Source organism: Rhinatrema bivittatum, chromosome 4 (genome assembly GCF_901001135.1).
Source record: "Rhinatrema bivittatum chromosome 4, aRhiBiv1.1, whole genome shotgun sequence".
NCBI classification, from domain to species: domain Eukaryota; kingdom Metazoa; phylum Chordata; class Amphibia; order Gymnophiona; family Rhinatrematidae; genus Rhinatrema; species Rhinatrema bivittatum.
This window is the reverse complement of record NC_042618.1, coordinates 150,554,521-150,698,699: the sequence shown is the minus strand read 5'-3', so window position 1 is coordinate 150,698,699 and position 144,179 is coordinate 150,554,521. Positions and strand designations below refer to the sequence as shown.

At 42.9% G+C, this 144,179-nt stretch overlaps 1 protein-coding gene across 3 annotated transcripts; it reads right to left on the bottom strand.

The window, feature by feature from the left end:
* Positions 1-29,385: 29,385 nt before the first annotated feature.
* Positions 29,386-116,910, bottom strand: PAX9 (paired box 9). 3 transcript variants are annotated; one of them, XM_029598977.1, is made up of 5 exons: positions 116,685-116,909; positions 115,331-115,957; positions 110,900-111,036; positions 31,330-31,555; positions 29,386-29,973 (listed from the first exon to the last, which is right to left on the bottom strand). In XM_029598977.1, exons 1-5 carry the CDS (start codon positions 116,686-116,688, stop codon positions 29,837-29,839), a joined length of 1,131 nt encoding a protein of 376 aa, XP_029454837.1. In that variant the 5' UTR covers positions 116,689-116,909; the 3' UTR covers positions 29,386-29,836. The 3 variants fall into 3 exon arrangements, with proteins under 3 accessions (XP_029454837.1, XP_029454836.1, XP_029454839.1); XM_029598976.1 differs by having other exon boundaries at positions 29,386-29,976; positions 116,685-116,908; XM_029598979.1 differs by lacking the exon at positions 29,386-29,973 and having other exon boundaries at positions 31,128-31,555; positions 116,685-116,910.
* Positions 116,911-144,179: the final 27,269 nt, after the last annotated feature.

Genomic DNA, 144,179 nt, shown 5'->3' with positions numbered 1-144,179 from the left:
GCGCGCCAGTAGGCCTATGTAAAATAGGCTTACCGGCGCGCAGGGCCCTGCTCGCGTAAATCCGCCCGGTTTTGGGCGGATTTACGCGAGCAAGGCTCTGAAAATCCGCCCCTAAGGATTTAGGTCCAAAATAGTTCCCCCTCTTGTTGGTTCCTCTACCAGCTGCTCTATGAAGCATTCATTTATTTCATCTAGAAAATGTACCTCCTTAGCATGGCCTGATATGTATTTACCCAGTCAATATTGGAATAATTGAAATCATCCCTTATTACTATGTTGCTAATTTTGTTAGCTTTCCAAATTTCTGCAACATTTCATTGTCTATCTGTTCATTCTGGTCAGACGGACAGTAGTACCCCCCACCTTTATTCTATTCCCCTTCTCATATGGAATTTCTATCCTTAAAGATTATACAGTACATTTTGTTTCTTGAGGAACTTTATTTCTTTTTGACTCTGTGCCCCTTTAACATGTAGCACTACCCCTCCACCAATTGATCCATCCTATCATTATGATATAATTTGTACCCTGAAATCACAGTGTCCCATTGATTATCTTCCTTCCACAAGGTCTCTGAGAAGCCAATTATATCTACCTTTTCATTCAGTGCTATACATTCTAACTCTCCTATCTTATGTTTTAGACTTCTAGCATTTGTAGACAGATATTTCAAAGTATGATTTTTGTTTCTATTAACAATCTGCTTATCAATTGACAGAAGTAGATTAGAATATTTCTGCTCTATCTTCTTTTTACTTAAAGGGACCTGAGCTACTTTAGCATTTATTGCGATCTCACTACTAGGGGTGTGAATCGTGTGATCGATCGTCTTAACAATCGATTTTGGCTGGGGGGGGGAGGGAAATCTGATCATTGTGTTTTGTTTTGTTTTTAAATTGTTAAAAATCGTAAATCGGGGGAGGGCGTGAAAACCGGCACACCAAAACAACCCTAAAACCCACCCCGACCCTTTAAAACAAATCCCCCACCCTCCCGAACCCCCCAAAATGTTTTAAATTACCTGGGGTCCAGTGGGGGGGTCCCGGCGCGATCTCCCACTCTCTGGCCATGGCTGCGTTAAGAGAAATGGCGCCGGTGGCCCTTTGCCCTTATCATGTGACAGGGCAAAGGTAGCGCCGGCGCCATTTTGGTTCCTGGCTCTCGACGTCACGCATGCAGGAGATCGCTCCTGGACCCCCCACTGGACCCCCAGGGACTTTTGGCCAGCTTGGGGGGGGCCTCCTGACCCCCACAAGACTTGCCAAAAGTCCAGCGGGGGTCCGGGAGCGACCTCCTGCACGCGAGCCGTATTGCCAATATTCAAAATGGCGCCGGCGCTACCTTTGCCCTCACTATGTCATACGGGCGATCTCCTTTTGAAGGTTTGAGCAGCAGACTGGTTCCAGTCTGGTTAAGGTGGACCCCAACCCATCAGAATAGGCTCCCCCTTTCCCCAAAATGTTTCCCAGTCCCTAACAAATCTAAAACCCTCTTCTCTGCACCATCATCTCATCCATACATTAAGACCCTGGAGCTCAGCCTGCTGTAGGGTCTTTTGTCACTGGCCTGTTTTCTTGCAGCAGAATGTGAATGAAGACTCCCTGAATATGGCAGAGTAGTTTTGTGAACACAATGTAAAGCTGAGAATTACTTTGCATATATTGTTCAGATCTTAACCAGCTGTGATTGTTGATGAATTTCTCAAAATCTTGGCAGTGTCGTGAATTTTGTGATGGGGTTTTTCATGTGAGTCTTTGAGTACATTGTTACTGAACTGGCAATGCTTCCAAGTTCAGTCTCCATGGTAAAGTCTTTATACAGTCTTAAATGGAAGTTTCAGCCAGAGAAGCAATCTAATTGAATACTATGGGCTGCTGTATAAGATCCTGCAGTCAATTGATACAATTTATAGGTGTGTGCATTCGTTTTCGACATATTGGCAAGCCGCAATGTATATGTCCCTTTTCGTTGTATTCGTGGGGAAGTGAAACATATCACAACTCCCCACGAATATAACATATCATCCGTTCCATAAGTTTGGCGCTGCACGCTTTTCTTCACCGCCATTTGCAATCAGAGAACGCCATTTGGGTGTATCCATAGCCAAAAACCAGCCCTTTCCTGTGAGTCATCAGTGACCTCACAGCCCTATCAGAGTGGGTCGGACAGGTTGGCATGGATACCAGAATGCAACATATCAGCGATAAGAGTTTTTTGAAATGCACTGAATGCAGTCAATCACGCTATCACTCAGTGCTCGGTGACACTTTTCCTGATGACCCAGCACTATATATACTTAAGCACGCGGTGTGCCATGCACTTTTTTGCAGGGGTGACCTGGGGAGGCTGGGAGGTGGTCTGTCTCTGCGGAATGTGGATACACTCAGAGCTAGTCTGAGTTCTCAAATCTGTATTCAATTGCTAGCTAGGCTAGTTACTTAAGAGAAAAAGATATTTATTCATTATTTGGCTGCAGTGCCAGCTAACCCTGGTTTTTTTTTTAAGCAGTTTTTTTAGTTGATCTGAGACGGTCTGTCTGTGCCAGGGAGAGAAGCTGCTAGCAGTGCCATTTTGTTTAATTCACTCTCTGGGCTAGGCTGCAAGCACCATTTGGATGTTGTGGGTGGGAGAGATATATTCAATTTTTAGCTAGTTTGCTAGAAATTGTATTGAAAAATATATTTCATTGGGCACTGGGTAGTTTAGCAGACTCAAGTATATTATTGGGACAGTCTGTGCAGTGAAATCCCCAGTCTGCCTCTTTTGTAGTTACAAGCTCTGTGTGTGCACACACATTACATTGGTGCATATCAAGGCACTGTGCCAGTGGGCACTGGCTACTAGTTTAGCAGACTCAAGTATATTATTGGGACAGTCTGTGCAGTGAAATCTCCAGTCTGCCTCTTTTGTGGTTACAAGCTCTGTGTGTACACACATATTACATTAGTGCATATCAAGGCTCTGTGCCAGTGGGCACTGGCTAGTTTAACAGACTCAAGTATTTTATTAGGACAGTGCAGTGAAATCCCCAGTGGGTCTCTTTTGTGGTTACAAGGTCTGTGTGTGCACACACGTTACATTAGTGCATATTAAGGCACCGTGACAATGGGCAGTGGATAGTTTAACAGACTGAACTTTATTACTGGGACAGTCTGTGCAGTGAAATCCCCAGTCTGCCTCTTTTGTGGTTGCAAGCTCTGTGTGTGCACACACATTACATTAGTGCATATCAAGGGACTGTGCCAGTGGGCAGCCAGTAGGCACTAGGCAGTGACATTAAATCCATAATGTCAGGGAAAGCTAGATGTGGTCGAGTGATTGGGACTGGCAGAGGAGGCACTTCAAAAGACACTAGTGCCAGTCCCCCATTAAAGTTAAAAAGAGACCTGTTGCAATCTAACTCTTTGGAGGGGCAGGCAGTTCCATCCGGAAAAAAATGAAATCTAAACATGATACATCGCCATTGCCACCACCTGTTTCTGACCCTGTAGTTTTGGAGGTGAGGGAAGGGGAGGCGGAGTCATGCCAGACAAAATGTCGATATCCAAAAGCAGCAGTGGGACAGAAGTCTCGACTAAGACTTAGCATTGACAATGTAGTGCAGTCACTGCTTGCTTCTGATTCAGATAAAGAATCATCTTATGTGGGATTCTCATCAGAAATGGAAGAAGTAATAGCTGACGAAGTTTTAGGAGGATCAGTTAGTCCTGTCTTAGCCTTCACTTCAGTGCAGCAGGGGAGAGATGAAACTGATGAGGAGGAAGAGCAGTCAGCCCAGGCACAGAGGGTGACTGAGGCCCCTGGCATTGCTTCTCAGGGTGCACCCACTACTTCAGCTCCAGTGCCAGCATCCACCCCCAAGGCTATAGAAAAGGGAGGATCACGAAAGACGTCTGCGATCTGGAGCCACTTTAAAGTGACAGATGACCCACATTTTGCTCAGTGTAATTACTGTGGCAGGGCTATTAACAGAGGCAAGCAAATGGGACATCTATCTAATTTTGGCATGACGCATCATATGAAGAGGCAACGCCCAACAAAAGTACTGCTGTCTGGGGATGGTGGCAGTACCAGTCAGGGGACCCCTTCCAAGCAGCGTAAAGTGGTTCAAAAGCAGCAGAGTCAGCCCACACCCTCATCACCTTCTGGCAGTCAGGTGGCAGGCCAGCAACCCCCTGACATGTGGCAGAAGCGACAACCCACCATAGAGGAAATGGGGTGGAGTGAGGTAATGCTATCCCAGGGTAGGAGGCAGGCAGCCTCAAAAGTTGTAACCAGGAGCATTGGGGAAATGATTGCCCTTGATGACCAGCCCTTGCAGTTAATGGAGAATATGGGTTTCATGCATTTTCTGAAGGTCGTAGTTCCAAATTACAAAGTCCCCTCCAGAACCACATTTAGCAGAAAGGTCCTCCCCAGACTGTACAAGCAGTGTCGCAGTTGCATCCAAGCACTGGTAGCTAAGGCAGAGGGGAGTGTGCATTTCACCTGCGATATCTGGACCACCATGAATGCTGCACACTCTTACCTCTCCCTGACAGCACACTGGTGGGACCTGGCTGAGGTGGGGCAGGCAGCAGCTCTATTACTGAACAAGTATCAGGGTGGAGGTGGGCTTTACTGCACTCACCTGACAGATGAAGCCCATACCGCAGCCAATATTCTAGCATGCATCAGACAGATGCTGGAGGGCTGGCAACTACATCAGTGAGACAGGAATCCTCAGGCAGGGTTCTTTGTCACAGACAATTTATTATTTATGTATTTTATTTAGCATTTTTTTATATACCGACAGCCGTTTGCACATCGTATCGGTTTACAGATAACTTAAAACCTTTGGCAGTGCCATTACATCGAACAATAACTATACGTAGAGGAAAATAACAAGATAAACAATGAAACTAGGTAACTATTTACAGGGTTCAGCGGTGTATCAACCAGGAACTGGTTGGGGAAAGAGTCGCTGGGTAGGCAGAGGAGAGTTACGAGAATTGTGATTGAGCGATGTGGTAGCAGAAGAAAGGTTTCAAAGAGAGTAATAGCGGGGGGGGGGGGGGGGGGGGGAGAGGGAAGAGCGATTTAAATTGGGAGTAAGCAAAAGGGCAACAGGAGCACATTGTAAGAGGCAATACGAGGGAGAGTACTATACACAGCTCAGGAGGTCGTCGGGAAGATGGTTATCATGAGAAGGGTAGGCCTGTAAGAATAGCCAGGTTTTTAGCTTTTTTTTTAATTTGGGTGTAGAGGTTTCAGTGCGTAAGTCCGGGGGCATAGAATTCCATAGGGAAGGGCCAGCCAGGGAAAAGGCTCTGTTCATTGTGGAAATAAGTTTAGTGGATTTGATAGAAGGGGTACGGAGTGTCCCTTGGAGGGCAGAACGAGTAGGTCTGGTGGATGTAAGAAGAAGCAGTGGCGGGTTGATCCAGTCGGTGTTTTCATTGGTGATGCTTTTATGAATGAGGGAAAGAACTTTGAAAAGGATACGAGATTGTATTGGTAACCAGTGGAGTTTGATAAGGGTAGGAGTGATGTGGTCACGTTTTCTGGAGTTAGTAAGGATACGTGCTGAGGCATTCTGTAGGAGTTGCAATGGTTTAGTCTGTATAGCAGGGAGGCCAAGGAAGAGTGCATTACAGTAGTCTATTTTGGAAAAGATAATAGACTGTAGTACTGTGCGAAAGTCAGTGAAGTATAAGAGGGGCCGGAGTTTTTTGATGGTTTGTAATTTGAAATAGCAGTCATATAGGATAGATTTAATGAAGGGTTTGAGAGAGAGCTGGTTGTCAATAAGGACGTCAAGGCTACAGGTGTGGGCGGGGAAGGGCGTGGTGGAGTACGCAAGGGGAATAGAGGGAGAGGATTGTTTGTTAGAGATGATGAGGAGTTCCGTTTTTTGTGGGTTAAGAGCAAGGTGCATGTCGGTGAGTAGTTGGTTGATAGCGGTCAAGCATGATTCCCACTGTTGAAGAGCGGTTTGGAGGAAGTCAGTGAAGGGGAAAAGAATTTGGATGTCGTCTGCGTAGATAAAATGTTTGACGCCAAGGTTAGTAAGGAGGGTGGTGAGGGGGAGCATATAAATGTTAAATAGAGTGGAGGAGAGAGAGGAACCCTGGGGAACGCCTCGATCAAGGCTAATTGGGTCAGATTCATTATTGCTGGTGGATACTGTATAATGATGATCTTGTAAGTATGATTTGATCCAAGAGAGAACGGTGCCAGAGATTCCGATGTTAGTGAGAATGTTGATTAATATGATGTGGTTAACAGTATCAAATGTGGCAGATATGTCTAACATGGCAAGAAGAGATGAGTTCCCAGTGTCAAATCCTTTAATAATGGTGTCAGTCAGGGATAGAAGCAATTTTTCAGTGCTCAGAAATTTCCGGAAGCCATATTGTGTGGGTGGAAGGATGTTGTGTTGTTCTAGGTAATCAGATAGGCGAGAGTTGACTAATTTTTCCAAGATTTTAGATAGGAAAGGGAGGTTAGAGATAGGTCTGAAGTTGGCTAGGATAGTAGGGTCAAGGCTGGGTTTTTTAAGGATTGGTTTCACCACAGCCTGTTTTAGAAGTTTAGGAACTGTACCTTGTTCCAGGGAACAGTTGCAGATGGATGAGAGAGATTTGGCGATAGCTTTGGGAATAGCTAGGAGGAGTTTGGTAGGAATGGTTTCAGTGGGATGGGAGGAGGGTCTCATTTTTTTTAAGATGTTTCAATTTCAAGGGAAGAGGATAAGTCAAAAGAAGAGAGGGTAGTAGTGAGATTGAAAAAAGGCAGTGTCACTGTGTTTGGGTTGGCTGCAAAGCGTGCAGTGAGAGAAGACACTTTGGTTTGGAAGAAGTGTGCAAGTTCATTGCAATGTTTTTTTTGTGGTGGGAGTAAGAGGTTGTGTGGGGGTGGAGCTGGTCAGGCTGGAGATCATAGTGAAGAGTGCCTTGGGATTGTATTGGAAGCTATGAATCTTTTTGGCATAGTTTAAGGCAATAAACGACGGGCACTTTAAGAACATCCGATGTTTTGCACACACTCTGCACCTGGTAGTGAAGTCAGCTCTGGGGTTGGGTTCCAATGACAAAGAGAATGAATACCTGCATAGGTTAATATAGAAGTGCAGGAACATAGCAGCACACTTCCACAGAAGTGTGAAGGTGGGGCAGGTTCTCCAACAAAAGCAGACTGTTTTGGAGATGCCTCTCAAGCGTCTCATTCAAGACATTGCCACCTGGTGGAATTCCACCTTTATGATGCTCGAGAGGTTAGTGGAGCTGCAGACACCCCTTCATGAACTTTCTGGTACAATGGACATAGGTGTGCAGAATCCCCTAGGGCATCATGATTGGTTAGTCATGAGTCAGCTGGTAAAAGTCCTGGAGCCCTTCAAGGATGTCACAGAGGAGTTGAGTTCTAGAAGTTCCACCTTGGCTGACATCATCCCTATGGTTAATTTCCTGGATGAAAATTTGGAGGCCTTTAAACAGGAAGAGGGAATGACAGTTGAGGTGCTGCATTGTCTGGACATTTTGCAGCAGCAGGTGGAAGAGAGATTAAGGCCTTTAACAGAACAGAACACATACATGCTCGCCACAGTCTGTGATCCCCATGTGAAAGGGAAACTCGCCCTCATTACGATTGTTTCTTATTGGTGAAGGACCTGCTATTAGCAAAAGTCCATGAACAGGAGAGCCATAGGCAGAGACAGATTAGGCGTGAAGCAGAGGTGGAAACAGCAGGCACTTCAGAGAGTTATGGTAGCCCAAGCAGGAGCAGCATTCTGTCAGCGACAGCTAGTACATCCTCTTCCACTTCAGAACGCCAAAGGCATGTTGCCCATAAAGATTCATCTGTTGTGCTATGGGCTAGAGAGAAAGCAGCTGGCATGAGTGACTCTCAGCCCACCCAAGCAAAGGAGACACCAGCACAGCTGTCAGTGACACGGTATCTCTCAGAGCTAACAGAGAACATGCAGACAGATCTGCTGGCATATTGGGCACACAAGTCCACTGTCTGGCCACACCTAGCCAAAGTGGCTCAGCGATATCTGTCATGTCCACCAACCAGTGTGCCCAGTGAATGTGTCTTTTCAATGACAGGGGATATCATGAGCCCTCACCACTCAAGGCTGGCACCAGAGTTGATGGAAATGCTAGTGTTTTTGAAAGTAAACCTGCTTTTGCTTGGGTTTCCAAATTTTCCATGTGAATGGCAAGATGAATAAAAGCAATTGAAAGCCTTACAGCAGCTCCAAATGTCTCCTATGCTCCAGATAATATAAGCACTGCAGCACATGTAACTGACCTGAAACGCTGTGCCTGTCCGTCCACTGTCCAGGCTGTACGTCCCTACAAGGGCCTGACCTGAAATGCTGTGCCTGTCCATCCACTGTCCAGGCCGCATGTCCCTACAAGGGCCTGACCTCTAACGCTGTGCCTGTCCATCCACATTTGAAATGTAAGAACATAAAAAGCTGACATAAGATGTTTGGAGTTTGCATATTTCATATGCTCAATATTTTTCATGACCTTGCCAACAGTAATGTTTCTAGTACTATTGAAAACTGGTGGTAGTTGCACTCTAGTTCATCCTCTGTGTTCCCATTGTTTACAGAGGCACTGTGTAAACCACAAAGTCAACATAGGTTGATATTGTGGATTTTGACTTGAGTAGTGGTTTTCTTATTTCTGAGATTTCTTCATGTTCCTTTGTCATCAGCTGAAGTGCATAAGTACAGTTAATAGCTTCTGGGTATTCAAAAATAATCTCCAGCTCAGATCTTGCTTCACAAATGGCAGTCTCTATTACTCTAAAAGCATCCTCTGTTGAATTATCTTTCAGAAATGAAAAAGATGCCATTTTCTTCTGGCAGTGAACCAGTTCAGGAAGAAGTGACAGGTCAAACCACAACATACCTGCACAAAGGAACTCCTCGAATGCTGTGCCTGTCCGTCCAGGTCTTATGTCCCTAGGTAGGATTGACCTCTTCCTCGATTGCTGTGCCTGTCCATCCAGGTCTTATGTCCCTAGGTGGGATTGACCTCTGACCTCGATTGCTGTGCCTGTCCATCCAGGCCTTATGTCCCTAGGTGGGATTGACCTCTGTCCTCGATTGCTGTGTCTGTCCGTCCAGGCCTTATGTCCCTAGGTGGAATTGACCTCTGTCCTTGATTGCTGTGCCTGTCCATCCAGACCTTATGTCCCTAGGTGGGATTGACCTCTGTCCTCGATTGCTGTGCCTGACCATCCAGGCCTTATGTCCCTAGGTGGGATTGACTTCTGTCCTTGATTGCTGTGCCTGTCCGTCCAGGCCTTATGTCCCTACAAGGGTTTGACCTCGATTGCTGTGCCTGTCCGTCCAGGCCTTATGCCCAGTCCTAATAGCTGAACCCTCATTGCAAAGGGAAACCTAAGTCTCTGTCAATTCAAACTAGTAATCCTTCACAGCATGGATCCTTAAATAAAACAAACAGTTTTCTTTAGTTTCAGGGCAGAGAAGAGAACTTCCTCCGTCTTGCTTATGAAGTCATGATCTGTTTGCAAATGCTTAAATCCTAACAATTTGTACCATTATACACTCTAGGGGCCAATCCATTCCAGGGAGCCCTTTCCTGCTCAAAGGAAAGGGAGCTCTCCCCGGTGTAGCAGCCTATCTCTTAGCACCTGTTGACCCATGTTCGGAACGAGAAAAGAGCTCCAAGGTACATAGACCATGGAAAACACAGTGAGACCATGCTCACAGTGAGACCCTGCTCCAGGTCGCCATGCTTTGAAGGCTTGTGCTCCACTCTAGGAGCCAACCCATTTCAAGGAAGCCCTTTCCTGCTCAAAGAAAAGGGAACTCTCCCCGGTGTTGCAGCTTATCTCTTAGTACCTGTTGGCCCATCGCTGTTCACATGGCACCCTGCTCCAGGTCACCACGCTTTGAAGACTCTAGAGGCCAACCCATTTCGCAGAGCCCTTTCCTGCTCAAAGGAAAGGGAACTCTCTCTGGTGTTGCAGCCTATCTCTTAGTACCTGTTGACCCATGTTGAACCGCTGTTCACATGGCACCCTGCTCCAGGTCAGCACGCTTTGAAGGCTCCTGCTCCACTCTAGGGGCCAACCCATTCTGCGAAGCCCTTTCCTGCTCAAAGGAAAGGGAACTCTCCCTGGGTGTAGCCAGCCTGTATCTACCCTCTGACCCATGTTGAACCGCTGTTTACATGGAAACTTCCTCTGCCTTGGCCTTGAAAATTCTCGTTTGTATATCTGCTAACTCCACCAGATTTTAAAAGACCAGTGAGAGCTCACTAGATTCCAATGGAAACACCCCACTCTAGGGGCAAACCCATTCTAGGGAGCCCTTTCCTGCACAAAGAAAAGGGAACTCTCCCCGGGTGTAGCCAGCGTGTATCTACCCTCTGTCTCTGTGCCTTGCTGCCATACACCAGATGACTCACTCAACTCCTTGGGTGTTCTTGCCACTATCATGGTTGCTCGGTGTGTTGGTGCTAGTCTTTCTGCTTGCTATGTTCCCCCTTCATTGTGCTGTAGGATGTTGATGCCACTTGTCTAGCGGCTTTGCCTGTTGTGTTGCCTTCGAGGGTTCATGCATCTCTTATCGGTGCTCTCTTTTGAACCTGTGGTGTGTTTTTGACACTCTCGCTGCTGCTTTGCACCTCTATTAAAGCACTCTTCTTGCCACTCCTGGTACCCCTTTGCCCCTTTAAAGTACCTTAGGCTATTCATGCCACTTTGGTGCCACTTTGCCACAGTCTAAGTACCTTGGAGCTGTTTTGTTGTTCTGATGATTGCTCCCCAGAAGTTTCATCAAAATTGATAATAAAACCCCAATTCTGCAGCCAAAAATAGGCTGCAAATACTTCCCCCATTGACTTTAATGGGAAGCGGAAAACGAATGCACATATCTACGTATCGGGGTCACCACTGAACGAATGCAACGTATTTGCCCACCGACGAATATGAATACCGAATCGGATGAATCCGTACCCTCTGCACATCCCTAACAATTTATTCTAGAGATGTGCATTGGGTACCCGATTGTTTTCGCTTTCAGGTTCATGTGGCTGTGGGAAAATCTCATTTTTCCTGTGGATCGGCATTTTTATTTTGTCAAAAATCATTTTTTGGCTTAGTGCGCGCTAACCCCCATTAGCGCGCACTAACAAAAATAACAAAAAGTAACAAAAATTAACGTTTTTTTGTTAGTGCACGCTAACAAAAAAACGTTAATTCTTGTTACTTTTTGTTTCTTTTTGTTATTTTTGTTAGCATGCACTAGGCCGAAAAACGATTTTTGAATGAAAATTCGGGGAAAATGCAATCGTTTTATCGGTTTCCCAATCCATGACAATTTAGGAAATATCGTACGAATTTCCTAATCATCAAAAAACGATTCCATATCCCTAATTTAATCTGGCTTTCAAGATATTTGACTTAAATATGCATGAGATATACTGCAAAACTAAGCAGACGGTGAGTTAGACCCAAAACATAACAACAGCATTATAATTAGGCAAGGTGAGGCAGCCACCTCACGCAGCAGAATTTTGGGGCTGCAGCAAGTACCCCTCAAAATACCCCTTCAGTAGCCAACTTCATGCATTTTGAACCTGCATCCAAATGCCAATGGTGAGAGTTAGATGGAAAGTTGGCAGGGTTCCCACATCCCATCTGCTAGAACAGTGGTTCTCAACCCTGTCCTGGGGACCCCCCCAGCCAGTCGGGTTTTCATGATATCGACAATGAATATGCATGAGAGAAAATTTGCATGTTATGGAGGCAGTGTATGCAAATTTTCTCTCATGCATATTCATTGTGGATATCATGAAAATCCGACTGGCTGGGAGGGTCCCCAGGACAAGGTTGAGAACCACTGCGCTAGAAGATCTGTATCACAGTGCCAATTGAAGATGTGACTGCGAGAAGAGACCCCACCCGGTGAAGGTACTATTTACTGATGCACTGGTGGGGTTCCCACACCCCACCAGTGAGAACAATCCCTGCGCTGTGGCACCATTTGCTAACGCTCTGACAGGGTTCCCACACCTCACCAGCAAGTAGAGACCCTGCATGGCAGTGCTATTTGCTGAAGTGTTGGTGGGGTTTTCACACCCTACCAGTGAGAAAAGGTCCCACATAGTGGTGCCATTTGCTGATGTGCTGGCAAGGCTCCCAAACCCCATCAGCGAGGGCTCCATGTGACGGCACTGTTTGCTCATGTGCTGGTGGGGTACCCACAGCCCACCAGTGAGCAGAAGCCCTGTTTGGAAGCAATTGATGACCTGCTATGGGCCTGATGGTGACCTGTCAGAGGGTTTCCCCTTACCCAGCTGGCAGGAAGAATAAGATGAGGACCTGAGAGGAGGGGAGAGTCAAATTGCAGGTTGTGACTGAGAGGGCAGGGAAAGGGTATGAGTGAGGAAAAGAAAGGGAAGGAAAGAGGGATGAGGGTGAGGGATAGGAGGGAAGGAGATGAGAGTGGTAGAAGGAGGTGAGGAGGTGAGGAGGTGAGTGATTGAAAGGGAAGTAAAGGGGTGAGTGACTGAGAGGGAAGGGGTGAGTGGAAGTGAGTGGGTAAGTGACTGAGTGGGAAGGAAAGGAGAATGTGTGAGGGGAGGAAAGGGAAGGGAAGGAGATGAGTGGGTGTTACTCAGGATAGTGGAACCTGGGTTGAGGCCGCTTACCTTGTACCCGGGACGCTCAGTAATGGAAGGTGACCCTCTCCGGGAGCAAGGAGTGGTGACGCTGAAGATGCGGTCTGTAGAGTATCCTATAGACAGTCCGGGTCAGGGCAGGCAGCAGGCAGAGTAATCCGATAAGACAATCCGGGTCAGGGCAGGCAGCAAACAAAGAACCAAGGCAAACAGATCCGGTGGGCAGGCAGCAGGCAGAGTAGTCCGATAAGGCAGTCCAAGTCAGGGCAGGCAGCGAACAAAGAACCAAGGCAAACAGATCCGGTGGGCAGGCAGCAGGCAGAGTAGTCCGATAAGGCAGTCCAAGTCAGGGCAGGCAGCGAACAAAGAATCAAGGCAAACAGGTCCGGTAGGCAGGCAGCAGGCAGACTAGTCCGATAAGGCAAACCAAGTCAGGGCAGGCAGCGAACAAAGAATCAAGGCAAACAGGTCCAGTAGGCAGGCAGCAGGCAGAGTAGTCCGATAAGGCAAACCAGGTCAGGAGCAGAGCAACAGGCAGGAAGAGCAGCAATGACACTCACCAAAACGCACTGTGGCCGAAGCGACGGGCTGGAAGGAAGGCTCTCCTTAAATCTCCCTCCTTTCCCGCGCAAAGTCGCAGCTGATCGGCGTCTGACGTCAGGGGGCGTGTCCATGGCGCGATTTCGCGCGAGAGCTGCCTCCGGTGTAAGTGTAGATTGATGACGTCCTGGGGGAACGCCGAGCCCGTGCGGAGCGCAGACGTGCTGCTGGCGTCGCGGGATCAGAGGTGGCAGCAGGAGAATCACGCTGGCCGCGGGGAGCAACCTTGCCGGTATGGAACATGGTAACAGTGGGAGAGTGAGTAAACTTTAAGTGCGCCTATAGTTCATTTAATTGATTACCAATATTCATTTTTCCAACTAAAATGGACGGTTATTGGTCAAGTTATTGAATCTGCATGGGGCGGGGATTTAGATTCTTTGTTAAACTATCGTGAGCAGTTTTGGATTTGTACTTTGAATACCATGCCACCTTTTGGCTTAAATGAGGAACTGGATTAGGCTTCACTGCTGTAAAGGATGTTTTCAAGCTTGCTTTTGATTGGCTGTTTCTTGATCACATGAAACTGTTTAAATGCACACCATTATGCAATGTTTTCCGTGCAATCGCTGGAGTGACTGCGGCGTTGGAGAACGCTTTTCCTTTCTGCACCACGGGGAAGTCATGAACATTGTTTGCTTTAGAAGAATATTCAAATGATAAAGGATTTAATGATTTGAAACATGGCCAATATGTCGGGGTTTCATCAGCATTTTTGTTCCATGATAATGCAAGTATATTCCCAAATGGGGCAGGGCAAGTATTTTTAAAGAAATATGTTTTGATTGCCAGTAATCTGTTTTGCATTCTTTATGGTGTTTTTTACATATATATATATATATATATATATATATATATATATATATATATATATATACACAATTTTTTTTATTAAATAAAATATTGACTGAACTTATGGGTGGTTGGTTGGCTGTTTATGATTATGATTAAATGTCATGGGTTACCTGGTTGGAACCAATGATTGGCTGAATATGAAACCCCACCTTCCACTTTCAAAATATTTTTTTCTTGCAGATAATACTGATAAAATTGTGTAAATAATATTTTTTGGGAATGTGGTTTGGTTTGTTGTGAGATGTTTCTGTTTAGGTATTATTGCACTACATATGAATCTGGCTTGTAGTGGTTTCCAGTTCAGTTTTTGTCTGCATATTTCTATTTATATTTTATGGCTTTTTTATTCTTATTTGTATTCTGAATTTGTGACCGAGGTGAGGTATTCTGCTAGCATGTAGATTCTGTGTAGGGATCTACAGCAGCCTGGATTGTTCTGTTTTCCTAATAGAATCTGTATTGTTGTTATAGGGCCTGGTGTAATATTTGCAGTGTTGCCTTTTCATCATTAGGTTTGTTACTGTCTGAGTGCTTCCAGTTAATGCTGTTTTGGTATGGGAGGTTTATTGTATTGTAATTCTGTTTATTCATGGCTTTGTGAGGGCCAAGCTTGTACCAAACGTGCATTACAATAGGCCTAATACCATATGGGTTCCAAGTGTCTTTTTTGCAGGGTTTTCTGGTTGGCATGATAGCAGTGCATGTAAATATAATGTACATGTTGTAAGTGATATTTATATCTCTAAAGACTGTACTTTGATTGTCCTTTCTCATGTAAAATATCCCTTTTTGGATTGGGGGAGTGGTTAATAAGAAATTTAAAAATAAATGCATAATATTTATTTGTGTGTGGGGACGGGAGGTTGTATGGTTTGCCAAAGGTGCCTACTATTCTTGCACTGGCCTGAGAGAGTGTGTCACACCTAGATTCCCACCATTCGCCCATGTTACAAATCCTCAGGGGGTAGATGTTGGTGACGGATGGGAGGTAGGCTGTAAGTGTTCCCGGGGAGTGTGGCAGGATTGCCAGCTCCCTAGAAATATTATCACTGACATTCTCTCTGCCACTCCTCTGGGAACCCTGACCTCTGCCTTCCCCTTTTCCCCAGCATTTCAAATCACTGAATGGGCCAGACTCCAAGGGAGATCTCTTCCCCGGTTGCCTCAGTAATCTGACCTGTGCTGTGCCTTTGAGGGAGAGGGGAGGGGGGGGGGGGCACCATCTCATCCTTTGCCTCAGGCAGCAGATTGTTTTGAACTGCCCCTGATAATTTGCCTGCATTGGAGATCCAGTGTATGCAAATCTATGTCATGCATATGCAATGTGGCTAGCCAGAAAACAAGAGTTTTTATATATACCTCCAGGAATGAGTTGGGAAACACTGGCCTAATACATAGCAAGGCACACTACTGCAGTGAGATAAGATTTTGTAAAGAAGAGAAAATGTTTGGTCACAATTATTCCTTTTATTAAGTTAGAGCATTCAAAATATAAAAATAAAGGGCATTTTTTTTACAAATATATACTGTAAATATACAGCCTTCTGTTGCACATCCTCCACACAGCACTGGAGTGTTATTTAAAGTTCATCCTCACCATTCAAGGAGGAGACAACCATTAAAAATATGAAAAGTATCGTACTGAGGCATCAAAGGAGTACCTTTTTACCGCCTTGCATCCCGAGAGTGAGAAGAATAGCACTTATAAAGTAATTGCAGGAATGAAATGACTTACAACATAGCTAATTGGCACTTAGGCCTTCATTCAGTCACTTAAAGCAGTCCATAGTGGGGTGGGCAGAAAGGTGAAAATCTTGTAACCATAGGTATAAACTGCATCCATAATTTGGGTTTATACTGTCAGGCAGAATGTTTTTGAAGTACAATCATAAAGCCAATCCAAATAATCTAGAAAAACTGGAGGGTGATAGGGAAATGATAACATCCACAAGTGGATAAGATTTGCCATTATTTTGATTGTTTTAATCAGACTTTGAATTAGATTTAATGAATCCTACCCGATAACAAATACTCCACATATGTATGGGGTTTGTGATTTTTTTTTTGACTCATCTCCTATGACCTTGAGCATGTCACTTCTCTTTCTTTTTCCTTTTCCTTCTCTCATTCTGAGTGTACTGTTCTCACAAATCATCTTGAATTGTGCTTGAATTGGTAAAGTCAGTTAAACTTTCTTTTCCCCCCGTTTCCAGATATCAGAGAACTCAGTTCTTATACACCAAACATTTATTAGAGTGAAGAGATAATTCAACACTCACTGTGAAATGTAAAAAGAATAGCTGTACAGATAGCAGCCTGGTTCAGCCGTTATGAGTCTCTGAAAAATTAGTAATCAGATGATGATAACTGCAGTTGAAGCAGAAGTTGTGGCTACTAGTGAATAGCAGGGACTAGTAGTGGAAGGGGAATAGATAAAAGTGAAAGAGTGATGCTTCTAGGAGCTTGAGGAGGAAACAGGAGAGCTGTTATTTTGCCAAGAGCCTTTTTTTTTTTAAACTGAAAGCCCACAGGAAATGAATCAGTCCCAGGTCACTTTGAGTCAAAGGACCAATAGGAAGAAGAGAGAGAACACAGACAGAGAAACAGAGCAAAACAGGAACAGATCAAATAGGGAGCTCAGAAATAACCAAACAATAACTAATCAAGAAAAAGGGCTATACACACTACAGAGACTCTAAGCTAAGCAATATCATAAGATGACACAGGATGGCAGAGTGATAAAGAAACGTATACATACACCTCAGAAGCAGAATACTCTGATCACTTTTCTTAAAACAGCACTTCCCAAAACTATACTACTTGACACCCTGCAGTCAGTCAGGTTTTTAGGATATCCACAAGTAAATATGTAAGAGACAAAATTTCATATACCATTTCTCCAATCAATGCAAAAAAAAGCCTTGTGCATACTTATTGTAAATATCCTGAAAACCAGACGGTCTGTGGGGTTCCAAAGACAGGTTTGGAAGCCTCTCTCTTAAATCAGCAGCTTCCACTGTGGTAGCCGACTGGCTTCAGCCCGGGCCATTTCTATTTCAAGGTTTGTATTTTGTAAAACTCCCAGATTGCTTTGAAACTGAATTTGATAAACTGGGACTCAAGACCTGGACCTAGGGTTGCCACCTCGCAATAAGCTCACCAAAAAGCTGCTCTAGTCCTTAGAATGACAACTCCATGAACACAGTAGGGTAAAATCAGGATTGGGTTAGTCTGTTGACAAAATTTGAGCTCATTGGTGACTTTAATCTTCCCTGCAATGTTTCCTCCTCTTCTCATAACAGACCGAGTAAACTGGAGCCTGAGGACTACTGGAGCCCATTTGCATTAATATTATTTATGCATTTTGTTTTCAGCCGCATTAACGCTTCCTGCTTCTGCCAGCTGAATTATCCTCCTTTGATGGGTTGGAGCATGATGCCTGAAGCAGATTAGTCATCACTGCCATTCTGCTTCATTCATTATCATTTGGGACCTTTGTTTTCAGTTTCTATTTTATTTTTTGCTGGGAACTTCAATGTTACAACAAAAGAAATCAATGGAAAAATGACTTTTTTATAACTCACAGGAGAAAAATCAATGGAAATGTCATCTTTCCACTGATTTTTTTTTTATTATAACATTGAAGTTCCCAGCAAAAATACAATTAAAAATTGAAAATGAAGGTCCCTAATCATCATGTTTCCCGACACCAAATGTTAATAATTCATCCAGCGGGCAGTGGGAAGATTTGCAGCCATGTAAAAAGAAAACGAAAGACTTTAAAAAAAAATAAAAATAAGTCAGTCCTTAATACAGTGCTCTCTTCTTTTACTTTAAAGGATGTCTGCATATTTCCTCACCTTGGTTGTAAACAATTTGGGGGTGGAAACCCTTCAGTTTTCAAATGCTCTGTGAAAGTGTACAAAAGATCTTTTATAAATACAAATTACCTAGCACTGCATAGTAGCATGATTTCAATGCTTCCCTTGACTCTCCCAAAACAGGAATATTTGTACAAATAAATTATTACATTCTTTAAATCAAGCAGTTTTGCTTGTAAAAAGGTTTGTTAGCCATTACCGCCCACTTGTGAAAGTGCATATCTTTGAACTTGAATATCCTTCATGTCAAGGTCACTGTCCCAATGGGCCGTCCTTGCCCCTGCTCATTCAGGGAAGCTCAAGATCACTTTCTTTTATCATTCATCTTCAATAAATATAGAAATTAAGGGGGGGCAAGGGGTGCTCTCACTTTTGTACACACATTCCTTGCACCAATTTTCAAAGTGCAGGTAGCTCCTCTCTGAAAATGAGCTAGAAAACCAAAAAGCATGCACATTTCTACCTGCTATTTGTTTGGGCAGCTGATTGGGGGTTGAATAGTGAGCATACATTTGAAAATGTCAAGGTATGAGTGTTAAAAGTATATGTGTACTTTCAATACTTACATATACTTTTAGCCTAGTTTTCAGCCAGGCCAATCTAGCAGGGTAAGTCTGAAAATTTTCCTTCATAGATTTGGTTATTTTACATTTTCTGTACAGTTGGTGCAAACATTAGTGTGTGATTTTCTCTTGCCTGAGCGTTGCAATAATATGACAGCAATTCAGCAGCCACGGCCAGCAGGATTAAGAGAGAACTATGGTAAATGTAGTGCAGAGAATGGCAACTTGACTTCCTTCTTCATCTTTAAGAGACCATCTCGTATTCTCCATGTCGACCCCTCTACACCAGTGTTGAAACATAGTGAAGAAGAAAATAGCTTAGGAGACTTGCACTGCCATTGCCTGATCTGTGGATCAATGGGGAACTTTGGTTTCCAAGACTCTTCATCCAGCACTCAAAAGGTAAATCAGAAAGGAAATATAAACAGACGGTACTGAATGTCAGTGAACGTGAATTCCGCCCATCTGTGTAATTCTGCACCCTGTGTCCCTGCAATAACTCACATATGGGTGACATCATTGATGGAGCCCTAGAGGCAGATTTTATAAATCTGCGCACACGCGTACTTTGTTCGCACACCAGGCGCGAACAAGAGTACGCGGGATTTCAATAGATACGCGCGTAGCCGCGCATATCCATTAAAATCCGGGGTCGGCGCACGCAAGGCTGCCCAAAATCGGCAGCCTGCGCGCACCGAGCCATGCAGCCTGCCTCCTTTCCCTCCAAGGCCGCTCCGAAATCGGAGCGGCCTCGGAGGGAGCTTTCCTTCCACCCCCCCGCACCTTCCCTTCCCTTCCCCTACCTAACCCACCCCCCCGGCCCTATCTAACCCCCCCCCTACCTTTGTCAGCAAAGTTACGCCTGCTGGAAGCAGGCGTAACTTTGCACACGCCGGGCCGGTTGCCGCGCTCCATGTTCTGGTCCGGGGGCCGCGGTCACGCCCCCGGAACGCCCCCGTGCCGAAACCACGCCCGCGGCGCCACCCCCGAAATGCCGCATCACTCGCGACACGCCCCCGAAACGCAGCATCACTCACGGCACGCCCCCGACACGCCCCCTGACACGCCCCTCCATGCAAGCCCCGGGACTTACATGTGTCCCGGGGCTTGCGCGCGCTGCCGAGCCTATGCAAAATAGGCTCGGCGCGCGCAGGGGGGGTTTGGGGTAGGTTTTTGGGGGGACGCGCGTATCTTACACGTGTAACCCTTTGAAAATCTATCCCCTATTGCGCAAAACTTTCTGTCAAAGTTTCTAGAAACTTTTGACTGCACTCTGAGCACACTGAGCATGCCCAGTATGCCATGATATTCTCAGCCACAGGGGTTTCCCTTTTTCCGTGCTGCTGTTGGCATCGCGGAGCAGGAGCCTGTGTGAGTTTTTTCACAAATTGTCTGACTAAATATCAGATTTAAAAAGCATTTATTCTCTCCCATTTCGGGGTCTCTCGTGTTACCACCGGCTGGTGAGTAAATTTAGTCTCTTTTTTTACTCTTTGGAGTAGAAATAATTTTCTCTCATTATTTTCTCTCATTTTCATCGACGGCTGTCGGCAAAAATATGGCCACGGGATTTAAAAAATGTCCCAACTGTAATCGGACCATATCCATTACAGATCCACACCTCATGTGTGTACTTTGTTTAGTCAAACACATGATGTAACAACCTGTCCCAAGTGTGCTGAAATAACCACGAAGGGTCGAAAGGCCCGCCAAGAAAAGATGGAACATTTATTTCATCTACAACTTTTGCCTTCCCCGTCCATGTCTACACAATCGTCTCTGGCCAGAGTCTCCAAGCGTTTAATACTTAAAAAGCGTCATCCAGAAGGCTCGGGGGATCATTCATTGCCGACCCCATCCATAGCATCGATGAGGTCAGCGGCGGAACATCGACCAAAGCATTGCCAACGGCACCGACACCCATCGATACCGGAGGTGCTTCTCTCCCCAGAGAAATCGACCGCAAAACGGCCTCGACTCCAAGAAACACCGAGGCCTTCGACGCCGAGTCCTTTACCTCCTCTCGATGCACCAATTATCGAACCTCCACAGGGCCCTGTGGAAGGTCCATCAACACTTCCACTGCCACCACGTGTAGCTGCTCTGCCTGCACCAGCTATCACGGAGGAATTGACAGATTTTATCTGTCAAGCGGTGCTTCAAGCTTTAAAGGACCAGCAACCGTCGTTGCCCTCGCCGACGTCGATACCGGTGCCCACACCGATGCCAGTGCTATCACCGATGCCTGTACCGATGCCGGCGCTCCTGCCAATGCCGGTCCCTGCATCGATGCCGGCGCTCCCGCCAATGCCGGTGCCTGCACCGATGCCAGTACTATCACCAAAGTCTGCACCGACACAGAGGCTGCCATCGATGCCAATGCCTCTACCATCACCGACGCCCGGCCCAATACCAGAACCAATTCCGTCGATGCCGATGCCAGTACCTGGGGCCCCAGGACAGCCGGAATTAGCATTGTTCCAGCTTTTGATGAACAGATTCGACGCAATAGTCGGTACTCTACCATCGATTCCAGCCAAGCCACAAGAAGATGTCCCTGGACGGATACCACTAGATGATCCACAGCCAGGTCCTTCAGGGCTTTCTCGATGCCAAGGTCTTCTTCCACATCTCCACTTCAAGAGGACCCTTACGATTCCTGGGAAGAAAGACATACAGATACTTTTTCTGAAGGATTTATGTCTGATCCTTCTCCTCCAGAAGAAAGGAAGAAATCTCTACCGGAAGATTTATCCTTCACAAATTTTGTTAAGGATATGGCAGACACCATACCATTTACTTTGGTATCAGAAGAGGACACAAGACAACAAACATTGGAAGTCCTTCAGTTTGTGGACCCTCCAAAAGAAGTCTTGGCCATCCCTGTCCACGAAGTTCTGCTAGACTTACAGCACAGACTCTGGGAGCATCCATGCTCAGTACCATCTATAAATAAGAGAGTGGACACCACTTATTTGGTACAATCTGTCCCCGGATACCAGAAATCACAACTGCCACATCAATCAGTTGTTGTGGAGTCTGCACAAAAGAAGTCTAAACGAATAAGACCTCATTCTTCCACTCCTACAGGCAAGGATCACAGATTCATGGACTCCTTGGGCAGGAAAATCTATCAAGGGGCCTTGCTCAATACAAGGATTGCTTCATATCAGTTATATATGACACAATACCAGAGAAAACTCTCGAAACAGATGCAAGATCTCTCAAATTCGTTACCACAGCAGTATCAGGAAGCAGTTCAAACCATAATACACAAAGGGCTTGAAGCTGGTAAGCACGAACTCCGAGCCGCTTATGACAATTTTGAAACTGCTTCCAGTGTAGCGGCCTCTGGCATAAGTGCACATCGCTGGGCATGGCTTAAGGCCTCGGACCTCAGGCCTGAGGTCCAAGAAAAATTGGTTGATTTGCCATGTGTAGGGGACAACCTTTTTGGCTCAAAGGTGCAGGACGTTGTGGCCCAGTTGAAGGAACACACAGAAACCTTGCATCAACTGTCGACAGTTCCAAAAGACTCTGCTGCATCTTCATATCTACGCCCTCTTAGGAAGGAATCTCAAAGGTGTTTCTACAGGCAGAGGTGTTATTACTCTCCAGCATCAAGGGGCAGATCTTCTCGCCCGCAGCAAAGATCTCAGCCCAGACAACCTAGAGCTGCTAGGCCTCAACCTCCACTGCAGACGAGACCGGCTGCAGGCTTTTGAGGCCATCACCAGAGACCAAAGCCATCTCCACAACTCGCAACCGGAGCTACCAGAAGGAGGCCGAGTTTCCTCCTTTTACAACCATTGGGTACAAATAACAATAGACCAATGTGTGCTCTCAATAATATCTCGAGGTTACCAACTCAATTTTGTCTCAATTCCAAAAGATTCTCCTCCAAAACCTCTTTCACTAAGCAAAAATCACATAATTCATCTACAAGCAGAATTATCCACCCTTCTGAGAACCAGAGCCGTAGAGCCGGTGCCCCAGACTCAGCAGGGCAGAGGATTCTACTCCCGTTATTTCCTCATTCCAAAGAAAACAGGAGGCCTACATCCCATCCTAGACCTCAGAAATCTCAACAAATTTCTGAAGAAAGAAAAGTTCAGGATGGTTTCTCTAGGCACCATGTTTCCACTTCTTCAAACAGGAGATTGGCTTTGTTCTCTGGATCTCCAAGACGCTTATGCTCCCATTCCAATATTCCCTCCTCATCGCAAGTATCTGCGCTTCCTGGTAGGTCACCAACATTTCTAGTACAGTGTACTACCATTCGGACTTGCTTCAGCTCCCAGAGTATTCACCAAATGCTGGCAGTAATAGCAGCACACTTACACAAGGAAAGTGTCCACGTCTTCCCTTATCTTGATGACTGGCTAATCAGGAGTCAATCTCAACAAGGAGCAATAACTTCTCTCAACCGAACAATTGCTCTACTTCACTCCATGGGATTTCTCATCAGTTATCAAAAGTCCCATCTCATTCCGATTCACCTGCTTCAATTCATCGGAGCAGAATTGAACACCATCCTCTCAAAAGCCTTTCTACCCGACGATCGGGCAGAGACACTTTCCCTCTTGGCAAACTCGCTACACTCAAAGAAACAAGCAACAGCTCATCAGTTTCTGACCTTACTAGGTCACATGGCCTCCACAGTTCATGTCACTCCTATGGCAAGATTGGCCATGAGAATAACTCAATGGACATTAAAGTCACAATGGATCCAAGCCATTCAACCACTGTCCTCTACAATTCAAGTAACCCACCAGCTGTGTTCATCTCTACTTTGGTGGGCGCAAAAGGACAACTTGCGCAAGGGCCTGCCCTTCCAACAACCAGTCCCTCAGATAACTTTAACTACAGATGCATCCACCTTAGGTTGGGGAGCTCACATAGACAATCTCCAAACCCAAGGTACTTGGACAAAACTCGAAGCAACGTTTCAAATCAATTTCTTGGAACTTCGAGCTATATGTTATGCTCTACATGCGTTCAAGGACTGCCTTTCACACAAGACTGTTCTCATTCAAACAGACAATACAGTAGCCATGTGGTACCTGAACAAACAAGGAGGTACGGGCTCGTATCTCCTTTGTCAAGAAGCCACACAGAGTTGGGGCTGGGCCCTAACACACTCAATGTTTCTCCGGGCCACTTATCTGGCAGGCATTCACATCATGGTGGCGGATTGCCTCAGTCATCAGTTCCAACCACATGAGTGGTCCCTGGATCCCTTAGTAGCAACCAGGATATTTCAACGTTGGGGGCAACCAACAATAGACCTCTTTGCATCACACCTGAATCACAAAGTGGACAAGTTCTGCACTCTGCACAGAAAAAACACCAGCCAGCCAAGGACGCCTTTGCTCGCCCTTGGAACTCAGGCCTTCTATACACGTATCCTCCGATACCGCTCATAACCAAAACTCTAGTGAAGCTACAACAGGACAAGGGGTCCATGATACTCATAGCCCCATATTGGCCTTGACAAGTATGTTTTCCCACACTTCTAGACCTCTCGATCAGAGATCCAATTCACCTGGGTGTAGCTCCCACTTTCATAACTCAGGATCAGGGTCGGTTACGCCATCCCAACCTTCAATCCCTATCCCTAACAGCATGGATGTTGAAAGCTTGATATTACAACCACTCAATCTTTCAACCAATGTCTCTCAATTGCTTATAGCTTCACGTAAACCTTCAACACGAAAGAATTATTCTTCGAAATGGAAAAGGTTTACTTTGTGGTGCACGCAAAAGAGTATTGACCCTTTCTCCTGCCCACAACTTCTCTACTAGACTATTTATGCCATCTTTCAGACTCTGGTCTCCAGACTTCATCTGTCAGAGTACACCTAAGTGCAATCTCAGCTTACCATAACAAGATGGGAGATGCACCAATATCCATACATCCTTAAACCACCAATTCGGCCACCAGTCACAGAATGGGACCTGAATCTGGTCTTAACGAGGCTCATGATTTCTCCTTTTGAACCCATGACTTCCTGCGATCTTAAATTTCTCACATGGAAAACTATCTTCCTCATAGCCATTACATCGGCTAGAAGGGTTAGTGAGTTACAAGCACTTGTCAAGTACTCACCCTATTCAAAATTCCTACATGATAGAGTGGTTCTCCGGACACATCCAAAATTCCTTCCCAAGGTAGTTACGGAATTCCACTTGAACCAATCCATAGTTTTACCCACATTCTTTCCAAGGCCTCATTCTCACCAAGGAGAACGGGCCTTACATACCTTGGACTGTAAGCGTGCGCTAGCATACTACTTAGACCGCACTGCAGTCCACAGGAAATCCACTCAACTCTTTGTATCTTATGATCCAAACAAACCGGGTAAAGCAGTGGGTAAACATACTCTCTCCAAATGGCTAGCAGATTGCATACAGTTTTGCTATGAAAAAGCAGGCCTTCCTCTCCAAGGACGAGTAAAGGCGCATTCAATAAGAGCAATGTCAACCTCAGTAGCACACTATTGTTCAGTGCCAATTCTTGACATATGTAAAGCAGCAACATGGAGTTCTCTTCAAACCTTTGCAGCTCATTACTGTTTGGACAAAGAAGGACGACAAGATTCAGCTTACGAACAATCTGTCTTAAAGAACTTGTTTCCAGTATAATCCCAACTCCTTCTACATCCAACCTGCTGTTATTTTTGGCTGCCTCATTTTTACCAACAATACTACAATGTTGCTTCACTACAAAATGACGCAGCCTTTAGCTTGCTAATCACCCATATGTGAGGACTAGCATCCTGCTTGTCCTGGGATAAAGCAAAATTGCTTACCTTGTAATAGGTGTTATCCCAGGACAGCAGGATGTAGTCCTCACGAAACCCACCCGCCACCCCGCGGAGTTGGGTCCGATACGTTTTATTATTTTATTTTTGCTAAAGCTTATTGCTACATACGAGACTGAAGGGAGACCCCTGTGGCTGAGAATATCATGGCATGCTGGGCATGCTCAGTGGGCTCAGAGTGCCAGTCAAAAGTTTCTAGAAACTTTGACAGAAAGTTTTCCGCAATAGGGCTCTATCAATGATGTTACCCATATGCGAGGACTATATCCTGCTGTCCTGGGATAACATCTATTACAAGGTAAGCAATTTTGCTTTATCACAATGCTATAAATTAAGGTGTGGATTCTTTTACTATGAAGTAGCTGCTAGCAAATAGCATGTTTATCATCTGAGAGTCTAGACAAAATGTCAATTTAGACACTAAGACCCCCCCTTCCCTTTCCATGTACATGTTTATCAATGCATCACAAATTTCTGAAAGCACTCATACATGTGCATCTGTATAGCTGGCACAGAATCACATTGATTGTAAACCACTGTGTAAGTAGCACAGCCTGACTCTGCCTTTCTGAGCAGTGTGGTTACCCCAGTGTCGTGTGATACGCCTTGTTCATGGCACTGTTTTCATTTGGCATTTAATTTGTGCCATCTCTCTATATATTTTGAATGAGAAAAGCTCAGCAGAACTTCGATAAGACCTGGACACTGCACAAGTGATCACCGATGGTAATCCTATAATTTAAAATCAAAGGAATAGAATCTGCTAATATTATTCATTCTAAAATTATAATAAGACCTTTCTGTATGTAACCTAGGCACCTTTCTGGGTTACCATTAAGCCTTGGGATCATATAGAGTAGTCCAGTTAGAGAAAGATAAATAGAGGGAGGATCCATTGATTTGGCAGCCCTCCCGTTGCGGGCTGTAATAGATATCCCCTGCAGGAGGTTTCATAGCAGAGCTCCGCAAAGAGCTCTGGGGGCAGTCCAAGTTGGAAGTTAGAGAGGAAGGTTGGAGTTTATCTTGAGTTACGTTTTGGGCCTGCCTGGAGTCTTGGAACCCCTCTGAGACCCTCTCCAGGGCAGGGCGGGGCTCCACTGCTGTTCTCTCCACACGAGGCGCAGAGTGGTTGCTCGGGGGTCTGATTTGGATTTTGGACTTTTGAGTAGTAGGAGCCCTGCTGAAAGCCCAGGCATTTCTGAGACTCAGGGACTGGGGAGCCCTGAGTTGAAGATGTCCAGGTTTGGAGAAGACCTGCCCCAGAAGTGGTGGTGACCCGTTGCAGAGGACATCTGGTGTTATCTATTTTTGGGGAACAAAGAAATTATTTTCATGACCTGGGAGGAAGTGATTTTCTGCCCCCTCTTCCTACCCATCGGTGGACCTGCAGTTCCATCCAGGATCCCTCCCACCAGGATCCTCATCCAGAGAAAGGACAACTAACTGTGAGTAAATATTACATCTAACAGGAGGACACCCATCTGGAGTCTGCGACACCGTGGGGAGATAGTGACATTAACTCTCTGTGCCGAGACAAATTTTTGTTGCCACCTGGGAAAGGTTTCCCGCCCGCTAAAGGGGGCTTAACCTAAGGGGACGGCTGCGCCACCTAAGCCAGGAGAGAGGTTGGATTCCCGGCCTTACCAAAGACTCTTGCACAATTAGAGGCTACAAGAATTGTATACTAGGAAGAAAAAGAAAGAAAACTGTGGAGCTGGAAACCATATATATTGTGCCACCAAACCAACTTGTTTACAGTAAAGGTGTAATGTTGGACACTAATTTGGTGGTCCTGGTGTTTTCTTTGGGGCACACAGCATATATACATAGAAGAAATTCACCTAACCAAGGAAATCCAGCCTAGGAAGTTAGCCACCCTGCACTGGGATCTGAGAGGACTCCTTTCTACCCCTAGTTAAACAATCCACACATGTGGAAGTGAGGGAGATCGAAGAGCCAGTCAGGGTTCCTTCCCCAAAGAGTAGAAATAACTTTATGGCCTCACCCGTGCTGGCCCTGCACACCGGGGTGGGGTTACATGTATGAAACAATCCATCTTGTCTAAGGCAACCTTCATCTCCATGTTAATGAGTCCAGCAAAGGTGCTCATTATTATAAGTGGACTTCTGTATTCTTTAGGCAAGAGAATAGTAAAGCAGAGTTTACTTGTTTGTGCATATTTGCAGGAAATACCTCTAGGTACTTCTTTGCTTTACTCATATAAATATTTAGACAGATATTTAAATTATGCTAGACACTTAAATGTAACTAAGCAGAAGGAACTTTAAAAAAAAAAATGCTGTCTCCACAGGAATGGAATATAACACAAAGCTAAAGTGAGATTTGTTAATGATTGTCAACAGAAAAATCTTTACAATGTTGCTGGCATTGCTGCTAGAAATACAATGAAATACAGTACCTTGTTTTCCTACTTCTTTCCTAAGTTAAAATATATTAATGAAACTATGACAGATATGGTGCCACTCATTTAAACAGGTAGCCTACCCTGGGATGTGGGCAAGTCATATGTATAGATAGTCACACTGAAGTTTATGGGACACGGAAGACCTCTGAAGCCTAGCCTCCAGTTCTGGATAGTCAGCACTGTACTATTAAGTGTTTTATTGCAGTACCCTGGAAAATTGGTTAAAGTATCAGTCTTGAAAATGTCCTTCCTGCAAAAACAATCATTGGATAAGTCTCCTGCAGAAATCCATGTATGCATCACATATATTGCATTTTTTTAGAGATGTAAAGTACATGTGCTGCTCATGTGGACTTCTAGAAGGGATAGCTAGATCCAAGATCCTCTTATGCCCAAGAGTTCACTCATATAAATTCTTCCATTCAGGCATTCTAAGGCCTTCAATCAGATCATTCTTAACAGTAAAAATCAATTTCAAGGTATCTCATTAACATATTATACACTGTGCAATTTATATAAAAAAAAACAATATAACAATATTTTACTTTTGTACCATTTCACTTGGAACCTTATAATTAAGGTAGAACTCATTTTCGCGGTCTGTTATGGCAGCAAATAACATAATTGGACTCCAAACTGGAAAGAAACATTTATAATGACAATAGATCAGGGGTGGCCAACTCCGGTCCTCGAGAGCCAGAAACAGGCCAAGTTTTTAGGATATCCACAATGAATATGCATGAGAGACATTTGCATGCACTGCTTCCATTGTATGCAAATCTATCACATGCATATTCATTGTGGATATCCTGAAAACCTGGGCTGTTTGTGGCTCTCGTGGACCAAAGTTGGCCACTCCTGCAATAGATCAATCACAAGCTATCTAACATAACAGTTGAGGGTTGTTATCCTAAACTCTGTACCTTCCTATATCATGACTGCTTGAAACTGGAAGAGCAAGTCAGCACATGCCCAATTTCTTATGCATGGCTTCTAAGCACCCACTGCTTGCCAATATCAGAGATAGGATACTGGGCTAGATGGATCCTGAGTTTGACAGAATATGGAAGTTTTTATGTTCTTATGTTAATGTGCATGGTGATCAAGGCATCTGAAAGGGTAATGATTTCTTCTTAATTAAAGATCAAGAAACTCAATTGTTTATTTTCAACTAAATTTCCAAGAAATATATCGTGTTAAGGGTCAGGAAATCAACTTATCCATTAAAAAAAACAAAACCTTATGTGCTGGCAGAGCCTGTATAGGAACTATGTTTCCCCAGATGGACACACATGCAAGGAGTCTAGATCTGCTGTGGCTTGACCACATAAGTCACATACAGCATGAAAGGAAGAACCTAAAAGATGATCTCATTAATGTTAGGGCCTTTGGTAACACAGACTGCACAATGAGAATGTAATAAGGCCCTGTACGTTTCAACTCTTGCACAACAGCTAGAAGCCAAGAACAGAACTGATTTACACTTAACTTTTGGATATGAAATATGGGCTTCCAGTTTTAATCTCTTTATCCTTCATGCTGGTTTTGCACCCATAGGGGCTTTTTCAATAAAATGGTGGCATCACATAAAAGATTTTAAAAATGTAGTTTAAATATTAACTAGAAACATCAAGCAAATTTATAACCACAAAAGAGTGCAGGACACAATGGAATGGTTTGCCTTCAAGATACAGAAACAAAAAAGGGTATTTGTTAAAATTAAATAATATCTGTATTGCAGTACCACCACCAGTTTACATACATGTGGAACAATATGTACAACAGTGTAAACCTCACAGAGAGAGATTTTTACATTCATTGAAGAAGACCTCCTTTTAAGACCATTGTCTTTCTTTCAGCAACAACAATAGCAAAATGTACACGTTACTTGGGCTGAAATTGTTGAACAGAGGTGAAGCCAACAAAAACAGGACCTTCTTGTTTTCACAGTGGTTTTGTTAACTTTAAGTCCATTTTTTAAGTGTCTGTGCACACATTTCACATTAAAAGTTTCCAAGTGACTTCCTTTTGAAAACATTTAGCTTTTGTTCAGACAGTGCCTTCCAGCCGGTCTTTGAACTATGTTTGGCATGTGTGCAGTCGTGGCCTGGGTCTGGGAAGATGGGTAGGGTCTGGATGATGAGCTGGTGGTCTGGCTGTTGGCCTTTGAGCCTTCTGCTGAAGAAAGAACATGGTCCTTCAGAAGATGTTCTGGCCTCCATAACATGCACAGAAAACAGCGGCACAAACTTTTGTCCAACCACAAGGTCGAGTGACCATGGCACCCACCACCACCACCAGCAATAAGCCAAGGCACAAACAATGCCTCCCAACAAGTTGTCCCCCCCCCCCCCCCACCCCCAGCAAGACAAAGCTCTGCTTGTATTATGGAATCGCCAAAGCAATCAAAGCAGCCCCATCTCGCTGACTTTACTCACTGACAATCCAGGCATGCGATGGTAAAAGGTCAGAAGAACATGGAAGTCAAAAACAGACTTTGTTCAAACATTACATAGCCACATGTAATGAATCTTATAACAATAGCAGAAAGATCATGGTAACATGCTAATGGCAGTGATGGATTGGTTCACCTGACTAGATCCATCATCGGCAAATAAAAGCTATTCAATGCCTGCTGTTGATTAGTGGGTGTGACACAGCTTTCTGTATTTGTTTTCCATTGCTGATATTCCACAAATTTGACAACTGCAAATTTTAAATGCACAGGTTGGTTTAGAATAAATATATCTACAGTGTTCTTTTTTTGGTACTAATGTGACGTGAGAGCCAATAAATTTCTTTGGGCTCTTAAGGGATGTTTGTAGAGGCCTCTCCACTTACAAGAGTGCGTAGGTGGCAGAAAAAAAAGCTGGGCAGTTGATTCCACTTATAAGAATGCTTGCGGGACCACATAAAAATGTTTTTGTAAAGCAGGAGTTTCTTTCATAGGAAGAAACAGCTCGGGATTTTAAACTGGTCTTTCAGTACATGACCCTCTAATGTTACTGTGCTTTCATGTCTAGAGTGTTAGAAAAATGATATAAAATGAGTGAAGATTTCTTTTCTGGAAGACATCGTTTTAGAAAAGGTTTATACTGAGGGCATCACTGAGACCTTAGAAAAGCAGGTTTTGATACTTTTAAATTCAGTTTTATTGAGAAGCTATCTTTAGCATATGTCACATGCCATTAAAAAGCTGTGACTGTGTACCGAGAGTGGATATTCTTTTATACACAATCCTCTTACAGCACAAGCTCTTACAAGTGGAACGCAGGGTATTATTTCAGCATGTTGGTTTTGTTATTTGAGTATTAAAGATCTGTCAGGGCTTTTTTTTTTTTTTTTTTTTGTGAGAAACACTATGGAATGAAACATTTAAAGGTCACTCTTTCTTGCCCTTCTCTTCACCTCCCCTTAAACAAAAGATGAACGTCTGTGGACCAGCAGGCCTGGGAAGCCAATGGTTGGGTTTTGAGTTGTTCTGGAGATTAAGCCTGCATCAGAGAACGGAGGCGCTGAGAGAGTTACTACCTTCTCTGGCACTTGGCATGCCCTTGAATGCCAGCGACGCAGGAATGTCACAGTTGTGAGGAGAGAGGGGGTTGCCTCCGGCAGGTTGCCAGGCATGGCCAGCCACGTAACCAGAGGAAGCAGCGGCACTGTAGGTCATGTAAGGTGAAACCTGCGCAGGTGTGGGATATGGAGCCATGCTGGATGCTGACACAAAACTGCTTACTGCTGGGAGACCATTTGCTGCCTGCAAAGACATAAAAGAAAAGACATTTCTGAATGCAAAAATATATTCTTTATAGTCTTACTGTCTTGTTACTGGTATGGAAATGACCTTTTCCATTGTCAGTTGCCGGTTTGGTTTTTTTTTTGTGTGTGTGTGTGTTTTTACCATATAGATTGAGTTTTGATTGGATGTACAACATATACAGTATTCTGGTCTCTTCCGCTATCCAATTGCTGCCACTTAACAGTGTTGTACAAAGCTGGTTGCGGTAAGCCTTGTGTGGCACTATCTCATGAGGCAATTTTCACAACTGGGCACATTGATGCAAAGTCTACCAATCATCAATGCAAAGTCTACTAATATTTTCACCATGGACTTTGCACCAAGAAAGTAAGAGCATTCTTCCTCTTTCAAAACTGCCCCAAGAAACAAAAGTTCCCACAGAGATTTGTGTCTGCTTTTTCCGTGGGCACTTTCTCCCATGAAAATAATGTGATTAGATTTGAAACTATAATCTGTACCTGTTATTTCCCTTCCCCAACCTAAAGGTGCCCCCAGCCTGCCTAATTCTTAGCCCCTAAAAGTATATGTGTTTATTTATTTAAAAATTTATACCGCTTGAAACCAAAGCGGTTCACAATAAAGCATGCATATAATTAAAACAAACCAAAAAAATACAATATCAGTACAAAATAATATTAGTCACTGCATCTAACATATGTGTTGCTAATCCTGGTACTTTTCGTCAGGTAGGGGCTGGACAGTTTTCAGAGAGGAGGTAAGAAGTCATCCTAGACTCTCAGCTCACCATGTAGTACCCCCCCCCCCCCCCCCCCCCCCAAAAAAAATATTGTTGTTTTTTTTAAAGTGCATCCATATCAACCACTGCAAACCCTGTGTTCATCACAACAAATCAGACTTGAGCGTACTGTTTTTAAGCTGATAGAAACTAAGCAAAGAGCTTCCTGCCTCTGCAGGTCCTCTGCTTTGGATTGTCTTACCTTTTGCTATCAGGTCTACTGATGATTTCCCAATTTTACAGAAAATGTGTGAAACCTGGTTCATTGCTAAAGTCTGTGATTGACTTGTTTCTGTTTGTCTTAGGTTTTAATTAATTAATTGTAAATGTGCAACTGCATTTATGTTTTCTTTGTACCCCAGTTTGCAGCCTGTTTGGGAGAAGTGGTTAATAAATTTGAAAATAAATAAATAACAGCTGTGACAAAGTAGGTATTCGGGTGCCTCTGAATGCTGATGCACCTGTGTCCCTTTCTGCTACCAGCCGACCTCAAAACAGTAATGCCAGCCGTAGTATTAGCACAATTAGACTGTTGCAACACAGTTTATACAGGACTACCAAAATAACACCAATAAACAAACTACAGGCACTTCAAAACACTGCTGCCAGAACAATCACAGACAGCTGAAAGTGGGAACATGCCTCCCTGCTTCTTAATTTCCCTACACTGGCTGATGCATTTCGCTAAGTATCAAATTTAAGATTCCATCACTCACATTCAAAGCACTGAAAAACATTGGCTCTGCATATTTGCCTGAAAAGGTAAAAGGATATTGCCCAACAAGAAACCTTCACTCAACTCAACAAAAAAAATGCTCCACCCCTTAAAACAATCCGACCGAAAAAAAAAAACTAGGTCCAGAGCCTTCAGAGGTGCAGCACCAGACCTATGGAATGCACTCCCCTCCCCCTACCTGCATTATAAATACACTTCCCACAGACTCTTGTTTGTCATGTACATTTGTCTTGTCTGGATTGTGAGCTCAATGGAGTAGGGCCTGTCTCTTATACTGTATGTGTCTGTAGTCTGTACAGTGCAGCATATATCTAGTAGTGTTTTAAAAATAGTAGTATTAGTAGTAAGGCTTCATGTGCCAACTAAAAAATGGCTGTGCACCCAACAAACTGAACCCCGCTGTAACTTATCTCCCCTTTTCAGCACTGGCTAATCACAAAGAAATGGTGACTTTCAAAAACGAATAAGCAGAGAGCCTGGAGAAATTGACTATGTAAAAATTGTGATATAACTATACACTGTATGCAAATTTGCCAGTAATATTTTGCATCCCTATTCACTTTGTAATGTAATGCCTAATGTAATACCCCAGCTCATGACCTGTTCTGCGTCACTATAATGTACTCACTATAATCAACTCACTGTAATGTAACCCCCCAAAACTTGATCTAACCTACCACACTGTAATCCACCTTGAAGCAGCCTTGTAATGTAACCCCCAACTATTGACCTAATGTACCACCCGCTGATCAGCCATGAAAGACAGAATATAAATATTAAAATAAATGAATTAAATTAAATGGCTTCTGAAAATTGCCTTGCCCTAGACTAATTGCACTCAACATATAGCCTTGTACTCAGCATATAGTTTGTCAGCATAAGCTCAGCTTCAGGACTGCTCTATCCCTGATAGATTGCATAGGAAAATTGAAATAAACAACTCACAAAGTGCAACTGCATGATTGCAAAGAAATGTGTCTGAAAATGTGAAACAGCTAACCAAATAAGCAAACATACAGGGTCATTTATCAAAATGCTTTATCGGTCAGTTCGTGAAGAAAAAAAAGAGAGAAAGAGAACCTCTGTGGAGGCTCACTTATAACTGAACTTTTTATACCACTGTAAAAGGGGGCATTATGAACTCGGCGTGAGGTGGGTTTTAGGGGGCAGTTTTACAAGCACATTTATACTTTCGAACAGCACAGTTACCATCAGTGAAGATTTAATGTGATTGGAGGGATGAAAGGTGAAAGATGAGTAGATCTGCACCATGTTCTCTCTACCTAGCTTGATGCACTCAGTCTCTACCTAGCTGCAATCAAGCTAGGCAGAGAGTAAATGGTACAAATCTACTCTTCTTTCACCTTTCATCCCTCCAAATCACATCCTCAATCCTGCACCCTCCCCTACCTCCCTAAAATAATTAAAAAAAAATGTTGAGGCATTGCGTTTGATCTCCTCCAACAATTCTCTAAAATAATTAAAACAAGTTGCAGGCCACAGCAGCCCAAGGCCCTCCCAGCCCCAAATGTTAAAATGAAAGATGTGTCTCTGGACCCTCTCATGCCCCTCTCAGAATCCCTATCCCCAATTCCCCCAACCCACCTGGAACCCCCAAAACTCCAAGGCCGAGCCAGCGGTGGCCAGCATTGCTGTGACAGCAACGTTAGTTAGCGTACATGACTAAAGTTGCTTTTAGAGCAATGCTGGATGCTGCTGGGAGTTCAGTAAGACTCTACTGCCTCATGGCTTAAACCTTGGAGATTTGGAGGAGGGGTTCTAGGTGGGTCAGGAGGATGGAGGTAGGGTTTCCAGATGGGGAGGAGGATGGAGTGAGTGGAAGGAGGGAATTCGGAGCCAGACCTTTTATTTAAAAATCAAAAAGTATGCGCATATTTCTCAACCCTGTCCAGACTCCACTCCTGAAAAGTGTCTCCCCATACGCATAAATGCACAAGCATTCAGGATGTACGCGCATCGTTTTATGTGCAGATCATTTCTAAGGTGAAAGCACTAATTTACCCGCAGAAATCCTTTTGAATATGACCCTCCCTGTGTAGAGTTAGCTGCCTGGTTTTTCCTTATCATATGTTGGGTTACTCAACTTCTTGATAATTTTTTTCTTTTGCATTCAGTGGGTGGTACAAATTTCATTGTAGGGCCCGTCCCATTCTGGTCCCGGACAGGGGGGGCACATGGGGAGGGCCACAGACCACGCAAGGCTCCAAGACCTCCTGGGGTTCCCACACAGAGGGGAGGCGTAGAAGTCTTTTCAAGGCTCTTAGGAGGCTCTTCCTGCTCACCAGTGCAGTCACTCCCAAAGATACACTCTCCAAAAATAAAATCCTGTAACTGTGATTGATGGCAGAGTAAACAAAATCCGGAAGCTGTGGCAACACTTCAGGACCGTGCATCAGTTCTGTCTCTCAGTTCTGCAAAGTACCTACCAAATAAGACACAGTCTGTTTTTCATTTCCTTCCCTACCACGGTTTAGCTCTTTCGGATGGGTGCACCTTCCAACCTGGGCCCTCTCAGTACTTGGATATCTGAAATCTTTACCTTGAGGATTCCTTTTCTCTTCCCCTCTCTCTCTCTCTCTCTCGCGCTGCCTCTCTGGTGTTTTGGGCTGATTGTGGCTGAATCAGCCCCTGATTCTGGTGGGCTCTCCCAGACAGGATGCCTCTGGCTCCTCCTAGTACATTTACTCCCAGCTTCCAGGCACTCTCCCTCTCAGGACTCCTCCGAATATGAGTCTCTTCGGGACCCTTTTCTTTTTTACTCTCTGGATTCCCAGGAATTCCCTCTTCGTGCATCCTTTCTCTTCAGACCTCCTCTGAGCCCCACTGGTGCCACTCTGCGAAGAGAGAGCTCCAAAAACCACCAGGAGTCCAGATCTTGGAATCTCAGCTTCTATTGTCTCTCCCCGGAACCAGTGAATGCAGGGGCTTTTATACTTCCTTAAAACCCTTCCCAATGAGGAGTGATGCACCTCCTTAGTATACTGACATCCCATGCAGGCCAGAACTAGTGAGGGCACTCAGACTAGCTGAGGCCACCAAATGCATGTTTGTAAGGGACAGGGATACTGTCTTACGGGCAAAAAAGGGCACCCTGTCACATCATTTTACCTTAAATGTGGAAATGCAGCCAAATTAGAAAGCCAAATAAATGCAGATTTCTGCATATAAATGAAATGAGCCACTTTGTACTTTATCTAGTAGCCTCCCCTGCTAGGCCTCTCTTTTTTATTAATTTCCTAGGAGGCCAAATATTTCAAAGCACTCCTGAGGCTGGAGTAGAGGAATGCACCTCTTATAAAGCTACTTCCCATTTGTTCTAATGCTGCTGTTTATCAGTTATTAGCTGTTCTGATCAAGTATTCTGAATTAACCCACGAACTGCTATATGCCAGTCATCCAGTGTTCTAAAATCATGCCAGAGCTGCTTTTAGCTAATTCCCAGCTGTTCTCCAGAGTAATCAGGTCTATGCCAGAGACAGTTAGGCCAACCAAGCTAAAGGGCATACTTTCAAACCCCATAGAATCAGCCTATAATAGGTAATGAACCAGAGGGCCCACCCAGTTTACCCAATTTAATTCCTGGTACAATGCCATAGACCCCAGTTGGGCACTGGCTTTTCTTTCACTTCCTCACATCTAAGGATCTTCTGTGCTTATCCCATTCTTTACTGTTTCTTAACTCTACCACCTTCACCAGAAGGCCACTCCATCCATCCATCACCCCATGGTGTAGCTTTGAATATTTGCAGCAATTGGTACTGCTGGCAGGGATTTATTCAGGAATCTGTATATGCAACCATCATTAGAATTATTTATTGTTACTCATCTGCTTCTTGGGACTATGTAAGAGATTATTTAAACAATCGTGAATGGACACATTTGTCATACTATTTTTTGTTTTGAATGCTTCCTCTTGCACTTGGGGTGGACAAAATGTACTAATCAATAACATCTTGCAGTACCGACCGCTGGTATCCACAAGTATTATTTAAATAATGGATATTATCAATTAATAATTCCTAAACCCAAACCTATCTCCATGTAAGTAAATAAATCACAAAACACTAGGGCAATGCATGGTACTCACTCAATGGTCAAGGACATTTCCTTTATATTTACAGGTGCATTTCAAATAATTGTTTGGTTACCAATTACAGACAAAATAGCAGGAATTTTGTTTTTTTTGGCACAGCAACAATTAAACAATATTGATCTAAACATATGACTGAAAATATTTAGCACAGGCATAAAAGGTAAAAACATTAGCACATGTACCAATGATAAAGTCATCAATTAAAGAAGTTAAGAGGTATTTTAAGCCTATTGTATTAAAACTTTAAAAATATTTTAAAAACAGATAACCCTTCCCCAATAAAAAGCCATCCCCACCACCATCACCCAATAAAGGAACTAAGTTGATTGGCTGTGTGATATCAGATTGTCTTCATAAAGATCCAGACTGAAAAAATGGTAAAGACAGAAAGGTATTCATCCTCACACAAATCAAGGGGGTGACTTCCTTCTTGCCTTATTAGAGAGCTATCCCTGCAGCATTCGATCACCAGCTTCTTTTACACTGCGTAATAGAATTTGGGAAAGAAGGAGTGGCTCTTATGTGATTTCAGTCATTTTTGACTATCTCATGGGACTGAAAGAGTTCCTCTCCAAGGAAATTGTAGTGTGAGGCAGGCTCTACTGCCAAGTAAGCTGAGAAGTTGTGGATGGAGGCACTTGACTGTGACAGTCACTTCCCATTCCAGTCTTACTATGGGCCTCATTTTCTAAAGTATTGCAGGCCTGTATTGATGTATTTAATATTTATGCTACTGTAATTGATATTTTTATTGTATTTAATGTATACATTATTGTATGCCACCCAGCATCCATTTTGGAGGAGGGTGATATATAAATCAAAAAATGAAATGAAATGAAACTTCCATGCAGAGACCTTCAGTGTTTGGTATTCTCACTAATCCTTTTCAGCATCTACATCCACCTGATCTGTGACATCATCCAGTCCTTTAACACGGAATGTCATCTATTTTAAGAATTGTATATGTAAATCTCCGCTTCGGGTAAGACAAAAAATTTCTCAAAATCTATCCCAAACAAAATCCCACCCTATAGTATATTCAAACAATTATTACAATTTATTTAAGAGAAATTGAAAAAAACATTTTTATGGGATGAGGTAAGTTTCATACATATTCTGATGCATGCCTCCGCGGTCTTGCTTCAGTTTTCATGTGTTGCAATCATAAACTTACCACCCTCCCACTCACTTTTTTATTCAATAATTTCTTCTAAATTTTATACATTTTTTTTGTTATATTATTAAAAATGTATGTGTAATTTAATGAACTTGCAATACTCTTAACTATGTCAAAGGACCCGCTTATTGAGTATTCCCTCTAATCATTAATCTCTCCATCAAAAGAGATTGGACAAATCAATTGAATTCATCAACAGTTTGAACAGTTCAGAAAATCTTTCTCAAACAATTGAATTTTTTCTTTTAATATTGTTCCTTAATTGTTGGTTCCAGAACCCTTCCTCATATGTATCTCCTAATCAAATATTTGACTGTTGGTGTGAACTACAATGTCATGCAATCTTTCTTCAAAAAAGATGTCTCATTATCCGTTTGTTCAATTGTTCAAACTAAGTGAATCCTTGCTGTTTTAAAGCCGTCTCTTGTCCATAATCCCTTTATCTTCAGCAAATGGAATTCTCTACCACAATGCTTCAATAACTTGTAATATATTTCCAACTTAGTTGTATAATAAATCTTCAAAAATGGTATCTAACTCCCACTTGCTTATGACATGGGGCCTCATTTTCCAATATTGCACGGGATACCAAAAAAGGGTGTTACCTTATGCTAATCAGCATGTGCATTCCAATACACTCTTAGTGCAATTAACCCAATTTGGGCTACATTGCCAAGTATATATTGCAGTTCACAATGGGGGGGGGGGGGGGAGGGAGGGAGAGAGAGAGAGAGAGAGAGAGAGAAACTTGCTATAGTGTCTCCTCCCTAGACAGATATTTGTATCCCTATGGGAGGCCCACCTAGTAACTCGAGGTGGGGATTAGGTATGAGTGTAGGGGGTTGGGGCCACTTTCACATTCAACGTGAGACATACGAACAGAACAGTGGTCTCTTGTGAAGATTTGATGGCCTTCGGAGTGAGGAAACTCACTCCAAGATGAGATTTATAAAATTTAGAAGAAATTATTGAATAAAAAAGTGAGTGGGAGGGTGGTAAGTTTATGATTATAACACATGAAAACTGAAGCAAGGCCGCGGAAACATGCATCAGAATATGTATGAAACTTACCTCATCCCATAAAATTTTTTTTTCAATTTCTCTTAAATAAATTGTAATAATTGTTTGAATAGATCTATTTTCAGAAGACATCCAGCTGTGTATAAAATTAAAGGATCACCTAACCACAATCACTTCCAACTTTAACTGCTGTCTTTCAGCATTAGCCCAATGGCTTGAAACTCATCCAGATTTCTCTAGGTAAGCCATCAAAGGTAGAATCTATCAGTTTTACCCTCCCTGTTAGGGTCCTTCCTACAATCTAAAGATTCAGTAAGTCTGGGGGGTTCATCTTGACCATCACCGATCAATGGAAACCCACATTTCAGCCATGGTGACAACTTCATTTATTCATTTATACCAACTTCAACTGTGCAACTTCTTTGAAAAGTGGGATGCGATTACTATCATACAATCTGATCACCAACTGCTTAGATTATTGCAACTCCCTATATTTATTTATTTATTTATTTATTTAAAATTGTTTATATACCGCTTTTACAGTTTGAGGATGGCATCACACAACAGAGTCTCAAGCGACTCCAACTGCAACAGAACATGACTGCTACAGAATATGGTAGCAAGGCTATTGGTCAGGGACCAATTTTCCATCCATATGAAGCCAATTTTGAAAAAACTACAGGGCTCCCTGTCAAGAACAGAATAAAATTCAAAGTGTTGTGCAATGTCTTCAAATACTGGAAACAAATAACTCCAGCATACTTATCCCACCTCCCACTCACTTATAATCCCTGAAGGCAATTTTTGGGTTTTGAAAATTCTACGTTATTGAATTGTCAATAGATTTTACCCATGTGCACTTAACGTGAGTAAATGGGCGATTGAAAATTACTACGATATTATGTTTCATTTACATTTTCCTTTGAAAGTTACCCTGATTGCCTATTCTTTTCTTATATTACTTTGTATGTTCAAACATCTTTATTAAGAAAATAGTAAAATACATGTTCCTTCAGACAAAGCAAAAAGACTCAACAAAAACAGCATATACACAAGAATGTAATAAAAGATATAATAATGATAATAATAATATATTTATTTATATACATCAATCTGGGATGCAAACTTGGCGGTTTACAATAAAGTTAAAAAACAAAATACATGACAGATAATTAAATCGTAGGTTAAAACCAAAATACAGACAATCTCTGAACATCTAATATACCCCTGCACGTGTTTCATGCAATTGTCCATTTTTCCTCATAATCGCTCTCATGTCCACTTCCCCAGTACCACAGAAACCCAACCCTCCCCATCCCAAAATGCTTGCCTACAAGTGTTTAGATCTAGATCCATTGGTTCTGGTCCATCCAGATCTCAGTAAGTATCTTACCTAAAGTAAAAACACATCCCTCCCCCCGCCACCTTATATTACTTTGTATGTTGTTACTCTTCTTGTTGGCTTACACTGCAATTCTCAGTTGCACACGCTCTTCTTCATAGTATGTACCATGTATGCTCACGCCCTCTTCTTCGAATTGATGATAATTTTTTAATAGAGTGGTTAACTCAGCATACATTCACATAAATAAGATGTGCCTAAGGTTACATCTGTATTTTGTCAAATGTGCAGCGGAAGCCATACAGTTTATAAAATACTCTATATCACCACCCCAGAGGTTCATGTGTATGTTTTCAGTACACACAAATATTTTTTAGTGTATGGATCTGCACGGTACATACACTTATTTTATAAAAGTATGCATGAATATTTTGTGTGTTAAAATTGTAACGTGTTCATAATAACCTTCAGTTTATGCACAGAGGCAGGTATCTTATAAAATTGGCTAGTGTATGCATGTACCTTGCTTATGACAATACTTACTTGTGTGCACACTTCCAAGCACCAGTTCACTGAAACCAGTATCAGTTGACCCAGAATTTCACCAGTTCACCCACACCCTCACAACTTGCTCCAGAATCCCACCCAAAAACTACAAACAAAAAGAAGTCAGATTTAATATCCACAATTTGATTAGCAAATGTAAAAATATGCGTGCATGTTTGATGTTATACTGTATATATATATATATATATACTCTGTTTTTAAAATATGAGTGCCTACTTATAAACTTTGAAATGCCCTCTTTGTATGAATATATTGTACACGTACTCCCACCCTTCTGAAAATGACCTTTCTGTGCACAGAGGCTACTTATTTGTATATGTTGAGGGAGTGGACCCTTGGGCCTAGGTGGAGTTGGTGCAACTTCCAGGGAGGAGCCTTGTAGGCCCCCACCATTGACTGACAGGTCCCCCACCATTGGCTGACAAAGCAGGTTGTGGCAGAGGCTCAACTGAAGTTTCATCAATACCAGCCCACATTCTCCTTAGGTTGAGCCCTTGGGTGCCGGGGCCGGCTGGACTTAGGTGCAGGCCTTTGTGGAAGTGAAGATCTGTCGAGAAGGTGCAGTTGTAGACCAGGATCTAACAGGAGGAATGGAGGCGGAGATGGGGGTCCATGCAGAGTCAATGGCTGGCAGAGTTCAAGCAGGTGAAGGTCCAGGCTGTGGTCAGTGGTAGGCGGAGTTCAGTCAAGGTCAATAGGCAAGCTGAAGTCAAAACCAGACATCCAGCTGGAGGGAGCTGGGCAGGAGACACAGGAGAAACAAACTGAAGACTGACCACAAAGAGGAAACGAGGTCCAAAGACAAGTAATTGAAGGCTGACCAAGAGGAGAGAAGATGGACCAGGAGGAAGACAAGAACTCAGGAACAGGACAAGACTGCCAAGACAGGAACAGAATCAGGAACACGGATCAGGAACAATGAAGCCAGGAACAGAAACACGGGAACATGCAGAGGCAATTCTCTACTTTCAGGAAAGGGATCTATTACCGAGGCATCTGTGGAGCGCTGGAGGGAGCCTTAAATACAGAGTGGGTCCCAAGACACCAGGAGGCACCTCGGGGGCTTTTCCCACCATGGGCTCTTTAAGAGGCGGCAAGTCTGATGCACATGTTCCTAGGGGAAACCTGGAGCAGCTGGTCATGGCATCCCTCCTATATGCACGTTGGCTGTTCAGGCATGGAGAGTTGGCTGCACTGCCTTTCGGGAGTTTGCTCTGGTGTTGGGGAATCCCGGTTGTGGCTTGGGGCTGGACATAAGAGCGGCGTTATGCGACTCCGTGCCATGAACCGCCAAGCAGTACAGCATACAAGACAATTTTATGCACAGTATCCACTTGTAAGTCTTTGAAAATTACCCCATAACATATTATATATATATATTACGATCTGTGGCCCATGGGTTGCCCTATGGACCACAGCTCGAATGTTTTCCCTGTTTCCAGCAGCTCTGCAACGCAGTGGGATGCCACTGACGCATGGAAGACACCACCTGCAACACTGCCCCAGGCTGTCCCATTACTCCTTGATGCACCAGGATGCCACTGCTGACTTCCTGCATGGCACATTGCCTTCGGCACGTGCATGCTTCCCTCCTCAGAATTTAAAGGTACCGCGGTGGGAAATCCCCCGCAGCCCCTACTGATGACAGCTGCCACTGATGCCCTAAAAGGCCTCTCCTGACATGATTCCAGTGCCTCAGGGACAGGTCAGCCTTCTTCTTTTGGTGGTGTGAGTTGCCTGTGTCTTCATCTCCAGTTCTAGCTTTGATCTTCAGTTCCAGTTCCTGTCTTTATCTTCAATCCCTATGGTTAGTCTTCATTTGTTTAGTGTGTCTTGCCTCCTGTCTTGATCCTTGTCCTCCTGCCCTGCTCTCTGCCATGCCTTTCACACGGATGGATACCTGGTAATTGACCTCTGCCTGACTCTGGATTCTCCTTGTACACCGCCTGCTCTTTGCCCATCTCCAAATATGCATTGTTCCAGTCTGCTCCTACCCTGCTATGTCAAACAATTCCTGTTGTCCACAGAGGTCCCCTCCTAGAACCTGCCGGCCCCGGCACCTGAAGGCTCAACCCGAGGAGAACAAGGGCTGGTAAAGTTGAAGCTCCAGTTGGACATCTGCCTTGTCCAGACCCGCCTGCGATGAAAGGGACCTGCGGGGCTCCTCCCTGAAAGTTGCGCCTACCCTACCTACCAAGGGGTCCATAGGTCCAAGTCTGCAACAGATTGCCGAGGCCATGGACCTGGCGGATTTGTTAATGTTACAAGCTATCCCTGGCATAGCCTGTAATATCCAGGAACTACAGATGGTCTTAGCGCTCTTGGTCACAGACATGAATCATTTCACAGTATGGATAGACATCCTGACCATGCCCGTTGTTGTGCCTTTGCCAGTAGTGGCCCCAGCGCAGCATCCAGTAACCAACCAGCCTATACCTCAGTTACCATCTCCACCCTGGTATGCCAGGGACCCTAAGCAAGCCCTGTTGTTCCCGGATGACTTGACCAAGACCATCTACATTCATTCGCTATTGGATGGGAAGGTACTAACATGGGCCTCTCCCCTCTGGGATCTCAACAATCCCCTGTTACATAACTTACAACAATTTACAGACTTGTTCAAGACAATCTTTGAAGAGCCTGATCATATAACTACCATGGGGCTCCTCCATCTCTAATAAGGCTCCAGAACTCTGGAAGAATATGCCATAGAATTTAGGACCCTGGCAGCAGAACTGAATTGGCAGGTAGATAGCTTGCTCAGTATATTTTATGTAGAAATGTATTTATTAACACAGCAATCATAATACATAGCAAACAAATCAGTACAGGTATTTTACCTCTTAAATCCCCCTTATACATCCAAAATATTATAAAGTTCAAAAACTTGCAACATGATGGGGCTGGCATTGTGGTCTGATACACTAGTTCCTATTAAACACATATGGACTTACACCAGCTCCCACCCTCCCCTCCCGATCTTACCTATCCCTAGAATTGAGACATAGACAGGCAAAAACTGTTTATAAGGTGTTTAGGATCAAACTTATAGCCCTGTGGGATAAGTTATTTAAGTAAGCTTCCCACACTTTCAGGAAATGGGACCGAGCATTAGTTGAAGAGTGGGAAGCTAAAGATTCCATATACATCATCTCATGCACCGCGTTCCGCAACTGCCAAAAAGACGGGGACCCCGTGTCCCTCCAGACCAATAATATGGATTGTTTCCCTTGCACCAGTAATTTCCTTATCAAGTGTCTCTGAGTATTAGCAAAAGTGTATGTAGGGAGGCACAAATTAAATAATAAAACTTCAGGACTCAAAGGGAGGGTACAGTACAACAACAAATTAATATATCCTCGCACTCTTTGCCAAAAGGAGAGGATTTTAGGACAAAACGAAAAGGAATGAGTAATGATTGTTTTATCTATTGTGCATCTTTAAGAACATAAGAACATGCCATACTGGGTCAGACCAAGGGTCCATCAAGCCCAGCATCCTGTTTCCAACAGTGGCCAATCCAGGTTACAAGTATCTGGCAAGTACCCAAAAACTAAGTCTATTCCATGTTACCTGTGCTAGTAATAGCAGAGGCTATTTTCTAAGTCAGGTGGTTGTGATGGTTAGCTGAGCCCTGTATGCCACTGCCTGAGAAATGAACACTTGATGTAGAAATTTATATTGCATTTTGCGGAGATAGCTGTTCGAGGACACTGAGTTTACCTCCCCAAAACTCGCTAATAGCCCCTAATTATAGAGACAAACCCCTCCATCCTCAAACCATCTAGAAACAAGCATCTCCAACCCCAGCTTGGGCCCTAACTGTTGTAATTTCTGTTAATATTGTGATAAGGAGAGTTTCTGTCTCCCCAACTGGAAAAAATCATCTATTTTTTGAGTCACCTGCAAGGTGAGGTCTCGAGCAGGTAGTGAGGCAACATTGTGTTTCAACTGAAGATACGGAAACACATCGTGTGTGCTAAGACCATATTGCCTTTGTAAATCACTAAAGGGGAATATACTGCCATCAGCCATTAGTATATGTTATAGCTGTGTGATTCCCTGACACTGCCAGACCCTAAAACTCTTCGTGTATGAGCCTGGGCCAAATGCTGAGTTTCCCTGTATGGGTAAGAAAGGGGAGTATGTGGCAGATAGATATAGCCTACTCATTAGCGTTCTCCAAGATTTACATAAGGGACATAGCAGCCAGTGATTAGCTGTCCCCGTAGGACAAGGGATTCACCTCTCAGAAGTCTAACACATATGCATGTATATTTTCTGTGTGAAAAAATTGTGACACTAAGCAAATAACCACCCCAAATTAAATGTGGAGGCAGATATTTTATAAAGAATGCATGCAAACCTTTTTGAATATATTTATGTAACCCTTAGTGGGGTGTTTAATCCCAGGTCACACAAACTAATGTATTTATCTTCAGGGGTTTCTCTGGCTAGTAATTTACTCCTATGCTTGAATCCTATTCCCTGGGGTGGGGGATTCTTTTTATGGGGGGGGGGGAGGAAGCTCTCATTTATGGCCCAGAAGATGTTGTGCTGCTCCCAGTGTGTATGTAGATTGTAGGTACATTTCATGGGGTGAGAGGCTGTGACAAATTAGACAGGACCAGTGTCTGGGTATTAAAAGTTTACTGATTGGTAATCATTAAATTAAGCCCATTCTTCCATAAGAGTGGTTACATCTGACATGCTGGTACAAGTGTAATTCTAGGTAGGCAGGTGTCCTTTATTCAGTCCTCTGGGAAAAGCCCCATCGTGATCTTAATGGTTCAAAGCTCAACCAATGGCTGTCTGGGAATCCTAGTGGAGGGGTCCCCAACGTCATAGCTTGAGTCATCTTTTTCTTGGTCACCCAGCCCGTTCTGGTCCCATAGGTGTGGAGATCCAGTTGGGGTCTCCCAATCTTGTTTTTCCATCCTGGATTTATTGATATTTCTGGTGGGACTTCTCATGGGGAAAAGTCAGCGGGATCAGGCTACCTCAGTACTGCAATCCCAGTGGGGAGGGGGGATCCAGATGCCTCCCCACTCTGCTCAAGTCCAAAAAATACTCCAAAAGTTAAACTGGATACTCACTGTCTCTCGCAGCAGGATCCATCACTGGTACTTTCCCACCTAGAGTTTAGAGTACGTTCACAGGTCTTTGGTCCCCTGGTGAGAGCCCTTTTGCTCTGAAAGGGTATCAGGCTCAAAAATCTCTCTCTCTATAAATTAGTAAGAAAAAGGCCCTCTTTCAGGGAGTGCAGGATGAAGTATTACTTCTAAAATAAAGGACAGAAGACTGCATCTGTGTGGTGGGGGAAGGGAGGGAGAATATGTGGCATGGAGAAGGAAAGTTTGAGGGCTGCATCAGGGTGAGGTGGGAGAGAGAGTGTTCATTCATCAAAGAAGAAATGCACACAGCAGTATTCCTGCCAATTCCCCTTCCACTTGGGTAGAGGCAGGAGCCTGTGGCACATAAGTGAATACGTTCTGTAGGAATTTTAGAATCCCTGGTAATAAATGGATCCATGCAGGTGGAATCCATCCTGAGTATTTTCAAAAGCTTTCCAGTTTGTGGTTTGCAATCCATGAATAATTTGCAATAATCCAATCATAGATTATGATACAATAAACAGGAACACGCCTAAATACAGTCATTGATCACAGTCATTGAAATCGAAAATTCATCCCCAGCTAAAAAAAACACAATCAAAATATTAGAGAAATATGAGCCCTTCAGAACATCAAAAGTTTTGTCTGCACATAGCAGCCCACTAATCATATTTAACAGCAGCTGAAAGTGTGACGGAAACTTTCCTGGCTAGCAGCCTTAGCAGGTGAGTGCCACATATTTCTTTCCTTTGCCTATTAATTCTATGAGATGGGACAGCCTCAGCATTTCTGTCCTGCTGATACGTCCAGTAATAGGGTAAAAAAAGGAACCATGTTTAGAGAAGCTGTCCTGTTTTACGGTATTACACTCTCAAAACGCCATCGCGTAAATAATATGCAATAAAGTTCCATTTTTAAGATATTTCTGACTTTCTTAGGAATTAGCACTGTGTGCTAGAGACCACATGCTTGGCAAGGGAACTGAAAACTCTATTTAGCTTACACTGTAATTAAGAATTCTCCAAAGGTTTCCAGCATTGGCTTCTTCAAAAGCAGCAATCATCTAGCTTCTTTAGGAAATTATTGTAATTTGGTAAAATACTTAAAATTGTTAAACTTGGCTTCTCCAAAAGTAAACAAATGGGTCTTGAACTGAGGGTGATGCCTGGTAAAATATCCTTGTAGGATCAATTGGAGCCCCCATGAATCTATCCGCATTTGCTGACATTTTGAAATAGATCATAAGCTTAGGATATATACCAGCTGCTATTTCTACTTATTTCAACATTGTAAAGCTGTATGCAACATAATTAGCCAGCTAAAATGAGAAGGTGATGTGATTGCATAGATTTCACATGTGCAACATATGTGTTAGAACTTGTTTTAAACAAAGAAACCTATAACTCATCAGTGCTGAGGGCTCTTTTACTATCCAGTTTCCAGTGATGATCCCCAATGATACTCAATCTCAATACCTTTTCATTGAAATGTTTTAATGGACAGAAAGAAATGAACACACTGATTACTTAATGCTTTTATGTCCCAATAGCTCTGGCATACTTAGTATTTGAAGTTACTAGGGAATACAGAATCTGAATTTAAAATGTTTATATTTTATTTGGTTCATTTCAAGTGAACCAAGACCTTTCCGGGTCCAAAAATCCCCAAAATTTACAGGTGTTTTCATTTTGGCAAATGGCATGCATTATTAGCCCTTGCCCCCTCCTTATCCCTTCTGTGGAGGTCTGCAGCATAAGAAAGAAGCAAGAGCAATTCCTAGTTGCTCCAGCCCCACCAGAGTTCCTTTAAAAATAGCACCAGCCTCTCTGAGACCGACCAGGGCCATTTTTAAAGGGACTCCATCAGAGCAGGAGTAGCAGGGGATCACTCCTGCCCCTTTCTTCCTGCAAGAACCCCACAAAAGTGGTAAGTGGGGGCTGTGGAGGTTCCCTGTTCTGACTCATTTTCAGGTATGGAATGGATGCTGTAGGAGCCCTGAATGGTCTCAGTTGGGCTTGGCTCAGCCCGGCTGGGTAGACTCGAGCCCTGGCTTATTGGTGGTTAGTGAGGGAGTTGGAGGGGCTCAAGGAGAGGATTCGAATAGGCCCAAATTTTTTGGTGGGAGATGTTTATTTTGGTTCAGTAAATAAACAAAACTGAAAAAATTAACATTAAAACAAAATAAAAAATAACATTCCCTCCACCCAAAAGGAATCAAGACAAAATGAAGTTACTTTACAAAGGTGACTGGTTCTAGGGATGGATAGTGCCATCTAAATGTGCTATAACTGGTTACACCAGTTATTTTAGACCTACTGAGGAACACAGTATATGATTGCAAATTGTTTGCAATACAGTTAAAATTGTTAAAACAATATCAAAATATATAGATATTGAGCATAAGAGAGATAAATAAATGTGGACATGCTTTTAAAGAGTAAATTTATAATTTCCTGGATAATTAAGATATGTTTCTACTAAAAATTAATTATAATTTATGTTTAAAGGTAATGTGGAAAATATTGCAATATCAATGGAAAAACCTCATTCTTTAAGCAAATCACAGGGATTTCTGAATGGCAGAGTGGAAGATTAGAAGGCTTCATTATGGAGGGATAAATCGCAGGGAATCTAAAACAGCAAAGTTGGAAACGAGAAGGTCCAGCATTGAGGCTGGTCCTAGTACTGAGGCCCCAGCTGGGTCTGTGCTGAGGCCTGATCCAAGTACCAATGCCTGGTCCTGGCACTTAGGCTCAACGCAGGGGCCTGGCCTTGAGGCCTATTTTCATGCTGAGACTCAGCCCTGAGGCTTGGTCCTGGTGGTGAACCCTAAGCCCAGGCTCCTATATGTCTTCTCCATGTCCTAGTACTTGAAAAATGATGATGTCCATCTGGAGGACAGCACCGGAGTGACATCACTTAGGTGCTTTCCATCTGTGTGGCTGGCGCCATTTTGATGTATGACCGTACATCAAAATGGCGCCATCCACCCTGGAGGAAGGCGACAAAGTGACTTTATTCTGACGCCATCCATAAGGCAGATGGCATCATTTATCAAGTGCTGGGACTCAGAAAAGATGGTTGGAAGCCCAGACTAGACCACAGTTCTGGGACCAAGCTTCAGGGTGGAGTTTAGGCTGTGGCACCAGGACTAGGGCTCAGGAATGTGCCTTGGCACCAAGTCTAGGCACTGGGACAGGCCTCAGGGATTGGTTCCATGCCCTGCCTAGACCTTGAAAGGACCAAGTTTCAGGGCCAGGCCCCAAGGCCTTATCTATGCACAGGGCCAGGACCAGGCCTAGGCCTCAGTGCTGGTGCCAGGCCTAGGCACTGAGCCCAGACCAGCCCTAGGCCTTGAAGCTATGAACAGACTTCAGGACCAAGCCCCAGGACCTGCTATGCCCAGAGCCATGCACCAGGCCTGGATAAGGCCCAGAGTTTGGCACTGGGACTAGGCCTCAGTGCCAGACCCAAGCCTCAGTTCTGGGACCTAGCCTGAGCATTGGGCTCCAGTGCCAGGACCAGGGCTCATTTACTTTTTTTAAATGCACACTGTTAATACAAATTGTTACATAGTGGTATAATTTACATGGAAGTATAGTTATATATTTCTTTACCTATATTTTCAATTCTTCATTGACTTCCAAAATTCACTCCAGATAGAGCTGTCACTTATCTAGCAGTTTGGGTAATGGCTATTTACTCTCCAATTAATTCTCATTCAAAGTAGAACATATACAATATAACAAAGCCCCAAGCATGCCTAGCAAATTGAGTTGAATCTTTACATATGTAGACTCAAACAGCCATTCTTTCATTTCAAATGCTTATCCTTTAGTTGCTGTTATCTTTGGCAAAAGATAAGACCTCTTCTCTTAGAATACAGTGGTGCAATATCATTAATTCCATTTTCACATAAAATTAATTTTTCAAACTTTTGCACAATGAAAATTGCTAAATAAGATTTAACCAAATTTACCATATGTGTCCTGGAAAAGATTTATAGTAACAGAAAAACAGGATACAGCATTAGATAATGGCCAAAGGTCTTATCTTATCTGATCATCTTCTCTTCCTGCTGTAGTACTTCTAGCATTCCAGTCACTGAGTCCTGAGAATCCTTTATGCTTATTCCATGTGTTCTTGAATTACTATGCAATCTTTGTCTCCATCACCTCTGCTGAGAGGCTTACTCCTTATATCCAGCAATCCACCACCCTTTTTGTTATAGAAACATAGGTGGAATATCATCCTCCTAACTCTTACGATTTTGATACCTATTAGAGATGTGCACAGGCAAATTTTTCATTTCGGGTTGTTCATTCATTTCATAGATCACCTCCATTCATTTCAAACGAAAAAAAGTTTTCATTTATTCATTTCATTTTCCCATTAAAGTCAATGTGGGAGTTTTAAAATTGGGGTTTTCTAATCCAATTCTAATGAAACTTGTGGATAGACAATATCAGAATGGGGAAAAGAACTCCAAGGCACCAGAACTGTGGCAAAGTGGCACCAAAAGTGGCATAAATAGATTAAGGCATAGTAAAGAAGCAAAAGGGTAACAGCAGTGTCAGGACTTTTCTAAGATATTGTCAGAGGAACAAAGCAGCAGCAAGAGTGTCAAGAACACCTCAAGGCTTCATAGGAAGGCCCTGATAACAGTGGCATGAACCCCCAAATGCAGCATGAAAAGACGAAGTGGCACCAAGAATATCATGAACATCCTAAAACACAATGAAGGAGGAACAAAACATCAAAGATGCAGAAAAAAAAAACAAAGCCACCGAGAGAAGGAAGTAAAGTTTCATGAAGACCCCAAAGCACCATGAGAAGTGCAAAGCAGCCACCCACAGTGGCAACAGTACCCCACGGTATAGAGTGTGGGATATGGCAGCAAGGCAGAGTGGCAGAAAGACCCCCAAAGTGTAGCCTAAGGGATATATCATTTTTAAAGATGGTGCCGGCCATCCAGCGCTCCCTCCATGTGACAGGGGCCGGCCAATGACACGGATACCCTGTCACATGGTAAGGGCAAAGGCCATCGGTGCCATTTTTATTAGTGGCAGCCGACGGCCCAAAAGCGGGAGATCGCTCCCGGGACCCCCACTGGACCACCAGGTACCTGTAAAATGTTTTTTGGGGGGGTCGGGAGGGTGGGGAAAGCTAAGGGATTAGTTTTAAAGGGTTGGGGTGGGTTTTTTGTTTATCAGCTCGGGCGCAGCCGATAAACAAAACCGCGATCAGACCGGACAAAAAAAAACACGATGTGAATCCGAACCGGAATCCGAACCGATTCCGGTTCCGATTCACATCTCTAGTAGTAGCAAGACCCCCAAAGTGTATTGTCAGGTGCAGGGCAGCTTCACCTTGATTGGTCCTCCATCCTATGTACTTGCCCTCTTCTCCTGCCTCAGTTCTGTCCTGGTTACTACCTCACTCAGGAATTTCTTTGTTGCTATACTTACTAGTCTCACTGCAGCCCTTTTCAATAGGCCATGGGCTTGAATGGGAAACACAAATGAATGAAACTAAAATTTTTTTTAATTCGTGGGCATCCTGCATTTGTTTCAGGGGTCCACAAATTAAATGAAAATCATCTAATTTGTTGCATTTTATCTATTCATTTCAAACAAATGCACATCCCTATTAGCTCTAGGAAGTCAATAAAATGAATAATGCACTCCTCCTAACCTGCAATATAAAGAGCACTTTGTGGGGTAGATTTTCAAAGGGGTACGCGCGTACCCCCCGAAAACCTACCCCAAACCCCACCCTGCGCGCGCCGAGCCTATTTTGCATAGGCTCGGCGGCGCGCACAAGCCCCGGGACGCGTGTAAGTCCCGGGGCTTGTTGGGAGGGCGTGCCGCGAGTGACGCAGCGTTTCGGGGGCGGGCCCGGAGGCGTGGCGCCAGCCCAGGGGCTTGGTCGAGGCCTCTGGACCAGCCCCTGGGACGGGTGATGGTGTGCCAGCAGCCCGCTGGTGCACGCAGATTTACGCCTGCTTTCCGCAGGCGTAAATCTGCCAACAAAGGTAGGGGGGGTTTAGATAGGGCCAGGGGGGTGGGTTAGGTAGGGGAAGGGAGGGGAAGGTGAGGGGAGACGGAAGGAAAGTTCCCTCCGAGGCCGCTCCGATTTTGGAGCGGCCTCGGAGGGAACAGGCAGCGCGTGCTGGGCTCGGCGCGCACAGGGGTGCACAAATGTGCACCCCCTTGCGCGCGCCGACCCCGGATTTTATAAGATACGCGCGGCTACGCGCATATCTTATAAAATCCAGCGCTTGGTGCACGAACAAAAGTACGCCCACGCGTACATTTATAAAATCTACCCCTCTGTGTATAATAATCATGGCTTTGAATTTAATACCAGTCAGAACAGATTACAAAGTATTTTTTGTCCTAACCCAAAATGTATCTGAAGACCCAGCATTGCTGCACCGACCGGGTTCCTGCTGTTCCCGCCCCCCCAGCATCATCAGAGGGCCACTGGGACTTATAAGAGGCCAGTGCCTGCCTGTGGCACTGATTTTGGAGCTTCACAGTTAATTTCTGGAATTCTAACAGTTGAGATGGGCAAGAAACAAAAAGGTTCTGCTCGCCTGCTCCCATCTGCATCATCAACTCCTCTCTCTTCTGCCCAGACAACGTTGGATTCCTTCATGTTGCAGGTAGCTCAGGGTCAAGAGGAACCTGTGGCTTCTACTCCTGCTCCCAGGCAATTTCCTCTAACTTCATGGGAACTATGTCCGGGGTGGAAAGAGCCCATTCTGCTTTGCCCTCGCCCATACTAGGAAGGGAGCTCCCATCAGTGTGTGTGTGTGTGGGGGGGGGGGGGGGGGGGGGGAGTTATTCACTCCTACTGGTGAAGTTATAGAGGTTACTGTGATTCATTCCACGATTATTAAACCTGCAGTATTCATCTTAGATTCTTTATGGACAGTGATAGTGAACTTAGAGAAAAATGTTTCTTCTAAAATTGTTGCAGTGCTGGAAACTTTGGGGGGGTCTTCTTGTGGGTGGAAGATTAAGAGGGCTTCAAGGGAAATGTGATTCCCTACAGAAGTGCTATCTCTCTCTTAATTAGGATGACCAACTATTGCACTGTAGAATAGAGAACATGGGTAATCAAATGAGGAAGTGTAATCTTAGGTTTCTCAACTTTCCTAAATGTCCCCTATTATCCCAATTGGAATTGTTAAAAAAAAACTACTTAGATGTTTTAAAAGTTTCTAAAGATGTTATTCAATCTGTTGTTAGATTGTTCTATTTAACTTCTCATACTTTTCTATTCCTATATCTCAAGTAAATTTACCACTTGAGAAGCTTGACATTTCCAGATGTTTAGAACATTCTAGTTTTGAAGGAATGGAAAAGGCTTCTTTGGTAGTTACATTAGTTACATATGCCTATGAGAAAGATAAAGACTGGATCTTAAGACTTTTTCCCATCTTAAGGATAAGATTTTTTTGTGGTCAGTCTATTTCTCTTTTTCCTGATGTCCTGAAAGAGACCCAGCAGAGACGCAAGGCATATTTGGATTATAAGCAGAGAGTGTTTTACACTGTCACCCATCCAAAGTGACTCCAGCATATCCTCCAGCAGCATGGTGTTCCAAGGAACCAAGATAGAACTTCCTGTGACTCTGGACTTCCTCTTATAGGTCCCCTAGTCAGGACTTCCTGTGGTGCTGGCTGATGACATCACATACCCCATCAGTAGAAAAGGAATCCCATTGCATCCAGCCAGTGCCTCAGCAACAGGTTCCCTGGTGTCCTTGTATCCCAGTGCATGTTGCTAGTTGTGTTATGTGCCTGGCTTGTTCCTTGTCTGTTCCTGTCTTATTTCCTTGTATCCTTGGTAGCCTCCTTGTTACCTTGTTCCTCACCTACCAGGTCCTTTTCCTGTCCCTGCCTGGGCCCTGCCTTGCTTGTTGCTTTAGTCCTGGTTATCTTGTTACTTTTGCCTGTGCTGTTTGTTTTAGATTGATTCTCTGAATTCTGACCTTGGCCTGGCTCCTCACCTTCCTGGCTGCTGCCTGCCCTGACCTCTGACTTGGTATCTGTTCTGCTGTTTGCTGCTTGCCATGCCCCTTGCTTGGACACTCGATCTGGATAGCCTCAGGGACCTGCCTAAGTCCTGCCAGCCGCCAGAACCCAAGAACTCAACCTGCAGGGGAGACGGTTAATATAGGTGAAGCTCCAGTTGGTCCCACCTATAGGCTTCTCCACCAGCTGCCAGTATGGGTCTAGCAGGTTCTCTCGTTAGGCTGTATGAACCACACCACAGCCACAAGGGTCCACTTTCTCCGTTGGCATTACAGATTGCTGAGGCCATGAACCTGGCGGTCCTGTGACCTCCCTCCCTTATGCAGGCACACCACCATATGAGTGGTGTACACAGATTTTCCAAAATAGCAATATTTTTCCTCCTCCAAGACTCCTGTCGGCACCTGAACTAGCCAAATTCTTTACTCACCATATTTTTCATCTTCATTGACATTTTTGCCACATTCTCTCAGACTTGAAGGTCCAATTCCCTGCCAAGTACTGGAGAAGCATATGACAGAAATCCAGGATTGTCCATGACTTTACTTCTGCTAACCATCCCCAAGGCAACAGCCAAACTAACAGGGTCATTTATCAAATCGCATTATGGCATTTTTGAATGTGTTAAGGCATTTTCACATGCGAAAAAACCCTTAACGCACGCAATAAGCACCATAACACGTGGTGCGATGCAAAATTTTAAAAGAGGAGAGATTTCAGAAAAAATGGGCTGGCTTCGCACTTTGCGAAGGCATAAAGTCAAAAATAGCTACACCTTTTTCAATTGCATTAAGCTGTGCAATAACATGTGTTATGCACATAACAGAATTTGTGATTTTTTTCACAAATTCTGTTTTGGGCATTTGTAGGCTGGGGAAGGGCCTGACTTGTAGGAGGAGGGGAAGGGGAGTGAGAGAGAGAGAGAGTGAGAGAGAGAGAGTGAGAGAGCCTCTGGGGTGGTGGTACCATAGTAAGCAGCTATTTATGCTACTATAGGAGGCCCACCTAGTAACTCGAGGTGAGGTTTAGCTAGTAGTGTAGGGCTTAGGGGCCACTTTTACATGCAGAGTGAGATGTACGAACAGAACAGTACACGCTTGTGAAGATCTGAAGCCCTTCAGAATGAGGAAACTTACACAACGATGAGATTTGTACAATGTTCTCTCAACCTAGCTTGATGTTACCCAGGTAGAGAGTCCATCAAGCTAGGATGAGAGAACATTGTACAAATCTCATCTTTGTGTTAATTTCCTCTCTTCGAAGGACATCAAATCTTCACAAGAGTGTACTGTTCTGTTTGTATGTCTCACTCTGCATGTAAAAGTGGCTGCTAATCCCTACACTACTACCTAAACCTCACCTCGACATACTAGGTGGGTTTCCTATAGAGATATAAATAGCTAGCTACTACAAGGAACTTGCAGATAGTCTCTCCCTACCCAGTGGTGAAATAAACAAGTAGGAAAATGCATACCACTATGTAGGTATTACCACAAAATGTGAAAAGTTAATTCACTTTGAGATAATACCTATACATTGCAATAATTAGGCAATTACCATAAAATACACCCCTTTTTCTATCATTATGCAATATTTACAGCAAATTGATAAATCTAGGCCTAAGCAAGTCAACCAAAGCCTCAAAACATTTTTGCGAACCAGAGACAGGACAACTGGGCATCCTTGCTTCCTTGAGCCAAATTCGCCCACAATAACCATGTCAACAGCTCCATTCTTCACTGTCTTTGGACATCACCCACATACTACAAGACCTATTTCTATGCCTGATACTTGCTTGGCTGCCAACTTAGTAGGGCAAGAGCACCAGGATCTGTGGGCAACGACTAACCAGCTGACAAACCAAGCTGCTTGATGTGCCAAAGCCCAAGCCGACAAGAAACAGCACTCTGCGCCAATTCTCCAGCCTGGTACTTTGGTCTGGCTTAGTACGAAGAATCTATGGCTTAAAATGCCATCCACAAAATTTGCATGGGGCCTTTCCCAATCGAGCAGCAACTGGATCCAGTTGCCTATAAACTCAAGCTTCCTGCATCTTTCCAGATACACCCAGGAAACACAACGGAAGCCAATGAACACCCAACACAGTAGCCCCTGAGACAGCTCAATGAATAGAGTAAAATTCAGCCAGAGTCGGGCCTACATACTGTGATGATAATCTTTGCCTTTTACCGATCTTTCCCTTTCCAGATACATGAAATCATTCACTTCTCCTTGTTGAAGCCCGCGCTTCTTTTTTGGTCAAGCTGACCACCCCTCAAAAACCTGAAATCATTGTCGAGGAAGACACGCAATTTGAGGTGGAAGAAATTCTAGATTTCTGCAGGATTCTGAATCAAGTACAGTATCTCATCGCCTGGAAGAACCCTGAAGAAAATTCATGGGAACCTGTCACCGATCTGCAGGCTCCCAGCTGGTGGTAGAATTCCACTGCAGGTTCCCCTTGAAGCCCAGGCCCAGAAGATTGGGGAGGAGCCTTTGGAGGAGGAATACTGTTACACCCCTCACCTCTGATCCAAAGCAACTCTGGCATAGCCTCCGACAGCATGATATTCCAAGGACCCAGGATAGAACTTCCTGTGACTCTGGACTTCCTTTTATAGGTCCCCCTAACCAGGACTTCCTGTGGCACTGGCTGATGACATCACATCCCCCATTAGTATATAAGGAAGCCCATTGCAACCAGCCAGCGCCTCAGCAATAAGTCCCCTGGTGTACTTGTGTCCCAGTGTGTGGGGCTAATTGTGCTTTGTCCCTTGTCTGTTCCTGCCTTATTTCCCTGTATTCTTGGTTGCCTCCTTTTTAACTTGTTTCTCACCCACCTGGTTCTTTTCTTGTTCTTTGCTTGTCTCTTTAGTCCTGGTTATCTTGTTAGTCTTGTTTGACCTGTTTATCTTGGATTGATTCTCTGGATTCTGACCTTGGCCTAGCTCCTGACCTTCCTGTGCCTGCCCTGACCTCTGACTTGGTATCTGTTCTGCTGTCTGCTGTCTGTCCAGACCTCTGCCTGTCACAATTCTTGCTTGGATTGGACACTTGATCTGGATAGCCTCAGGAACCTGTCTATGTCCTGCCTGCCGCCAGAACCCAAGGGCTTAAGCTGCAGGGGAGCCCGCTGATATAGGTGAAGCTCCAGTTGGTCCCACCTATCGGCTTCTCTGCCAGCTGCTGGTATGGGCTTAGCAGGTTCACTCGTTAGGCTGTGTCAACCACAGTGCAGCCACAAGAGTCCATTTTCTCCGTCGGTGTTACAGAGTGGTTGGTATGGGTGGTACTTTTCTGTTAAAATTCCCCATGTAAATGTTGTATAAAGGAAATTCCTTTGTTTTTTATGATGATAAACAATTGAATTTGTTTCTTACTAATCAAATATCTTTGAGCTCACCAGGTCCGTAAAGCTTAAAATTTAAGGTCCTTTGTGATTGTGCTGGTTATTCCTGGTTATATTATTTCTTTTTTTCTTGTTAACTCCCTCTGATTGTGGTCTAATTTGCAGCAATCAGTTATTGCTGAGTTTTTTCCTTAAAATCAAGTTTTGTTTGATTGTAATTGTTTTGAAAAATGTATAAATAAAGAGTAAAAGTGTAATTGGTAGTATATTACACAGTTCCATAGACAAGAAAGTAGTCAAGCAAATGATTTAGTTACTCTGAAAAGTAGCTGTAGTACAGCTAACTAGTTCCTTAATAACAGTGGATTCACATAACTTCCATTTATAACTAGTGCTATAAATCTGTATGAAAGATTGAATGCCTAAGAATGTTTAGTTCTCATTATTTTCTCAGCTGTAGTAAGGAGATGCTCAGTTAAACTGTATAGTCCATACCTAGAAAAAGGCAAGAGTGGCTGTATAAGGTACAGTCTGAATTGAACGACCTTATGTAAACTCCATGATAAGTATTAAATTTGTCAGCTTTTACTTTTTTATAGATTTTGATGGGGGCTCTATTCTTGGCAACACATGCATAAGCATAGGTTGTTAATATACAGTACTACTACATCAAGAGTATATCTTAATTCACTCATTAATCAGTGGAGCAGCTCCATCGTGTTGCAGTTAACTGGACAGGTGTCATACTTGTTACTACAGGATCTGTAGATATTAGGGGGATCCATATTCAGCCGCTGAGTGGCTAGATAAGTTAATTGAATACACCTATCTGGCTAACTTAACCAGGATATTCAGTGGCGCAGAAGCACCGCTGAATATACCCAGCTATCTTAAAAGTTAGCCGGATAAGTATATCTGGCTAAGTTTAGACCTGTCTGCAGCACAGACAGAGATAGCTGGTTAGGTTCACCAGCTAACTGCGCTCCTCCCTTGAATGCCTACCATCCACCCAGGAATGCCCCCGACATATCCAGCTAAATTCTAGCTGGATAAAGATTTATCTGCCTATAATTTAGCTGGATAAGTTGCTGAATATCGCAGCTAAGCCATTTAGATGGATAACTTTTCAGTTATCCATCTAAATGGCTTTTGAATATCTATCCCTTCAAATTTTACAAAACATCCCCCCCCCCCCCAAAAAAAAACCCCCCGAAAGGAATACAAAATTTCCTGCTTGATTATGGTAGTGACTGTAGCCGGTTAAAATCAATAAAGAATCTGCTCTCTATGTTTCAAGCAACTATAGATTTAAGATCTCCTTCTGTCTCAGTCATTTTAATTTAATATAATTGAATTTGGTATTTTTATTCTACCTTTTATAACTTGTGAAATTACTATTACTGTTACTATTTATCACTTCTAAAGCACTACTAGACATATACAGCACTGCATAGATACACAGAAGAGACAGTCCCTTTGCCATGTTGCTTATAAACTAGTTAAGACAAACATACATGACAAACAAGAGTCTATGGGAAGTGTATTATTGCAGAGAAGTGGCTAAGATTTAAAAGCAGCCTCCAAAAGATGAGTGTTTAGACTGGATATGAATATGGCCAGACAGGGAGCATGATGCATCGACTCAGGAAGTCTATTCCAGGCATACTGTGGAAAGCAGCGAGTCAGGAGCTGGTAGTGGAGGATAAAGGCACAGATAACAGTGGTTTGCCTGATGAATGGAGTTCAGGAGAAAGGGTGTATGGAGAGAGATGAGAAGACAGGAAATGAGGAGAAGCAGAGTGAATGCATTTGGAGGAGAATAAGAGAAGTTTGAACGGTATCAGGAAGTGGATGGAAAGTCAATGTAGAGACTTAAGAAGGGCTACGAGGTCATAGTGATACTGAAAGAAGATGCATTGTGGAGCCAAATTTTGAATAGATTGCAATGGAGAAAGATGGTTTAGTGGGTGATCTGTGAAGAAATAACTCTTTTGATTGAGGGCTTTAAAGCTTGGACACTGCAAAAAAATAGCTATGCTATTGATAATTTTTTCTTAAACCAATCAAGAGTAGACGAGAAGGTAAGCAGTATATGAATGTTTATTTTAGAATTGCATTCCTATTTCCTTGTATCCTTTTTTCTATTTATTTTATCTGCTTTAATACTCAGTTCAACACCTGTAGGCAACCTGGACTACCATAGGATGCCATTAAAAAGCAAAACTAATTGCAATAATATACTACACAATGCAATTCTTGGACAGAATTAACAGGAACATGAATATAACCCTATTTTTAGGCATGTTTCACCAGTGCCGAAGTCCTATTGATTTCCCTGTATCTTTCTGTCTGTATACATATATAATGGAAACCTTCCCCATGCATATATTGTATATGCCTGAAATTTTGTAGGCAAGTGATCATGGGGATTCCAACATATCTATGAAATTTGGACCAGATCCATGCATGGTAAAGGATCCTGATAGCTGTAGGAGAGTGGTGCCGAGAAAACTATGAAACGTCTCGTTTGTATTACACATCTCCCACTTGTACTTTTTTGTGTTTATTTCAATTCTAAATCAAACAAGAGTCTGAAACTTATTCAGTCCACTTTTAGAGGCCAATGCAATACAGTGCGCTCAGCCGAGTGCACTGTATAACCCGCACTCGGACGCGGGTTAAATAGGCGCTAATCCACCCCCTAATGCAATAGGGGATTAGCGCCTATTTAACGCGCATCCGACGTGGAGTGAAATGCATGTGAATGAGGCTATTACTCATTCACTCCGCATTAAAAAAAAAAAGCGTGCATCTCAGACGCACTTTTAGCTCTCAGATATTAATGCCTGCCTGGAGCAGGCATTAATAGCTGAGCGCATGTAAAAGAAGTACAGAAAAGCAGAAAAAAACTGCTTTTCTGTACTTCTTTTTTTTCTTTAAAAAAAAAAAATACCTTGGCAGACCACCGAGTTATGAAGACCAACACCGGTAAACTTGGCGCCGTCTGCCGGTAGTGAAAAAGGGCACCGAGTTTATCGGTGTCCGTTTTCATTACTGCCAGACGGCCGGTTATGAAAACAGACTCTGAGTTTACCGGCGTCGGTTTTCATCACCGGCAGCCATGGCGGGGTCTCGTTAGCAAGGAGGCGCTAAGGTCGGGCAAGTGACCCTAGCGCCTCCTTGCTAGCGCGACCTCTAATTTGGGTATAGCATGTTAAGAAAGCGGGTGCTGACTTTTCAGCACTCGCTTTCCGCGCTTTTTATTGCATCGGGCCCTTAGTTTGCCATGCCCACTAGTAAATCAGGTGTAAGTTTTCTGTTCATCACCAAAAGCTTGTGCTTTCACAATCCCACCACATCCAGTCTCTATGTATGGTGTAATCTATTGTAAAGTAACTTTGTGGATAATATAGCTAAGATAGCAAGGGATAACGAGATCATTATTATTGTGCATCCTTATTTACAGGGCTCATTGCACAAGATGATATCAGAATTGACATCCCAGAGAGTAATGTTGAGATTACTTACCTGATAATCTCCTTTTCCTTAGTGTATGCAGATGGACTCAAAACAAGTGGGTATAGTGTGCTCGTGCTAGCAGTTGGAGACGGATCTGACGTCAGCACGGGTACATATACCCCCACAGGAAGTGTAGCAATTCAGTAATCTTCCTTGCAAACGCTTTTATGGATATATGTGTGACTGACCGATCGTTTAAATCAGCGGTTCTCAACCTTTATAGTTCTGCGACCCTTTTAATACAATTCCCCACTATGTGGCGACCCCAACCATAAAATTATTTTCGTTCATAGGCCTAAGTAACTGTACTGTATGTACCGTATTTTCCGGCGTATAAGACGACCCCCAACTTTTACAGTTAAAATATAGAGTTTGGGATATACTCGCCGTATAAGACTACCCCCTCTTCCAACGCATTCCAACATTTACAGCAGGAGGGAGTGACTCGAGGAGTGGGGGTGTGCTGCCCGATTGGCTGGTGCTGGGCAAAAGGGGCTTGCTTCGGCAAGCCCCTTTTGCCCAGCACCGGCCAATCGGGGAGCGAGGGAGCGCAGAATGAACTTTTTTACTGCATCCGGTGAGGGGAGAGAGTGACTCGAGAAGCGACAAAAAACCCATATTTCCGATGGTCTCTTAGGTGACCCCTAGCAAATCGTCATTCGACCCCCAAAGGGGTCGCGACCCACAGGTTGAGAACCGCTGGTTTAAATGAACAGGATTACCCTGACCAATTGATGGTAGCTGGAGACCGCCAGTGTTCTCAACCGGAAGGCGTCGACACCCAGCAGGGTGGCAGCCCTATATAAGCAAACATGGCTTACCGTGAGTCGGCGAATCCCCATGTATACCGGCAGCCGGGCGGGATGCTGAGTCCATCTGCATACACTAAGGAAAAGGAGATTATCAGGTAAGTAATCTCAACATTTCCTAGTGTGTAGCAGATGGACTCAAAACAAGTGGGATGTACAAAAGCTACTCCCAGACTGGGCGGGAGGCTGCCCGAGGTCCGTTCAGGATTGCCCTCGCAAATGTTGTGTCCTCCCTGGCCTGGACGTCCAGACGGTAGAATCTGGAGAAGGTATGGAGGAAGGACCACGTTGCCACTTTACATATCTCTGCAGGCGATGATTGGCCGTGAGGCCGCTTCTCCTTGCTTCTTCCCACTGTGAAGGATGAACAGATGGTCCGTCTTTCATACTGCTTCTGACATTTCCAAGTATCTGGCCAGTATTCTGCCGATGTCGAGATGACGCAGTATTCGACCTTCTTCTGACTTCTTCAAACCTTCCATGGTTGGCAAGGATATGGTTTGGTTGAGGTGAAATTGTGAGACTACTTTGGGTAAGAAGGAAGGAACCGTGTGAAGATGGATAGCCTCTGGAGTGATTCTAAGAAACGGATCACGGCAGGACAGTGCTTGTAGCTCTGAGATGCGGCGTGCTGAACATACAGCCAGCAAGAACACCATCTTCAAGGTCAACAAACGGAGAGACAGGCCTCGAAGGGGTCTGAAGGTGGATCCCGCTAGAAATTCCAACACTAGGTTGAGGTTCCACAGGGGCACTGGCCACTTCAGTGGCGGACGAATGTGTTTGACTCCTTTCAGGAAATGTGAGACGTCTGGGTGTTTGGCAATGGTGTTGCCATCACTCCTGGGACCGTAGTAAGACAGCGCTGCTACCTGAACCTTGATGGAGCTGAGGGACAGACCCTTCTGAAGGCCATCTTGTAGGAAGTCCAAAATGATAGGAATCTTAGCGGCATGTGAATTGGCACTGTGAGAGTCGCACCAGGCTTCAAAAACTCTCCAGATCCTGATATATGTCAGTGATGTGGAGAACTTGCGTGCTCGGAGGAGTGTGTCTATCGTCTTCAGGTAGGTTTCTTCTATGAATTTAGTTGTGTAGAATTTGGAAACACGCTCAGCGAGCGTGAGGTAGCTCCAAACTGCTTTGGAGATGGAAATTACTGAATTGCTACACTTCCTGTGGGGGTATATGTACCCGTGCTGACGTCAGATCCGTCTCCAACTGCTAGCACGAGCACACTATACCCACTTGTTTTGAGTCCATCTGCTACACGCTAGGAAATATTTATTTAAACATGCTTATGAAGCACTGCGTATATTGTGTAGCACTATGGAAAAGTTAAGTAGTAGTAGGACATCCCCAAATGAACCAGTTGTTGAATCTGGTGTACAAAAATAAAGCATCAAAATATGAGATATATTGCAAATTATCTGCTCCAATACAATTTCTGATTTTTCTGGATCACAGAGAGTCTCAGGTTTTCATCTATGGCCTTGCAACTTTCCAATAGTATAACTCCACAACTTATTTAATTAAAACAAGATACATTTAAAACAAAGTGATGTCCCCTGACATGGAAACCATGTTTCACCCAGTGGGCTACATCGGGAGGGACCACAGAGTACAATTCCAAAAAGCTACAACAGATAAAATAAAAGAATAATAAGGACTAATTAGAACAAATACAGCATGACTAAATAATATAATATCACAAATAACTTAAAACATGTTATTTTCCGATACTTCAGTTGAAATATTGACTTTTGTATTTATTTATTTAATAATTTGAAATATATTAATTGTTGCAGCCTGGCTTAAGAGGGAAATTAATACTACTAGGTAACTTTAGGACATTTATTTCCCCGACTGTCCTTACCTGGCTAAACTTATCCAGACAGCGCTGAATATTGGCACTATACAGATAAATTTATGCAATGCCCCTGGGACATCTATCTTCTGACCTCCCTCTTTTTATCTAGCTAAATTTTACCTGGGGAAAAGGTTACCCCTGTTAAAAGTTTGCCAGATGGTGGGGCAGGAAATTAAAAGTTACCTGGACAAACTCTTTTCAATATCAGTCTCCATGCGTCTTACTGTAGGATTTATCATTCCGCTTTAAATATACCCCCATAGCACCCCTGCAAAAGGTTTAGTTATTTCTGGTGCTACTGCTGGCGATAATGTGTTAAACATTATCGCCCCGTAGCGCAACCAGGCCCAAACCTTTCCCCTTTCCCTCATTTAAATGTTATCGTCACAATAACGGCCCATCGTGTTTTGAAAAATGACCCTGTAAGTTTGCTAATTGCAATTGGCAGGATGATGGCTGAATTAGCACAAGTTTTACATTTGTGAGGTGTATGGCTAGTTTCAAGTTTTCAATTCATGTTACTGTCCAGTTACTAGGAGTAAACGCAGACATTTAGTTTTATTTCATTTTGTTTTTCATTTCCTTTTTTTGGGGGGGGGGGGGGGCATTTTTTGTTTATTTATTTTGTGCATTTCAATGAAAAAAAAAAAAGCAAAGAAAAAACAAGAACAAAATAAAACAAACCAAAAAAAAATTGGCTGGTTCCTTCCCTGCTGCAAATAAACACAAATGGGAAGAAGTAAAAATTGCATTTTGTTTTTCGTTTTGTATTTGGAGGGATTTTTCCCCATGAATTTCATTTCATTTAATATCTATTTTGTCTTAAAAAATGAAATAACATTACTCCCTCAAAAATGGAAAATAACCCAAATAAATGGGACTTCCTGAGGCCTCCCATTCTCACCACCCATCCCTCCCTCCCAAAAGACTGCCAGGGCTAGGATTCTCCCCGGCCCCCACTTCCCGCTCTGGGGGGATACGATGACAAGGCCTAAGTTTTCTGATCCTGATTCGGGGGCCTAGGATCTAGACCAAGGCTCGGGTCCAGGCTCAATGACGGGGCCCAATTCGTAGGCCAGGTACCGACAACTGGGCCTCGGCCTAGGCCAGGTCCCAGGCCCAGGCAGGATATCGGGGTCCAGTCCAGCAGCCGGGTCTCACCGCCTGGGTCTTGGCCTAGGCCAGGGCCCAGGCTCAGGACCCGTGTTGGAGCTCAGACCATAGGCTGGGTCCCGATGCTGGGCCTGAACCTAGGCCAGGGCCCAGGCCCAGGGCTGATGCCGGGGCCCAGTCCGGCAGAGTCCAATGCTGGGGCCCGGCCTGGAATCCAGATCCCAATGCTGGGGTCTTGGCCCAGAGTCAGGCCCAGTCCCAGCCACCGGAGCTCGAGTTTCGAAGCCCGCCATCTTCTTTCTTCGTCTTCTTTCTAGAAATGACACCATCTGCTGAGGAGGATGTGCTGGAGAATATTTACACCAGCAGGATCCCTAGTAGTGAAGTAAATTAACTCCAGCGCAGCAAATGAAACTTTGTTTCAAACAAAATTAAGGAAAATGAGAGAAATTTCATTTGTTTTCTTTCTTTATCTTTAAAAAATGAAATGAAACAAGAAATGTCATTAAAATTTCCTATTTTGTTTCAACAAAAGCATATCCCTACCAGTCACTTACCACACAAGCCACCAGTCTTCACATACTTTTCACAAATATGATGATCGGGGCGGCTCAAGGCAATCTGCCGCCTGAGGCGAGGAATGAGATGGTGGCCCTTGCCCTGCCTCCTCTCACTATTCCCCCCACTCGCCCCATCCCCATTCCTCCTCACTTCAGCCGCAGCTGACCTGGCCTCCGGCGGTGGTGTCTCTCCTCCCTCCTCCATGCTGCTAGCCTGGCCTCTAGCGGCATCGGTGGCAGTGTCCCTCCTCTCTGCCACTGGCCTGGCCTCTGGCTGCAGCGATGGCGGCATCCCTCCTCCACGCTGCTGGCCTGGCCTCCGTCAGCGGCAGCCATCCTCCCTCCTCTGCACCATCAGCCTAGCCTCAGGCGGCAGCCCGCAGCAGCAACCTTTTTCTTTTCTGCTGTCGCCGGCCTGGGTTGGCAGCCGCGGCAGGGGCAGGCAGGGTGAGGCGGATGCCACAGTTGCGTTCTGAGAGGGGCATTTTTTTTTGCCACCTGAAGCTGCCTCCTCACCCTGCCTCATTATAGAAGTGCCCTTGATGGTGATATGACAGTTCCCTCCTTTAAAACAATTCCCAGCTTACCTAGTAGCTCTATCTCTACTTTGTGGGCTGCTGTGGAAATCTAATGCTCATGAGTTAAATGAATGGAACAGTAAATAGCAGTGAAACAGTGGGACTTTCTTCTTTTTGGTATCAGAATGGCCCAATCTAGTTACTCAGAGTCAGAACCAGCGAGATCCCCATGCCCCTAGGAGGAACGCTTACTGTAAAGCAGACTCAGCACTCTTCAGTGGCAGCATGCAAGGATATTTTACTTGGGAAAATTGGTTAGAAAAATAATAAACATTATATAGACAACTAGAGAACTACATAGTTCTGTACATATGGTTTGCACTGGTGTGACTTGCACAATAAGCAGGGAGGTAGAGGAGACTCAGACTCACTAGTACAGGTTAAATCCATTCAAGATAACCCTTACAATCTCATCCTTTCCCATACATGGTCAGGTGACATAGCCGGGGAATGTTAACCCCTGGCTGACTGGTCTGGAGAATGACCTTTTGCTATCAGTCCTCCAACAACACTTCTCAATGTCTGAGCGGTCAGCTCATGAGATCTGTCCTCTTCAGAATGTCCCTCTGGTGGCCTCTATTAGAAAACCCCACAACTATCCACACTGTGTCCTCATGAGAAGTATCTTTTATTTCTCATGGTACTCTCCCCCATTCCATGGTCTCTCATCTGGGTGTCTTTTGATGTCCTCCCAGGTTGAGGTTTCAGTATTTCTTGGATTTGTGTTCTGTACGAAAGTTTATGATCAGGTATATCCTTTGTTGACTGATTAGGCCTTTGAGGTATGGGTTTCTCTTTGGGCTTCACCCCTTCAAAGTCTCCTCCTTCATCTCAGCTAATTGGTCCACAGTTTCATGTTGGATGATATCTGCAGTGACATCCAGTTGTTCTGCAGCTCTGCCTCGGTTTGTATCAGCGATAATATTTAATTATTCCATGGTTTCACTTTGACCCATGACAGTGGTGATGCTCATGGGAACCTTCTACTCAGGGCTATTCAGAGTCATGATATTCAGGGATGGTGCTTTAGCAATGTGCACACTCCTGGTTTCTGACACTCTATCTGTTCCAGGGAGCAGGATTCTGTTTCCCCAGCCTTGTTAACTATATCTTATCTCTGTATCCCTGTACTCTTTGTGGTGGCTCTGTCTACTGTTTTGGAATACTTTCCATTTGGGACATGTATGTAGGCCTTGCAGCCGAATATCGTCGGGTGATTCAAGAGAAGTTTTCTTCCATGCTACATTTTGTGTGGTGCTACCTCAATTGCCATTGTTGGTAGCAGGTTCTGCAAAACATTCACAGTCATCAGTGCCTCTGCTCAAAACTTGTCAGGAAGGTTGGCATCCAGCAACATGCTCCTTGTCATGTCCACCAATGTGTGGATTTTCCTCTCTGCTACATAGTTCTGATCAGGAGCGTAGGTAGGAGCCTTCAGTTTTGGGTTTTATTTTATTTTCCCAGAGAATTTATCAGCGTTTATTGTAACCAATCAAACAGCAGAAAATCAGTTGAAAAAAATTGACTCCTTTTTTCCCTGGTGATTTTCTCCTGTTTTTTCTTAATTATAATAAACACTGATAAATTATTGGGAAAATGAAATAAAAACTGAAAACAGAGATCCCTAAGCATAGGTCACTGTGTTCTCATGCTCAATCCTTTGTCACTTGAGGTACGCCTGAGTTGCTCAGCCCATGTACTCTCCTCTGTTATCCATATGGATCATTCCAGATTTATGCTGGAAATTGTTGCTTTTTATTCCTTGAGTCTCTCCAATGTTTCACTTTTATGTATCAGGAGGTAAATCTTTATGTACTTGGAGTAATCATCAATGAAGGTCAGGAAATATATGTTTCCAAAATGGGTTGCTGTCTTCATTGGTCCTCACAAATCATGGTAGATTAGCTCCAGTGGCCAACTTGCTCTGCTGTGGCTAGTTGTCTCTGGTAGTAGTGCACGTGTTACTTTGCCTTTCAGACAGCACATATATGTCAATTTTCTCTATGCATAGGCATATCTTTAAATCCACCATCCTGTTTGTTCAACAAGTCATGTATTGCATATGGGCATCTGTGCCCCAAGTGCCTGTGTCATGTACATTTGCAGTTCTGGTCTGGGGGTTCGGAAGTTGCTTTAGTTTCATTTGTGCAGGTAATTCTGTACACGTTGTCACCCACAACCCATTGTACCACTAACCCTGACCACTTCTTAATCATGGCTATATCATTCTGGAAGAGGACAGTAAAACTCTTGTTTTTCAGATGTTTCACTGATAGTAATCTTTCCTTCTTGTCTGGCACATACAGCACATCTTTCATGAGTATTCTGTGCCTATAACCAACAGTGGTGGCACTGCCCTTCTCCTTTCCCCATTACAGAATTGCATTTCCCATCTGCTAGGTACCCTTCATCTTTCACATTGTAGTCAATATGCCAGTCTGATACATTACTTCTCTTAGGGAGTTTAAAACTGAATTTGCAAAGCAATTCAGCCTTTCTTTCAGGTACAAAATTACTGTTCACAATCTTACCAATTTCCTTTGTTGCTGTGACTCTCTGGTTCTCAGATTTCCAGGTTGAGCAATTCTTTTCAAATGTCCTATCCTTCTACAGTATTAACATTACTTGGGTTGTGACTGCCCATCAGCTAGACCCCCTTCTGTACAGAATCTCTGCATTTCCTGGGCTGTATCTGCCCAAAGTATTACCCCTTGCTGTGTGAGGAATTTTTGCTCTTCTGGGCTGTTTTTATCCACCAGTTTCTACCCATGCAGCAAGGGCAGTTTGATACTTCTTTGATTCTTTGTCTCCATCCTCCACGCAGAACTGCCTCATGGTTACTTTCTTTGTCTCCTTTAATCACTAATTTCTACAAAGTCATGTATGAATCTCCCTGTCACATAGTCCAGTATTATTTCACATTCTTGTCTAGTTTCTAATGTATTTTACAGGGCTCCATAGGAATCAGGCAAACTGCACAGCAATTTTGTTGCTGATTGATCATCTTTTAAATCCTCCCCAATGCATCTCAGTCTCTCTGTGATTTCTAACACAGCATTAATATATACTAGCATTTCCTGGGAGTCTTTCAGCCTTAGACTGTATAATTTGCAAAGCAGAAACAGTTTGTTGTTCAAATTACACCTCTCATGCAATCTCTTCAGTCTTTCCCACATCTGTTTTGCAGTGGTACACCCATGGTTGTATATTAATTGATTATCTTCAACAAGAACAGAAATTATGCTTTTTGCATGCATATTTCTGTCATCTCTGAACTCTGAATTTTCAGTAGGTCTTTCATTGCTTGTCATATCCTATCATTTATCTTTATCTAGAAGCATTTCCACTGAAACTTCAATATCTGATAATTGTTTACATTTAACTTGTTTGCAACTGTTGTGAGTTATATGCTGGAAGCCATGCTGAGTTAATTGCTCTATTTTGTTCTACTCACAGTTGTTGTGGTCAGCTCATCAGGGTCCCTGCTTCTCTGCAGCTTGCTTTAGGCTTGTATCAGCTCTCAGTTTATAGCTTTCAGTATTTCCATGGATCAGTGCAACCTGTATTAAAAGCTTTTTCTTTGGGTCCACAGACTTCCATGGGTCCATAAGCTGTGGTATTTTCTTGTTTCTGATACTGTTTGGGTCTAGTCTAGTTGCTTAGGGCCAGAACTGAGTGTATACAATGAGAAACCCCCACACCTTCTGGAGGAACCCTTACTGTGAAGCAGAAATGACTCAGCCCACTTCAATGGCAGCATGGAAAATTACTTTATTTGGGAAACTGGGTTAGAAAAACAAACACTATATACAGAGTTGCATGGTTCTATACATAGAGATTATGCTGATGTGACCAGCACAATAAGCAGGGAGGAAGATAGTGACTCGGACTTACTAGTACAGGTTAAATCACGTCTAGATAACCCTTACAGTCCCACTCTTTCCCATGCAGGGTCAGGTGGCACATCCAGAGGAATGTTAACCCCTGACTGTCTGGTCTGGAGGATGTCATTTTGTTATCCGTCCTCCAACAAAAACTTCATACTGATAAGAAGTTACAAACTTGGCTAATTCAGCTGCCTTTCTCTGTGTTACCAAGTGTCCAATAGAAATATATACTGTAGCTGGTTGCTTCAGGGGGAATGTCTGAATGGCTGTAGGTTTCTGAATTTATTATGCCATTCAGTTGTTATAGTGGACTTCAGGGGGAGATTCACTGTAAAAGAAGCATTCCTCTCTGCAGCTACTGGAACAAGTCCTGCAAATGATTCCAGAGCACTCTGTCAGAGTTCATCTGCATAGATGAGTGCCATTATCCCAAATCTGCTTATTATCTCACCTAAAGAGAAGAAATATATATTAAATAGGAATGGGGATAAAGATGACCCCCTGATATACTCCATCTTGAAGACATCTGGGTAATGAAAGGGTTTCTTCCATGGCAATTCAGTGAGTTTTTTCAAAAACACTCTGATCCAGTCAAGAACTGCCCTTCTTAGGCCTAGCATTGCATGTCTAGTCAAAAGGACAGTGGGATTAATTAAATTTTAAAAAAGTATAAATTCAGTAAAAACAAAAAATCCTCATTCTTATTATCCAAATTGCAAAGAACCCTATCCATATTCTATAATGTATACTAAAACTGTCTTTGGGTTCTGTACCATCCTAAAACTGAACTGATAGCAGTCCAATCCTTTGGAGTTGTCCGAAAAGGACATAAGTTAGGACAAGACAACTCTTTCAATAAATTTATAGCTTGTGCAAGATGTAGGATCCAGATCATGTTTTTTCAAAATCTGTCAAATGATAGAGTGTTTTAAACACTGTGGAACACATACATCTTTCAGGGAGGTATTTATTATAGACATCAGATTCCATAATATATCATCAGGCAATTGCTTCATTATAGTTGGTGGACAAAGACCTAGGCTAACTGACAAGACCTGGGTTTTACTCAAAAGAATGTTTAACTCAAAGAGATTGGGTTAAATGTGTCCAATTTTTGGGATTTGCCTTAGTACGGCCATTTCATTATGAATTATCTGAGATCCCTTTGTTTTTAATTCTGCTTTTATGTTTGATATCTTATATTTGAAAACTGTGGCCAATTTTTCACTGTCAGAGTGAAGGTTGTATCATATTTGCTAACCATTGACTTTCCTAATAGATTATTGATCACTTTAAGAAGTTTCTTTGAGCTATTCTATGCTCCCATGATCATCTTTGAAAATAAGTTCTCATTATCCTTCACTTTCAAACTATACCACCTTTTTCCCTTCATTTTCCATTTTGTTTTTTCAGGAACTGCCTGCGTTTTTTTTTCTATTGGCTTTCAGCTTAACATACTGCTCTTTTTTGGATGGCAACAGTGTGGGTAAACCTGGGATTAAGCCTCACTCTCCTATTATGTCTCATTTATACTGGAGCGATAGCATCTGGTGCCTTTAACCTGTCTTTGTTTCACTTCTTTACTAAAATATATTCCATAGTGTCTATCTTATTCCCCATACCTAACCTCAGTCCTCAACTAGCCATTCCAAATCAATTTTACCTCATCAATAATGAGGATTTACTTCCTTAAACTTGTCTATATTACAACCATTTCCTTAGTGGGATTTAATAATGGAATGATTTGACCAAGGGACATCAAACATATCTTCTTTATACCTCTTTCTATAAGTCCTTCAGAACAAAAGTCTAGCTCTAGAAGATGGCCTGCCTTGTGTGTTGGGTTTTTAACCACTTGTTTCAGCCCACATTCAGAGCACTCTTTCTGGATCAGGTTTACACCACTAAGTTCAGAAACATGGCTACTTTCAGATAATAGCACCCACCAGTGGTGAATCCGAAGGAATGATTCATTGCTGTGTTTCACTTCCATTTCTCTCCCTAACCCTTCCTGGGTCTTGTGTCTTATTAGCGAACTGCATGTGAACTCTGATGTAAGTGCTTCCTCACCTGCTCCATTCACAGCAATTTCTTCACTGAAAACCAAAATTCTAACAGGTTTCCTGGGGGCAGCTGAGACTTTGCTGGGGAGAGACAACAGAGGTTTCTCCCATCTGACAGATGAATTGGAACTTTTAAGCTTCTCCTGCAAGATTTGTTGTGGGAAAGCCTCCACTGTGGAAGGCAACAGCTTGTGGTTGATGAATCCATGACCCTTCCCAGGCAGGGCAAAACTGGTTTGCTCTGCATGTGTGGCAGAACAAGTCCCCTGGCATGGCTCTGCTCAGAGTTTTACACATTAGGCACTCTATTTTAAAGGGGACTCTACTCTGCCCCAAGGTGAACAATAACTCTTCAAGCAAGTGATACTACATTTTGATATGATACTGATTTAGTGACGATGTGGCTTGGATAAACTCTCTTATGTAATTCTCAAGCACACATTTGTTCTCCATTTCTTCTGCCAATGAAACAATGATTTTATTTTTTAGCATGTTCAGCTTAAATCTTCTTGTTCTGATGTGGTAGATACTAAGGCTAATGTGATGTTAATGTTGTGATGTGGTTACACCCTCTTTCCTTGAGACATTCTATCACTTCTTGCACGCCTAGTAGGGGCTTTCTCATGCTTCCTTTTATGATCTTTCTCAATGGCAGGCAGGAATGATATAAATCATGCTGTTACTCCCCTGCCCACGGACCCCATCCCACAAGCAGGTTCTCCACCTACCACGATGCCGGCCCAACACTGCAAGATCTTCTCTTGTGGCCTAGGCAACCCCCAGACCAGGCCGACGCAGCAGACTTCCTCCTACGCGGCCCTGAAGCCTAGATGGCTTCATGTTCCATGTTCTTCTCGTTCCTGATTTTCTCTGTCTGATGTTCCTGGTCTCGTCCCTGGTCAGAGTTCCTTCATTGCATGTTCCAAGTCCTGATGTTCCAACTCCTGATGTTCCTCATCCAGGAGTCCTGATGTTCTTTGTCCGGAAGTCCTGATGTCCAGAAGTCCAAATGTTCCTCGTCCAAGTCCTGATCTTCCAAGTCTGCTCATTCCTAGTCCAGAAATATCTGATGTTCCATGTCCAGATGCCCTGATGTTCCTGATGTTCTATGTTCCAGTTCGGATCCTCTTGAATCCAAGTTCTGAGTTCCAACTTCCGAGTTCCAAGTTCCAAGTTCTGAGTTCCAAGTTTCAAGTTCTGAGTCTTGAATCCTGATGTCCTATGTTCCAGTCCTGATCCTGATGTGTCCGCTAGTTCCTAGCTCCGGGATCAAGCCTAGTCTCTCTCACCGGACCTCGCCTCCAGATGACCATCCTGGGAGTAAATCCATATTGATCCAGTGTCCGTTTACAGTCATTGGCATCCTCTTCCGGCTGGACCCTTCTTTGAGCGCTGACCGGATTCCTCCTTCGTCCTGAGCCTCAGTCCTGCACATGTCCCACTCTCTGCGTGATCCGCAACCAGCTTTTTCAGGTTGTGTAGGGCACACAGTGGGACAGGGTGGTCCATGACCAGCCCATGGTGGACTGTGTAGGGTGCCCTGAGGGGCAGTGCCTTCCAAGTTACAAGTTACAAGTATCCTCATCTTGTCCAAGTTCCAAGTTCCAAGTATCCTCATCTCGTCCAAGTTCCAAGTTCCAAGTATCCATGTCTCATCTAGTTCCTGTCCTCAGCCTCCGTCTGGCCTCACACACTCGTTGCTCCCAAGCAGTGGGTCCGGAAGGGCTATCGAGTGGCCAGAGGGCTGTTTCTGAGACCAGCATTGCATTGCTGGATCTCACTGGTGTGTGTAGGTCCAGCGGAGGGCTTTTTCCACTTCCTGTTGTTCCTTGCCTGGTCCAGTTCTGCCTTGTTCCTGTTCCGCTCATGCCTGTACTCACTCACCTCCCACGGTATGCACCTTGGGGATTCTTCCTGAGCTGCGCCATGGCCTAAGGGCTCACTATCTGTTATGTTTTGTAAAGTGTGAACCCCTGGGCTGAGGTGAGAGGTGTCTCCGCCCACAGGGAGGATCCCTGTGAGCCTCACCGTCAGTAGGTGCAACCTCAGCGAAGTCAGACACAGCTGTAAATAGAGTCTTTATTGAAGGGAGAGAAAGGCACAACCCGCGGAGCGGGGAGTGCAGTAAAGTGCAGTCTTGGGCAGAGGGGTAAACCTACAGGTGATACCTCAGAGGTGATGATCCGGTAGTGACCCACGGAGCGGGGTATGCCAGGAAGTCTTGCAGTAGTGGAGTAATACCTCAGATGTGCAGATCCGGTAGTGGCCCAAGGAGCGGGGTAAGCCAGAGATGTAACTCAGTGATTGTAGAGAGAAGGTTGTCCGAGGTGCAGGAACCCCGATGAGGTTCCTGGAGTGGTGATGAGGTAATGACCTGCAGGCAGGGTATACTGGAGTGGTTCCTTCTGGGATGAAGCGGTAGTGGCCTGAGGCACAGGGTACACCGAAGAGAATCCCACAATGAGGTTAGGAAGTTGAAGACCGTAGAATAGGTACTCACAGTAGGTAGTTCCAGGAGAGGTCCCAGGGAGTGGGACAGAAAGTAGTCCAAGGCAGAAGATCCTCCGAGGAGCGGATGACCAGAGACGAATGAGGGCACCCGAGGAGAGGGTGCCCAAAGTGTCTCACGCCAAATGTTGAATCTGGAACCGGAAGTCCAAGTAGCGGAATTCAGCAAGAGGGAAATCCTTGCTAACTCGTCTAAGCAAAGGGCCAGACAGCTTAAGTTCAATGGATGCTTGACGTTATCTGGAGGAGATGCCTCGAGGTTCCCGCCATGATGTGTACAAAGGTGGCCCATGTGCGCGCGCGCGCCTAAGTAATTCCTGGAGCAAGATGGCAGTCAGCAGCGCCTACGCCGTCCCGGGAACACCAGGCTGGTCGGCGGTGATTGGCAGAGGCCACCATTCTCCCAAAGGATTATAATGCAGTAAAAAATGAGGTGAGCATTAGTGGTCGCAGCCATCTGCGACCGACGGGCATAACATTATCCCCAGGAGCAGGCAACCGCACTTCCGCGTCCCTCAATAGGAATCGAAGGCCATGCTCGCAACACATAGCCATCTTTACTGAGGAGGATGTTGGGATCATACCCACATGAGAAACAATTTTTGATGGTGATAACTCTGAATGATGAGATGGAATCATTGTGAATCTGGAGAATGTAATAACTTAGATTGATAGAGTAAAGAATAACAAATCACTGAGACTGGATGGTATTTACCTCAGAGTTCTGAAGGAACTCAAAAAAATGAAATTACAAACTCACTGCTTTAATTTTAAATAATGGTGGTGTATAACATTGAACACTTCCTTGTTTTTTTTATTTATGTCTGAAAATTGATAAATAAAGAGTTCTAAAAAATGAAATTGCAAACTTGCTTCTGGTGATTTTCATCCTATCATTTAAATCAGTCATGTACCAGAAGACTGGAGGGTGACCACTGTGATGCCAGATTTTAAAAAGAGGTCTGAGCTGATCTGGGAAACTATAGACTGATAAGCCTGCTGTCGGTGTTGGGCAAAATGATTGAAGCTATTCTTAAAAACAAAATTCCTGACCACATAAATAAACATGCTTTAATGGGAGAGAGTTAACATGGGTTTTGCAAAGGGAAGTCTTACCTTACCAATTTACTAGAGTTTTTTCAGGGTGTAAATAAAAAAGTGGACAAAGGTGAGGCAGTTGATATAGTGAATTTGGATTTTCAGAAGCCATTTGACAAAGTCCCTCATGAGAGGCTCCTCAGGAAATTGGGAGATCATGGGATCAGAGACAATGTCCTATTGTGGATTGGTAACTGAATAAAAAAAAGACAGGAAACAGATGACAGGACTAAGTGGTCAGGTTTCCAAATGGAGAAAACTAGTTATTGGAGTGCCCAGGTATTTGTACTAGAACCTGGGCTATAAGCATGTTCATAAAAGATCTGAAGAAAGGAATGAGTGAAGTGACTAAATTTGAAGATGACCGAAAATTGTTTCTAGTCATTAAAAGAGCAGCAGATTGTAAAGGTCCTTGTGAGACTAGGAGACTGAGCTTCTAAATGGCAGATACAATTTAATGTGGACAAGTGCAAAGTAATGCATATAGGGAAAAATAATCCCAATTACAGATATACGATGTCTGGTTCCATGTTAAGATTCACTACCGAAGAAAAGGACCGAAGAATCCTTGTGGACAATACCTTGAAATCTTCAGCTGTGATTGAGGCAGTGATCAAAAAGGCAAATAGAATGTAAGGATTTGGAAAGAAATAGAGAACAAAACTGAAAATATCATAATGCCGTGACAGCTGCATGCAGTTCTGGTTACCCCATCTTAAAAAAGACATAGTGGTCATAGAAAAAGTGCAGAGAAAGGTGACAAAAATGATGAAGGGGATGAAAAATCTCCCTTATGGAGAAAACCTAAATGGATTAGGGCTCTTTTCTTGGAAAAGAGGCAACTGAGAGGGGATATGATTGAACTTTATAAAATGATGAGTCAGTGGTAAATAGGGAACAATTATTTACCCTTTCAAACAAAACTAGGACGAGAGGACACTCCATGAATTAGCAACCAGCAGATTTAAAATAAATCATAGGAAGTGTTTTTTCACTCAGTGCACAATCAAGCTATGGAATCTGTTGCCAGAGGATGTGGTCAAGGCAACCAACATAGTGGAGTTCAAAATAGGATTGGACAAGTTCCTGAAGGAAAAGCCCATAAATAGTTATTTGCCAGGTAGACTTAGGAAAGCCAGCGCTTATCTCTGGGAGTGAGATACAAGAAATAGATCAACTATCGGGGACGTGCTAGGTATTTGTGACCCAGACTGATCACTGTCAGAGACAGAATGCTAGCCTTGATGGACCTTGGTCTAACCCAGCATGGTACTTCTTATGTTCTTATGTTTTAACTTGCATGCAGTTGTCAAAACAGACACACTTAATGCAAACTCATCAGAAAACAAACAAAAAATTTTAACGTGCTTTAATTTCACCCATGTCCCTGTCTAAGCATCATTTGTGTAACTGTTTATTTCAGGGAGAATTCCTGAATAGCCATGTGGTTCTGAATCTGTGCCCAACTTTCAAAATTGCACACAAGACACTAACTGGTCGATTTTAAAAGCCCTAAGCACGCCAATGCCGGGAGATATGCACATGACTTGGCCTGGCACGGATTTTAAAACCAGTGCAGGTACACATGTATCTTCCGGTACGCGCACAGAAATTGTTCTCATCAAAATGGTAGAGGTGTGGGCATGGTCTCGGTGGAGCATGGGTGGGACATGGGCAGGCCGGGTCTGTAGTATGAATCCAGAGCATAAGTATTTATGCACACAAGTGCGCTCTGGGGTCCCCTACCATGTAACTTTACTTCTGCTGTGGATGGCGTATAAGTCAAGTAACAAAAGAAATACGCTAGTTAGCAAGGTTTTAAGGGTCATGGGTAGTAGGGTGAAAGGGAGGCAAGAGAGCAAGGGGATTTAGGAAGCATTCTCCTTTACTGGGGCGAACTGGGAGCGAATTAGGAAAAAGGCCAATTGTGTCACCGCGTGTACCTACTAAATTTCCCCCACTTACGTGGTTGAGACGGCGTTCGTGCGCACATGCGCGCGGCAATATAAAATCATGCATACATGTATGTGCAGATAGACGATTTTATAACATGCGCACATATATTATAAAATTGGCTTGTCCAGGTGCGCGCCCTGGCAATTGTGTGCACATGAGCGCATGCGCGAGGATCTTAAATTTTACTTCAAAATGTGCATGTAAGTGGGCCGATGGAAATGTATGCTAGTGTTTTATAAACTGTGTGACAGAAGCTGCGGCGTTTATATAATACTGAGTATTTCTGCCCGAAAGTGTGTGCGCAGGTTTCAGTATGTGCACACATTTCTAATTCAGTGTGACAGGGACACCAGCCCAGACACTAATCAGACCTGGGTGAACCCTAAGTTTAGCTATAGAGAAAAGGTTAGAGTAGTGGGAGGTACCATTCAAATACAGCTACACTTCTCGTGGAGTCTGGAATGGCCGTCCCCCTGAGAGTCTATTTACGAGCTCGCCAAACTGAGCTCGGGAGGCGGTCCCTATAGGATTTTAGAGATGCATAGAAGTTTAACTTTTGTTTTTTTTTTTCAGGTCCGGTCAGCAAAAGCAGGCTAGCCCAGGCTGTGGGTCCTGACCAGGGTCGGGAGAGGCTTCTTTTCCCTGGCTGGTTAAGACTCCCTTTGGGTCTATTTTAAAGGATTTTTTTTTTTTAGATTTTTATTAGGAGCCTCACTGGACACCTTGACTTTTCCTTCCCATGGGGACTGGGGAACTCTGTGTGTAAGCATCCCAGGGATAGGGACGATACACTCCTGAAGTGGTGGTGACCTGCTGTTCAGCTGCTGTTCCATTTTTTAGGGAAAGAATACTTTTTGTTAGAAGATCCAGGAGGAAGTTTGGCCGTTCCTTCCTTCCTGTTTGAAGCAAGAGAACATCTTGTTTCCAAAAGGATTCTTTACCATCAAGGATCCTGTAAAAGAGTACTAAAGAGGCTTTGTAGGTATCCAAGAAGATCCAGAAGATCTCCTAACCGTGAATAAAGGAACATTTCACCAACTGGAAACACTCATCCAGTGCTTCACACCGTGGGGAGAAAAAGAGAGGAGCTAACTCTCTGTACCATAGACTGTTTATGCAAGTTATCAGTTTGCAAGGGGTTTTGCTCAGCTTAAGAGACCCTGCCCATCTGGGAGCTCCACTTAACTAATCCAAGAGAGTGAGAGTTTATTTTTCCCTTGACCCGATACCAGTGAGTCCCGCACAGATACAGTAAAGAGGCTGTAAAGGATTTGAGAAGATAATTCTGTGGTGTTGCAGTTTGAGCTGTGTGCCATTCATCATCAGTATTTACAGTAAAGCCTTTTATTTTAGACACTACTACCAAAGTGACTCCAGAGTATTTATTTTGTACTCGCTGCACCCACATAAAGGACAGATTTACTCCCTAGGGGAAAAACTTCATACATCAGGGAATGTGTAAAGAGTCCACCCCTGTCACATTGGAACCTGAAAGGACTCCTTTCTTATCCGAGTCCAACGAAACCACACCGAGGGAAGTGAGGGAGACAGAACAGCTAGCCAGGGAGAGATTCCAGCCCCAAAGAGCAACAAATAGGTTTGTGTACCACCTGTGCAGGAGAAGCACACTGGGGTAGGGTTACATAAGGAAAATGCATACTTTCTCTACCCATTTTATAAAAAATATGCACAAATATTTTACATGCATAACAATTGCAACAACCCAGAATTAAATACGGAGGCAGGCATTTTCTAAAGTATTCACATATGAAAATACATATGCATGTTCTTGAAATCACCAGTTCACTGATACCTCCACCAGTTCACCCAGATCCTCACCAGTTCACCCAGAGCTCCCACCCAGAAACTACAGGCAAAGCTTTTGATTTCAAATGGGTGAGTAAATTAGCAGGTGTAAAACTGCACATGGACAAGTTTGGTGATGTATGCCAGGGATGCTCAAACCGGTCCTCGCACCCCCCCCCCCCCCAGCCAGTGAGGCTTCAAGATAGCCCTAATGAATATGCATGAGAAATATATGCAGAGGAGGTAGTGCATACAAATACATCTCTTGCATATTCATTAGATATATCCTGAAAACCTGACTGGCTGGAGGAGTGGGGGGGCCCTAAGGAATGGTTTGAGCACCTCTGATGTATGCACATATGCCACTTACAAAATAGCGCCCTGTGCCTACTTCCAAACCCTGCCCCGGAGTGCCTGTAAACTTTCCCTTTTTGCCCTATCAATATTTATGCATGACATTGCAAGTTCGTGCATATTCTCGAGGTATATAAAACAAGATATGAGTATATATGGTACTTACACTTGTATATGCTAATTATATGCACTCAACCCCCACGCAATGCTTTCAAAATTAACCCTGCTGTGCCAATCAATTGCTGTGGTCGACCACTGATGGAGAGTCATAGTAAAGGAAAATTCCTCTCTGCCGCTGCTTGTGCAAGGCTCTGAGTGGCTCCAAACTGGTCTGACTTTATTTGCAAGGTTAGGTTGTTCAGCTGCATTTCACAAGAATCAGTGAGTTGTTACAGTTCTCAATTTCTGTGATGAGCAGTTCAACTATGACACAATAATCAAGTAAGAAACTTCTTTAGGCAGAATTATACCAGCCTCCACCTGCTCAAATAAAAGAAGGAGGAAGATTCCGGCATGTGTCTCGCTCCCTGTCTTCATGAGAGGAGGATCCCTTTTCTCCTCACAAGGGGTTTCATTGTACACCCAGCTCCCTGACTGAGTTTTAAAATTACTCCTCTCTAAATCTGGTGGAGAGTGGTGAGAGGAATGATCCCTGTGATGCACGGGCTTCTTGTAGCTTACTCAGAAAAGAACCCCCCAGGGTGGACATTCCACAAGGATTTTATGCATAAACTAGTGCAGAGAGCCTGTTGGATCTCCACCAGTACCTAACCTATGAGGAATATTCCATTGTTACAGGGGGAAACAGAAAAGTAGTTAATGTGGGTGTGTAGCTCCCCCATTTGGGAGCCTAGAATGGTGACCTCTTAGACAGTAACTTTAAAATGAGCGCGTGTGTTGCCCACATATGCTGCAATTTTAAACTCTCCATGCAAGTGTGCGTGCACGATTTAAAACACACCTAACACGTGTATATGTGGGGTCCTAATTTTAAGCAGTTATGTGAGGAACCGTTCTTCGCGTATCTTTCCTAAGGACTTGTCGGCTTTTACGTGCGCAAGTGAGAGCATTTTAAAACATCTCATGCTTTGGTTTTTCTCTTTTTTTGACATTTTTTTTTGTTTTTTGCATTTTAACATACCTGGGTGCTCGGCCAGGGGCTCATTGTATGCCAACTGACGGTGTGGTATGACTCAGTCTGAGAACATGGATGAACTGAAAGAAGTTCTGAAGAGAAGTGGATTTTCATTCATTCCTGGATGAAGGAAGGAAGATGAGAGAAGGAGTCTGTTTGGACCTATCACTGGGCTTATTATTGTCTCAAGGAGATTCTAGGAGAAAAGGAGTAAGAAAGACGCTCATCAAGTACCATGAGTAAAGAGAAGGAAGAAGAACTTCAGGAGGGGTAGGGATGATTGGGATTGTTCTGTATGGATTTTGATTCAATTATTTGCATATCATTCCATAGGACTTGTCGGCTTGTACACGCACAAGAGAGCACATTTTAAAACATGCGTGCATGAAGGAAATAACCAGTTTGACCACTTAATCCACCAATTTGCCCAGTCTATCTCTAGGTCATCAAGACCCTCTGGTTCTTCAGCTTGCACTCCCCCCAGTTTATTCAGACCCCTCACCCAGTCAGTTTTTGGTTATAACGAGTATTTTTCAGACTTACACCTGGTAAACAGCAGAAGTAAATAGGCGCAGGTAACAGTCCTTTGCGTAATGTGTTTATAGATTCAAAATCAGGATCTATGGACGTAAATGTTGGCCTCACCCCGGAATGCCTCTGGCCCACCCCAAATCTGCCCCTTTCTTCACACAATCTGTTGTGCGTGTTCATGCATATATGTGCATAATTTTCCGGTTTTAAAATAAGAGTTGCTTGCGTTTGGCCCATATACTCATATATGAGACTTTTTACATGAGCAACTCTTTTAATATTCACCCTTTAGTGTCTTGGGGTGATACTTCCTCTTCTGCTTATGCATGACTGCAAGTTTCATAAAATCTGGATGTAAAACTCCAATGTTAGAGTACAAAATAGGATGCATTGTTCCTCCCATTGACTTTAATAGACATTAGATAAATGGCATAATGTAAAAACATTGCTTGGGAAATGATACAAATGAAATGACACAAAATGGCAAATGAAATAAAATAACAAAAAACAAAAGGTTTTTCTGTGCACATCATGTCATTAGTCTTCCTAGGTGCATTAGATCACCCAGCAAGGGAGCGAAATGGAATTTTACTTATTCTATGCTTGCTGTCTGCTCCTACATATACTACTGTCCTCTCTTTTTCTCTCTCTTTTTTTCTTTCTCTCTCTGTCTCTCTGCCTGACTAGAAATTTTCAATCACTGCCCAGTTAAACCTTGGGTTCTACCACAAGGGGTCTATATTCAGGGCGTAATGGGGCACACCACTCTAACCAGGGGTTATGCACTCTTCTGTGCAATTTCCAGTGGGTAACAAGGACATTGTTCCTTCTCTTATCTCCCATTTGGAAGTTCATCATGTAATCTGGCTGGCAGAGACTTGCTATCAGGTCATCTGCCCCCTTAGAGGTGGCTGGATAGATGTTTCTTAACCATTCAAATACAAAATATGTTGGGTATTCTGTCTGGATGAAAGAAGATTTATATCCTTAATTATTATCATGCTGAAGTAATTACTAGCAAAAGGACATATGCTTTGCAAAAATATGGAAAATATTTTAGGTTGTACAATGAAAAATGGAAACACAATAGCCATGATGAACAAAAATATGGAATATATTTATAAACAGCTTGTGATTCATTAACAAGTGTTCCACTGATGTAGAAAATAAGTTTCAATTTAAGGGCCTCATTTACTAAGCATTTTTCCCTTAGACACAGGCACAGGCTGTGAGCGTATGCATGCCTATAGCAAGCAAAGATATGCTGGAATTTTAAATTGTGCGTGCAATTGCACCCACAAGTTTTAAATACACCAACAGCCCATAAGTATGCTCCTAATTTTAAGTTAAGCAAAACTAGCATGCGTGTCTTCCATAGGACTTTGTCAGCTTTTATGCACGTATGGAAGCAGATTTTAAAACATGCTCTCGCGAGGGGCATTCCCAGTTTTTCCAGTTAGTCCACCAGTTTGTCCAGTTAACATCGAGGTCTTCCAGACCCCTCCACTTCTTCATCCTGCTTGCCCCCCAGTTGATCTGACCCTTCACCCTGTCCTATGATCTCTAAAACTGGAAATCTTCAGTAAAGTTACGCAGATACAAGCCTACAAGCTGCGGTTTCCAGTTTTAAAATATGGAGTTACGTGCATAAGTGTTGGCCCCGCCCTCTAATGCCCAAGCTACAGCCTCTTTCCATCCCCTTATTTTTTACATGCGCATGGGTACATACATGCGTAATTCTCAGCTTTTTTTAATCCACTTTGCTTATACGCGGCCCACATACACATGTATGTGGGCATTTTTGCACAAGCAATGCTTTTAAAATCAACATCAATGGGAGAAACGTCTTAGCAAATCAGGCCCTAAGACAGAAATGGCCATCTTAAATATAGAACTTTTCCTCATTTTGTGTCTAGGGGAGGAATTTTTATTGAATAAAGCCCTTAGTATTTATGTATTTGATTTTTTCTTTTAGCAGTTAACATTTCTGTTTTCTTTTAACTTTTGGTTCCCTGGGCATTGATTTTTTAATAGAAAGTTTATTCTTCTGTTTATTTTAAAAGACTGCATTTACATTTCCTTCTATAATTTGGTTTGTTGTATACAAAATGTGTTCTGTGGATGGTCTGATTCCTTGAAAACAAGATTCTAATTACTTTCTTGCTGGCAACACTTTAGAAATTCATAAAAGCTGATACCCTTTGACTTGTAAAAGCTGAAATTGACAATACCTGAGTAGAAATGTATAAACTTTGTAAAATAAGGTTTGTGAGTAAACTTAGATTCTTCTCTTTTTTTATGCCATGAGCTTTCATTCATACTATCCAGGGATTACCCCTCTATTTTATATCCCCAACATACCCAGTCTGGTCCTTGGCCAGGGGCATGCATCAGGGCTCTTTCCGGAACCCAGCAATCACTGGTCTTGAATATGGCCACTAGGTGTCACCCTTAACAATGACTCTCTCCCATCACCAGGGGCTGTGAGCATTGCCTCTGCAGCCTCCCCAGCCAAGCAAATCCAGGGAACAAAACCCTGACTGGGGGATCAAACTAAGGACCTTCTGCATGGTAATGCACATCTCGACCATTAAGCCACCAGATCAGTCTCCCCCTAATGCTTCTCAAAAAGGGTGCTGTTTGGCACTAGCACAGTGCCTGAGGCTATAGAGTTGTGCACTGTAGCTCAGGGATCTGGATTTGGATCCCCTGTCTAATGGGGCTGCCAAACCTAGGTATAGTGAATAGGTAGTGCCCTCAGGTCCAGGGAGCAGCCCTTTCAGTGGCAACACCGACCAGCCAATGAATGGCACTCAGGATCACCATGGAGGTGTTGTCCCTCCAGCTCTCAGTGTTGACCCCTTTGCTTCCTGCAGCACACCTTCTGGCATGTGGAAGAAGGGGCCTGTGGGAGAACCATAGAGATGGCACCAAAGACCAAAAAATAAGTGCCATTCTCATTATATCTTAATAGCAAATCCATTCAGGGTTTAGTATTTGTTATCTACAGAATATGACAGGGAAATAAGACAAAGATAAAATGAAAGACTGGGGAGTGAAGTTTAATTGCATTTTGATGGAGGAACAACAGAGCAATATTAGAACTAAGATAAGGACATCATCTATGTGCACCTTGATATTTGAAAACATGTATAAGTTATTATATATAGGTGTTAGTGTTACGGTTGTGGACCCTTGGGCCGGTTGGAACAGAGGATGGCGCGCTGTGGAGGACCACAGCAAGCGTCCCAACCGGGAGGCGGCTCTGAGGACTCAGGGAAGGCTTCGGCACTGGGACGAGGTGGAGTCCTATGCGACCAAGGACTCGGCAAGGTTGAGAGGACGGACGACGTTGGGCCCCGGTGACTGAAGATTCTTCACCCTGGAAGCCGGTACTCCCCCAGGAGAAGCCCGTAGGGGCCCGGCCGCTGGGACTTAGGTGAATCTTCTGGGCCAGCGAAGACCAGGAAGGAAGCCGAGTCGGAAGCCGGGAGCAGGAGGAGGAACCAAGCCAGGGATGAGGCAGAAGATGAAGTCATGGACGGAGCCAGGTCGGAGCCAGAGGTCAGAGCGAGCCAAGCCAGGGACAGAGGCTGAAGGAGAAGTCGTGGACGAAGCCAGGTCGGAACCAGAGGTCAGAACGAGCCAAGCCAGGGACAGAGGCTGAAGGAGAAGTCTTGGACGAAGCCGGGTCGGAACCAGAGGTCAGAAGCAGATACCAGAGCCAAGGGACGAAAACGGAAATGAGTCAGGAGTCAAGCCGGGTCAGGAACGGAGAGCAATCCAGAAGAACGCAGCAACTAGCAATCAGGAAACCTGAGGAACCTTGTTGCAAGACACTGGAGTGGTCTAGCTGCAGGGTACTTATACCCTGAGGGCGTCTGACGTCATCTACAGCCGGACTGAGGTTTTCCCGCGCTGGCCCCTTTAAATGGAGCTCCTCCCCGTGTGCGCACATCAGGGGGCGGGGCCAGCCACGCCGGACCGTCGGCGTCTCTCCCGAGGAGGGAGAGATGCGCTGGAGGGCCTGCAGGCCCGAAGAAGCCTGGAAACGGCCCGGGCCGCCCCCGAGGTAGGTGGAGGGACCGGGGCACAGCCCGGGACCGCAGCAGTTAGCTCTGATATTTTATGCCAAGAAAACTACATACCACAAACTTCATCAATCTAGGAAGGAGAGACCAAGTGGATGTATCCCAAAATTGAAGGGTATTAGAAATGGGTAAAATCGTTACATTATAGGTTTTTTAACTGAAATTGCCTGTAGAAAATGTATAAACAGTAAAAAAATATACTTATTATACATTTGCTAGTAGACTGGCAACCTAATGTATTATAGTGCCAAATAGAAAAAGCAGGAGTTACCCATTATAGATGAAAGATTTGTTAGAGAATGAAATGTCCTGGCAGCAGAGAAGCTTATGAATGAAAAGTTGGAAGGGAAAAATCAAATTATTCATCAACTGATGCAGGAGTGTGGCCACACTCTTAATTCAAATGTTTTAAGTGATCAATTTAGATCACATGGTAAACCTGATGTGAACTTGACCAAAGTGTTATGGTCTGATCATCAATTAATTCACCTATACTTAAATTTTCCAATTAAAAAAGTTAATCAATGTAATGCTGCAGCTCTGTACATGGCTTGTTGTTACACTGATACTAAACAACTAAAAGCATTACTATTACTTAAATTAGTAATTCCTTCTTCGAGTAATTCAACTAATTTAGTCACTCACTAGTATAAAGTGTTGAATCATGCAGGTGATCAAATTGCCCCACTAAAATTGATTCGACCAAAACGGATGCATGTTGCTGCTTGGTACAATGATAATGCTAGGCAAGCAAAAAAAGATCTGAGAAAAGCTGAAAGAAGATGGCAAAAATTTCATACTCCCTCTGATAAGCAATCCTATCTGGATCATTTTAAAGTCTATATTGTATCAAAAAAACTTTTAAAAAATCATATTATTATTAAAAAAAATGTCAGGCTGCAGGTAATTCAACTAGTGAATTATTTAGAATTGTGAAATATCTCACTTATAATTTGCACTGTCAACAATTTCCAACCGTACAACATACTTTGATCACTAGCGAAACCTTTGCTGACTCTTTTGATCAAATAATACCCCTTGCCATATATCAGTTATTCCCTGATGATGTCTGCTACTGTAGTTCATACTGCTTGTTGGGAAACATTTGAATATATTTCTGAAGTTGAAATGACACAAATTGTAATAGGGTTAAATAACTCTTTATGCATACTGGACCCATGTGGAACGTCTAATCTTAAAAATTGTACTTGATGATTTAGCTCCCTGTTTACCTAAATAGGTGAATTCCTCTTTACAAGAAGGCTTTCTTCTAGATCAACTAACGTGAACTAGTTTCCTCTGTTCCAAAGAATGTGAAAGCTGACCTGAAGGACCCATTGAATTAACCATCCAATCTCATCGCTATCATTTAATACAAAAATATTTGAAAAAAACAGTATTGAATCAATGGCAGTACTTTTTCATGTGCATATCACATTCTTGATTCCTGCCAGTTTGGATTTTGCCCAGGTCACAATACTGAAATTCTGATTTTTTTTCAGACACAGTTTTGAGTTGATCAATGACTATGTACTTGGGCTCCTGAACATCTCATCTACATTCAATATAATTAATCACTAGCTATTACTACTATGAAAGATTTAGATATATCTGGCAACGTATTGCAATTGTTTACCTCATATTTATGTAACCATACATATCAAGTAAAAGTCCATGATCAAACTTCCAGCTGGAACAGGAGTTCAGAAAAGGCTGGCCTTATCCGCCCTACTATTTAATGTCCTTCTTTGGCCTAATGTCTATCTTTGGCAAGTGAGTATGATGTCACAGATGGCATCATATTCACTGGTAGCTGATTGGTCCATATCAGTGCTGTGATACAATCTGTGACATGCTTGCCAACCAGGACTAATCAAATCCAGAGAATACGATGCTCTTTTATAACAGTCTTGCCAACATGGCCATTCCAAATAAAAAACGAAGAGAGTATAGGGGAGGTCCTCATAGAATTTAAGAAGAATAACTCAAAACATAAATGAGGCATTTTACATTGGATGAGAACTTAGACTTGATTTGCAAAATTGAAAACAGTGATTCAGAGTACAAGAAGTGTCTTTAAACATTTGCTTGTAAAAATGTTGTGCTTCATTTTTCTAAAGGAATGCCATAAATGAAACAACATATGGTGTAAAAAATAAACAATTGATTTCATATCAAAATGTATGCATTAATGTTCAGTGATTAGATGGTATCGGAAGCTAAATACAATTACAGTGCAAGGTTAAATGACTGGTCTTTGAATGTTGCTGCGGGTCTGTAACTTATACACATGTTTGTGCCACACATGAATCAGGCCCCCTGGGGATTGGGGAACAGTAATCAAGATCTCCAAATAAAAGAAATCAGTGAGAAACAGAGAACGAAAATCCCATTAAAGAAAGTGTCATTATGTGAAGATGTAATATGCAGATATTTCTTGCAGATCACTTCCAGATACACTGTACATATTTGAATAAAACTATACCAATCAGATAAAAATCAAACATTTAGGTAAAGTCTTATATCCACTTATACAATATGACGGTAACTGCGCGGGCACACATTAGTGCCTGTGCACCGGCGTGCACCCGGGGATGCGGTGATTTTATGACTTGCACCACATAGGCGCACGTTATAAAATAGCCTGGATGCGTGTACATGTACACCGAATTCTAAATAAGCACACGTCTGGGTGTGGAAATCCAGCTACCTCCGCATAAACTGGGAGATTTTAAAAGGGGCGTGTGCACCCACACTATTGCCAGTTTCACCAGGTCATCCACCAGTTCGCCCATTTAAGAGCTAAATCCTCCAAATCCCTCTGGTTGAATAGCTTACACTCTCCCCAATACCTTTAAAACCCCTTAGGTATGACTAGTTTTTTGTTTTTTTTAAACTTACACCTCGTCCCTGGTAGAAGTAACTTACACGGCATTGGACCTGGACATGTGCCCCAGGCACGTAAGTATGTACATGCACTTCTCTTGGCCATACCCATACCCTGCCCCAAAATGACCACGCTACGCCCACACCAAGCCCCTTTTAAAATTGGAATTAGATGGCACACACGGGAGGTACACTCACATCTAGTCAGCTTTTCAAATACGTTGGCGCGCACCAGCCCTTCTTGTGCGTTCATCTCCCGATTTTGGTACATGCCAGGCTTTCAAACTTTACCTTTATCATTTTTAACTATGTTTAAAAATTACTTTGCAATTTGCTAGTTTGAAAATACGTGTTTCTGACCATGTTATGTATTTACAAAACAAAAAATTCTCCCCTAATTCCCAGGAAATGTATTGTTCCTAGATAGGACAAATCAGTTGTTTCCTGTTTATCAGAATTAGGTTTGGTAATTTATTTATGAAATATAAAACTCTAATAATTTGCTCAAATGTTTTTCTCTTGGTGAATTCCAGCAGGTGCCCAGAGATGATTGTTGAGTGTTTCTGTACCTTAGAGCCTCATTTACTAAGCTGTTTTCCCATAGACACAGAATGGGAAAAAAGCCTTAGTAAATGGCTCCCTAAGTTTGCAGATAATGAGGCCAACTTACTAAAGTGCAGTAAATTTCACATACATGGGTACATTTCCAAAGGGATTACACATGGAAAAATAGCAAATATGCGCAGAAGTACATGCTTTCTTATCAGGGCGCAGTGCTAGAGGGTGTAAGTGAACTTGAGAAGGACAGGGTGAACTGGCGGACGATTGGCAGACTGGTGATTTCAAGTACACATGCACGTATTTTCAAAACGGTGTCAGGTGAATTTTCAAAGGAGCCACGCAAGTAAATGTTACATACTATTGTAGCAATTTTCAAAAGCCAGTGAAGCGCGTGTATAAAATCAATTCAATGGCATATATTGTAGCAATTTCCAAAAAACCACATACAGGGGTAAAGTGCATTTACACACGTAAAATCCATTTCTAAGTATGTAAATGCTTTTCAAAATCAGGCCATTAAAGGTGAATTTTAAAAGCCTGGAGCGCGCCAAAACTGGGAGATACGTGTCCAAGTTGGGCCAATGCATGCTGAGTGGATTTTAAAAGCAATCTGCGTATGCGTGTATCTCCCGCTGCGCGCACAAACGAAAAGTTCAAAAAAAAAAGGGGTGGGTGTGGGTGTGGTCTGGGCAGGGCATGGGCATTCCTGGAGTTCAACTTCTCATTACTGCGAAAATACCTATGCACACAGGCGCGCGCCGGGGTCTCCTGAGATGTAACTTTACTTCTGCTACGGATTATGTGCAAGTAATAAAATAAAGATAAATATTCAGATTGGCAAGGTTTAAAGGGTTAGGGCCGGCAGGGGGAAAGGTAGGCTTTTAAACTAAGGAGATTTGGAAGTCCTATTCCTTACCTGGGCGAACTGGGAACAACCTGGGAAAACTGGTAACGGCTACGGTGTGTGTATCTATTAAAATCCCCCCCCCGGTCCACTAATGTGACAGAAGCAGCATTTGCACTCTTAGGCACGCGTCCACTTAAAATTTCTCGCACACGTATGCGCAGTCAGGTTATTTTATAGGATGCATATGTATTCGCACCTATGTAATAAAACGGCTGCATCCCTGGATGCGGGCTGACGAATGCGAGCACATGTGCGTCTGTGCGCCAGTTTAAAAGTTATTGTCTTACGTGCGGATTTTAAAAGCCCTGCTCACGTAAATCCACCCGGATTTACGCGAGCAGGGCCTTGCGCGCCGGCGCGCCTATTTTCCATAGGCCGCCGGCGCGCGCAGAACCCCGGGACGCGCGTAGGTCCCGGGGTTTTTGGACGGGGCATGTCGGGGGCGGGGCCGAATGACGCGGCGTTTTGGGGGCGGGATGCGGCGTTTCGGGGGCGGGCCCGGGGGCGTGGTTTCGGCCCGGGGCATTCCGGGGGCATGGCCGCGCCCTCCAGAACCACCCCCGGGTCGGGTCTCGGCGCGCCAGCAGCCCACTGGCGTGCGTGGATTTACGTCTCCCTCCGGGAGGCGTAAATCCATGGATAAAGGTAGGGGGGGGGATTTAGATAGGGCCGGGGGGGTGGGTTAGGTAGAGGAAGGGAGGGGAAGGTGAGGGGAGGGCGAAAGAGAGTTCCCTCTGAGGCCACTCCGATTTCAGAGCGGCCTCGGAGGGAACGGAGGCAGGCTGCGCGGCTCGGCGCGCGCCGGCTGCCCAAAATCGGCAGCCTTGCGCGCGCCGATCCAGGATTTTAGAGGATACGCGCGGCTATGCGCGTATCTTATAAAATCCAGCGTACTTTTGTTTACGCCTGCTGCGCAAACAAAAGTACGTGATCGCGCAGTTTTTAAAAATCTACCCCGTAATGCGCAAACTTTCAAATATACCTGACTCCGCATATAAATCAGGATTTTTACACGCAAATGCTATATTTATTGGTGCACAAAATATATGCGTGGATGTTTGTAAAATAGGTGAAGTAAGTGCTTTCACTGCATTGTAAATATTCACGTGTTATGAACCATAGGCATGTACTTTCAGTACAGAAGTTCGCTTTATTTTATAAACTGTGCAGCAACCCATTAGACAGTTTATAAAAATCCTAGGATAAATCTCTGCATATCCACTTATGTATGCAAATTCAGTAGTGTGAATAGGTTTGAAAGTTAGGCTCATAAAGGTGAATTTTAAAAGAGATGCATGCACATTAAACAGCAGATGCACGCACAAGTAGCACTTATTCACGCTGGGGTTATTTTATAAACCTCACACATACGCGTGCAAGTACCGATGCATGAATGTCTTTGATCATGCAAAAAAGGGGCAGATTTGGGGTGGGTCGGAGGTGTTCCCGGGCAGGGCCAACATACACGAAACATAAAATATGATTTTACATCCTGCAAAAGCAGCGTGTGTATGGCTCTTACCTGCGCATATTTACTTTATTTTATTTTATTTTATTTAAAGATTTTCTCGACCGACATTCATTGGGAACATCACATCGGTTTACAAGGAACTGAATGTGCAGCAAAAGAGCTTTACAGAGAACTGATGACAAAGATACATACTGCAAACTGATAACAATAATACATAATGCAAGCTGAAAATAATAATAAATAATGTGAACATTACATAAAGTAGGGGAGAATACTAGAGTATCAGTAAGATAAACTAAGAAGTAAAATGAAGGAGAGAAGGGGCAAAAAGGGAGGGGAAGATAATGTACAATTTTAGAGTTTACAGGTAGATGCAAATAGAGATTACCAAAATAGAGGATGCAAGGAGATCCTGATGTTAATCCTATGAAAGATTAGAAGAAAGTATAAAAGGGGAAGCAATAAGGGATATGCATTAGGGGGAAAGAAAAAGGAGGTGTGGAGGAATGAGGAGGAAAGGGAGGACGGGTTATTATAGCGGAGGATGAGAGATAGAGAGAGGATTAGGTGAAAGCTTGTTTAAATAACCAGGTTTTCAGTTTTTGTTTAAATTTTTTTTGGGCAGATCTCTTGTTGCAGGTCTGTAGTCATGGCATTCCAGATTGATGGCCCTGCAATCAGGTGTGAGTCTGAATAAAACTATTCATAGCCAAATACGGACTGGGTGAGAAGTCTGGGTAAACTGGGTGGGGTTTAGGATAAAAACCTAGGGTAGTCTTGATGGCCTATAGATAGACTGGGCAAACCGGTGGACTAACTGCTAAAACTGGTCATTTCCTTCATGCATGCATGTTATAAAATGATCTCACTTGTGAGTGTAAAAGCCAACAATTGCTAAGCAAAATACATGAATAGCAGTTGCTTGGGTGAATGCTTAAAATTAGGAGCACACATACACGAGCTGGACGTTTATTATATAATACGCATGCGCTTGTATGGATGATATAATATTCATGCATATGTGGCCATGAGCCTATATATGCGCGCATATGGGTGTGTACGTGCTTGTTTAAAAGTTACCATCCAAGTGTACATTATTTTTCTACCGGGGCTTCTATGCAAACAAATCTGGTAGAGAAATATTATGCATACTTCTACAGGAAAGTTTAAAAATAAAAAAGATAACTACACCTTATTCAGGTATAGTTAGTTTTCTTTTCTTTTTTTTTTAATCAGCTTTGTGAAGCCAATTTGGTACAATCGTGTACTATGTGCTGATGTTTAATGAGCTGCTTTACATAATTTTGAATTGAAGCAACTCATTAACTATAAATTTAAATAAAATTTCACAAATGTAAAATTACATATGATATTTTACTATTTGCAAAGCCAAATAATTTTGCAAAGATTGTTTTGTGTTCTAAAAAGGAAAAGATTGCACACAATTGCAAATAATCCACTTTTTGCTCTTTTTCAACACAAAACAGATTTTACAAAATTTCTCTCACTTTATTACATCGGCCTCCAAGAAAGAGGCTTTCAAACCTTGATTACATCCATGAGCCAAGAGGACATATTTTGTGGTTGCTGCTTTTCAAAAATCTATGTAAGAAGGCAAGGCACCAGTTCAGGACTATCTCACATGCAAATGTCCCTATGACTTTGCTCCTTCTCTATCTGTCACTATACTTCCCCATGCTCCACTCTGCCTATGCTTCTCTAACCACACTCTTTTCATAGTCCAATCTGTGTATCAGTACCTCTCTCATGAAAACCACTACTTATTCATCACTGTCATTATCATCATCATTTATGTACATCACATTTTTCCAACAGTACATTTCAAGACATATTATATTAAATCAAACTATGACAGTGGATATATAGGCGGATAATAGATATTCATAGTAGACAGAACAAAAACAATTTGTAGAGGTGATAGTGAGTATCTAGTATAGATAGTACAAAGGACAAAGAGCAGATACAATGGTTCTGGGTACCAAATGTCACGTAGAGAGAGAGAGAGAGGGCAGATAGTGATAGAAGGTGCATTAGTACAGGGTGGGTGCTATTATAGGAGCATATTGGGATTGTGTGAGGAAGTTCATTGAGGGCAGAGGTTATAGATTGCTCATGTGCTCATGCAATGTGGGTTGACCAGGTGCTGCATTGAAGAGCAAAGTTTCCACCAGATTCCAAAAAGGAATCCAGGAGATCCAGGAATAGTGTAGTGTGGGGTCATAGTAGGGTTGCCAACTGGCTCCAGATTTTCAGGACAGGTTGATCCAGTCCTGGTTTTACTCTACTGCATGCAGGTACATACAATCTAGCTTTTCTTAGGGAATGCATTAGGGAAAGCAGAATAAGGTCCTAGCATGCAATGGGTTAAAACCAGAACTGGATCAACCTGTCCAGAAAATCTGGAGCCAGTTGGCAATCCTAGGTGGTAGAGAGATCCAGAGTGTTGGGGCACAACATATAAGGTCCTCTTTCTGGTGCAGGCAAGGCACATTTCCTTGGGAGCAGGCTCAACCAATTGTGCTTGATGTTGAGAGCATAGTGTATGAGAGAGTGTATAGGGACTGAGGCAGGTGGTGAGGTAGATCGGTGTGCAGCCTTTCAGATTTTAAAGACTAGTATTAGAACTTTAAATTTGGCATGCTAATTAGCGGGGAGCCAATGAGGTGATTTCAGGACTAGTGTGCTATTGTCAACTTTGCTGACTCTTTATTAACTGGACTGCTATGTTTGAATGAGTTGGAGTTGGCGGTTAAATTTGTTGGGGATCCCATTGTTCAGCATGTTACAGTAATCCGGATGGGAGATCACCCATGCTTGGATAGCTGTGGCAAAGGTAGAATTGTCATGAAAAGGGTGAATGTGATGGAGCTGACGAAGATAGAAGAAGACAGCTTTCATTACAGATTGGATTTGAGCTTCTGTGGTAAATTTCTAGTCTCCAGAATGAAACTGAAGCTTTGGACTGGTGAGCTGATAGGGAGAGTCGTAGTTTCAAGGACCACGTTTGGGTCTGGGAGGGTGAATGTCTTCTGTTTCTTAGAGTTAAGTTTTAGTTTGTTCTGGTGTAACTTTTTGCCAACCCATGTAACTTTTGTTTTCTTAGGGCTAAGTTATAGTTTGTGCTTGTGTAACTTTTTGGCCAACCCATACAACTTCTGATTTCTTAGAGTTAAATTTTAGTTTGTTTTGGTGTAACCAATCCTCAGTAGAATTAGGCAGTTGCTCAGGCTGGAAATTTCCTTGTCAGGATTTGGGCTGAGTGAGACGAGCTGCTGGATGTCATCAGCATAGATATAATCTGGTGATCCCTAATGAATTTGCCCAAGGGGGCTATGTAGACATTGAATAGGGTTGGCCAAAGGATGAAACCTTGTGGTACACCAAAGGTAAGAGGGTGAGGCTTTGAGGTAGCTGATTCAAGGGAGGCAATTTGGGTATGGTTATGCAGATATGATGAGAACCAGGCTAGTCTAAGATCACTTAAATGCAAGATGAGAAGTGAGTGACCGGGAGTGAGCAACAAGAAATGGAACTTCTGATATTCAAAGCTACTTAGCTGGGGATAAGCAGCAACTTATCCAGCTAAGTAGTGGCCACTGAATATCCAGCCAAGTTTAATGGTCACCACTTAGCTGGATAAGTCACTTTTCCAGCTAAGTAGACAGCTGGATAAGCAGGGGCAGGCAATGGGTGTAACAGGGTAGTGCTACTTAGCTGGATAACTTAGCCAAATAAGTGCTGATATTAGACTCATCCAGCTAACTGTATAAGTTAGACATGCCATAGAGTAGGTCTAATGTAGCTGAATAAGACTTATCTGGCTAAGTTGCATTTTGTTCATGGATATTCAGCAGTATAGCTGTGCTGCTGAATATCTCATGTAAGATAACCAAGTAAGTCTTATCTGACTAGCTTACATACCCAAATAAATCTGAATATCTTCCTTCTTGAGATCTGTTGGTTACCTTCTAATGATCTGGATTGGCTAATGTTGGAAATAGGATGCTGGACTCGAGACCTTTAGTCTGATCTAGCATGGCAAATCTTATGTTCTTAAGATGTGTGTATGTATGGTAGAGTGTCTATATCTTCATGTATTGCTTTGTGTGTATTATATCCAGCAGATCTGAAATAACCCATTTAAACTGATGAAAGAAACCTAGGGTATGCAAGTGATACTCTTCCTGAAATGAAAATGAACTTAATTTTTCATTGATTTCCTCTTGTTTTATTTTCCTATTTTAAACTAAAACTAAACTCCCATGTAATTTATCAGAAGAACTGATTTAGTCTATATTATAATCCACATGCTTAATTCAAACCTTTTGCATGGCTGCATATTCTGCTCTATTTCGTATTTGTATACTGCCTTCCTCAAAAAAAAAAAAAAAAAGATTCAAAGCAGTTACAATGTGATAAGCATACAGCACAGCAAAAGTACAATAATTGATGGAAAAAAGCAAATCTAGCAGTGAGACCCTCCAATTTGAGTCTTTCCAGTAAATAAATTCTTTATATGAAGTTACATTTATTTATTTATTTATTTATTTATTTATTGTTTTTGTTATACCGAGTTTCATGACATGCATCACATCAACCCAGTTTACAATTAACAGAGTGTGTAAAGCATAACGTAATGTAAACAATGTTCTCAATAAACGTAAACAATGTTCTCAATAAGAACCTTGAACTTTAGATATAGTGGATCAGATAGAGGATGTGAGAAAGTTACAATAAAACAGGGAAATTAACTTGGAGCTGGAAGAGGGGAGAGATAGAACAGAGCAATATTTACATTTCAGCCTATTAATGTAATAGAGTAGTAGAGTGAGTAAATAAAATATGTGAGTAACTGAGGCAGTACATCACTATGAAACGGTACATAAATAATCAAATGTATAAATACATTTCAGCCTATTAATGTAATAGAGTAGCAGAGTGAGTAAATAAAATATGTGAGTAACTGTGGCAGTACATCACTATGAAACGGTACATAAATAATCAAATGCATAAATACGACAATGGTATGATAAAAACATATCAAAGGACATTTGCTGATTATTTATCGCTGACAGAAGAATAATGTTAAGTAAATAAATAAAGACCCAAGGGGGCAATGCAGTGGTCCTTTTCTGCTAGCATCCTCTATGCTTTGATCCCGTAAAAATATTAAAGGGTGAGAAATTGTAGAAATCACTGCTGGGCTTGAGTGGAGGAGTAGACCAGTGGTTAGAGCAGTGTATTGAGAACCAGCGAAGCCAGGATTTCAATCCTGCTGAACCCTGTTGTGACCTTGAGCAATTTGCCTCAACCTCCATTGCCTTAGGTACAGAAACTCAGATTGCGAATCCTCTAGGGTCAGGAAAAATATTTACTGTATCTGAATACAACTTGCCTTGAGGTACCAATGAAAAGGCGTTAGCTGAATACACGATAAATAGATTTATAAGGTCATTAAAAAAAACCCAACTCATTTCTTCAAGACAAATTTTAAAACAATGAAAAAGCTGTAAATCATATGGCACCAACTCTACTCTAGGCATAGACCATGCTCATTGCCCATTGTTCATCTTCAGAGGGCTTAGAGCAGTTACACAGCAATGAGGGATGTGCATGAGTTTGAAACAAAATCAGAAATTTTGAAAATGAAACAAAAAACCTAATATAATTGTGTTCATTTTGCTTTCATTTTGTTTTCCAAAGCAGCCATCAGCCCTGCTACCCCTTCCTCCCCCCCCCCCCCCTAAAAATAGTTAAAAATGAATGCCCTTCCTCGGCCTGCCTGTACCCTCTTTCCATCTGCCCTGGACCCATCTTACCCCATCCATGATCTTAAAATGTCCAAATGGGATAGAACACAAACCTTCCAGGTTGGGATGTAAAAATGGCACCTGCTATCCTGGAGGTTCCTCTGCACTGATAGTGGGGCCAGTCTCAAAGCTGCCTGGCACTGTTTAGAATATTGACCCGGCAGGGGATGAGAGACCCCCAGCCCCTTCCATTCATTTGGTTGTTTTCTTTTTCATTAATTTTTGGTTTACTCTGTTTCAAATAGGCAATGAAACAAAATAAAGCATAAACAAAAACAAAATAACATGAGAAAATGAAGTGAAAAAATTGTTTGTGCACACCCCTAATAGCCATGAATTTCTCACATCAGTGGCACATTATCTGCCTGTAGTACCAACTTTTTTAATACAGTCAGATACACTTATTAAATACACAGATCCCTGGGACATATCCTAACAAGGGATTGAAACTCAGATGCATCAGGATTTTAACCTACAGAGGGTTTTCTTTCTTATAATTCACTACTTGCCGTTTTTGTTGTCATTTTTTAGGTTTTTGCCTTAAGTACTATTTCTCACATTTTTCTACAAATATTCGTAATTTACAGTGGTGTTTTAGCAACAATATCTGTTCCTAAGCATAATCTCTATTTGAGGATTGTATCTGCCTGCAGTAGAGTTGGTGTCATAAGATTTGCTACCTGCAGCTCAGGCAGTGGTTTGTGGAAATTTTCCTCCTTTTAATAGTACAATTTGTCCTTCCTTATCATTATGTGGATTTTTGCATCCTGCTTATTCACTTCCTTTTTATTATATTTATCTTCCTTACATAACTGAAGTATACAAATAAGAGATTATAGGATATTTAACTTAATAACTTGTATTAAAAAAATTGAGCACACTTGACTATGGAGTAATACATAGACACTGGGAAGGTATTTTTCAGCAGCCTATGCAGGGCTGGTCTGTGACTATAAACTGCCCGCTGCATTTATCCAGAATTTTCAAAGCGGGCTAAGTGCACATGAGCCTACTATGAAGATTCTCAGATTGTATCGGTACGTGTGTGGGCACTGCAGGCAGGAAGTTACACCTGCTCCAGGGGAAGATCCCCTCTCCCCCACCCAGAATGTCTTCTGTGAGCACAGGGAAAAGTACGCACAGGATCACATTTTACATTTCTTTCTTTCTGCACAACCCCTCATTTGATTTTCAAAAGGTGATTTGCTAACATAAACCAGGAGGGGGGGGGGGTTTATACACCTAAATCCTTTTGACAATTACCTCCTTAAATAACAATGGAGTGCAGGGATGAAGGAAATGACATAGTAGCAGACTCTGATGTGCAAAATTAGCATGATGATTTCATTTGACTAATTAAATATATTTTTCTAAAAAAAAAGTGGTGGACTGGGTCTCCCATTAAATAAACTAGCACACTGAATTGAAAGTGTATAATATTCTAATAGTAAGAAAATAAATTGCAACAGGAGGTCAGATCTCCCCAAACAATTAAACGAGATTTACAAAAATAAGTGCCCTGCACAGGGCTGTTTTGCGTTCCCAATTTATTACTGTGGAAAAGCAGGACAAATTCAGAAACATTGGCTCAAAAAATGTCCTCAGCTTTCCAGATGTGTTCTTTTTCTTTTTCAGTTTGAGGATTGCCATACAAGACTGTCTACATCTGATTAAGGGTCAGTGGGAAAAGCTATGGGGTGAATTTTCAAAGTAGTACGCGTGCTGATATCCACCTAGCTCCTTTTAAAGAATGCATGAATTGTATTGCATTTCATGAAGTTGGAGTCACCTTGTAAATATGCTGAGAATAAAATTTAACCTCTGGGCACATAGTAACACTATTTTGTGCTGAGCCCGGCACTCTAAATGAATACACCATACACAATCTGTTCAGTCTGAATAAATGTACCCTTAGGCATCTAGATGAAATAGGTCCATTAGACAAAAGTCACATAAAAATATATTAAATGATGCCCAAACTGTACCATTTGTACATTTGTAAAGAATCTTTTTTTATTATTATTATTTCTGTCAGCAGCTATCAGAATACAAATTGTTTGGCTACTTAATAGGCCAATTGAGCCACTTCTTTTCTATCCTTTATTCCTTGCCCTTCGTAGTGAAAGACAAAAACTCTTTTGGTTTATAGTTGTACACAAGTTCACATTTTCTGCAATATCATGCAATGTAGGTATAAAGGTAATTTCACCCACACAGACAGAGCTCATTTTATGGCACCATCCTGTTCTTCAGATCGCAGGCTAAGCTGCATCAGGAAATTCATTATGGCCCCTATTTTCCAATGTGTAAAACAATCCTCTAACAATTGTCCTCCAGCTCATCTGTGTCTGAAGCACAGTAAATGTAACCACCTGCATGGAATAAAGAATAGCTGGGGTGCTGTGCACATGCAGCAAGTCCAAAACAAATGGGAGCATTTTCTTTTCATCAACACTAGTGAAACTGTTTTAAAATAAGCCACAGTAAACTTAGGGAAACTCTTCTTCTGATTTTGATGTCTTTCCTGAGGAAATATCATTGATTGAAATTGTTGTTCAAACTGCTGGTTACTTGCTCTATTTTTTAAAATGATATTTGAAGGACGATTTATCTTTGCTGTAAAAATATGCCTGTGGCCCCTACAAGAATCTTGGAGCGACCACAAACCAGTGTGCACCCTCAAAGGATAAGGGGAAATAGATTTCACCACTTTCACAGAGATGTTCTCTCTTTGTATGCAAAGAGAGGTGAAATTATGGAGCAGGTTGGAAATGGATATATCCATGTGACAACACTAAATACCTTCAAAGGTAAACTGAGAAAATGGACATTTTTACAGGAAAAAATGTATTTGCGAGTCCCATATTTTAGGGGATGGCCAATAGATTTTAGCTTTTCCTATATTTAGGGTCAAGAAGGAACTGCTTCCACTACTGTACAATTGACCCTAGGTATACAATGCATTTTATGCTTTTCCATAGATTACTATCAGAAAATTAGACTTTGAATGCCTATGGTCTTATTTCAATCTAATTAATTATGTAACCTCATTTGCAATTACTTAGCTACTGCCAAAATGACTAAGTAAATGGGAAGCGATGCTGTACTGAATCTCATCACAACCTCATATAGACATTACACTAAGACATGAATATATAACACCTGACAAGTAGGCTAAAAAAACCCAGGACATGTAGGCATAACAAAAGGTATAACTTTTCCTTCCAAATAATGGAAAATAATATATATTTATGGGCAAAAAAGAAAGGAAACCTAAGAGAAGGATTAAATACACTATGGGCGTCATTTTCCAGACGGATCGTACGCGATAAGGGATGTTTCGCACGCGAAAAGTCCCTTATCACGTGTGATACCAAGATGGGGGCGGAGTCGGTCATAAGAACATAAGAAAATGCCAAACTGGGTCAGACCAAGGGTCCATCAAGCCCAGCATCCTGTTTCCAACAGTGGCCAATCCAGGCCATAAGAACCTGGCAAGTACCCAAAAACTAAGTCTATTCCATGTTACCATTGCTAATGGCAGTGACTATTCTCTAAGTGAACTTAATAGCAGGTAATGGACTTCTCCTCCAAGAACTTATCCAATCCTTTTTTAAACACAGCAATACTAACTGCACTAACCACATCCTCTGGCAACAAATCCCAGAGTTTAATTGTGCGTTGAGTAAAAAAGAACTTTCTCTGATTAGTTTTAAATGTGCCCCATGCTAACTTCATAGAGTGCCCCCTGGTCTTTCTATTATCCGAAAGAGTAAATAACCAATTCACATCGACCCGTTCTAGACCTCTCATAATTTTAAACATCTCTATCATATCCCCCCTCAGCCGTCTCTCCAAGCTGAAAAGTCCTAACCTCTTTAGTCTTTCCTCATCATTCCCCTTATCATTTTGGTAGCCCTTCTCTGTACCTTCTCCATCGCAATTATATCTTTTTTGAGATGTGGCGACCAGAATTGTACACAATATTCAAGGTGCGGTCTCACCATGGAGCGATATAGAGGCATTATGACATTTTCTGTTTTATTCACCATTCCCTTTCTAATAATTCCCAACATTCTGTTTGCTTTTTTGACTGGCGCAGCACACTGAACCGACGATTTCAACTTGTTATCCACTATGATGCCTAGATCTCTTTCCTGGGTTGTAGCACCAAATATGGAACCCAACATTGTGTAATTATAGCATGGGTTATTTTTCCCTAAATGCATCACCTTGCACTTATCCACATTAAATTTCATCTGCCATTTGGATGCCCAATTTTCCAGTCTCACAAGGTCTTCCTGCAATTTATCACAATCTGCTTGTGATTTAACTACTCTGAACAATTTTGTGTCATCTGCAAATTTGATTATCTCATTCGTCGTATTTCTTTCCAGATCATTTATAAATATATTGAAAAGTAAGGGTCCCAATACAGATCCCTGAGGCACTCCACTGTCCACTCCCTTCCACTGAGAAAATTGTCCATTTAATCCTACTCTCTGTTTCCTGTCTTTTAGCCAGTTTGCAATCCACGAAAGGACATCGCCACCTATCCCATGACTTTTTACTTTTCCTAGAAGCTTCTCATGAGGAACTTTGTCAAACGCCTTCTGAAAATCCAAGTATACTACATCTACCGGTTCACCTTTATCCACATGTTTATTAACTCCTTCAAAAAAGTGAAGCAGATTTTGCCCTGGGTAAAGCCATGCTGACTTTTTTCCATTAAACCATGTCTTTCTATATGTTCTGTGATTTTGATGTTTAGAACACTTTCCACTATTTTTCCTGGCACTGAAGTCAGGCTAACCGGTCTGTAGTTTTCGCCCCTGGAGCCCTTTTTAAATATTGGGGTTACATTTTCTATCCTCCAGACTTCAGGTACAATGGATGATTTTAATGATAGGTTACAAATTTTTACTAATAGGTCTGAAATTTCATTTTTTAGTTCCTTCAGAACTGGGGTGTATACCATCCGGTCCAGGTGATTTACTACTCTTCAGTTTGTCAATCAGGCCTACCACATCTTCTAGATTCACAGTGATTTGATTCAGTCCATCTGAATCATTACCCATGAAAACCTTCTCCATTATGGGTACCTCCCCAACATCCTCTTCAGTAAACACCGAAGCAAAGAAATAATTGAATCTTTCCGTGATGGCCTTATCTTCTCTAAGTGCCCCTTTAACCCCTCGATCATCTAACGGTCCAACTGACTCCCTCACAGGCTTTCTGCTTCGGATATATTTTTTAAAGTTTTTACTGTGAGTTTTTGCCTCTACGGCCAACTTCTTTTCAAATTCTCTCTTAGCCTGTCTTATTAATGTCTTACATTTAACCTGCCAACGTTTATGCTTTATCCTATTTTCTTCTGTTGGATCCTTCTTCCAATTTTTGAATGAAGATCTTTTGGCTAAAATAGCTTCTTTCACCTCCCTTTTAACCATGCCGGTAATCGTTTTGCCTTCATTCCACCTTTCTTAGGGGTGGATTTTAAAAGGAGCGCGAATAGCCTACTTTTGTTTGCACTCCAGGCGCAAACAAAAGTACGCTGGATTTTAGTAGATACGCGCGGAGCCGCGCATATCTGCTAAAAACCTGGATCGGCACGCGCAAGGCTATGGATTTTGTATAGCCGGCGTGCGCCGAGCCGCGCAGCCTACCCCCGTTCCCTCCAGGGCCGCTCCGAAATCGGAGCGGCCTCGGAGGGAACTTTCCTTTGCCCTCCCCTCACCTTCCCCTCCCTTCCCCTACCTAACCCACCCGCCCGGCCCTGTCTAAACCCCCCCCCCCTTACCTTTGTCGGGGGATTTACGCCTCCCGGAGGGAGGCGTAAATCCCCGCGCGTCAGCGGGCCTCCTGCGCGCCGGGACGCAACCTGGGGGCGGGTCCGGGGGGCACGGCCACGCCCCCAGGCCACCCCGGGCAGTAGCCATGCCCCCGGGCCCGCCCCCGGAACGCTCCCGACACGCCCCGAAAACGCCGCGCGGTTCGGGCCCGCCCTCGACACGCCCCCTCCGAATACCTCGGGACTTACGCGAGTCCCGGGGCTCTGCGCGCGCCAGTAGGCCTATGTAAAATAGGCTTACCGGCGCGCAGGGCCCTGCCCAAAACCGGGCGTATTTACGCGCGCAGGGCTCTGAAAATCCGCCCCTTAGTGTGTGGAATACATCTAGACTGTGCTTCTAGAGTGGTATTTTTTAACAATGACCACGCCTCTTGGTCCCAGAAGAGGAGGAGTCGGAGCGTCACCGGGGCCGACTCCGCGAAGACGCCGTGGACGACAAAAAGGTAAGGTCCTTTTCGCATCCTATTTTGTGCCCAATAGCTACACCTTCTATGGTGGCGCTATTGGGTGCGAAACCAGCAGCGATCGCACCGCGGCGGTGCGATCGCTGCCGACTAGCGCAGGACCGCCCCCCGTTTCGGCCCCCCGCCCCTCATTACCTAAAGTAGTGCAGGCCTGCGATACTTTAGAAAATGAGGCCCTATGAGAATAACTTTAAAAGGTGTATACACACACACCTATATACACGTGTATTTGGACGTGCATAAATTTATAATAGTATTTTATAAAATACATAAATGATGTCTGCACATTTGATAAAATATGTGTATATTTACATGGAAACATATGCTTTTAAGTAGGCTAGCACACATATTTCTGTAATCTATTAAAACTATGTGTTTCAATAAAGTGAGTGTGTAAACTTTATTGCATTTTTTAAAATATACATGCATATATTTTGCACACAAAAATAACATAGATCTTACTTGCATATGTCAGGTTTTACACATGTAAATCAGTATATTTTAAAGGACATGTGTGTGAGTCAAAGTACCAGTTTAACCAATTAACCCACCAATTCGCCCAGTCCTCCTGCAGCTCATCGAGACCCTCCTGATTCTTAAGTCTGAACTCCCTCCAGGTCACCCATACCTCTCACCCAGCCATTATTAGTAAATATGTTTATTATAACTTACACCTAATAATTAGCAGGTGGAAACTTACACTAATGAATGCGCAAATGTATGGGTGTAGGTGTCTTTTAAAATAGCAATTTACGTACATAAGTGTAGGCCCTGTCCTAGAATGTCCCATTCCCATCCCCTTTACACATGCATCTATTTGCATGAGAAACTGGATATATGCGGGTATACTGAATGTTTTTAAAATACTGATTGCGCATGTAGAAGATACACGCATATGTGCTTAATTTTATGCACGTAACATTTTGAAAATGTGCCTTTGTGATAGAACAATAAACAGGAAAGTTAGCATCTAGCACTATGCCAACTTGTCTGTTTATTATTCTATCAAGAAGGCAAATTTTCCATCAAGAAGGCAAATTTTTAAAACATCATGCGCATAAAATTAAGCACATATTACAAGGGACCCATTCACTACAAAAATACATTGGAAAATAGGGGCCATAATATTGCTTTACAAGGAGCTCATTCACTACAATAACTTTGTGGCTCTGTAATTGCTCATTTCTGCAGCTTTCTCCTTTTATCAAACTATATCCAAGAGTTCATGATGCAGACTGCTTGCACATTTCATGTCCTAGATTATAACTGCTAACACCAAAAGAAGAAACCTCATTAAACAACATTGCCCAAACATTGCTGGTTAAATATGTACCCTCTGGATGATGTTTCTCTATATTTAAGGGGAGCAAAATTTTTCAAATGTCTCTTGGCATTCAAAATGGTAAATAGAGCACATTATTTGTGATAAGGAACTATTTAGCTAATAAGCTGATGCAATACAAAATCATGCAAAGCAGCTCATCAACTATTAAAACATAGCAAATCTGAGCAAGAAATTTGCTTTGTGGGATGGATGTTATAAAATAAATTAATAAATAAGAATAATCACCTCAATAAAGTGTAATTTTTTGCAAACTTTCCAGTAGCAAAGCTCTGTGTGCTATTTTTCTACTTGAATAATTTTCATGCCTCCCGGTAAAAAAAATATTGTTTGCAATTTTGCAATTTTTCTGCAAAGCTTTGCTCCTCTTAGTACATGGGCTTAGTGCATGCAACCTACAGAAAAAAAAAGCACAGATGTCAATAGAAGGCCAGATTTAAAGAGTGAACAGTTTTGGTGCAAAAAAATTGGAAGAATAAAACGCCACAGAAAAAAAAGGGCAAGCCAACAGCACCCTGCTGCTTTGACTAAAAGGGCAAAACACAGGATTCGGGGGGGGGGGGGAAATGTCCCCCAAGTGCTTTTAGCTTGCACTATTGCTTCTGTAGCAATTTTGCATTAAAAAGGTTGCAAGCAGTTGAAACCTGGGGCAAAATATGGGTCATTTAAAAAAAAATATGAACAGAGAATAAAATAGGTTAATTTAGGCCCAAAGTGCGAATGGCAGCCATTCCAAGCAGCCCCTCTTTTTGTCAATCCTTCTTATCCGGCTCTTACGTTTGACCCTAGGCCTTTCGCAGAGAAATGGGAAGCAGAAATCATGGCCACCTGTGCAAACTACTGAACGCTGATGATTCAGAAGGTTTTAAGCTGGAGTTAAAGAATAATAATTATTTTGGAAGCTGACATTTTGTGTGACCTTTGAGTTTTGACTTTTTTTGTGAGCCAAAGGTCAAATGATGGCGAGTGGCAAATCTGGAATGTTAATTCAAGGATATCAGCATAAAATAAAGGGCTTTGGTGTGCCAGAGTGGCAAAAAAAAAAAAAAAAAGAAAGCAGAGGCTGCTAGTATTTTCCATTTCATATACAGCCTCGTGCAATAAAGCTAAAAAGCCAGTCTACATAACATTGTTTTATGAGAAAATAAACCAAGTAGACAAATCATGGTAAAACGTCTCCTCTTTCAAAAAACCTATCGCAGCTGACCTTGAATTACATAGGTACATTTATTTGTACTATGCTAATTATTTTAAAATACAAAAACAATGTCCTTGCACTTTTATGAATGAAATCCGGTGGCTAGGAACTGTGATACTTCCTTGGGTTGCCCAGTAGGAACTTAGAATGATTTTTCGCTGTTGCAATGCGTCTAGCAAAACTCATTTCCCAATAACTCTAGGCAGAGAGTGTGTGTGTATTATATTTACGGCTCCTTGTTTTGAAGTGAGAGCTTTTTAAACGTATTCAAATTTCCGTGGAAGCAACACCGCACCCCCATTAATCACCGAAAGCTTCCCTAAAGTATTCCCACAAACAATGAGACTGTTTGCAAAGCAGCTCTGGTCGGAGGAGTGCCCGCAAACAGGGTCCCCAGCTCACCTACTGCCACCGCTTCCTTCAAAGACAAAGAAACAGGCAGCGCTCATTTGCAAAAAAAATAAAATAAATAAATCGGTTAGCAGGAAGATTAGTGCCACTCTGCTAATTTGTTCTGGAAACTTGCTCGGCAGTATCAGAAAGGCAAAACTGAAACGGCCAACTTTATAAACAGAGAGACTGTAATGACAGACTGTCTCCTGGGAATGCGTCAAGTTCTGAACGACATCCTTGTCCGGACAAAACTTGTCCGGGGGAAAAAAAAATAAATTCCAGCAGCTGCAAAAATGCAGATTCAAGTGGGCTTCGGCGGTAGAGGCGTTGAAGCTGTGAAAGAAGGGCCATCCTCTCATGATTAGTCATTGCCAACCGCATCTCACATACATCTGTGAAAAAAAAAAAAAAGTCACCAAGCAACTGCTACTGCCACCCAGGAATAGGAAAGGAGGTGGGGTAGCACTGCCGGCCACCGCTTTCTTCGGATCGGACTGCTCTTTGCCCACACACTGTTAACCCTAGGTTATTTTTTGATTCATCCTGCAGGTCAGCTCCACAGCGCCGTTTGGAAATATACCCGGCCAAAAAAAAGAATCTGCTCCAGCTAAAGCGCGGAACTTCTGCAAATTCTCTTTCCGAATCTTTCAGCTCTGTCCGCTCGGCAGTAAAGGTCTCGCTTTTCAGCAAATGAACAATATTTGCTGACAACTTATAAACAGAAGAGAAGACGGGACACGTTCAAGGAAAGGAAACTATAGCATCTACAGGGGGAACCATGTGAAATATTTGAGTTCGAAACATGTCGCATCCCAATACAAAATTACTGGCAAAGTACAGTGTACTGTAGGGCATTTCTGCATTATTTGGTGAACTCAATGTGCATGTGATGGGGGAAATGCAAAAGTAAAAGCACAAAGATGAGGACGTTTTGTGAGCAGACAGAACTTCCATTAAAAATGATTTAAACATTAGAAGACTCCTGAAAATAACTTAAATAATATGTAGATCTACACTGTGTGACGACGCAGTTTAAAAAATGAATTTGTCCGATGCTTTAAAAATGCTTGTAAATGTTAAAAAAAACCCCAACTAAATAACACCGAATATTATGTTTTAAACTAGTAGAACATGATAGGTGGATGTGCCCCCGATCACTTAATACTTTTTTTTTTTTTGTTAATTTCAATCTCCTACAATACGCTCGGAGGTGGAGGAAGGTGCGGGAGGGTTTTCCCGCAGAAATCCAAAATATTCTGCGATAATAATTATTATAAAACCATGGGCTAATTTTAAATGTCCCGGGTACCGCTATCGGACGTTGTGAAGGTTATCTAAAATTGTCTTCAAAGTTGTTTCGAGTATGCATGTGTAAAGCTGATTTAATTGACTGCTGTTACTATTTATGCATAATAGAGGAATAAACGTTTGTAAAAGTAAAACAAAAAAACCCTTAAAACGTGTAAGTCAACAGGTGTGAATCACATGCTCCAATTTTTAAAAGTCCCAATGCATTCTACAACTTGTTTGTTGGCCCGTCTGTCTGTTCTGCAGTGAGAAAAGCTGGGATCTTTCCTTGCGGTTCAACGGGATTTATGTATTTCCCCACAGATGTGAAAATGCGCTCAGTGGGAACAAGCAAGTAACTACAATCTTCGGCGAGCGCTGCCTTTTGCTTCTGGTGGACTGAACTCGCTTGTGTCGCAGGGGATAAAGAGGATCTTAGCTAAGGTGGGTTTAGCTTGCGCTTTGAATACGGAGAGTTGCAAACGTCGCAAAAATTGACAATGAAGACGCCCAGTGGGCATCTCCCGAGAAGAAAGGGCAAGCAACTGGTATCATCAACCATAGGCAACTACAACTGGTAGTGAGGGGAGACAGGAACATGGGTGATGGCTATAGCCATCGAGTGGAAAGGGGAGTTCTGTTCTGAAAGAGTCTGTTAGCTGTGCTCACCTTACAAACGGGTTGCAATAAAGCTACAAATCTGATGGTCTGAACTGATCTGAAGTGCACAGCAGAGCTGAAAGGCGAAGCAGAAAATGAGACCCTTCCCAAGTTAAATTCGGAACGGAACAGCTGGCCAGTGCACCAGCTACCCTGCCTAATAATTATAACCAATAAATACATCAAATATTGTTTACAGGCTGAGGTGCAGTTTATTTGTGGACTCTTTTATAGTGTTTCTTAAAACAGTTTCTCGACTCTTTTTTTGTTTCAGTTTAAATGTAAACTTTGAGCCATGAGCTGAGGACGGTTCCTTCTTGGTCATTTGTCTAAGAGTGAGAAGCTGCACAACGTGGAAAGGTCGGGAAAGTGCCACCTGTCCATTGGAGAGAGGAAATCGGGAGAATTGAATCTCCTCCTCCGATTAAAAAAAATAAGCACTTTCTGTTAAATCCCCTTGAGGGCAAGAAGATTTAACTTTAAACCATCTGGGTGAGTTTCTGCCCCACAAAAGAAGAACTAGGTTACAGAGTGTTCGCTCGCAATCTAAGGTGCAGATTCTCTGCTCAACTGAGCTGAATCATTTTTGCTTTTAGAAAAATGAAATGGCTAAAATTATAATTGTATTTTTCTTCAGAGGCGGAAAGCAGTTTCGTTGATCTTCAAGATCACTTGAAGGGTGATATTATTCAGGCAGAAGCAAGAGAATGCACTGCAGTGAATTAATGTTACTAAGGGAGTATTGGTTTTATTAAAAAAAAATTACAATGTATCTCCTTTACTTGAATAAAACCCTACGAGTGCATTTGAAGACCCAGAAGGAAAAAGTAATAAAGAAGCAACACAAAGATATCACCTGTATATCTTTTCTTTTTCACATCGTTAAAATTTCAGATGAAAACGTGGCTCCGCATTTTCAAAATAAGGTTAATAAAAATTAAAAAGTGAGTTAGGAAAAAAAATAGTAAGCAAAAGCACATTCTGGTCATATACTTGGTAAATACCGATCTGGGATTCCCTTCCAAGACTTCCTGGGAGTTGAGATGGAAAATTGTACCTGGAGAAAATACTTAGCTGGAGTTCCACAGAGTATGTGCCTGCCTTGGGATCTCTGCAGTTGTTTGAAGAAAGTTGAATTCTGCGAGCCGATGTCTCCTTTGAGGCACACGGTTGCTCACTAATAAACAATGTTGGGTAAATGAGCGATGACTAAAGCGACCAGTGGTCCTAAAACTCGGTGCAATCAGAGAAAAGAGAAGTGCTGGAACTGACATTATACACATGTTCCAACGTTGCTAGACTAACTATATAACCATGGGAGAGTTCAATCCAGTCCTGGTTTTCTGAGTCCTATCTGAAATGCATTCTGGTCTTTGTCCTGCAAGAACCAACAAATCATTGGGGAAGAAGTTAGAAAACCGGGTCTAGTCTAAAATCTCACCACTGCTTAAACGTGGGTGACAAACCCATGCATTTTTGTAATTGTATATAATCATTTGTATTATATATTATATATTACAAATTGGATGTCTTAAGTCTTTTCTTTAGCATTGCCATGATTGTATTGTATAGATTGTATTGATAGGGTAAATAAGGGTATATGACAGGTAAGGTCAGAAAAAAAAGAGACCTTTATCCTGTGTGAAACTCCTCTGCTCAGTTTACTAGTTAGAAACGTCACTTTTATCATTCACATAATGCATAATAGTAAAAAGCATGTGAACATGGAACAATTGTTTCTGACACTGATATTTCTAGATAATGCCTTCCAATAAGAATTATCCGGAACTCTGCTTTTCTTTGCGGCTTTTTTTTTTTTTCATTGGCGCTTCGCTTTCTGCCCTTGGCAAAAATTCGAGCGAAATTAAATGAAATAAACATAACAGTTTTCCAATCTGGCATCAGCACAATGCAGGTTTCCACATTCTCGCTTCTCAGGGTCAAATCAAGAGGCACAAAATATCTGGAACTAGTGAAGAATCTTTTTTTAACTTCAAAACTCTCAAAACTTTAGTTTTGGTGAAATAGCAAAGGAACAGATTCCTGTCGGTGGCATCTTTATAGCAGAGGTCTGTCAGAATAAGGCTGCAGTTTACCAGCCTACGAAAACACATTGTCAAGAAGGATAAAGCTGTGTGACTAGCAACAGATAGTTCCTCAGCACATGTCTAGAGCAAAAAGGGTGGTGAAATGTCATTATTTAATCTAAACAATATATTACAGCCTAGGTACAATGCAGATGTGCATGTAAATTTATTTTAGTGCACCGATTTTTCCATAAGACCAAACGGTAGAAACGTTTTGCCTGTGTCAGCCTGACCTTCTGAAATCCAACAGCATGCCTGGCTTAGTGAGTTTAGGATGGTTTCCTTACCTGACTGTACTTGGCTTCTTGATCCAACGAGCTCTTATCAAGTCCGTTAACTACATGCTGTGCTGAAGGCTGGAAATTACTCCTGCTCAGGGTCCATTCTTCCACTTTAGGGCTGTGATAGAGGGAACCGTCATTGGCTGGGGAAAAAAAATAAACGAATAAAACCGTAAAAAAAAAAAAAAAAAAAATAACAGGGAAAACAAACAAGCTCTGCACCAGTATCCCACCAATTTAGTAGTCTATTACCTTAAATCAAAACACGAACCCCCTTACCATACACACATTTCCACCTCGCCTGCAAGAGGATTCCATTTAATAAACGATTGTCTCAGTGATGACAGAAACCCCCACAACAATTAAAGGGAAGCTCTTAAAGCAGAGTCAGATCAGGGGACCTTGCTCAAAACTTGGGTCCTCTTTCCTCTTGCTTCGTGACATGCACGAACCGACATTTCAGTGCCTCCTGGTAACCGGTAAAAGTGGCAAGGGCAAAGAAATGTGTTCATTGCCAGATGAAAAATCAAAGCGACGAGGGCGCCATTACTGGAACCCGAACAGAGTACACGTATTCTGCATCACTCACAGCTCAGACAGCCAACTCTTCCAGCTGCCTTCCGGTTATGTTTTTTAAATATGTAAATAATTAGTAAGCCAACTACAACAAAGAAACTGCTTTTAAAAAAATCTGCTAATGCAAGTTTGAACTTTTAATTGTACTTTAAAGAAAGAGATCTTTCCCCTCTCTATATAGACAGATAGAACACAAGCAGTATATTCCCATAAAAAAAAAAAGTGCCAAAAATGGCACTTCGGTAAATCAAATTACATTGAATTGAGGATATATTCAGATTAATTATTATATACATAAACACCTGCACGGCAATACCACTGGCTTTCCTTTTCTCAGTGATGGCATTATTCATGAATGTGAGGATGCAAAAAGGAATGACGAATATTTCATAGTTTTTCCCAAGTTTTACATAATTCTGTGGCATAAAACGATTTTTTTTTTTTACTTAAATCACCAACTTCAATTGTCAATGTGTCAGTTAGAAAGGCAAAACGTTTAATAAAGAATGTACACTTGACCCACAGTGCTTACAGGATGTGCGTTTAGAAACCCCCCAACCTTTAGCCTTTTGTGCCTAAAGCAAAAGAAAAATTGAGAAACCTTGTCAGTGAAATCAGACTTCGAAGTGAATTGCTATTAAGAATTTGCTTGGTAAGAAATTCACAGGATTAGCCTTTCATTAATTTCTCATGTTTGCTCTACAGAAGCTCCAAAGACAACATTGGGTTTGTTTCTCACATATGCTGGGTCATTTTTACCAAAAGCGTTCTCTTGCAAGGAAAAATATTGGACCAGAGGTTACTTGAAACGTTTTTCTTTCATAAATGGGGAAGGCAAGCGGGCAAAATCTTTAGACAAACAACATGCTTGGGTTTATTGTGCTTTTGAGTTTTTCACCTCATTGGAGAAAAATGCAATTATTCGCCATCAACGGCAATGAACTTAGGGTAGCGTTTGTTATTTATGCAGGTAAAATCTCCTAACCTTAGGATAAAATGTCCTGCAGTAACGAAAAAGCGCCTTTATTATTATTATTATTATTTGAATGAAGGAGATCATGGCTTGAAAATTTGCGCTTTTTGAGCAAATTGACATTTAGCTCAAGATTACACCTATTGCATTCTTATTCCAACTGAAGGCAGCTCAGAGGGAAATTTGGTTTTAAAACTTACCTCTAAATGTTCCTTTCTCTTCTCTCTCTCTCTTTTCTCTCCCTCCTTTTTCTACTACTCTCGCACTTTCCCATGGCTAAGGGCTTCCTTTAAATGTCACTAAGGTCAGGTTATCCTATAAATCAAGGTCAAACAATACCCGCCTCGCAGCATCCAGAGTTAAATAAAGGTAGCACAAGTTGTGGGGTTTGCCAGTTCTGAAGGTTTAGAAGGCCTTACAAGAACCAAAAAAAAATGTAAGAGAAGGGGAGGAAAAGCAAGGCCGGCAGGCAGTACTCTGTGCTGTGGCCTTGCTTGCCAATGTGCTGTTAATAAAAGAGGAAATCATTACATGCACTCCCAATTTGTAATTGAATTTTCCATGTTATGTTTCTTTTAATTTAACATCTGTTGTAGAAGGAAAAGATTTGCTATTTTACTGACCTGTTCTTAAAGGTTTGGGCCTTACGCATTTCTTATTAAGGTATGTTTTCTATACATTTTGTAAATGCTGAACTTCCAAATTGTAAGTGATCTGCTATCGAAAACGAGAGGAATTTGTGCTATTATGATCGACTTTTTAATGTAAGCTTATGCGTATGTTGTATAATACAATAAACCGTGGAGCAAAAAAAAAAATGATTAAAGCAGGACGAAGTGTGAATGCAATTCTTGTTTGGTTTAGGCGACTTCTAGTTTAGGCTTAACTAAAACAGATTCTTTTCTTAACATTTGGTTTTGATGACTGACCGAAAATGAAGCAATGAAATAGTTGGGGGGTTTTTTCTGATTCTGCAGCGGGGTGGGGTGGGGGAGGAATGGAAAGTTTAAGGAAAACAAGTCTCTGGAAAGGGAGAAATATTGTTACATGTCACTGGTCATTTTGTGACACCGCTTTTCAGGAAAGAAAAATTTGCAGTTTAAAGCGTGAAACCTCTTAGGTGACATTTGAACTTCCTGTGGAGGCAAGTCTGGTACTGATTGGAAACAGTAAAAAAGTAAAAGACATTCCTTTAAAAAAAATGTTTCCGATTTTAATAGAAGTGAAATCCAGTTTTTTACTTAGTAGGGAGCCGAGTTTCCTTCTCCATCAAATTAATTAGAAACGACCTTCTTAAAAATAAACTTTACATTTCAAAAGCATTATGGAGGGGAGTAGGGATGTGAGGAGGTTCTTAGAACTGTATGATTTGTCATTCTAATCCGCTTTGCAGCGCATAGCGATTAGGCAGAATATAAAGTCTAAATAAATGACATTTAACAGATTTCAGATTGTTTTCCCGTGTTAGTTAGGGCCAGTAGAACATGAGTCATTTTGTTGTTGGTGTTGTTGTAGACTGAGGGAAAAGGGAGAGCTAAGGGACAGCGCAGAACTGCAGTGATCCCGGTGTACCGAAAAGCAGCTGCAGTTTGTGAAAAGTTGAATAGTTAAGTCTTATTCTACAAAGAAAAGGAAATGTGTTTTACCATCAGGTTTGTTAAATACTTGACCCGGTGAGTCAACATTACTGTTTCCCTACTAACCCCAAAATAATTTGCTGACTGTAACTTTTTCCTTTTCAGATGGCTAACAAATATAATAAATATTCTGGAGGATAAAAGGTGCCTTCTCTATAGCGAAGGCGTTACTTGATAGAGCCTGATAGAACCTAACAATAGCTAGATTAAAAAAAAAAAAAAAAAAAAAGGTTTAAAAATAGCTCCCAACTTCTAAAGTAGGTCTAGGAGCACACCTGTAGATTACTGTTAGGTAATATTCTTTTTCAAACTATTCACTTGCATAACAAAATCGCTGTGGGTTTCCAGATACCTTGAACATTATCAATCTTCGAAATGAGTATCTGTTTAAGGTTAGTATCCATATAGGTTTGGCAATTGATGGCGATGTACAGATTGCTTAAAATGCAATAATATTTTATTTACTGAAATTTTAATTGTACACTGAGATATTGGGCTATATTACTAATTATATGAAATATTTTTTTTCAATTGAATAAAAGCAAACTATTGTAATAGGTTGTGTAGTTACTAAAATTAGCATATTTTATATACAGCATGTGTGTGTGTGTGTGTGTGAAAACTGGTTAGTACTGTGTGTCCCATGTAATTTCTCTCAATTTTTTTGAAAAGATGAAATGGAAAATTCTCTATACATAGGAATAAACTAATGCTTCCCTATTATCAGTATCAACACATCCACCTATAGTACAGAATACAGCTCACAATATCTTAAAGAGTACAATTAAAATTTCAGTAAATAAAATAGTACTAACCAGTTTTTCACAATGTGTTCAGTACTAGCCAATTAATAAGAAAATGCATTAATGTCCATCGCATGATGTTATGTACTAAACACACTGATCCAGGAGAATAAAGTTAAGTGTATTTTTTATTAGGTACTTGCAAAAAGAGTGGAGAAACAGAATGTTTATTTCAAATTTTTTTCTATCAGGCCTTCAAAGTTATGTTGCTAGAGGTGGAGGAGTAGCCTAGTGGTTAGAGCAGTGGGCTAGGCACCAAAGAAGCTAAGCTTCAAATCCCACTTCTGCTCTTAGTAACCTTGGGCAAGTCACATCACTCACTCTCCATTGCCTCAGTACAAACTGTGAGCTCTCTGAGGACAGCGTAATTCCTGAATATAATCTCCTTTGGTGATTGAAAGGTGAACTATAAATCAAAAGGAAACAAACAGTCCTGCAGTTATCTTACCTTGGTCTATTATGGATCTAATCCCCAAGATATCCGTAACTGAATGAGAGGAAGGCCAGGTCCTGGGCATCGCCATGGTGCTAGGGATAGCCGGCATTCCGGGGGGCGTTGGCACTTTTGCTCCTGCAGCAATGGGGCTGGGATAGGAGTAAAGATGGTTATAAGGCAGAGCTGGCTGGGGAGGAGGATGATGATGCTGTTTGTGAGCTTCATAGTGACTTTGCTGAGACAGGTTTCCAATTTTGTTGCGAAGGATTCGACTGATGGAGCTTACTGAAGGTACATTGTATTTGTCACAAACTCCATCTGCTAATAATCGATCCCGAATCTCCCAGGCAAAAATGCCCGGGTCTCTCTGCTTGTAGGTCCGGATGTGTTTAACCACAGTAGGAGTGGTGACTCTGGGTTTGCTGCCTCCTATGGCCCCTGGTAGGATGGAGCCGGTCTCATTGTAGCGAGCCAGGATCTTGCTGACACAGCCATGGGAGACCCTCAGTTGTCTGCTAATGTCACAAGGTCTGATGCCCAACTGGGCCAGTTCTACAATCCTCAGCCTGATGGCGTTGGGTAGGGGTCGCCCATTGACAAAAACGCCTCCAAGTTGGTTCACTTCCCCAAAAGCAGGCTCTGAAAATCAGAAGGAAAAATGATATTGGGATATGGGGGCTCTTTATCGTTAGGCATTCATCTTTGCAACTAAATTACTATGCATGAGTATGTAAAGGAGGTGAGTTAATAAATAAAAGAAGATAATAATAATGTGAAAACTCTCTATAACAACAGAAAACGTTTCTTTGAACAAGCATTTGAAATTCAGAGAGTAAAAAGGCAGTATTGAGTGGCAGATCGAACTAGCAGGCATGTAAATATTATGCAAATAAAAATGGGAGGGGAATTAGCCCACCCTCCCCCAAAAAGGAAGAATTACAGGTTTTCTTCTGCCCAGTTTCTGTGACAAAAGAAGGTGAGCATATAATGTCTGACGTCGGAGCACCTTCCAGACTATTGCTTTCAGTTCCTTGTTCTCTAAGGGAAACGTCAGCGCTATGAGCAGATCTGCCAAGTATTAATTGTTCATTTGTAGCGTTAGTGACAAATTGTGCTGTTTTGCCACAGGCTAAATTAACCGAGTATGCGATCGTTGCCCTGTAATTCAGCAAGGAGCTTATTAACAACAAGGAACTAGGAACTGCGCTGCTCTCTGCCGCTGACCCTTAACGCGCTCCCACACCGCTGGCGGGCACAGGAAAGAAGTGAAAGCTCCCGAACGGGACTGCAGATGTTTTCAGGGCGCACGCTCCTCCTGCCCTCTGACAGCCCGGAAAACCTTGGCAGCTGCCGCGACTGAACTTACCCATGACTTCCTCTCCACCAGAGGTGCCAGCGGGAAACCTTCAGGGAGGCTCCTTTCCCCAAATCTCTGGCAGCCGAGGCTGGGGAAGACCGTGGACCGCTCGGCTTTCCACTTCTGGAAGACAGCAAGACAGCAAGAAAAAGCAGTATAAGGAAGTCTCCTTCGCGATGAAAGAGACTTGAGTTCTGCATTTCAGTCTAATAGCAACGTGGGCTGGGCTGGTCAGGGCGGGGCTAGCCTAGCTATCAATCAGTGGAGCCACGCCCCCGGGGCGGTGAGATGGGGAAAGGACGATTGCTATTGGTCTGCCATCGTGACGGGCGGCAGATCCCTGGCAGTTCCTAGCCCGGAATTCTCTCGCTCCCTCTCGGGCATGCTCGGCACCTGGATCACCAACTCACACAAGAGCGAGAAAAAAACCCAAACATATATATATATATTTAGCATCTGAGCAGTGGTAAGTTAGGCCAGACAGTACTGAAAATGAGATGCCTATTCCAATGTTATGAATTCAATGAGGGGTTGTCATAAATAAATACAATGTCCTGAATTGGAAAGTGCCACATTTTTGTAGATATGAAAATGTTGACTGTTCTGATGTTTAGCAAAAAAAATTGACTAATGACTTTTTCAGTGACCCGTTTGAGTCAAGTTCGCCATCAGACCAGTTTCTGATATTTGATGCTCCTTGTCCGTAATGACTAGTTCCAGATATCTAGTAGAAAAAAAAGTGAAAGTTGCTTCTTGAAAAAAAAACAAAACAACAACCCTGTCTTGGTCTACAGTCTAATGTCTAATCAGTACAGAAGTAGTTTATTCATTTACGATGCAGAAATATTTATAACTTCGCTTTGCTGTCCTGTATTTGCACCTTGTAATTTTTTAATACGGTTGTTAGCGGATGCCTTGAATAACTGCGATTACCACTATTTCTAACAAATCTAAACGCATAAGAAAGTCTATTTTATTATTATTATTATTTTAATTTTAGGGCTACAGAATATCTGCATTAGGACGCAGATTCATGTTCTGATACACAGGGCCTCTTGGCAACTGTAAACTTTGCTCTGCCTATGTTATTTATTATATCCTTATATATACCGTTCAAAAACAAATTACAAAAAAGCTAATCAAAATTTGTTTTTACTATTGTAGTCTCTTGAACCTGAGACTATATTTAAATAGGCTTGAAATACTGTAATGGAAGATTACAAGATTTAAAAATATTGTGATATCTTGGTGTCAGGAAAACTCTATTTTCAGTGAACAAAATCTCTGGTCTAAGAAAGTATTTATTTCCAACTTGTATATATACTGTACACTCAGCACAAAGCTGACTGGTGCCATGTCATAATATGGTTATGAATGATGCATGCAATCTACTGAGAACTCTGAGAAAGTGTTTTGTAAATGTCAATTGCATCGTACTTATATTGCTGTATGAGTAGTTTAGGGATAAGTGAAACCTGAAAAACTCTGAAGTGTTTTTTATACCTATCGTATAAAGATTAAGGTGCTGAAATTGTGCTTCAAAACTCAGCTATTGTTTCCTTCCTACGAATGCATCCTCTGAAAATTAAGAGGGCATTAACTAGAGCCCTTTCCGAGAGAGACAATCTGGAATTTTGCAAGATTAGAACCTGCAACGTCAAACAATCCTTCCGGAGCGGATCTACTCAAATACAAGTTCTTTAAAAAGCAAGGCGAGTCATTTTTCCAGAAACAGAATATATGTCCTTTCTTTCTATGTGCTACAGAATTCCAGATGCTGGGTAAGTCCTGGATAAAGATGGAGTCCTGGCAGGTCTTTGGTCCAACAAAAAAGACGAAATTCTGAGATGCTTAGAAAGGTTCTGTCACGTTCAGGTTCTACAACATCTTTCTGTTGGTCCAATAAAAGATATCACAACCTCCAAGGAGTCCAGTATTATCCTATCCAGCATGCACTTTCTATTTCTCGAAGTCAAATTTGTTTTCATTGAGTTTTTAAAAGGCATTAATGAATAACCAAGACCTGTAAAGTGAGTCTTAAAAATCACAGCGACGAGTACAATTCACAAAAATTGCTACCTGCCTTTTCCCCCCTTCCGACAACTTTAAACTAGTCCTTTTCTTGTATTTTATTATCTGCATATTTTTTGAGTCAAAGGACACCTTGATGAGAACTTAACAGAAATGTGCATTCGGATCATAGTTTTGCAGTTCATAACATTATTGTTATTTGTTGTTGTTTTTTTACGTAAGAACCCTTTTCCCTCTTTTCGTCAGATCTGATCTTCCTGTAGTCTCGCTGCTCATTGCTCTGACTTCTCTGTATTATTATATGTGTGTGGGTGGGAGCTGGACATTGCCTTGCAGCTTGCTTTCACCCACTTCTCCTCTGATCCTCTGGATATTTAGTTTCATACTTTTTTTTTTTTTTTTTTGCCTTTTAGCAATGTGTGTTCCTGATGTGGTCCTGTCGGAAAAGCTCGTTTACCCGGCTCCAGTCTCTAGTGTTTCAAGGATAATGTTTATCAGGACCGAACGTGCTTAGTTTGTTTCCATTCAGCTGCTTGAGTGTGAGCTGAACTAACAGATCACATCCACAGCGAAGCCGGTGGGAGGGGGGCAGCGGGAACTGGAGCCGTAGAAAAACACACGAAATATACAACAGCCAGCAGCCTGCCCTGCTGATAACTGCCTGCCCTGTCTGGCGAAAAGATTAATTTCAGGCACAAAATATTTAAATAATTAAAGTAAAGTGGCCGTCCCCATAGGCTAATGAGAGGCAACAGATGTGACCAAAAGGCTTAAAAAAAAACAATAAAAAAAAAAAACCAAAACCCTACCTACATGACTATTCCCTGGCTTTAACTTACTGGTCTGAAGGAAGACTTCTCCCACAGCGTTTCTGGAGATGTGAGGGGGCTGTATAAGTACTGAACTCTTTGGCAACTTAAGCGGAAGAATTTGTTGAACGGCTTGTGGGATATTCACTAGAGAAAGGGCGAATTTTTGTAAAATCCATTAAAATAAAATTACCCATCGCACATTCCGGTGAATTTTGTAAAACACAAAACATTTTCTATTAGTAAGATACTGAAGCCCCTTTTCCGTGAAACGCATATCTCCTAGGATAAAATATTCACTCTCAGCATATGAGAGAACAGTTTCGGTGTCGGGGGGGGGGGAACACAGTCGACGGTTTTATTTTCAAAAGTGAACAGAATGAATATATGATAAGCCTTGCGCAATTATCTTTACCATTTGAGCACCCATTTGGCTATCTGTGTTATTTTATTAAAACATTTGTGTTTTTAAATGTACAATCGTGCAGCTAAGTACATAAACGGCAGGAACAGTCCAAACCTCTTGAAAACCAAAATAACTAACTAGAAATTCCTTTAGGCGGTGGCGCCTAATAGACTAATCAATTTATTGAGGCATGATCTTTCCAGGACAGAGTCCACTTTGTCAGATGCAAGAAGTTTAGCGGGTAAAATATAAATATAAATATATATATATATACACACATATATTTATAATTCAGATTTACACGACTCTTTGCAGATTCCGAGCTAGGACGAATCTGTGCATATATCAAGGCGAATCTGTGAATATTCCCACAGTAATCTGATAAAAATAAAAATATCCAAATCAGTAAAGTATGGAGGTTTGAATCAAGCCACCAAGTCCCTGGATCTGTTGAAGTTCACGGGCGGCCTGCGTCCTGGTTTGACTCTGTCCGACACCCTTGGCTGGTTTGGAAATGGAAAGGATTTAATCTGCACCGCTTCCCCCATCCCTAGAGATAAATGACTGGCTCAACCAATTGCCCGGAGGAAATCCTGCTATTTACCCAGCTGCGTAGTGTCCACATTTTGGAGTCATTTGTTGGAAGGGGACAGATTCAGCCTAACCGCTGATGATACAAATAATATGAATCATCCAATGAGAGATTGTTGGATGGAATAAAAAAAATAAGGCACGCGTTTCAGTCACTTCTATTTTAATGTGCTGTGAGATCATGGTGTAATAGGTTTACACTACATTACACTGAGGAACATCTGGGAGAAAACGAAGGAGCTCATTTACAACATATTAGCCCAAGCATTAAAGCAATGGCACTGTTGCAAAAGGCATGCCTGCACGTGCGGGATGGTATACAACCCCTTTGGGCAGCTGCTAATGAAGAAAGCCGCTACACAGCCCAGGGCTATTTATTTAACAGAGGTGTAACTCGCGACCCAACAGAACAGCTTTCTGGCGCATCTTGATTTGCATATTTCAATATAGGTACACCGAGATTTATTAAAATAAAAATTGCATGCCAAGCCCTGGTTGCCCAAGGTTGGAGAAAACTCTGAGCAAACGTGGTGGTGAAAGTTATAACCTTGGGACAGTTATGCTGACTTTCTTTTACTTCAGACATCGTAGAAACTCTCCAAATTTCTCAGGAATCTCAAGTCCGACGGGCTAAGGCCAGGCCAGTACCTGCACTATTTATAGCCTGGGCATCAGACCGAGCTCCTTCTATTTTGCATGATGATTAATAAGTAATGCCCTTTACCCATACAAAATCGGAACAACCCTTTAGTAAATATGGCCCTTAATATATTTTCTTCCCTCCTTGTAAACGGCAGAGGCGTTATATTTAGGGCCTCAGCACTGCTCTGGTGCCCTGTACCAGATTCTGTAAATGAGCCGCTGAAAACGGGGGTCAAGTTAGGAGACGTGGCCTCTAATTGAGACCTAATTGTGGTTCTTACACCTGCACCTTGAACTGAATATTCAAATAAAGGTGAGGTGATGCAAAGTAGCCGAATAAATGGTAATGTAGCAGGGGTGAGGGTAGGCTGTGTAATGATATTTGCAAAGGATTTTTGGCCCTGCAAGGCAGCTTGGTCCGCCTGGAAAATCCACGGGCAAATTTGGTCGCAATAGGGCTTATTTTCCGTTGCACTACGGTGATAAATGTATTGCCTCGGAGATTCAGAATGGGAGGCAGTAATAAATGATCCGCATTCGGCAGTGCCATTCATGACCTATTTAAAGAGAGAGCTAGGTTTGATACTGATGCTTTAAACAGCACCAGTATCGGCCTCAGTCCTACAGGATGGATGAGGAAATAACTTTTTCATACCTATTTCTAACCATCTAGGAAACCCACAAGGAAAAAAACAATGGTACCAATGTGAATGAAAGATTCACTTTCTTTTTATTTATATGATTTTACATTAACACAAAACCAGAAATGTTTGAAGATAAAATATCAAAGTTACAGAAAGATAACAAACGAAAAAGCAGGAAATAAATAACAAGAAATAATATTGATATCCCTGCAACCTCTATTTAGAACACAAATTGAGAAGCCTGATACAATCTATTCAGAAGACAACATAAAGATTTACTTCTAGTAGACTTTTTCTGCACTTTTTAGGGTAATTTATGTAGTATGTAATATGCAAGTATGTAATATGTGATTATGTAATATGAGGACATTTGCGTTTGCTTTTTAGCAGTGGCAAAAAGGGAGCAGAGAAACAGTTTATGCAGGATACCTTTTGGGTATAAAACTCATTGAATGGCATGGGGTAGGTAATTTTTCTACCACTTGAATTTTATATGCCTTCATTTCCTGAAAGCACTTAGAATTCAGGTAGTAAAGCAAAGTGCACTATCCTCAGTGATAAAAGTAATGGTGTCACCTCCTATATATGATTTTACTATTAACCTAAATGCTAAACCCTTAACACTGCTGCAAATATATTGGTAACTGAGCCCCAAGTCTTGTCAATTTTCCTTAGCTTTGAATTTTTGTTTTCAAAGTCTGAGGGTTGCTGAATTAGGCTTTAGAGATGTAAATCGGAACCGGAATTGGTTCAGATTCCGGTTCCGATTCACATGTGGGTTTTTTTCCATCGGGCCCGACCGCGGTTTTGTTTATCGGCTGCGCCCGAGCCGATAAACAAAAAACCCACCCCGACCCTTTAAAACAAATCCCTTTGCTTCCCCCACCCTCCCCACCCCCCCAAAAACATTTTACAGGTACCTGGTGGTCCAGTGGGGGACCCGGGAGTGATCTCCCGCTCTCGGGCCATCGGCTGCCACTAATAAAAATGGTGCCATTGGCCTTTGCCCTTACCATGTGACAGGGTATCCGTGCCATTGGCTGGCCCCTGTCACATGGTAGGAGTACTGGATGGCCCGCACCATTTTTAAAGATGGCGCCAGCCATCCAGTGCTCCCTCCATGTGACAGGGGCCGGCCAATGGCACGGATACCCTGTCACATGGTAAGGGCAAAGGGCCATCGGCGCCATTTTGATTAGTGGCAGCCGATGGCCCAGGAGCAGGAGATCGCTCCTGGCACCCCCACTGGACCACCAGGTACCTGTAAAATGTTTTTTGGGGGGTCGGGAGGGTGGGGGAAGCAAAGGGATTCGTTTTAAAGAGTCGGGGTAGGTTTAGGGGTTATTTTTGTGTGCTGTTTTTCCCGCCCTCCTCCAAAACGATGAGAACCCCCACGATCAATATTGTGGGGTTTTCCTATCGTTTCGGGGGAGCCCACGATTTCTGACGATCTTGAAAATATCGACGATATTTTCAGTCGTCTGAAGCCCGATTCACATCCCTATTAAGCTGTCCATCTATAAATAATATGTACGATTAAGACCAATGCTGGCATTATGTGTAGTGCTGGCATAAGATCCTACTTCTTTTTAAAACTGGAACCCCATTAGCACTGCATATGATTAATTAGTGCAGCACTAACAGGCCGATGCAATATTGGCGCATGGAATTTGTGCACTCTTGGTCGAGTGCCCACTCTCCTAATGCGTGCTGATCGACCTCTTCGGGGTGCTTGATGCAATATACAAATGGTCTGCCGTGGTAAAAAGGAGGCACTAGGGGAAATTGTGCATCTCTAGTGCCTCCTCAAGGGTGCCCAGGAGAGGTAGAATTCAGCGGGTTAGGAAACTGGATGCTCAATTTTACGAGCATCCCTTTTCCTAACCTAACCACAGGCAAACTTTTTTTTTGGACAGGCATTAATTTCTGAGAGTAAAATGTGCGTCTTGGCTGCACATTTTACTTTCTGTATCGAGTAGGACTAATAGGCTCATCAACATGGATTTGCATGTTGAGCGCGCTATTAGTTTCGGGGGGGGGGGAGGGGGGTTGGACGTGCATTTTCTACGCGCTACTACCCCTTACTGTCAGGCCGATACAGTACAGTGCGCTCCGGCAGAGCGCACTGTTAACCCGCGATTGGACGCGCGTTTTCGACGTGCTAGCTTTACCCCTTATTCAGTAAGGGGTCAAAAATGCACGTCCAACCCCCCCGAACCTAATAGCGCTCGCAACTTGCAAATGCATGTTGATGGCCCTATTAGGTATTCCTGCGCGATTCAGAAAGGAAAATGTGCAGCCAAACCGCACATTTTACTTTCAGAAATTAGGCGATATTAAGTCGGAGGTCCCGAAAGTTACAAAAAGTTAAAAAAAAAAAAATTTTGAAGTCAGCTCGCGGCTCGCGGGTTGAAAACTGGACACTCAATTTTGCCGGCGTCCGGTTTCCGAACCCGTGGCTGTCAGTGGGTTTGAGAACCGACGCCAGCAAAATTTAGCATCGGCTGTCAAACCCGCTGACAGCCGCCTCTCCTGTCCAAAAAGAGGCGCTAGGGACGCGCTAGTGTCCCTAGTGCCTCTTTTTACCTATTTTTACTGCCAACCCTAATTTGAATACTGAATCGCGCACACAGGAGAGCGGGCATTAGCCCGCTGTCCCGCGGACTTTACTGTATCGGCCCGTGTATAAGGGGTAATAATAGCGCGTTGAAAACGCATGTCCAAACGGGGGCTAATGGTGCGCTCGGCCTGAGCGCACTGTACTGAATCGGCCTGTATGTTTGGCCATTGGAGGGATTGGGCTTCTACAGCCTACCCCTACAGAAGGAAGGTGGGACTATTGCCTTCTGCAGTAATGTATGTAAAATGTGGTTTGTTAGGATGACACCAATTGGGATTTTGGAGTGCTGAAAGTTATTTGTTGGGTTTACTGTGATGTTCAGTTATCATTACTATTATGCATTCCTTTCTTTTTGAAAAGCTGTTTTGCTGTGGCCATGCGATTCCAATATAAATATTATGTTTCCAAAAAAATCTTGTTTGAGTTTTGATTTTTGTTAAAAATAGAGGGTGGGATGGGACAAGGGAAAAAAAAGAGTTTTTCTCTCAGGTTGGCCAGATAGCCGGATAGGTTCATATTTATCCAGCTATCTGGCCATGGTTAGCAGCTATCACTTACCTGGATAAGTCAGTACTTATCTGGCTATCTGGCCAGGCTTGGGAAAACTTTTTTTTTTGCCTGTCCATCACCAGATAGCAATGCTGGAATCCTTACTCCATTTTTGACCAGGAGTAAAGTTTCTAGTGTTAAGAAAATGTGTGCTCAGCCAGCACACCTCTCTGCATTGGGAGGACATACTTAATGCTCTCATTAGCATGGAATTTCCATGCGAGGGAGCTAAGCTGACCACACATGTATGAACACTCATTTTGTGAGCGTAAAACTCCTTGCTGCTTGGGCAATAAGGTTTACGCTCACAAAATGAGTGTGCAAGAGTAGGTAAACTTGTGCGTTCATCTTAGTGCACCTTTCTGCATCAGCCCGTTAATTAGACATTACATTGTTTTTCTACCTCTATTTTATTAATTTATTTAAAAGGCATTTATGAATCACTCTTTCCAATTAAGGATCGCTCAAAGTGATGTATAATCAATATCATAATACAAATCAGCTAAAATAAAACTAAAACATAACAAGACAAAAATCTACACACATAATTAAAATCTACACATAAAATTAAAATAGTTAAAATATTGCAAGTGAATCTGCTGTGTTCCTCACTTAACAACTTAGTTTAGACCCTTCAGTACACTTTATTTACTGCTGCTCAACCTCTAGAAAGAGAAGACCCACAGCAAATGGGTTTATAATTATATCCCTTTCAATCATTTTCCATGTACAGCAGCGGTAGATAGTGATACAACTTTTACATGTTTTTGGACTCCTGTAAGTCATGTCTACAAAAGTATCATGTGCTGAGGAGGCAAAGTGCTACTTAAAAATGCAAACTGATCTATCTAACACTATGTATCCCATCACATTCCATATCATTAGCAGGTTCAAATTAAGCATCTTTCATTTTGATTGTGTATATATTATCCTCCATTCATTTCAAATGAAGATATGCCCTGCAGTAAGAAATGACTGTGAAATTTGTTGCCTGAGGATGTGGTCAAAGTTAATAACATAACTAGGATTTTAAAAGTTTTGGACACGTTTCTGGAGGACAGGTCTATTAACACTTAATTAGCCAGGCAGGCATAGGGTGGCCACTTCCAACATCTGTGAATGAGGGACAGGGAAGTGATCTTCTGGGTACTTCCAAGTGACCGAGATTGGCCACTGTCGGAGACAAGTTGCTGGTCTGACCCAGCACGGTACTTATTATGTTCTTATGACTCTGGGTAAAGATGAAAGGTGATAAAGGTACAAGATCATGCAAACTTTAGACTTTGCTATTGGAGTAATCCTCCAGGGCATTGTATCTTCCAAGCAAAAGGATTTAACAGGACTACACTTGTTGTAATGTTGTGTTTGCCAGAAGAACCGTTTCTAATCCAGTTAAATCATTCTGAATTCAAAACAGGGATGATAAAACTTTTAAAATGGTGTGAGGTGCACATGTGTGCACATTCTTCAGCCTGCACCCAGGGACATGGCTATTTTATCACATACTCGTATGTGTGCGTGCATGTTATAGCCTCGCTGCGTGCACACGTGCAGAATTTTATGTGGGTCCGTATAGGTGCACACAAATCTCGCTTCTACCACATAAGTGTAGGAATTTTAAAAGGATTGCACACCAATGCAATTGCCCATTTTACCAGCTCGTTCCCAGTGTGTCCAGTTAAGGGACTGGGCTTCCAAACCCCACTAGTTGAATAGCCTTCCTTTCCCCCTGTTAGCCCTGACCTTTATAACGTCGCTGATCTGCCTAGATTATTTTTGTTTTATTACTTAGTGGCAGGAGACCCCAGCACGCCAGTGTGCATAAATATTTACAAACAAATTTTAAATTAAAATCTTAGAATGCCCATGACTCACCCACACCCCGCTCCTTTTAGAAAAAATTTTCATTTGTGCATGTGGTGGCATTTACGCACATATGTGGGTGGCTTTTACAATCCGCTTGGCATACGCTGGCCTGACAGTTTCATGTATCCCCTAATTGTTGCACCATCATATGTAACGCCTTTATTATAATTAGGTGATCATATGTATTATAATTAGGTGATCATATGTATCACCTAATTGTTGCACCATCATATGTAACGCCTTTATTGCGACAGTTTTGTTCTATGTAAACCGACCTGATTCGATACTTATTAATTATTAATTATTTTTACTTATAATAATTACTTATTAATAATTACTTATTAATTATTAATTAGGTGATTATTATAATTAGGTGATCATATGTATTATAATTAGGTGATCATATGTATCACCTAATTGTTGCACCATCATATGTAACGCCTTTATTGCGACAGTTTTGTTCTATGTAAACCGACCTGATTCGATACTTGTATTGAGAATGTCGGTATATAAAAATCCGAAATAAATAAATAAATCAATCAATCAGGCTTTTAAAATTTACCTTTTAATTTGTGGACAGCTGATTTTTCCCGTTCTGGAAATACATTTTGCCAAAATGATTAACATTTTGCATTTAATTGCATTGGGGGATGGACAAAGTCTGTCCCTAGATTCGACCAACAGTTGCAACATATCCAACCTTCCCTTTGGTTTCATCTCTTATGTTTCTATATATGTGTGGTGATTGGATAGCAGCCTTTATATTGTTAACTACAGTAAATATCAAAGATAAATAATGAATTTTTCTTACTGAAACTCGCAGTACTCTGAGGATTAATTTGCTACAATAAATCCCCTAATCTAAGGAATACTTTTCTGATTCTCTCTCCTTTAATTCACCCATATCCCAACGGCACAATCCTTTTGTTACACTAAATGGTGTCTCATTTTTAAGAACCCTCCTGTAATGGCGCCAGGGTCTCCTGCTATAGAAAGTAAAAAAAAACATATATATATATCATGTACAGGAGTTTTTCTTTCCAGTAAGGGAGATTCACAGTCTGTGAAAGAGGCTCCTGTAACAGTGAATGACTTCCAAATAAAATCGGAGCACAGGCTAGGGCCGTCACTTTCAAGAAAAGTCTTCTTCCCTTTCATGGTTTAATGACACTGAATTCAACTTGCATAGCTTAACAAAATAAAATAGAGGTGATGTGAAGGCCTGAACATGTTTATTTGTTTATGAACATTTGATATGTGCTCTACGCATTCTGGTCTTCGTTTATTTTATTACATCATGTTAGTGATAGAGAGCAGAGCAGAGCCAGCTCTGTCCTTGAATGCTGAATCCTCACGTGATGCAGTTTGGATGAAAAATAACCATTCATTGTAAGAAGGGTTCCACTGTCTCAGACTTAAGATGCTCCTGCATCTCCTTAAAATATAAGATCTACATTTTCTCGAACATTCATTTCTTTATGATGCCAGTGCAATAGTAGTAAACAGCCTTTGAGAGTGAGTTTCATTCATGCGATATACCCTTACAGTTGTGGAAAAACAATTCTTTGTATTTGAGTAGGTGCTTGAACGAACCGGTGTTTGCGCTGGCCGGAACTGTGCGATGTCTAAATGCAGTGGTGTAAAAAGCTGTGTGCAAATAAGTTACAACCAGGCGGCAATATGTTAAAATGCTTAACAGCCAGCCTTTCCAGAGGAGGAACAGTCTGGAAATTACAGGCCGCCTATCTTGTTCTAAGGCCGGGAATGAAAAGGCAGCAGAAAACAGTTTGTATAAAGAAGGGTAACCCGATTAGAGACAGCACCGATTCAGCAGCAGGTGCCTCTTTGCTCCGAAGGAAGGATCCTTTACCCCCAACCCCTCTGTCTCTCTTCTGAGGTTAATGAAGGGGTGCCCCATTCCTTCTGTGACCCTGGCATCATTTTGGCCCATCTTCCGGCTTTCATAGTTAATAAAAAAAAACAAAAAACCTTTCTGAATAATTTTCTAACGAGGCTGCTAGAACACTCCGGATTTGTCTATAGTGTACCCTGACTGCTCCTCTTCCTCCTGCATCATGGAAGGTGAGTCCCACTGCTAAACAATGACGATCAGGGGCCCGGCAAAAAAACAAACCAACCCAAAATGCCATGGAGGACCTGAAAGACAAAATGCATTGACTGGGAAGAGAAATAAAGAAATGAAGAAAAGTGATTCTGGGAGGAGGTGAGAAAACTGCCATATTTCTTGGATGCACTTTAATAAAAGAAACCTGGGAATCAGTCCTCCTGGACTTTAAAGGTTCTGAAAACATTTAAAATGTTTAAAACCAATGATGCTAAACAATATAAATCTGAAGGGAAAGAGTGCAGGAAACAAAGAAAAATCAATCCTTTCTGGAAAAATGTGAATAGATCTTGTTGATTTCACTTTATCTGGTGTAAAATGTACATAATAAAGATTTAGTTCAATCCAAGAAAATCCACTTACCTTCTTGTTGGTGTCCAGAGCCTGGAACAAGACAGATTCAGTACAGTTTACCAGTCAAACCGAAAATTCAAGAAAGACCTTGTAGAAGAATGTCTTTAAAAAGAGCTTTTTTCCTGAGCCTATGAACAGAAATACTCAGCTATGGGATAATCAATGTATTGGAGCTATCTAAATCAAATTGCATGCATTGGGAAATGTAATAAAAAATGTGTGTGATGCACAGCAAATACAGGCCTGGATTTATCAAAATGCACTAAATATCGCATGTGTTAGGAAAAGGGTTGCATTTATGAGAGAGAGAGAGAGAGAGAGAGAGAGAGAGAGAGAGAGAGAGAGAGAGAGAGACTAGCTATAAGGCTCACATACTAGGTAGGTATTTATACCTCTATATGAGGCCCACCTAATTACTCGAGGTGAGGTTTAGGTAGGAGAGTAGGGGTTAGGGGCCACTTTGACATGCAGAGTGAGATGTACAAACAGAACAATGCTCTCTTCTGAAGATTTGCTGACCTTTGGAGTGAGGAAACTCAACCAAAGATGAAATTTGTGCAATGTTCTCTCAACCTAGCTTGATGGACTCTCTACCTGGGTAACAGACTTCACCCTACCCTACACACTTCTAAAATTACATGCCCTAAGGTGAACTAATCTTCAGAAAGAACATTGTGAGCCTTATATCAGGACTTTCCAAGTCTCTTTTAATGAGACCCCACAACAAGTCGGTTTTCAGGCTATCGAGAATGACTATGCATTAGATCAGGGGTCGGGAACCCATGGCTCGCGAGCCAGATATGGCTCTTTTGAGGGCTGCATCTGGCTCGCAGACAAGTGTCGCCATACTTCGCGGTTCCCCGCTGACCCAGCTGCTCCCCGGTCCTCCGCCGCCCGGGCTTAAAATGCTGTCAGCCCGGGCGGAACGCGGCAGGACAGCTGGAGTCAGCGGCACCGGCGTGCTCTCTTCTCCTCCCCCCCCCCCCCCGCGGCCCGGAAGAGGAAGTGGAGAGCATCGGGTGCCTGCGCGGGAAGAAGAGACCACACTAGCGTGGTCTCTTCTTCCGCGCAGGCACCCGATGCTCTCCACTTCCTCTTCCGGGCCGCGGGAAGAAGAGAGAGAGCACGCCGACTGGAGTCATCCGGGTGCCTGCGCGGGAGTCATCGGGTGTCAGCCGGGTGCCAGCGCTGGAGTCATCGGGTGCCTGCACGGGAACCCGATGCTCTCCACTTCCTCTTCCGGGCCGCGGGAAGAAGAGAGCACCGGCGTGCTCTCTTCTTCCCGCGGCCCGGAAGAGGAAGTGGAGAGCATCGGGTGCCTGCGCGGGAAGAAGACTGCAGCGCGGCTCGGAGGAAAATGAAAATCTTCAACCGCGGCCGATGGGACTCCGCCTTCCCCCTCCGCGAGGGCTGAAAATGAAGGAGGTTAGCGTTGGGAGGTGGCTGCTGCTGCCGCGAGTTCCCGGGGGGGGGGGGGGGGGAGAGAGAGAGGGAATGAGCGAGCAAGCATGTGTGTTTGAGATCCTGTGTGTGTGAGTGAGAGATTGCATGTATGTGAATGATTGAGAGCCTGTATATGTGAAAGAGAGTATGTCTGTGATTGAGATCCTGCCTGTGAGAGAGAGAGCATGAATGTAAGTTTACCATTGGGAACCTGTATGTGTAAGTTTGTAATTGAAAACCTGTTTGTTTGAAAGAGTATGTGTGTATGATTGAGATCCTTTGTGTGTGAGAGAGATCATGTGTATGTATGATTAAGAGCCTGTGTGTATAAGTAAGAGAGAGATCATGTGTGTCTGTGTCTGATTGACAGCTGGTTTAGGTGATGGAGCATGTGAGTATGTGATTGAGAGCCTGTGTTTAAATGAGAGAGAGAGACCATGTGTGTCTGTGTGTGATTGAGAGCTGATTTAGGTGAGGGAGCATGTGAGTATGTGATTGAGAGCCTGTGTGTAAATGAGAGAAAGAGAGGACATGTTTGTAAGCATGTGAATGAGAGTCTGTGTGTGAGAGAAAAAGACAGCATGTATTTATGTGATTGAAAGCCTGTGTGTGTGTAAGCGTGAAAAGATAGACAGCATGTGTGTAAATGTGTAATTAAGAGCCTATATAAGTGAGAGAGAAAAACATTTGTATATGTGAGTGACTGAGAGCATGTGTGTATAGGTGTGTCATTGAGAGCCAGTGTGAGAGAGAGCGCTGGTATGTGACTGAGAGAGGAGAAAGTTCCAAGCAAACCACCCCACCTCCTGCTAATTCAGAACAATCTCAGGACACCTGGATATCAAACGTTCCCAGGTATGCAGAGCAAAAAAATTTTTGTATCCTTATTATTTTTCATTACTGGATCTTTGTGTCTGCTATTTTGAAATATTTTGTTGGTATCTGGAAATGTTTTATATGAGTTTTTAATTATTGGATATTCCACTCATCAGCTGTTTCGAAATATGTTCTTTTTGTTAGTACAGTTTTACTGCTGATGATTTTATATTTCTTGATTTGTTTTATAAGGATGTGTGATGTTTCTTTTTCCTTTGTTACACTGCATACAGAGACTCTGGCTTGTTGCAGTTTCCAATTCAGTTTTTGTCTGCATGCTTCTTGTTATGCGTTTTGGTCTCTTTATTCTATGTTAGGTGAGGGACAGCACGTGATTCAGGTGAGGTTTTCTGCTGGCGTGTAGTTTCTGTGTAGGACTCTATAGCAGCCTGACTTGGTCCGTTTTCCTAATAGGAGATGTATTGGTGTCTTAAGGCCTGGTGTAATATTTTCAGAGACTTATTGTACTTTAAAAGTGTGATCTTACATAAAATGCACACATTTACTTGTATTTAGTTTTAAACATATTGTATGGCTCTCATGGAATTACATTTTAAAATATGTGGCGTTTATGGCTCTCTCAGCCAAAAAGGTTCCTGACCCCTGCATTAGATACATTTTCATAGAGTGGGTCGTCAATATATACAAATTTATCTCATACATAGTCATTCTCGATAGTCTGAAAATATGCTGAGATGGGGTGTTGACTTAGATTTGGGAAGCCCTACCCTTTATCAACACAGACTGATCTAGGTAAGGAGTCCTTAAGCCCAGCATTTTCAAAACTGCACACACACATTGCCTATTATCCAACCTCAGTGATTTGCAGGTTCCAGTGCTTTTCAAATATCCAATGTTTCTTGCAGACAAACTGCTAAAAATCAAATCCTGCTCCAGTAGCTCCTTTTGCAGCTACAAAGTTCCTCTTCACTGGGATCATCGTCACATTTTCTGGAAGGAGCTGCAGTCTCATTTCCCCATCCCCTGGATAAACATTATCAGCAGAATTAAAGACATTCCCACAGATCTACACAAATTGTAATGGCCCCCTCTCTCTCCATTAGCTTAGGCCAAGGGAATTGAACTGTAAAACATGTTCGTATTAAGTATCATTACTGTAAGGCCTTTCCTGTTTTCTTTGGGCCTTTATTATCCTGTAATGATATACTGAATTTAGTGTAGTTCATTTCATCTAGGTTTGGATCACTTGGAAGTTCATTCATCTGTTTTCTTCTTCCCAAGTAAATGAATAGGAATTTAAGTATGAAAGCAAGTATCCCTTGTTTTGGAATAAACTCTCCTCAGCCTCCCACCCAAAAATGATAAGTTCTTGGTATTTGTACATTCCTCATTTGCAGTTAGCATAACTTTCATTTTCAGAGATTAATAGCAGAGCTTATCAGATAAGATGACTTTGAATACGTTTTATACAAATCAGTATTGTTACTAAGGACATCAGCATGGAGTAGACAGACTGCATGTGATATTTTGCTTACATAATATAGAGGAAGTAGGCCTGTGTGTGTGTGTGTGTGACTTGCTTCCTGTATACAGTGTTAGCAAAGAGCAAGGTGATAATTTATTCAGCTAGATATAAATCTAACCACTCTATTTCCCTAGCTCATGAAAAAGAATTATGCATAATAGGGATGTGCATTTGTTTAAAACAAATGCGTGAAATGCAATGAATAAGAATGAAACAAACCTTATTTGTTGCATTCATTTTAAATGAATGAATCGGGCCTAGGTCTAGGCCTCATGCTGTGGCCCAGCTGGAGCCCAGGTCTCGACAGCGAGGCCTTGACCTGGACCAAGGCCTGTACATCAAAATGGCGCCATCCACTGTGGTGAATGCGCTAGAGTTAATTAACTCTGGCATGAACCCAGAGGACGGTGTCAGTTGAAGAAAAAAAGAAGAGGACATCGTGCATGTTGGAAATGCTCTGCAGCCTGGGATCCAGGCCTAAGCTTGATTCTAAGCTGAGGCCCAGGTTTCGGTACCCAACATCCAGGTCAGGTCCTGGCATCAGGCCTGGGACTGGGCTGAGGCCCCAGTGTTGGGACCTAGCCTCCAGGCCAGGCCCCGGCATTGAGACCTGGCCTCCGGGTTGGGCCTGGGTCCGAGTCAAGGCCCCAGCATCGAAACCTGATCTCTGGGCCAGGCCGCAGCATTGAGTCTAGGCCTGGGCACTGGATGAGGCTGAAGCGTTAGCCTTGAGTAGGCTGAGGCCAAGGTTGAAGTGAACTACCGTAGTCTTGGCCTGGGCCTAGGTTGAGGCCAAGGTGTCGGGACCTGGCCTTTGAGCTGGGCCCTGGCATTGGGCCTCAGTCCAGGTCAAGGCCCTGATGATAGGACCCGGTTTTCGGCCTGGGCCTTGTGTAGGCCTTGGTGTCAGCCTTATGCAGGCCAAAGTCATAGTGACCCACTATGGCCTCATCCTATGCAAGGCCGAGGCTTTGGCCTGGGCCTAGGTATCACCGGTGAATCCCCACCAGACCGGGTAAGTGGGGGCCCCGGCATTTTCCTGGGTGGGTGGAAGGCCTTGAGAGGCCCTGTTTTTGTTTTTTGATCTTTTTTGGTTTTTTTTACTTTTAAATGTTTGATTATTTTTTTCACAATAATTAAATGAATCAAACATTACACAAACTGAAATTCGTGGGAAAAGAACTTTCTGAAAACGAACCGAAAAACAAAAACAATTTTTTTTCCCTGCACACCCCTAATGCATAACTCATACAAAAGTGAATAATAGCCAAAATACAGTATAAAATATATTTAGGCAGTAATAACGGACAGGGTATGTGTTAAAGGATTTCAGAAGAGAGCTGATTATTTTGCCACTATAATGAATGAAAAAGATTAGTATCTTAATTAGTGCTGACTGTATTAAGGAAAGCAAGATAGGGGAAGCTAGCCCTACATGTCAGTTGTAAAGTTGTTAAACTGGAATCTAATGTAAAAAGTACAAAATAGTGGATGTTTCAAAATGTCAAAATGAAAGCACACATAGGAATGAGCCTGGTTGCTCAGTTACAAGTGCTGCAAGCTATCATGCAGAAGAGCTTGGTTCAGTTCTTGGGTCGGGGTGATCCTAGGAAAGCGTGGGGCCCAGGATAAATCAACTGAATCAGGGGACCCTTAACATGTTTACAGTTATTATATCATTTTCTCTCTCTGCCCCCCCCCCCCCCCCAGTCCCTCCCATATACACAGATACTGTCTCTCACCTCCCCTGGCCTGACGCCAACATTTTCCCCTCTTCCTTCTCCTCCCTTCCCTCTCAGACCCCTGCCACTTTCCTTTTGCAATCCTGATCTGAGCACAGTCTCCTTCCTGCCACCCCTCCCCCACCCGTCTCAAACCCTTCCCGCCAACCGTTTGGCTGCACTTGCTTCCGCCTCCTTCTGAACCGCAGGCCAATGACACCCCCTCTTCCTCTGCACAGAAGGACACATGGGTGATGATGCCGCCTCTCCCTTCATGTGGATAATGATGCTGCCTCTTTCTCCAGGTGAAATCCATATGCTTATGGCATGGGGCCCGGGGTGGTCGCTCTGATTTTCCCCCTTCAGCCGTAAAGTGGACTCTGACTCCAGGGCCGGGATTCTGCTCTGAGTAGTGGCCACAGTCTCTGGGAGGTAGGGAATCTCAGCTAGTGCTCACATGTGACTCCTAGTATCCAGACTTAGCATCCGTGCCAGCTGGGTTCTGGAGGGAGCGGTGATTTGAGGCTCCTGTCTGAGGACTGTCACTGTGGGGCCTGGGCAGAGTTAGGAGGCATATATGACAATAGGGGGTAAAATCAGATGCAGTTGCAAATGAAGGCATTACCCAGTACCCAGTACCCAGTACAGGTCAGTGCTGATGGAGGCAGAAGCCCCAAAGAGCAAGAAGGAACTGCTGAATCAAATCTAAAAAAAACAAACAAACAAAATAAAAGCATGTATCAAAGGTAGATAAGATAGAAGTTAGCAAAATAAATGTATACAACTGCATTATTCTATTAATCAGAGCTTTGATCTCATTTTGTGTGTATGAGCTAAGTTTTCTGAAGAAATAGCCATAACGTTTTAACAAATGACATAAAAAGGGTAAATTAAAGTGTATGCATGTGATTGTGGGGAACATAAACACACATTAGGGTTGCATCTGCTTATATAGACCTGTTTCAGATAAATATAAGTGAGACTGCAAATATAAGGTTAACAAATGTACATGTAAATCTAAGTCATTTTTTATTAATGTTGGAAACTATTTTATTCTTATTTTTGCTTTCATCCTTGTATAGACAGAAAATATTGTGAATACTGGATTTATTAAAGAAATGTTGCTGTTGACTTGAAGCAAATATTGATTATACATTTGTCTGGAATATTTATAGTCAGAGCAATATTGTTGTTAATAATGCTTTGAACAGAAAATAAAAAGTGTTTTAGAAAATGACTCCTTGCACATGCATATACAAAATTATATATATAAAATCATACTTTTAAATATTCAAAATATTAAAGCTTGTCCTTAAAATTAAATTATTTTCAATTGCTATGTTAATCAATGTTCTTACAAATTATTTAAACAGTGCCTGAGACACCGGGGAAGGTAATTTTATAACTGTGCATAGTAGAGCAAAGTCTACGAGAATCTTCTTTACTCCAGATTTTCAAAGCAAACATGTGCATACTTTTTTTGAAAATTTACATGTTAAGTGCCTAAGTCCATGCACAAACACTCCCTGTACAAAGTCACACCTGCTCTATCAAGAGTTTAACTTGCATGGGTGAACATGCGTGCACTTTTAAAATAAAAAAAATATGCTCCTAAAATGCAATCCCACCCCAACTCCACCCCTGGAATACTCTTCTCAGTGTGCAAAACCAATGTCTGCACATTATTTTTTGTGCACTGGGCCCTGACTAATTTTCAAATGCCACTTTGACACATAAAACAGGGTCTTATGCCCGTACATATGTTGAAAATCAAGGCCAATTTGTTCAAATACAGCTCTGCCCCTCTGTTTTTCTCCAAAGTGATCATTTCCTACAGTTCAATCACTCTAAGCTCAAGCTGCCCTTCACTCAGAAGCCGATGTACTAAACTGCGAATGGGGGTTTCCACAAAGAAACATACACAACTCCCACTAATACACGAAAATACCAAAATTGCAGTTTTGCACATTTTTTTTCATGGGAACCCGCATTTACAAAAATGTTCATTGTTGTGCTGGATCACAAATAGTAAAATTATGCACAGTGGGGTAGATTTTAAAAGAAGCGCGCGGCTGTATAAGGGCACGCGCTGCTGCGCCCACAGTGGGCCACATACATTTTGCATAGTTTGCGCACTTGTGCGCGCACTATACAAAATCCGCCTATGTACTGACCATGATTTGTGCGCGTCGCTAATGGTGCCATGTGCGCAAGTTACGCATGCAGGATATGTGCGCAAGTATACTTGTGTGCCTCCTGCAATCGTGCACGCGTGCCCGTGTGCATGCAAACGCGAGGGCTGGACTTCCCGTTTTGCCAATACAGCAAAATGGCAGGTCGAGGCAGGCAGCCAAATTTCACCACCAGGGACGTCGAACTGCTGGCATCCCTGGTGGTGGAGAGGGAAAGCTCCTTATTTCCAGTCCGTGGCCGTAGGACTGACTTCCCCCGCCTTCGGCAGTCCTGGAAGCGGTTGCAAGCCTGCTATAATTAGCGAGCATCGCACCCCCGTGGAGTAAGTAGACTTTACTACAGCAGATGGGGGTAATGTGGGAGTGTGAATGTCAGGTTAGGCCTCAGAGGAGGAACCAGACAGAGTATTGTCGTGTTATAGTTTACTGTAATGTTAAAAGATAATTGGAAAAGCTGATAACCTACATGATTATTTAAGCTTATTATCATGGTTCTTCAAGGTTCATTAATGTTATACCACTCACATTCAAGTACATTTTACCTATCATTATTATATGTTCTATGTAAACCGATACGATGTGAATACGATTATCAGTATATAAAAACACTTAAATAAATAAATAAATAAATAAATAAATAATTAATTAATAAATAAGTATGCAGTTCCTATTATCACTATCACAGTGCACTCATGGTTCTCTCTTCCTTTTCTTCTAATAGATAGAGGACCTGAAGAAGAAGGCCTGGTGGCTGAGAGGAAGGTGGGTCATGGAAGGAAGGTGTGTCAGGGAAGGAAGGTGGAGAGGGAAGGAAGGTGGGTCAGGGAAGGAAGGTGGGTCATGGAAGGAAGATGGGGAGGGAAGGAGAGTATCAGCCAACAAAACACAAAATCTGTTCGAATTGATCCGAGGCGCTCATCTGGCTCATAAGGTGACCCTGACCACTGTGCAATCCCTAATAGCAGGCCTGGCCTTCTCCTGCAGGATCATCCCGATGGGGTGGGCATTCCTACGCCGATTGATTAATGCTTCCTTGACAGTAATGAAGAAGTACCACCGCTTGCAAGTTACCCACACCCTACGTGAGGATCTCGCAATATGAGAGAAATTCCTGGTTGAATTCAATGGCTAAGTGATGTGGTTAAACCCCCCCCCCCCCTGTTTCCAGCTTTGACTTGCAGCTGTTCTCAGACACCTTGGGAGGCATTGGTATTGGCCTTTACTTTCAAGGGAGTTGGTGCGCAATTGGGTGGACTCAGGGATCACGGCTAGTATCACTTTCCTGGAACTCTTCCCAATAGTAGTGGCGCTCCACCTTTGGCAAGAGTAGCTAGCAAACAGAAAGGTGATATTTTGGCGTGACAACCAAGTGGTCATACATGTAATCAATCGGCAGTCCACTAGGTGTATGCCCTTTGCGGAACTCCTTAGGCAAAAGGTTAAGAACATAAGAACATAAGAAATTGACATGCTGGGTCAGACCAAGGGTCCATCAAGCCCAGCATCCTGTTTCCAACAGAGGCCAAACCAGGCCACAAGAACCTGGCAATTACCCAAACACTAAGAAGATCTCATGCTACTGATGCAATTAATAGCAGTTGCTATTCCCTAAGTAAACTTGATTAATAGCCGTTAATGGACTTCTCCTCCAAGAACTTATCCAAACCTTTTTTGAACCCAGCTACATTAACTGCACTAACCACATCCTCTGGCAACAAATTCCAGAGCTTTATTGTGCATTGAGTGAAAAAGAATTTTCTCCGATTAGTCTTAAATGTGCTACTTGCTAACTTCATGGAATGCCCCCTAGTCCTTCTATTATTCGAAAGTGTAAATAACCGAGTCACATCTACTCGTTCAAGACCTCTCATGATCTTAAAGACCTCTATCATATCCCCCCTCAGTCATCTCTTCTCCAAGCTGAACAGCACTAACCTCTTCAGCCTTTCCTCATAGGGGAGCTGTTCCATCCCCTTTATCATTTTGGTTGCCCTTCTCTGTACCTTCTCCATCGCAACTATAACTTTTTTGAGATGCGGCGACCAGAATTGTACACAGTATTCCAGGTGCGGTCTCACCATGGAGCGATATAGAGGCATTATGACATTTTCCGTTTTATTAACCATTCCTTTCCTAATAATTCCTAACATTCTGTTTGCTTTTTTGACTGCTGCAGCACACTGAGCTGACGATTTTAAAGTATTATCCACTATGATGCCTAGATCTTTTTCCTGGGTGATAGCTCCTAATATGGAACCTAACATCGTGTAACTATAGCATGGGTTATTTTTCCCTATATGCAGCACCTTGCACTTGTCCACATTAAATTTCATCTGCCATTTGGATGCCCATTTTTCCAGGTTCTGAGGTGCTTGCAGTTAAACGAGTTGGCGCGGGCAAGACACAATGAGATTGCTGACTGTCTTTCTTGTTCTAAGTGGGAAGACTTCTGGAGACTTGCTCCGGATGCCAAGGAGCAGGCGACGCCGATTCCCACACACCTCTGGAGCATTGGGACCGGGATGCATTCAACCTGCTGCATCAGTCGATCACACCTTCTACTTGACGAGCATACTTGAGGGGATACAATGATGTCGTGGAATTCCTGGAAACCACCTCCCTTCCCGAGAACCTGAGCCTTTCGCACAAACTGGTGGGATACATCGTGGAGGCCAAGCGGCGTGGCGCGTCCCGAGGAGTAGTTCAAGCCAGTTTGGCAGGTTATGCCTTTTTCATTAAGGCTCAAGGTTTGTCCAACTCACAAGGGACTTCACTGTCAGGCGCGTCCTTGCAGGCTGGGCCAAACGCAATCTACGAGTTCTGGAAACTTACTGCCCTATTCTACTTGCTCTACTTACTGCCCTATTTTGCTTGCTCTATGATGCTGTTTACCTTCTGTCGTTATGGACCACTTCGAACTGGTCTTGTTCCGAGCTGCCTTTTGCATTGAATTGCATTGAATTGCAGTGAGCTGGTTGCCCTGGCCAGTACCAAACACGATTGCTTTGGTCTGCGAGCTTGTGATGTTTCCATCGCAAATGGAAAGCTCAGTATCAGGATTCAGAGATCCAAAACCGATCAACTCAGCCAGGGGCAATCAGTCACTTTAGCCCAAGTACCGGGCCTGCTCACCTGCCCAGTGGCCAATGCTGTGCATTATAAGGCAGTCATACCCTCTGGGGGGGGAGAACACAATTTCTCTTGCATGCTACTTCACTTCCTCTAAGCAAGTACCAGTTTAACACCATCCTCAAGTGCACCTTGGATGTGGCTGGTCTAAAGCTGGAGCAATTCTGGACTCACTCCTTCCAAATTGGGGCGGCCTTGATCGCAGCAGCATCTGGTTTTCCGGCACCGCCATCCAACTTATTGCCAGATGGTGCTCCTCGGCATACCTATTCTACATTAGGCAGGTGAACGAATTCCCGCACTCTACTGTACCGTAGACACTGGCAGTGACTCATGGGATTACACCAGTGTATTCTCCTATACTCCCTGTGACATTGCTGTTAATGCCTTATGTCTTTCAGGCTCTTGCCAGCAGCATTGAGTGATATGGACCATGGGGTACTCTTTTGTATTTTGGGTGGAGCAGTGGATGACGAGAAATACCCTCGGTCGACAGCTGGGTGTTACGCCAAGGGATGGCATAGTGTGATGGCTGGGTCTCAGGGGCATGTGTTGGAACCAGCTGGTTCCCCTGATATGGCAGCAATTGACAAACTTTGCCCCTTCCAGATGTACTAATCATACACCTTGGAGGCAATGATTTGGGAGTCATGCCCAGACGCCTGCTCCTAGATAATATGAATAGCGACATTGCAGTCACCCTGTCCTTGATTCCCAGCCTGACGCTCATCTGGTCAGAGATCATCCCTCACCAACAGTTCCACAACTTGCAACTCTAGATGTATTGGATGAAGAAATTAAACAAGCAAATTGGTACTTTTGTCGAGCACCAGGGTAGAGTGCACATAAGACACCACTTCTGGATGTGCATGGAATGCTTGGTGTTGTTTCATAACGATGGGGTGTACCTCTCAGATATGGGACAGGTTCTGTTCTTGTCCAACTTGAAATGTGCCATTCACAGAGTGATGTGTTCCTAGTCATTGGCCACAGCTGGGTGGGGAAGGTCCCGGATAAGCCGACAGGCTATAAGGGCCCTAAGGTGGGTGTACCCGAGCCAGGGGGGGAGGTTTCCAGCTAGAGACAGTGCACAGCACATGATAAACGACGTCAATGAGAGGGGGGCTGTCTGTTGCCAAGATGCGCTGCCCCGGTGCAGCGGAAGACCGGGTGCCCACACCCGTCGATGGGGCAGTCACCTTGCTTGGACGTGGCGGTTGATTGGAATGCCCAATGATTTCCTCCTAGGTGGCAACGGCCTTGCTTGGCTGTGACGGGCCTCGGCTGGAGGTGACGTGCTGCTTGCACAGTGGAGGATGCTCAGATAGCTTACCTATGTTATGGCTCGGGTATGAAGTTTGTTAATATTGTTTATTGTAATAATGTTGCGGCCAATTTCATTCCACATCTGGTCTAGAGCATTTTGTATAGGTGAGTGTGCGTTACCACTTCCTCTCTCCCCTTTCCTTGGCAACAGACAATCGCGGCTACCCGGGTTAAGAAGCGATGCCATGGATTTTGCAGATGCTGCCGATAACCTGGCACCGTGCACACTGCGGTGGGGGGTGGGGGACTTGGCCTCTCCCGCTGTGCGTCGCAGGCATGCAATGTTGGCATGGGCCGATGACATGGCCTGTGCACCGACATCACCCCCCACCGATGCAAGCATGCTTGGACCCAACCGCAGTACCCGCAGGCTACAGGTGGGGGGAGCAGAGGAGGTTCCCACTGAGGGGGGAGGGGCGTGGCCAATTATATGGGATGGCTCATTGGGCAATTCCAAGCCCTGGACCATCCCAAAGGGCGGGGCAGCCAAGTGGGGGGAAGCACTTGGCCGGAGCACAGTGCCCCAGTCCCTTTTGCTTATTGTCTTCCATGTGGCAGCCTCGCTAGGGGAAGACCCAACCACCCAACCCTTTTTATGATGTGCAAGGATCAGCAGGATAGTTAGATTTATGTTAGCAATAGATTTCTATATATTTGTCTCAACTGGGGTGGGTGTACCCGAGCCGGGGGGGGGTCCAGCTAGAGACCGTGCACAGCATGCAATAAACAACATCTTTGCAAGGTGGGGTTGTCTGTAGCAGGGTGCGCTGGCGCCAGTTCGGTGGCAGATCGGATGCCCACACCCTTCAATGGGGCAATTACCTTGCTTGGATGTAGCAGATGACCAGAACACCCTGTGATTTCCTCCAGGGTGGCAATGGCCTTGCTTGGTTCTGGCAGGCCCAGGCCAGAGGTGACGTGCTGCTTGAACAGTGGAGGATGCTCGGATAGTTTACCTATGTTATGGCTCGGGTACGAAGCTTGTTAATATTGTTTATTGTAATAAAGCTGCATTTTATTCCATATCTGGTCTCCAATGTATTTTGTATATGTAAGTGTGCATTATCGCGTCCTCCCCCCACCCCCCCACCCCTTCTCTGGAGATAGACAGTCGCTGCTGCCTGGGTTAATGTAACCATGTGTCTTTCAAGATCATAACTTATAGGGATGTGAATCATTTTTCTGATGATTGAAAATATTGTACGATATTTTCAAAGTCGTCAGAAATTGGGGGCTCCCCAAAACCGATAGGAAAACCTCACTAAATTGTTCATGGGGTTCTCTTATCGTTTTGGGGGCGGGCGGGAAAAACGGCACACAGAAACAACCCCTAAACCCACCCCGACCCTTTAAAACAGTTCCCTTAGCTTCCCCCACCCTCCCGACCCCCCCCCCAAAATGTTTTACAAGTACCTGGTGGTCCAGCGGGAGTGCCGGGAGCAATCTCCTGCTCTCGGGCCGTCGGCTGCACTTCATGGAGTGCCCCCTAGCCCTTCTATTATCTGAAAGAGTAAATAATCGATTCACATCTACCTGTTCTAAGCACATAACTTTTTTCCCTGCCCTAACTCTGCCCCTGTAGCCATCCACTTTTTAGGCTCCTAAATGTAAGGACCCAACCCTTGTAAATTTTCAAAAGGGCCACTTTGCCAGGCAAACTCCTAAAATTAAGCACCTAAACATAGTAAATAATGTCAATCTGGTCTGCCCAGCAAGTTGTTTAGGGTGGTAACTGCTGATTCATGCAGGTGGTCCCTGTGCCTTTTCTTAAGGGAGGTTAAGATGGCCTGGGCAGGCAACAGCTGAATTCAGCCCAGGCTCTGAATTTTTGTTGAGAGGTGGGAGAGGGTAGAAGGCCTTGAGGAGGCCATTTTTCCCTGAAAATGAAAACACCCAAAAATGTTGGGGTATTTTTGTGAGAGGTCATTTCTGGTCCATTCTAGTCAGAATGGTCCAAAAATTGCTCATTTGTCGCAAATTACTTATTTGGGTAAAACAATTGAACATCCCTAATGTTGACTAAAATTTTCAATTGACTACTTCCCTAGGAAATGAGGGAAGGCTTACCATCTCTGCACACAGAAAATGTCCCTCTTAATTTCCAAATGATGTTCAAGGCAGCTTACAGCATTATTACAATTCAAGTACAATAACCTTGCCCCTAAGAGCTTACTATTTATGGGGATCATTTTCAAAAGGATTTATGCATGTAAAATTAGCATATATATTATCAAATTTCAAAAACCCACTTACATGGGTACAGTGCATTTGCATGTGTAAATTCTTTTTAATATTACCCCTAAGTGGGTGCCTGAGACAATAGGGGATAGTGATTCATCCAAGGTCATAAGGAGTGTGAATGTGGGAAGTAAGAGTTGAACCTTGTTTTCCTTGGTTTTCAGCTTATTGCTCTACTCACCATAGCACTCCTTCTGGCTCTGTATATTCTTTTGGCCCCGATGTAATAAATCAGGAGTAAAAAATTAGCTTGGAACTTCAGTGTACACTTTCTTTACTCACACACTAAAACAAGACTTGATTCCTGATGCAGTAAGCTAAAGATATGCTAATGAATCAGGTGTTTAAAAAAAGCATGCTAACCTGAAAATGATTTGTGCGCACATCGGGGTAGATTTTCAAAAGGATACGCGTGTACATTACGCGCGTAACGACCGAAAACCTACCCCAACCCCC

Coding starts and splice junctions, on each gene's coding strand:
- PAX9 (XM_029598976.1), bottom strand. Junction 111,037..115,330: donor TAGATCCATAATAGACCAAG/GTAAGATAACTG, acceptor TTTTTTCCCCAG/CCAATGACGGTTCCCTCTAT. Junction 31,556..110,899: donor AAGAAGCCAAGTACAGTCAG/GTAAGGAAACCA, acceptor ATGTCTTTGCAG/GCAGCAAATGGTCTCCCAGC.